Here is a 112,716-nt window from a genome sequence, read left to right on the forward strand (position 1 = left end):
TTGATTAGGTCAAGTAGGTCCAGCAGGATATATTCTTCAAATTAGATGAGCTTGTGCTTTGTTCAAGGTGAAGGTAAGTCAATCAGTAGACACAAATGTTTACCAAAATAAAGTCTAAATAAAGTCAAAATTGTCTAATTACCGTCAATGTCTGCTGAGTAACTGCAGGAATTAAATGGGGTGTTTGCATGTCAAATACTAGTGATTTTTATCAAGAATAGCCACATTGACTCCTCTATCTGTTGCAAATAAATGTTCAGGCAGGCCAATCTCAAGCTATTATCTCAGCCCTCTACCACAGGACTGGAGCCAGCCTTATCATCTCCGGAGTGAAGTAGTAGTTAGTGGAGTGGGGAGATGGAGAGAGAGGTACATGGAAGTGAAGAGGTGTAACCTGAGAAAAGGGAACCACAGCTCGACCTGAGAGATTTTGTTACCCCACAACATACAGTACAACAGCAGAACAGACAACCTTAAAGGCACAGTCTGAGATTTCCAGTTATTAGTATATTTTTTTCAACTGTCTTACCTAATAACTAAAACATTTAATTTATTTTTGTTTTGTAAAACAAATCGTGAACTAATGAGGCAAAGCTACAAATCAAGTAATGTCATGCGAGGTATTCCTTCAACACTACAGATATACTGTATCTTTGAAACCAAGTGCTATTTGTATGTCAAAATGCCATGTGATCATTTTCGTTGCTTATTTAATTGTGTTATAGGTGAGAGTAGTTTCATGTGGTTATATGATTTTAGTGTGGGCTCCTGAGTGGTGCAGTGGTCTAAGGCACTGCATCTCAGTGCAAGAGGTGTCACTACAGTCCCTGGTTTGAATCCAGGCTGTATCACATCCGGCTGTGATTGGAAGTCCCATAGGGCGGCGCACAAGTAACTCAGCTTCGTGCATTTTAGCCGGGGTAGGCTGTCATTGTCAATAAGAATTTGTTCTTAACTGACTTTCCTAGGTAGACTGTTTCCCAATCATAATGCAGACTAGTAAAATGCAAGAACTCAACACCTCAGGTCTCTTCCTACAGATCTTTCAATCTGAAATGTTTGATAAATGTGCATTCAATTGTAGCTCGAACCATAAAACAGCTATGACAATGTAGTGGCAGAGAAAGCACAAACAATACATACAACTTTTAGATATCAGAAGCATTACTTTATTTGAAAGACATTGATATTTAAGGGGACTTGGCTAACACAATTTACCATCATATCTCAAAGATTGAGACTTTTATAGGAAGGGCATACAGTGTGTTCGGAAAGTATTCAGACCCTTTCCCATATTTGTTACGTTACAGTGTTATTCTGAAAAAGATTTAAAACATTTTTTCCCTCGTCAATCTACACACAATACCCCATAATGACAAGGGGAAAACAGGTTTTTAGACATTTTTGCACATTTATACAAAATTTAAAAACAGAAATACCTTATTTACATAAGTATTCAAACCCTTTGCTATGAGACTCAAAATTTAGCTCTGGTGCATCCAGTTTCCATTGATCATCCTTGAGATGTTTCTCCAACTTGATTGGAGTCCACCTGTGGAAAATTAAATTGATTGGACATAATCTGGAAAGGCTCACACCTGACTACATAAGGTCCAACAGTTGACAGTGAATGTCAGAGCAAAAACCAAGCTATGAGGTTGAAGGAATTGTCCGTAGAGCTCTGAGACAGGTTTAGTTTGAGGCACAGATTTGGGGAAGGGTACCAAAACATTTCTGCAGCATTGAACACAGTGGCCTCAATTATTCTGAAATGGAAGAAGTTTGGTGCAGCACTGCACCAATCAGGCCTTTATGGTAGAGTGGACAGACAGAAGCCAGTCTTCATTAAAAGGCACATGACAGCCCGCTTGGAGTTTGCCAAAAGGCACCTAAAGGACTGTCAGACCATGAGAAATAAGATTCTCTGGTCTGATGAAACCAAGATTGAACTCTTCGGCCTGCATGCCAAGCATCACGTCTGGAGGGAACCTGGCACCATCCCTACGTTGAAGAATGGTCATGGCAGCATTGTTCTGTAGGGGTGTTTTTCAGCTGCAAGGACTGGGGCAAAGGTCCACCATCCAATAGGACAACGACCCTAAGCACACAGACAAGACAACGCAAGAGTGGCTTCAGAACAAGTGGCTGAATGTCCTTAAGTGGCCCAGCCATAACCCAGACTTGAACCCGATCGAACATCTCTGGAGAGACCTGAATATAGATGTGCAGCGACGCTCCCCATCCAACCTGACAGAGCATGAGAGGATCTGCAGAGAAGAATTGGAGAAACTCCCCAAATACAGATGTGCCAAGCTTGTAGCGTCATACCCAAGAAGACTCCAGGCTGTGATCACTGCCAAAGGTACTTCATCAAAGTACTGAACAAAGGGTCTGAATACATATGTATATGTGATAATTCCGTTGTAAAAAAATTTGGGGGGTGCAAAAATGTCTAAAAACCTGTTTTTGCTTTGTCAATGTGGGGTATTGTGTGTACAATGATGATGAAAACAACTAAATGTGAAATAAAGTCAAGAGGTCTTAATAGTTCCCAGAATGCACTGTAATACAGTATTGAAACTGAAGAAATTGCTAAATTACTGTTTTTAGCATTTATTAATAAATATACCTTATTCTCTCATTAATTGTAGGACATTTGGTCAGAGGCACAGAATCAAATGCGCTAACTTAGATAAAAAGCAGATAAAATATAAGTATAATATTAAGCATATTTTGACTGAAGTTGAGATATAATTTGGTTTTATGCACAAATTAAACAATTGTCTAAACTACAAATAAATTAAACTCACATTCATACACACAGTTGGTGTTTTGGGTGTAGTATGTAATAGTTATTGGGATCAGGTTCAGAATTGACACCTCAAGCAGCCTTACAGATTTCACAGTTAAAATTAAGGTTATCCAGTGTACTACTGTGCAACATCAATACTACTTTCCATTACAGTGAGAGTGGAAAAGGGTCTGGCAGTGAAAAGCTTGATATAATATTTTGTATTACTTCATAACAGCAATGAGTATAGGAGGTACAGGAGAAAACACAGAGTACCAAAACAAGTGTGCCAGTCCAGCTTGAGAAGAGCGTAGTCGGGTTCGGGACAGCTGTTGTTACGTGCTTTCACCTGAAGAGCGGCACTAGAGGACAGGGTGCCGCTTGGGTTGACGGCCCGGCACGCATAGAGGCCTGCATCGGTCTCAGTGACCTTCTGTACGAACAATGCATGTTTGCCTTTTTTTTGTGACAGCTCTATGTGCTCATCATTGGTCAGTTTCTCTCCATTCTTGAACCTGAAGCAAGAAGTGAATTATAACACAAAACACAATCACAACACAAGAAAGACACAAATCACATTCCTATTTATCAGAGGGTGAGCTGAAACACAATCAATCCAAGCAATTAGATTATTCAATGTTCTATTAAAGTGACTAATGATCGAACTTGTGTTATATAAAAGTTATGTTATTAAAAAGTAAGAAAAAAACAAATGTAAGATTAGTAAAAAAAACTCACAAATTATTTGAGTAAAATTAAATGGAATAAATGTTTTCCACCAAAAATGACTTGAGTTTCAGATGTAACACTATTCATGCAGTATATAAATCGATCTTATCATTTCTCAATGTGTCTTCTCCTCTCCACCTGAACGATCCTTTTGGAATTGATTTATAGAATACTCCAAACACATTGGTGTACAGTTTGCTTGTAGAATAAGCAGTGACCGTTTATGCTAATAATTTGTCATGTTAATGAAGAATAAAAAGAATAGAAATATTTGATTAAAATGATGAAATTCTACTATTTATCACTTGCACCAAATACTCTGTCTCCAAAATGGCACCCTATTCCATATCCAGTGCCTTGCGAAAGTATTCGGCCCCCTTGAACTTTGCGACCTTTTGCCACATTTCAGGCTTCAAACATAAAGATATAAAACTGTATTTTTTTGTGAAGAATCAACAACAAGTGGGACACAATCATGAAGTGGAACGACATTTATTGGATATTTCAAACTTTTTTAACAAATCAAAAACGTAAAAATTGGGCGTGCAAAATTATTTAGCCCCCTTAAGTTAATACTTTGTAGCGCCACCTTTTGCTGCGATTACAGCTGTAAGTCGCTTGGGGTATGTCTCTATCAGTTTTCCACATCGAGAGGCTGAATTTTTTCCCCATTCCTCCTTGCAAAACAGCTCGAGCTCAGTGAGGTTGGATGGAGAGCATTTGTGAACAGCAGTTTTCAGTTCTTTCCACAGATTCTCGATTGGATTCAGTTCTGGACTTTGACTTGGACATTCTAACACCTGGATATGTCTTGTTGGAAGACAAATCTCCGTCCCAGTCTCAGGTCTTTTGCAGACTCCATCAGGTTTTCTTCCAGAATGGTCCTGTATTTGGCTCCATCCATCTTCCCATCAATTTTAACCATCTTCCCTGTCCCTGCTGAAGAAAAGCAGGCCCAAACCATGATGCTGCCACCACCATGTTTGACAGTGGGGATGGTGTGTTCAGGGTGATGAGCTGTGTTGCTTTTACGCCAAACTTAACGTTTTACATTGTTGCCAAAAAGTTCAATTTTGGTTTCATCTGACCAGAGCACCTTCTTCCACATGTTTGGTGTGTCTACCAGGTGGCTTGTGGCAAACTTTAAATGACACTTTTTATGGATATCTTTAAGAAATGGCTTTCTTCTTGCCACTCTTCCATAAAGGCCAGATTTGTGCAATATACGACTGTTTGTTGTCCTATGGACAGAGTCTCCCACCTCAGCTGTAGATCTCTGCAGTTCATCCAGAGTGATCATGGGCCTCTTGGCTGCATCTCTGATCAGTCTTCTGCTTGTATGAGCTGAAAGTTTAGAGGGACGGCCAGGTCTTGGTAGATTTGCAGTGGTCTGATACTCCTTCCATTTCAATATTATTGCTTGCACAGTGCTCCTTTAAAGCTTGGGAAATCTTTTTGTATCCAAATCCGGCTTTAAACTTCTTCACAACAGTATCTCGGACCTGCCTGGTGTGTTCCTTGTTCTTCATGATGCGCTTTTAACGGACCTCTGAGACTATCACAGTGCAGGTGCATTTATACGGAGACTTGATTACACACAGGTGGATTGTATTTATCATCATTAGTCATTTAGGTCAACATTGGATCATTCAGAGATCCTCACTGAACTTCTGGAGAGAGTTTGCTGCACTGAAAGTAAAGGGGCTGAATAATTTTGCACGCCCAATTTTTCAGTTTTTGATTTGTTAAAAAAGTTTGAAATATCCAATAAATGTCGTTCCACTTCATGATTGTGTCCCACTTGTTGTTGATTCTTCACAAAAAATACAGTTTTATATCTTAATGTTTGAAGCCTGAAATGTGGCAAAAGGTTGCAAAGTTCAAGGGGGCCGAATACTTTCGCAAGGCACTGTATAGTCCACTACTTTTGAACAGGGCACTTTATAGTAATGCACTTTATAGTGAATAGAATACCATTTCAAACACAGCCACTATGCTACTATTAGATAAATATTGGTCTATTACTACAACTAATGCCTATGAGCTACCCACCATGTTAAAGTAGGCTCTGGAAATCCAGTGACCTCCACTTCCAGGGTCACAGGCGATCCCTCCATAACTGTGGGACTAGACAGTAGTTTGGAGAAGTGAGGAGGGCCCTGGCCTGCTAGGGTGCTCCCCACGGACCGGCTGGTACCAGGCAGCCTGATCTCTTCTTTGATGGCTGTTGGATTGCACAGGTCTGGGTCTTGGCCCGGGTCTGTGGGTGTGACTGCTGTGGTGGTTAATGGGGAGGGGGTAGCATGCGTGTTAAGAGAACGAGTGGTGGCAGCAGTGGGGAATGCAGAGGGCACGGCAGCTCCTCGGACCATCACGCTGCTTGGGTCATGCACACACTCCTGCATCTCTGTGACAGAGCTCTCATGCACGGAATACACGGTCTGGTGGCACTCGTTTAGGCCTAGGGGGCCGACTGCTGGGAGATTAGGGAGGTTGGGGATTCCCTTGTTTTTCAGAATACTGGAGAGTGTGTTTGAGACCAGGATCGGTGCTGGGACAGTCAGGGTGCTCTGGACGAAAGAAGAGGACTCCTCTCTGAACTTGGTGTTGAGGCCGAATGTAGGAGAGTGGCAGCTTTCAGTCTGCTCTCTGATCCTCTGTTGGCTCTGGCTGTTGTTGTTTTCATTATTACGTGTGGAGCGTAACTGGTGGCTGTACTGGTTGATGTGAATGGTGTGGGACTGGGAGCTGAGACAGAAACCATCCAGGTCCAGGTCATTCTCAGATAGGACGATGTTGGACTCTGGGGTCTCGGAGAGCGGGGGCAGGGAAATGTCGTCGGGGGAAGTGCACTCATATTCGTCATTGGACAGGGACTCTTCTGTCATGAGGTTATGCCGCTGAAGGTTCCCCTCTGTCAGACCACCTGCGGGAGGCAGCAGGGGTGATACATCTTGGGAGAAAGCCTCGCCCTGCAAGGATTGGAAAAAAATAAAGAAATACACAATAATAGCATGTATTGTCTTCACTATATGTTTTACCTCTGGGTGATGTCATTCGGAAACAATGTTAACTTTCACTTATATGCAAACAATACACAGCTGTACATTTCGGTGAAACATGGTGAAGCCCCAAAATTGCCCTGCCTGGAAGCCTGTGTTTCAAACATAAGGAAGTGGATGGCGGCAAATGTTTTACTTTTAAACTCGGGAAAAACAGAGATGCTAGTTCTAGGTCCCAAGATCTGACAATGAATCTTGATGGTTGTACAGTCGTCTCAGATAAAACTGTAAAGGACCTTGGCATTACTTTGGACCCTGATCTGTCTTTTGACAAACCTATCAAGACAGCTTTTTTCCATCGCCGTAACATTCCGGCTACCCAGATAAAGCACTAAATAAACTTCAGCTAGTGATAAACACAGCTGCTACAATCTTGACTAGAACCAACATTTTTTATCATATTACTCCAGTTCTAGCCTCTATATATTGGTTTCCTGTTATGGCTAGGGCTATTTCAAGGTTTTACTGCTAACCTACAAAGCATTACATGGGCTTGCTCCTATCCATCTTTCCGATTTGGTCCTGCCATACATGCCTACATGTACACTACTGTCACAAGATGCAGGGCCCCATACCGTCCCTAGAATTTCTAAGCAAACAGCTAGAGGCAGGGCTTTCTCCTATAGAGCTACATTTTTATGGAATGGTCTACCTATCCATGTGAGACCCAGACTCGGTCTCAACCTTTAAGTCTTTATTGAAGACTCATCTCTTCAGTAAGTCCTATGATTGAGTGTAGTCTGGGCCAGGGGTGCGAAGGTGAACGGAAAGGCACTGGAGCGGCGAACCACCTTTGCTGTGTCTGCCTGGCCGGTTCCCCTCTCTCCACTGGGATTCTCTGCCTCGAACTCTATTACGGGGGCTGAGTCACTGTCTTACTGGTGCTCTTCCATGCCATCCCTAGGAGGGGTGCGTCACTTGAGTGGGTTGAGTCACTGACATGATCTTCCTGTCCGGGTTGGCGCCCCCCTCAGGTTCGTGCCATGGGGGAGATCTTCGTGGGCTATACTTGGCCTTGTCTCAGGCTAGTAATTTGGTGGTTGAAGATATCGCTCTAGTGGTGTGGGGGCTGTGCTTCGGCAACGTGGGTGAGTTATATCCTGCATGGTTGGCCCTGTCCGGGGGTATTGACGGACGGGGCCACAGTGTCTCCCGTCTCCTCCTGTCTCAGCATCCAGTAATTATGCTGCAATAGTTTGTGTCAGGGGGATAGGGTCCGTCTGTTATATCTGGAGTATTTATCCTGCCTTATCCAATGTCCTGTGTGAATTTAAGTATGCTCCCTCTAATTCTCTCTCTCTCTTTCTCTTCTCTCAGAGGACCTGAGCCCTAGGACCATGCCTCAGGACTACCTGGCCTGATGACTCCTTGCTGTCCACCTGGTCGTGCTGCTGCTCCAGTTTCAACTGTTCTGCCTGTGGCTATGGAACCCTGACCTGTTCACAAACCTGATGTGCTACCTTGTCCCAGACCTGCTGTTTTCAACTCTCTTTCTCTCTCGCTACAGCACCTGCTGTCTTTAACTCTGAATGATCGGCTATGAAAATCCAACTGACATTTACTCCTGATGTGCTGACCTGTTGCACCCTCTACAACTACTGTGATTATTATTATTTGACCCTGCTGGTCATCTATGAACGTTTGAACATCTTGGCCATGTTCTGTTATAATCTCCAGCCAGAAGAGGACTGGCCACCCATCAGAGCCTGGTTCCTCTCTAGGTTTCTTCCTTGGTTCCTGCCTTTCTAGGGAGTTTTTCCGAGCCACCCTGCTTCTACACCTGCATTGCTTGCTGTTTGGGGTTTTAGGCTGGGTTTCTGTATAGCAATTTGTGACATCGGCTGATGAAAAAGGGCTTTTTAATACATTTGATTGATTGAAATTTGATCTATAGTCACATGCACATCCCTTATTCATATGATTTTGGGCCAGAAAAAAAGTATGATAATAAGCTATGATAATTAGAAAGCCAATAGTCTTACTGAGGACTTACTGTAAGAAGACCAATCTGATCAGTATTAGAAGTATGAAACCCAGGGAAGTTCCTCTGAGCAGGGCCCTGTCTCTCCTTCTTCTGGAACTCTCTCTGTATATCAGAGAAGCTGGGAGCTGAAGTGAAGGCTGGGGGAGGAGGAAGAGTAGGAGAGGTGACCAGAGACTTGATCCCTGCCTGTTGGAGCACATGGACTTTCCTGTCCCTCTCCAGTGGTGAACAGGACAGGTTGAAGGTGTGTGTGCAGCAGAAAGAGGTGCTCAGCTGCTCTTTACTCTCCTGTGTTGACCTGCTGGTGATCGTCTCCACTCTGCTCATCTCTGAGTACGCCTTCTGTGTGTGATACCTATAATAATAATTATAATAATACATATAGCCCTTTTCATCAAACCAAAGTCTCTTTACAATTGCAAAAATATCTATATAATGAAATATCAACAAAACAGAAAAAGGGAGTAAGGGGAGAGTGTGTGTGTTGTATGTGTGATCGCAAAGTTACTCGACCAGCCCTTTTAGGCTTTTTTCTGCTCATACTCTTGTTTTCTTACTGTTACAAACTGTCTTTATATTTGTGCAAGTAAACTAAACAAAACTACGTGTGGATCGTGGCGGAGATGCACGGTTGCAGGTACCTGCTCTCTGATAACACTTTGTTGTGATGTTCTGGGTGGCATTTGTCTGGAAGGTCCTGGCTCCTTGTTTTGCAGATATGAGGTTTCTTGCTTCTTGTATTTTCTAATGTTTTGATGGGTACCTCTTTCCCGTTCCCTCTCATGGTTAGTTCAGGAGTGTGTCCAGTTTCTTTCAGCTCAGACTGAATAAATGCAGGGAACCCACATTTCATTTAACATACTATGAGTAAGCAATTATGGTAATGAAACTATTGTTTGTTAGTTTTTTACAGTTTACAGGTGGCGTCAGAAGTGGGATTCAAACCCACTGAAGCAGACAAAGTAGTGTCCTGTTTCCATCTCAATAAACTTACAACATCAAGAGACTCCTGGGGGTACATCTCAGCTTTCTCTGTTTCTTGGTTTGATTTTTGTTCTTGTTTGTTTTCCTCTTGTATGACATTATGCATTTTTTTTATTTCAGGCTCCTCCTTCACAGCCTCATTCTGAAATCAGAGGAAAGTCACATATTTTTAGGTCCTTTTCTATTAAAATTACTGAAGAAAATTACTAGGCCCCTCCAACAAATTCATCGTACCTGTAGTTTAGCCTCCAAATCCATTAATCCATTACAAAGTTCCTTTATCGATTCCACTATCTCATTGTGTTTGGTGAGAGTTTTCTCCATATACTTCTTTCCCTCCTCAGCACCTGTACATTAAAGACAATTCATACAGTCCTCAATGCCAGTGTCATGGGCGTAACTTCCACTAAGGACAGGGGGACATAACCCCCCTACATTTTGAAACAACATTTTTGTTAAGCTATATGTACAGTAAGCTACATAAGCATCCATTTCCTTACCCCTCCCAAAAAAAGATGACCCAGACCCGGAAAATTGTTTCTAAAATCTAGATGGTGGTTTGTTGTGTGTGATCTGTCCCCTTACCATGCAGATGGACAGCCAGTTCTGTGATTTGGCTAATCCTCTCCTCTTGCTGGGGCACAGTGGGCCAAACAAACTTCTCAAACTGCTTGTAAAGAATAGACACTGCTTCCCTGGTCTTACACTGGGAAGAGTACTTCCCTACTCTCACAATTGTAGCACTTGCTTCATCACACCAGAACTGATACTGAAATTCAAAAGCAGAAGAATTGTGAGACATTTGCACCAGAGATAAGGGGAGAAAATGCGTGTTTGATGCACTTCATTCAGAAAAATCATAACAATCATAACACAAAATATAAAACATCCAATTCCCTTAAATTTGTGAGGATTTTTGACAATATGTTAAGTTCCATAATTGACAAGTATAGGGTCAATGATGTATCTTCTTAAGTGTTGTCCAACCATGCACCTCCTCCATAGCTTGCTGCAGCTTCACGCTCATGTCCAGGTTCCCTCTGTACTCCTCCACAGTCTTGTCAAAGTCCCCCAGCTGTCTCTGTAGCTCATTGACAGCATCCTCTATCTCCCTGGGACTACTGCCTTTCAGATGCTTCTCTGTGCTGGATGTCACTTTCACTGTGAAAGCCTGCATTCTCTTCTTCAATACCTGGTTGAAGAGAGAAAGAAATTAATAAAGAATGAACAAAGAAAGAGGCTAAATAAATATGCATGTTCACCATTGAACAGCAGGGAAAGAGGGAAATGTGTCTCACCTGTAACTTTTCATTATAAATCTCTATCTGCTGGATTTGGTTTTTAACTGCTTTGAGGTTCCTTGACTTGTCGTTTCTCTTCATATAATTGAACTTCAAGTTGTTGAATTTCTTCTTGAGATCCTTGAATGACTCTCTCAGCTGAAATATAAAATATATATATATATTAATAACAAAGGCTTTCAATCAGAATACAAAACATTTAAATCAGTTAAGACCTAAAATCCAATATCATCATCCCGTGTTTCTTATCTGTGTTGGTAGCTAAATCATTTGTATTTCACTCCCCTTGAAACGGTTACAGAACATTGAACATGTACCATCTAACAGCACTACCAGAGAGATGGTTGAGAGGAGGGGGGCTGGGTATCATATCCCAGGAAAACAGAACAGTGCATCAGAGCAGGGTTGGATTCAGATTCAGTCATTGGGGGGATTATTTTGGTGAGCTTAATGGCTAAGTCTGGGGACATGATTTATAGTGCAGGGCCATTTCTGTTCTGGTCGACAGGCATCCGCAATGGTAGAATGGCCAGCTCATGTGTCAGACCAGGACAGCTGCAGCCTCACCAACCTCCCCCTGCCCTCCACATCCCATTTTGGGAGCCTCATATAACTCTAACTATCTTACTGGCTTTTTCCCGACCTGGAATGGGTTTGGGTACATGTTGAGTTTTACTGCGCAGAGAGAGAGAGAGAGAGAGAGGCGGTAGGGGAGGAAGGTAGAGACGGAGAGACAAAGAGAAATAGAGAGAAAGAGAGAGGGGGGGGGGGGGTTTGGGGAGTCAAATCACAGCAGGGGGAAGCAAAAATCCAAAAATACAGCATGAGTTTCAAGGAAATCTTAAGGAAAGGCTGTTTGTTGTCGAACAGGACTGTACTATCTCACCTTTATTTAACCTTTATTTAACTAGGAAAGTCAGTTAAGAACAAATTCTTATTTCCAATGACGGCCTACCCTGGTCAAACCCTAACCGACAACGCTGGGCCAATCACGGCCGGTTGCGATACAGCCTGGAATCAAACCAGCTCTGTAGTGATGCCTCTAGCTCTGAGATGCAGTCCCTTAGACCACTGCGCCACTCGGGAGCTCCAAGTAGCTGGAGTTGGGCTTGCCAAAGCAATCACTGTATAGCTACTGAGCCAGCGGCTGCTGAGAACTACATGACTGACTTCTGACTCAGTGATAACTTAATAGAACCAAAGTAAATAACATTTAGGGAACTATAAAAGTAGATACAGAAGAAGAATTGTATTGGTTTGCTAAAAAGACATTAAGACCACACCATTGTGTTATTTTGATTCAACTCATAAAATAAACTATCTTCTCATTCAAAATAGTCAATCATTCTAATCAAATCGCATTTTAATAGTCACATGCTCAGAATACAGTGAAATGCTTACTTACAAGCCCCTAACCAACAATACAGTTTTAAAAAATACGGATAAGAATAAGAAATAAAAGTAACAAGTCATTAAAGAGCATCAGTAAAATAACAAAAGCGAGACTCTATACATGTGGGCACTGGTTAGTTGAGGTAATGTGTACATGTAGGTAAAGATATTAAAGTGACTATGCATAGATGATAAAAACAGAGAGTAGCAGTGGTGATTACTTTCAAAGTATTGCTTAAAGTATTTAAACAGAAGAGATTGCTGTAGTTCAGAGAAGCAGAATGGTCTGAGTCTTGATGGCAGTAGGCTTGGGGTAGCTACTGTAGAATAAGGATCTGAGAGCACGTTCTGATTTAAATGGTCTCATCCCAGCTGATGAGCAGCAGCAACTGCCCCTGCTGCTAAGATGCCATCATGTTTACTCATACATACTTATGAAAGGGTGTTGGCTAGATAACCATGGCTGCCGGTCACTGACACCAACAGCCACATGGTCTGTCTTTTTTCATGGTGACACTATGACACAGCAAAGAGAGAAAAAAGTCCTTCTCTCAATTTCTAATCACAAATATTACTACTTAACATTTAACACATAATGGCTTAATATTTACTTAAGTCATTATTAATATTAAATGCTTAGCGAGTCTTTACTATTAAGATTATATTGATTATATAATCTACTTAAAATTTAAATTTAAATTAAAAGTAATATTTTTTCAGAATTTATCTTCTCGTTGTTTATTCATGCAGATATAAATGATTGTTTATTGGTCTAAAATTACATAAAACACGATTGGGCATAATTCCATTTCAATTCAGTCAATTCATTAAGTAAACTGAAAATTCCAATGCTATTTAATAACGACAATTGAAATTGAAATTTCAGTTTACTGTACTTCCTGAATTGACTAAATTGAAATGGAATTGACACCACCCCTGAAATAAGAGTGTACACGTGCATCACTGTTTGGTGAATGTCTAGATATGTCTACTGTAGGTATGCTCAGCCAACTGTATGGTGTCCCTTGCTAAAAAGAAGTATGTCAACCTGTATCAGCTAGTTGTCAGTGTATGAAATACTGTCAGATATAATCCAAGTAATGGTCCAAGCCAGGTGATACTGTATATTCAAGACATTTTTAGGGGAGCTCTCAGCTCTCAGAAGGCAACAGTGCTCTGCTGGCCAGATATAATCACAACTTAATGGAACCTAATCATAAAGGGACAAATCTACACATTATAATTGACATCAGAGGTGTATTCATTAGTCGGATTCTGTTGCAAAACGTTCTGCAACGGAAACCGTTTACTCCAAATAGAAAGTGTTTTGCAACAAAAACAAGTTTAATTCTGTTTGCTTGGTTTGCTTACATTTGGTAGCAAAAGTAAACGGTTCCTGTTTCAAATGGAAACATTTTGCAACGGAATCCAACTAATAAATGCACCCCAGTTTACATTTTATTTATTTAACTTTAACAGCCTAACCCGACAAATTTGAGCCAATTGCGCACCTCCCAATCACAGCTGGATGTGATACAGCCTGGATTCGCACCAGGAACTGTAGTGACACCTCTTGCACTGAGATGCAGTGCCTTAGTCAGCTGCGCCACTCAGGAGCTGACAGGTAGGATTCCCCCCAAAGACCTAACTTCGCAAGTATTGGTATCTCAAGTATGTGTATTAAGAGTAGAGATATTTATGGTATGGACAACCCAGCAGTGAAAGATAGAAACCCTACAGAAAACAGAAATAGAAACAAGTTTAATTTCCGAACCATGTTAAGTACAGTTATATATTGATAAAAGCATGTTTTATGAAAGTTTCAAATTGCCATAGAGGCCCAACAAATCATGTCTCGGGCATAAAGGGTGTGTTTGAGTAAAAATAGAGTAGCATGAATAGATTTGGAACAGAACACTAATAAATCTAGATTTGTGTGTGAACTTAAGACTAGTACCAACCATACCTCTAGGCCTGCATATGGCACGCAGATAATAATTATGTCCAGGTAATCTCTAATTAATAAGGGAGACCTCCTGATCCCTTGTCTGACTGAGGGCCCTGGTATTGAGGACTCTTTTATTTGGGTTACCCTTCCACAGCTGATACGAGAGGAATTTGCCCTCCTGACTGGAGTGACATGAGACAAATGGCAGAGAGGGAGGGAGGGAGGGGAAAATGTAACTTTGAATAGAGGCCCTCTAGAGACAAAGATCACAGTCCCGGAGCTAAATTTAGACTCGGGACAGCTGTGCTATGCTATGCTGCTAGGCCAGACAATAAAAATCCCCAGCAACTACAAAAGCCTAAAGTCCCAACACAAATGAATACTTGAGCTCTTGATCTGGGGGCTGGGTTATATAAATTGGGATGAATAACCAAGACTAACAGTCTTATTGAGATAAAGCCAAAGGGTTGTTTCACCGTCTGACCTCAATGATCTCCTACTTGAAGCAGTGTGTGTGTGTGTACGCGCGTGCTAGAGAGAGGGTTTCACCTCAGTGATCTCCTCCTTGAAGCAGTGTGTGTGTGTACGCGCGTGCTAGAGAGAGGGTTTCACCTCAGTGATCTCCTCCTTGAAGCAGTGTGTGTGTGTACGCGCATGCTAGAGAGAGGGTTTCACCTCAGTGATCTCCTCCTTGAAGCAGTGTGTGTGTGTGTGTGTGTGTGTGTGTGTACGCGCGTGCTAGAGAGAGGGTTTCACCTCAGTGATCTCCTCCTTGAAGCAGTGTGTGTGTGTGTACACGCGTGCTAGAGAGAGGGTTTCACCTCAGTGATCTCCTACTTGAAGCAGTGTGTGTGTGTGTACGCGCGTGCTAGAGAGAGGGTTTCACCTCAGTGATCTCCTCCTTGAAGCAGTGTGTGTGTGTACGCGCATGCTAGAGAGAGGGTTTCACCTCAATGATCTCCTCCTTGAAGCAGTGTGTGTGTGTGTACGCGCGTGCTAGAGAGAGGGTTTCACCTCAGTGATCTCCTCCTTGAAGCAGTGTGTGTGTGTGTACGCGCGTGCTAGAGAGAGGGTTTCACCTCAGTGATCTCCTCCTTGAAGCAGTGTGTGTGTGTGTACGCGCGTGCTAGAGAGAGGGTTTCACCTCAGTGATCTCCTCCTTGAAGCAGTGTGTGTGTGTACGCGCGTGCTAGAGAGAGGGTTTCACCTCAGTGATCTCCTCCTTGAAGCAGTGTGTGTGTACGCGCGTGCTAGAGAGGGTTTCACCTCAGTGATCTCCTCCTTGAAGCAGTGTGTGTGTACGCGCGTGCTAGAGAGAGGGTTTCACCTCAGTGATCTCCTCCTTGAAGCAGTGTGTGTGTGTGTACGCGCGTGCTAGAGAGAGGGTTTCACCTCAGTGATCTCCTCCTTGAAGCAGTGTGTGTGTGTGTACGCGCGTGCTAGAGAGAGGGTTTCACCTCAGTGATCTCCTCCTTGAAGCAGTGTGTGTGTGTGTGTGCGCGTGCTAGAGAGAGGGTTTCACCTCAGTGATCTCCTCCTTGAAGCAGTGTGTGTGTGTGTACGCGCGTGCTAGAGAGAGGGTTTCACCTCAGTGATCTCCTCCTTGAAGCAGTGTGTGTGTGTGTACGCGTGTGCTAGAGAGAGGGTTTCACCTCAGTGATCTCCTCCTTGAAGACACAGTAGCGCAGGTTGCTGGTGAGGCTCTCTTCACACCTGTTGGCCTCGGTGCTCCAGTTCACACAACCTCTCTCCAGTCTCTCCAGACGCTCCTGCAGACGCCGCACTGTAAACCCTGAGACATGCTGGGACGGAAGGAGAGTGAAGTTCTGTATCATAAGATAATGGCCATGTAATGTAACAAGATTTTCAAAAGCATACTAATATTTGTTAGTGTGCATGCAAAGTTTTTTTTTAAATAAGTAAAGTAATAGAGCACATGGAGCAAGGGGAGTGCAAACACAATGAAAAATAAACTCAGGGTCAAGACGAACAAACAAACAGTGGTGAATGATGAGGTGTTGCCTTCCAGTCTCACCGACTGCTGGACAGTGTTGCTGATGTCTCCTCCCAGAGAGATAGCCAGCTTGTACAGGTGTCTGATGTGGCTCTGTCTGTCCTGGTGTTGGATCAGCTGGATCTTAGCCTGGCTCGTCTCACTGAACCCTGTCACAGGCTCCGACGTTAACAGCTTATCCAACTGGGGACACCACAATTAACCAATTAGGAGGCTGTTTATTGAACAGTTTTCCAATTAGGTGGCTGTTTATTTGTTGCTATGATCAGTATCTATGTGAATGTTTGATGATGTTTGCATATTACCAGGTGGTCAAGATTCGATTTCGAATAACCAAGTAATGCAGCCTTATATTCAATTAGTGTTCTATTAGTGTGTTCTGGGGTATCTTATCTAGGAAACCCCCTGAGCTCATAGAAGGCTGATTTATTCTCTTGGATTCTATCTTGACTCATCTTGTGTAATAATGCCGTTATTCATTAAATAGGTGTTTATTTAACTTCATTTCTCAAATCAAATAGATTTTTCACGTGCCGAATACAACGAGTGTAGACTTAACCGTGAAGTGAATGCTTGCTTATTAGCTCATCCCAAAAATAGTAACACAAGAGGAATAAAATACACAAGAATGGAGCTATATTCAGGGAGATAGAGTACCTAGTCAATATGCCAAGGTACAAGGTATTTGAGGTAGATATGTACATGAAAGGTAAAGTGACTAGGCATCACGGCAGATAACAATATGAGTAAAATAAAGAACAGAGTAGCAACAGCATATGAGTGTGTTGTGTCTGTATGCGTGTGTGTGTATCTGTGTTTGTGTTGTCGGTAAGCATGTGTGTGCAAATGTGCTTATGTAGTGTATGTGAATGCGTATGGGTTTTGTGTGAGAGTGTCAGTGTAGTGTGTGTGTGAGTATGTATATAGTGTGTATACAGTATATAGTCTTGTGAATGTGCATAAAGTCAGTGCAAGACAGTTAGTCAGTGCAGATAGTCTGGGTAAACATTAATTAACTACTTATGGCTTGGGGGTAGAAGCTGTCTTGCAGCGTATTGGTCTGAGAGCCGATGTCCAGTAACTGTTTGCCGGAAGGTAGCCGAGTGAATAGTTTTGGGTGGCTGGAGTCTTTGGCAATTTTTTGGACATTCCTCTGACACCACCTGATATAGAGGTCCTGGATCGGCCCCAGTGATGTACTGGGCTGTCCGCACCACCCTCTGTAGCACTTTTATGTCGAGCGTGGTGCATTTGCATAGCAAGTGGTGATGCAGCCAGTCAAGATGCTCTCGATGGTGAACTTTAGAACTTTGAGGATCCGAAGGCTCATGCCAAATCTGTTCAGCTCTCTGAGGGGGAAGAGGCGCTGTTGTGCCGACCTGCTCTACTACAGCCCTGTCCATGTAATGGGGCGTACTCATAACCTCTTTCTCCTGTAGTCCACGATCAGCTCTTTGGTCTTACAGATGTTGGGGGAGAAGTTATTGTCATGGCACCACACTGCCAAGTCTCTGACCTCCTCCCTGTAGGCTGTGACAGTGATCAGGCCTACCACCGCTGTGTCGTTAGCAAACCTGTTAATGGTGCTAGAGTCGTGGGTGGACACAGTTGTGGGTGAACAGGGAGTACAAGAGGGGACTAAGCACACACCCTTGAGCATCCCCCATGTTGAGGGTCAGCATAGTGGAGGTGTTGCTTCCTACCCTCACCACCTGGGGCCGTTCTGTCAGGAAGTCCAGGATCCAGTTACAGAGGGAGATATTCACTCCCAGGGTCCCCAGTTTGGTAATGAGCATGGAAAGAACTATGGTGTTAAATGCTGAGGAGTGGTCTATCAACCGCACTCTCACATAGTTATTTCCCCTCTTGTCCAGGTGGGAGAGGTCATCTGTGGATCTTTTGGGTGGTGTGCAGATTGGAGTGGGTCCAGGGTGTCTGGGATGATAGTGTTGATCTGGGTCATGAACAGCCTTTGAATATTTACAGATGTGAATGCCACATGGTGATAGTCATTTAGGGAGGAACAGGGACAATAGTGGTCAAATTGAAACATGTTGGGATTACAGACGGGGACAGAAGAGATAGAAGATTTCCGTGAAGACACTTGAAAGCTGGTCTGCATATGCTTTGAGAACACGCCTTCACATTCATATGAATCAATGTACCAACCATAAAGCTATCGCTAGTATTTGACTCACCGGCGTAGTGTAATGTGGATGAAGCATGCAAAGTATCAATCTCTTATGGTACATTTTAGTCTGAAAAGGTCTGCGAGGTAATATACAGTATCTCCAGCACATCTCTAAATTAATATCCTGTGTTCTTCGGTTTATACAGCAAATCTAGATGGGTAACTAACTCTGATAGGTACAGTATTTATGTGACATTGAAAGCTGAAAATGCCTATGAAGGGCAGAGAACTTTAATCTAAACTGATCCCATGTGTTCTCTCAAACACACAGCAAAGATAGTTTTCCTGCCAGACCCAGACACAATGGTTCTGAAGAGACTGCAGCAAAGATAACATGACACATCCCGCTTAGACTATGTGTTGTTACCTCTTCATAAAGCTGGTGGAACTTCACAGCCATCTTGAGGACAGACTCATACTCTTTGATGTTATCTTTCACTCTCTGATGAAGGTGGAGCATCTCTGTGACCTTCTCACTCTTCTCTTTGATAGGAATCCCTTTCAGTGCCAACAGTTCTGATGTCTTCACCATGTATTCTACCTCCGCATTCAGTTGCTACAGGGGACATACATTACATAGAGAATAATTATGCATATTTACTTATAGGATATCACATGATGGGCCAGAGCAAAGAATGAAGAGAGATGACACAAATGTAAAAAGATTCAGGCATGGTGTCAAGCTACTTAGAGCCACCGTATAGATACTGGACTATCAAGCAGTGTATACAGACTAAATGTGTTCTGTCTTACATTTAAACAGACTATATAATTCTATTGGTACTCATAAACCATTGTGTTCTGTAAAAAAATATATACATTATAATGTTGTGATTTATTCTACCTATATGACAGGTCAATGGGCTATAGTTCTTACCAGGAACTGGGGTTTATCTAGGCTAAAGTTCTCCAGTAGCTTTGACACAGTCTGAAGGTCACTTCCCAGATCTACTTTAGAAGTCGGGACAAGAACCTCCTCCACACTCTTCAGGTCATGAACAGTCTGTAAAAAAACACATTTAGAAAAAACGGAATAATACAAAAAACTGAATTAAAAAGAAACATCTGTTCTGACATTGTATTCAGGGGGGGTCTTACTGCTAATCTTACTGAAATTCATGATATTGCACTTGATGATACATTAAGAATAGATTGGTTGAGACTAATGATATACATTATCTACTCCTTTTTACTGTACCTTTTTCAATTGTTCTTTGCATTTCTTCCACTGTTTCTTGATGGACTTCACCTGATTGACGTGGAGCTGCCAGGAGGTCCAGAGGTCCGACAGGTCCATCTTCTTCTTGTTCAGCTCCTCCATGGTCTTTTCCACCACACTGATGGCTGCCCTCACATTCAGGTTCAGGTCCTCACTCACCTGATGATGCCAGCATAAAGAATCCATTGCTATCAGGTACTGGGGTCTTGTCTGTATTCTACAGCCCTCACATACGAAGCACCACTGGATGTTGGTCTAACCAGTCTCCCTCTTGTTTGAATTACAGTAATAAATGGTTCTAAGGTTTCTCTATATGCGTGCAGACAGTGGCCTGTTAAGTACAATTTATTCCATAGATAATTACACAGCAACTTCTACTAGATACGTATAATTAATACATCTAAAACTGGCAAATGTCAGGCTGCCAAAACTGTTGCATGAATAATAGCATTTGAAGAAGCTGAGTCCTAACAATTTCTCTAACCGTGTAATAATGTCTAACCATGTTAGATGAATTGATGTAGTTGTTTCCCAGGTCCTGCATGGCAAGGAAGCGTTCCAACATGGACTGCCACTTAGCATCAGCGATCTCCTTCGACGTGACACCACTCTCCTTGTTCTCCTCCTCCTCTGGCTTCCAGTTATAGCTCTCATGTAGACTCTGCATCTGCTCCTCCACCTGAAACAGCATAGGAGTTACAACTCTATTCAGTACAATGTAACTGTTATTCACATTTCAGTTCATATCCATACAGAACAAGGATGTTCAGTCAGTCAAGATACCACTGTGTCACCTACCACTGTAAAACACTAACATACACATAACAAAAAACATAATTACATTTCAACAAAATATAATGTAAGACAAAATAACCTCCTCAGCAATTCGCAAGAAGCCCACGTATGGTCGGATATTGTCAATGCGGGATGTGACGTTTCTGGTGACTGTCTTCAGCTCCTCCTCTAACAGTGATGCTTTGTTGGAGAACTCAGTGGCTTCAGGACACTCCAGTGTTTTCAGTTCCGTTATCTGTTCTGCCATGGCCTCTGACTCAATGCCTGTTTCCTGAGAACCAAATGACCAGGATTGAGAAGCTCTATAGTATCACACATATACAGTACCAGTCAAAAGTTTGTACACACCTGCTCATTCAATGGTTTTTCTTTATTTGTACTATTTTCTACATTGTAGAATAAAATAACACATATAGAATCATGTAGTTATCAAAAAGTGTTAAACAAATCTAAATATTTTTTATATTTGACATTCTTCAAAGCAGTAACCCTTTTCCTTGCTGACTGCTTCGCACACTCTTGGCATTCTCTCAACCAGCTTCACCTGGAATGCTTTTCCAACCATCTTGAAGGAGTTCCCACATATGCTGAGCACTTGCTGGCTGCTTTTCCTTCACTCTGCTGTCAAACTCATCCCAAACCATATCAATTGGGTTGAGGTCGGGTGATTGTGGAGTCCAGATCATCTGATGCAGAACTTCATCACTCTCCTTCTCGGTCAAATTGCCTTTACACACCCTGGAGGTGTGTTGGGTCATTGTCCTGTTGAAAAACAGATAATAGTCCCACTAAGCGCAAACCAGACAGGATGGTGTATCGCTGCAGAATGCTGTGGTAGACGTGATGGTTAAGTGTGCCTGGAATTCTAAATAAATCACTGACAGTGTCACCAGCAAAGGAACTCCACACCATCACACCTCCTTCTCCATTCACGGTGGGAACCACACATGCAGAGATCTGTTCACCTACTCTGCGCCTCACAAAGATACGGCGGTTGGAACCAAAAATCTTAAATTTAGACTCATCAGACCAAAAAACAGATTTCCACTGGTCTAAAGTCCATTGCTTGTGTTTCATGGCCCAAGAAAGTCTCTCTTCTTATTGTTGTCCTTTAGTAGTGGTTTGCAGCAATTCAACCATGAAGGCCTGATTCTCCTCTGAACAGTTGATGTTGAGATGTGTCTGTTACTTGAACTCTGAAGCATTTATTTGGGCTGCATTTTCTAAGGCTGGTAACTCTAATGAACTTGTCCTCTGCAGCAGAGGTAACTCTGGGTCTTCCTTTCCTGTGGCGGTCCTCATGAGAGCCAGGTTCATCATAGCACTTGATGGTTTTTGCGACTGCACGTTGAGAAATTTTCAAAGGTCTTGAAATGTTCCTCATTGACTGACCTTCATGTCTCAAAGTAATGATGGACTGTCATTTCTCTTTGCTTATTTGAGCTGTTCTTGCCATAATATGGACTTATGGGCTATCTTCTGTATATCACCCCTACCTTGTCACAACACAGCAGATTGGCTTGTTAACTTGTTATGGCAGGGGGCAGTATTGAGTAGCTTGGATGAATAAGGTTCCCAGAGTAAACTGTCTGCTACTCAGGCCCAGTTGCTAATATGCATATGCTTAGTAGATTTGGAAGAAAACACTCTGGAGTTTCTAAAACTGTTTGAATTATGTCTGAGTATAACAGACCTCATATGGCAGGCAAAAGCCTGAGAAAAAATCCAACCAGGAAGTGGGAAATCTGAGGTTTGTAGTTTTTCACCTCATTCCCGATCAAATGCACAGTGTCTATGGGGTCAAATTGCACTTCTTAAGGCTTCCACTAGATCTCAACAGTGTTTAGAACCTTGTTTGATGCTTCTACTGTGAAGTGGGGCGAATGAGAGAGGATTGAGTCAGAGGTCTGGCAGAGAGCCACGAGCTGGCCACGCGCGTTCATGTGATAGTTAGCTTGAGTTCCATTGCAATTCGACAGACAAAGGAATTCTCCGGTTGGAACATTATTGAAGATTTATGTTAAAAACAACCGTGAAGATTGATTCTATACAGCGTTTGACATGTTTCTACGGACTGCTCCTAGTGATCGCGCGTCATGAATTTGAATTACTGGGATAAATGCGCGAACAAAAGGAGGTATTTGGACATAAATGATGGACATCATCGAACAAAACAAACATTTAATGTGGAACTGGGATTCCTGGGAGTGCATTCTGATGAGGATCATCAAAGGTAAGTTAATATTTATAATGCTATTTCTGACTTCTGTTGACTACACAACATGGCGGATATCTGTTTGGGTTGTTTTGGTCTCTGAGCGCTGTACTCAGATTATAGCATGGTATGCTTTTTTGGTAAAGCTTTTTTGAAATCTGTTTTAGAACTACTGAACGTAATGTGCCAATGTATACTGAGATTTCTTTTATATAAACATGAACTTTATCGAACAAAACATACATGTATTGTGTAACATGAAGTCCTATGAGTGTCATCTGATGAAGAGCAAAGGTTAGTGATTAATTTATCTCTATTTCTGCTTTTTGTGACTCCTCTCTTTGGCTGGAAAAATGGCTGTGTTTATCTGTGACTTGGCTCTGACCTAACATAATCGTTTGGTTTGCTTTCATTGGAAAGCCTTTTTGAAATCGGACACTGTGGTGGGATTATCAAGAAGCACATCTGTAAAATGGTGTAAAATACTTGTATGTTTGAGGAATGGTAATTATGGGATTTCTGTTGTTTTGAATTTGGCGCCCTGCACATTCACTGGCTGTTGTCATATCGATCCCGTTAGCGGGATCTCAGCCCAAAGAGGTTTTAAGAAGGAAATAAATTCCACAAATTAACTTTTAACAAGGCACACCTGTTAATGGAAATGCATTCCAGGTGACTACCCCATGAAGCTGGTTGAGAGAATGCCAAGATTGTGCAAAGCTGTCATCAAGGCAAAGGGTGGCTACTTTGAAGAATCTTTAATATAAAATATATTTCGATTCGTTTAACACTTTTTTGGTTACTACATTATTCCATATATGTTATTTCACAGCTTTGATGTCTTCAATATTATTATACAATGTAGAAAATAGTAAAACATAACGAAAAACCCTTGAATGAGTAGGTGTGTCCAAAAGTTGTACTGGTACTGTACTTCAGTACAGTACAAGACAGAGTTAGGTCCATATGAATTCATTCAATTCAGAAAGTTAACTGAAGTTCCAGAATTTAAATTGAATTGACCCCAACCTTGGTACAATATATGTAAATGAACAAAGGGGGCATACATTTGAATTAGGTTGAGTATATGCACAGGTGCTATCCCTGACTACCTGTGTTTGTGAGGAGAGTTCCAGGTGTTTGTTGAGCATGTCTTCAGACTGGGAGAGCAGGGAGCCTGGCTCAGTGTTGCTGGAGAGGAAACAGTTGCTGCTCTTTAGCCACACCGAGATCTGGGAAAGAAAAACATGACTTTTACTTAACTTTATTAGTTCCAAAAAATATATTTTTTAAATTTATTTCACCTTTATTTAACCAGGTAGGCCAGTTGAGAACAAGTTCTCATTTACAACTGCGACCTGGCCAAGATAAAGCAAAGCAAAGCAGTGCAACAAACAACACAGAGTTACACATGGAATAAACAAACGTACAGTCAATAACACAATAGAGGTTTATATACAGTGTGTACAAATTAAGTAAGATTAGGGTGGTAAAGGCAATAAATAGGTCGTAGTGGCGACATAAATTACAATTGAGCAATTAAACACTGGAGTGATAGATGTGCAGAAGATGAATGTGCAAGTAGAGATACTGTGGTGCAAAGGAGCATAAAAATAAATAACAATATGGGGATGAGGTAGCTTTACAGATGGGCTATTTACAGATGGGCTATGTATAGGTGCAATGATCTGTAAGCTGCTATGACAGCTGATGCTTAAAGTTAGTGAGGGAGATATGAGTCTCCAGCTTCAGTGATTTTTGTAGTTCGTTCCAGTCATTGGCAGCAGAGAACTGTAACGAAAGACCGACCGAAGTAGGAATTGGCTTTGGGGCTGACCAGTGAAACATACCTGCTGGATTGCGTGCTCCTGGTGGGTGCTGCTATGGCACATATGTCAGAGTCAAGGCCCGCGGGCCACATCCGGCCCGCGAGAAGGTTTTTTACGGCCCCTGGGATGATCTTGATTTATTATTAGAACCGGCCCGCAGACCGCAGCAAGCCGGCAGCCCGCAGATCTTTTACACGCACCAATACTACATTTCCCACAATGCAACGGTGACGCACCGAGCAGTAGGCTGCTTCATTTCAATATTTATTGTCACAGCAGTTGTCAGCATCACAGTAAAATTAACTTTCAGATACCCATCAAAAATGGCAAAACGGAAGGTGGACACTGAGAACCGGGGGTTTCAAACAAGGTGGGAGTCGGAGTATTTGTTCACGGAGGTAGCTGGAAAACCTGTGTGTCTTCTGTGTGGAGAAAGTGTGGCGGTACTGAAAGAGTATAATCTGAGACGACATTATGAAACGAAACACGCGGACAAAAACAAGAATATGGACATGGAACAAAGGCTACAAAAGGCAGAGGAATTAAAACGAGGCCTCAAATCTCGACAGGCTCTGTTCAAAAAAGCCAAATCACAAGGCCAGGCTGCTGTCAAGGCCAGTTTTATTTTGGCAGAAGAGATCGCTTAAATCAGCCCGGCCATTTACGGATAAATCAGCCCGGCCATTTACGGAGGGGCCTAAGCGTGATTTCATCAAAAACTGCATGATTAAAGTTTGTGAAATGAGATGTTTGCCCAGAAAAAAGGCAACTCTTTTTAAATGTGAGTCTGAGCAGAAACACCATTGCCATGAGAGAGTAGACCAGTTGTCCATCAATCTAAAAGAGCAGCTTGTGAAAAAGGGAAAAGATTTCATTGCATATTCCTTGGCTGTGGATGAGAGCACCGACATTTCTGACATTGCCCAGTTGTCAATTTTCATCCGCGGAGTGGACTCCAGCCTAAGCGTGACAGAGGAGTTTTTTGGCTTTACGTCCTATGCATGGCACAACTACGGGGCATGATTTGTATGAAGAGGTGTCAAGATGTGTAAATGAGATGGAGCTGCCTTGGGAAAAACTCAACTGTGGGTTTGACAACCGACGGAGCACCTGATGAACTTGTGGAAAAGATGTGTGGACACAGGAGCGGACTGGTGGAGAAAATACGGGAAAAGATGCAAGAGGAAAACGCGACAGGTGAGCTGACAGCTTATCATTGTATCATACACCAGGAAGTCCGGCCCTCGTTGTTATTTGGCCCTCCGTCCATTTAAAGCCCAGTGAGCTGAGATAAGGCAAGGCTTTACCTAGAAAATGATGACCTGCATGTAAAATGAGCATCATCACGCAAAATGGATGGCACAGTTAACTTTATCAGAGCCAAAGGTTTGAATCACCGCCAGTTCAAGGCATTTATTGTGAGTCTGGAAGGAGAGTTTACAGTTTAACCAGACACCTAAGTATTTGTAGTTGTCCACATATTCTAAGTCAGAACTGTCCAAAGTAGTGATGCTAGACGGGTGGGCAGGTGCTGGCAGCGATCGGTTGAAGACTATGCATTTGGTTTTACTTGCATTTAAGAGCAGTTGGAGGCCACGGAGTGTTGTATGGAGTGTTGTATGGCATTGAAGCTGGATGTTAGTTTACACAGTGTCCAAAGAAGGTCCAGAAGTATACAAAATGGTGTCATCTGCGTAGGGGTGGATCAGAGAATCACCAGCAGCAAGAGCGACATCATTAATGTATACAGAGAAAAGAGTCAGCCCGAGAATTGAACCCTGTGGCACCCCCATAGAGACTGCCAGAGGTCCGGACAACAGGCCCTCCGATTTGACACACCGAACTCTGTGTGAGAAGTAGTTGGTGAACCAGGCGAGGCAGTCAGTTGAGAAACCAAGGCTGTTGAGTCTGCCGATAAGAATGCTGTGATTGACAGAGTCAAAAGCCCTGGCCAAGTCGATGAATACGGCTGCACAGTACTGTCTTTTATCGATGGGGGTTATGATGTTGTTTAGGACCTTGAGCGTGGTTGGGGTGCACCCATGACCGGCTCGGAAACCAGATTGCATAGCGGAGAAGGTACGGTGGGATTCAAAACAATTCAGTCAAATGCAATCAACTGAAATAGATGGAAATGTACACACATATAAAAGCATTGACAGTTGATTGTAGGCTGTCAACTAGCCTCACAATACGGCTGAAGATGACCAATCTGACTTTAGATCTTCTTAACTCAAAACATTTGTGTACCTTTTCTATTGACGGTAAATTATATGCAATCGTCTAAGTTGCACATGCTTATTTCAACTCTGAATCAGGCCCAATGAGACTAGCAGTGGGCTTACACATCAATAGGAATACGATAAAAAAGATAGCTAAAGTTTAGCCCCAAATGGCACCCTATTCCCTGTATTGTGCACTACATTTGACCAGAGCCCTATGGGTCCTGGTCAAAGGTAGTGCACTATAGAGGGAATAGGCTGTGCCATTTGGGATACAACCTAAGACTTGTGTGTACCTTGTCTATGAGATCTTCACATGTGGACACCAGCTGCTGTCTCTTAGCTGCCAGGGCTCGGTGGGCGTGGCATTCCCGGCTCAGAGTATCAACCCGGTCTCTCACATATCCCAGCATCCTTTTCACCCCTTCCACTTGGGTGCTAGAAATACAGTAAGAGCCATGTATGCTGTCAAATGCTCCATGTAGTAATAATAATATCTGCATTCTTGATCGATCATCCGTCTATCAAAATAAAGGCCTATTTTGCATCACATACAGTTTAACTAGCACATAAAATCTTAATTTTGCTACACCAACAATAAGCAGGCTGTGGTGATACTTGACCACCGCAGGTTTTAAACTTGACTAGGGTGGCAGTAAAGTTTTGAGTCTGAGGACTGAGGATGTCCTAATATGGATGCCGTGCACTTTACCTCTGTGGGTCAACCTTCTGCAGTATGAGCTGTCCTCTCTGAAGAGGGTCGGTGGCTGACTCTTTAATGCTTCGCAGCAGCTCCTCGTGCTTTTTGGCCAACTTAGGCAACCGTAGTGTCTGGCTCTTCAACCCCTTTAGTTTACTCTCAACAGTTCCCAGGACCCCAAAAGCCTGACAAACAGAAATGAGAGGATAGGACATTGTACATAAAAGTAATCATGTAAACATAATAGTTAGTTTAACGGAAGTCCTGAGTAAATGCAATATTTCTCATAATAAAAATAACAATTTATGGTGCAGTAGATGGCACAAATGTGCCCTTAATGTCCACTTGAGGGCAGCATATTCAAATACAAGTCAAGTCACTAGTTCACTATGCTGTGTAAGGACCTCAAAGACTTAGTGCTTCAATAATAATTACACTCTTCACATATTTGTCAGGCCCATGATTGGTACAGTAAATACCTTGTTGGCACTGCTAAAGAACCTGTTGCTTTCCTGAATGTGATATCTACAGTTACATAGCTACCTCATTGGTACTGCTATAGAAGGCGGCACGTGATATGTATAGCAGGTTGTGTGAGAGCGTAACGCATTGGCAGTAGCTGGTCTGTTTTCCTTGTTTTAACGTTTTCCTGCAATGGGTTAAATCAATAGTGTTTCTTGGTGTTCTTAAATAAATCTATTATGAAACAAAAGTATACACCTCACATTCAGTACCAGGCAGAAGTTTGGACACACCTACTCATTCAAGATTTTCTTTGTTTTTACTATTTTCTACATTGTAGAATAATAGTTAAGATATCAAAACTATGAAATAACACATATGGAATCATGTAGTAACCGAAAATGTGTTAAACAAATCCAAATATATTTTATATTAAGTATTCTTCAAAGTGGACACCCTTTGCCATGACACAGCTTTGCACGGTCTTGGCATTCTCTCAAACAGCTTCATGAGGTAGTCACCTGGAATTAATTTCAATTAACAGGTGTGCCTTGTTAAAAGTTAATTTGTGGAATTTCTTTCCTTCTTTAATGCATTTGAGCCAATCAGCTGTGTTGTGACAAGGTAGGAGTCATATACAGAAGATAGCCCTATTTGGTAAAAGACCAAGACCATATTATGGCAAGAACTGCTCAAATAAACAAAGAGAAACAACAGTCCATCATTACTTTAAAACATGAAGGTCAGTCAATAAGGAACATTTTAAGAAATACAATAGGTGTAAACCTTTGAGTGAAATGCTTATTTGCAGGCTCTAACCAATGGTGCGGGGAAAAAAATGTGTGTATGTGTGTATGTGTGTATGTGTGTGTAGGTAAGTAAAGAAATAAAACAGTAAAAAGACATTTGAAAAAAGAGTAGCAAGGCTGTAAACAGACATCTGTTAGTCAGGCTTATGGAGGTAGTATGTACATGTAGATATGGTTAAAGTGACTATGCATATATGATGAACAGAAAGTAGCAGAAGCGTAAAAAGAGGGGTTGGCGGGTGGTGGGACACAATGCAGATAGACCGGTTAGCCAATGTGCGGGAGCACTGGTAGGTAGTATATACATGAATGTATAGTTAAAGTGACTATGCATATAAGATAAACAGAGAGTAGCAGCAGCGTAAAAGAGGGGGTGGCACACAATGCAAATAGTCTGGGTAACCATTTGGTTACCTGTTCAGGAGTCTTATGGCTTGGGGGTAAAAACTGTTGAGAAGCCTTTTTGTTCTAGACTTGGCACTCCGGTACTGCTTGTCATGCGATAGTAGAGAGAACAGTCTATGACTGGGGTGGCTGGGGTCTTTGACAATTTTTAGGGCCTTCCTCTGACACCGCCTGGTGTAGAGGTCCTGGATTGCAGGCAGCTTTGCCCCAGTGATGTACTGGGCTGTACGCACTACCCTCTGAATTGCCTTGTGGTCAGAGGCCGAGCAATTGCCGTACCAGGCAGTGCTGCAACTGGTCAGGATGCTCTCGATGTTGTAAAAACTTTTGAGGATCTCAGGACCCATGCCAAATCTTTTTTGTTTCCTGAGGGGGAATAGGCTTTGTCATGCCCTCTTCACGACTGTCTTGGTGTGTTTGGACCAATCTAGTTTGTTGTTGTGGACACCAAGCAATTTGAAGTTCTCAACATGCTCCACTACAGCCCCGTCGATGAGAATGGGGACGTGCTCTGTGCTCCTTTTCCTGTGGTCCACAATCATCTCCTTGGTTACGTTGAGGGATAGGTTGTTATTCTGGCACCACCCGGCCAGGTCTCTGACCTCCTACCTATAGGCTGTCTCGTCGTTGTCGGTTATCAGGCCTACCACTGTTGTGTCGTCAGTAAACTTAATCATGGTGTTGGAGTTGTGCCTGGTCATGCAGTCGTGGGTGAACAGGGAGTACAGGAGGGGACTGAGCACACACCCCTGGGGAGCTCCAGTGTTGAGGATCAGCGTGGCAGATGTGTTACTACCTACCCTCACCACCTGGGGGCGGCCTGTCAGGAAGTCCAGGATCCAGTTGCAGAGGGAGGTGTTTAGAACACATAGGTGTTCCTTTTGTCCAGGTGGGAAAGGGCAGTGTGGAGTGCAATAGAGATTGCATCATCTGTGGATCTGTTTGGGCGGTATGCAAATTGGAGTGGGTCTAGGGTTTCTAGCATAATGGTGTTGATGTGAGCCATTACCAGCCTTTCAAAGCACTTCATGGCTACAGACGTGAGTGCTACGGGTCTGTAGTCATTTAGGCAGGTTGCCTTTGTGTTCTTTGGCACAGGGACTATGGTGGTCTGCTTGAAGCATGTTGGTATTACAGACTCAATCAGGGACATGTTGAAAATGTCAGTGAAGACACCTGCCAGTTGGTCAGCACATGCCCGGAGCACACATCCCAGTAATCCGTCTGGCCCCGCAGCCTTGTGTATGTTGACCTGTTTAAAGGTCTTACTCACGTCGGCTACGGAGAGCGTGATCACACAGTCGTCCAGAACAGCTGATGCTCTCATGCATGCCTCAGTGTACATACTCATTGGTGTATTTGAATCATGTCTGAGCCCATACATTAAAAGCGCAATCAGCAGTTGAATCAAAGTGTACTCCCCACTACTGTTTCAGTAAAAAGCTGAGGGATGAGGCTATGGATGCAAGGACTGTCCAGATTGACCATCCCTGATAGCCAAATTATGGTTTTAACCGTGTTCTGGGGCTAAATATGGTTTGTTTACATTTACTTTGTTTACAAACATTGAAGTATAACAAGTGTATATGTTGAGTTCTGATGGGGTACGACAGCTGAATTGAACTAATGAGGCATTTCTAAGTTATATTCTTTAAGAATCAATGGGTACATATCATTAATTTATAAGTTCAAAAAATTGCCCATTTAAAGGCTTTTAACTTTCAAACCCACGCAAGTGCCTGGCCTTTTCATTTTAGGTAATCATTTTTACTTTTCATTCTCAGTTACCGTACCTTGTTGGCGCTGCGAAAGAACGCATTGCTCTCCTGTAAGTGTGCGAGGCGGCCCATCATCAGGTTCCAGAAGTGCTCGTGCAGGGCTCTGAGAGCCAGACTCCTCTCAGAGACATGTCCCGTCTCAGCCCGGCTCTCTGCTTCCCCCGCTAGCAGCTCTGAGGCCTTGGCCAGCAACTTCTCCACCAACTCACTCCAGTCCTGCAGGACAGGATGCAGGCACACGCAAACACACACACACAGAGACACACACAACATGCATTATTATAAGAGCACAGTATGATTGATATCAGAAGAACTGACATACTCTTTGAGAAGGTCCAGTCACACAAATTCCCTAGGTGGCAAAACGCTGTATGGATATTGTAATTTATCGGCATAGTAACAAACCCTCACCTCTCAACCCATGCAACCCCAAACTGTTCCAACTGTTTACACCCCTCTTGAGATCAAATGAATTGCAGTTTTAAAGCATATTTCCTGCAATTCTACACACTGTGCCATGGAGCGATAGGAACATTTAGCCATTTTAAAGGACATTTTTTGCAATTCTACACATTTTCCATGTCTATTGTGTGATACAATGAATCAAATGAAAATAACAGTCAAACCGTAAGCAAATTTGTTCCCCATAATATATTCATATTTAAAGTATCATACCTTGGCTTTCTCTTCAAACTTCTTGTATTCCTGAAGGAGCTCTTCATTTTCAGTGAGAGTTGAGCCCAAATGATCTCTTTCAAAGTACAAGTCAGCATTGCTCTTGAACCAGTGGGTTACCTGAAAAGAATACAATGTATTATCACTACAATCAGTTATTCATGAACTTATACTTGGGTAAAGGTGCAATAGATCAGGTAACATGTTACTACAAATGAAGAGTTATATGCTTCATGACTGCTCTCCCTGACACTAAGCAGTGTATGCATATTTACAGGCGCTCTTAGCCAGAGCTACTGCCAATAGTGAGTGCATACAGGGATTGAAACCACAACCCTGGCGGTGCATGCTCCCGAGTGGCGCAGCGTTCCAAGGCACAGCATCTCTGGCTAAAGGCGCCACTACAGACCCTGGTTTGAATCCAGGCTGTATTACAACCGGCCTTGATTAGGAGTCCTATAGGGCTGAGCACAGTTGAATCAATGTCATCCGTGTTAGGGTTTGGCCAGGGTAGGCCATCATTGTAAATAAGAATTTGTTCTTAACTGACTTTCCTAGTTAAATAAAGGTTAAATAAATCAAATAAAATAAAATGCTCTACCAACTGAATCACACATGATAGAGTAGCAAGCCTTTATGAAGCACAGCCAGAGACATCTGTGCTTTCATCATCTTAACACGACCCCGTATGGCTCAACAAGACTGATGGTATCATATTTTCCGAGGTACGTATTCTCAGTTCAATATCAGATACACTTTCTAATACCATACTTATTATCCAGAGGTCATGCCACAGAACATGTATGTGTACTTGCATATAAGGTAGGTAAAGGTTTTAAGTAAAAAGTCGATTTCTATCATGGATTGATCTTGGATATTGACATTTCGTGACTCACTTCCTGTTCCTGCCGATCCCATTGGTAGATGCTGAGGATGACTTCCAGGTCAAGGAGCTGCTGCTTCATGTGCTGATCCACCTGTCTCCTCCTATCCTGCAGTATCTCCATAAGACTCTCCACCCGGCCACAGCTGCTGTGAGCCCCCTGGAAAGCCTCGCTCCTCTGTAGAGCCTCCTCCGTCTGGAACTCTCTCAGGAAGTCTAGAAGATCACGGCTCTTATTCAGAACCAGCATGGACTTCTCCAGGAGACCTGGGGGGAGAGAGAGAGAGAGAGAGAGAGAGAGAGAGAGAGAGAGAGAGAGAGAGAGAGAGAGAGAGAGAGAGAGAGAGAGAGAGAGAGAGAGAGAGAGAGAGAGAGAGAGAGAGAGAGAGAGAGAGAATGGTTTATTTACTATTACTTGAAAGCATTTCATAGTACCAATAGCTGCAAAGAGCTGAATTACTTCATAATGTAACATTTACAATTTTCTCATTAGAAAGACACTCTTGTTTATAACCAGCATTGACCTCTCCAGTAGACCGAGGGACAGATATGGGTCAGAATAGGAAAATATTATTTAATTTGCACATACATCTTTGAGCAGACGCTGGACATGTGTAACAATATGTATACTCCTCCACGTATTTATTTGGATAGTGAAGCTAAAAAGTTTAATTTGACTCTATACTCCAGCATTTTGGATTTGAGATCAAATATTTTATATGAGTACAGAATGTCACCTTTTATTTTAGGGTATTTTCATACATTTTTAATTTTTAAAATTTCATCTTTATTTAACCAGGTAGGCTAGTTGAGAACAAGTTCTCATTTACAACTGTGACCTGGCCAAAATAAAGCAAAGCAGTGCGACACAAAGCAGTGCGACACAAACAACACAGAGTTACACATGGAATAAACAAGCGTACAGTCAATATCACAATAGAAAAAAAATAAAGTCTATATACAGTGGGTGCAAATGGCGTGAGGAGGTAAGGCAATAAATAGGCCATATTAGCGAAGTAATTACAATTTAATTTAGCAAATGAACACTGGAGTGTTCACTGGAGTGTGCAAGATGACTGCCTTGCCTGGTTCACCAATTACTTTGCAGACAGAGTTCAGTGTGTCAAATCGGAGGGCATGCTGTCCGGTCCTCTGGCAGTCTCTATGGGGGTGCCACAGGGTTCAATTCTCGGGCCGACTCTTTTCTCTGTATATATCAATGATGTTGCTCTTGCTGCGGGCGATTCCCTGATCCACCTCTACGCAGACGACACCATTCTATATACTTTCGGCCCGTCATTGGACACTGTGCTATCTAAAATCCAAACGAGCTTCAATGCCATACAACACTCCTTCCGTGGCCTCCAACTGCTTTTAAACGCTAGTAAAACCAAATGCATGCTTTTCAACCGACCGCTGCCTGCACCCGCATGCCCGACTAGCATCACCACACTGGATGGTTCCGACCTTGAATATGTGGACACCTATAAGTACCTAGGTGTCTGGCTAGACTGCAAACTCTCCTTCCAGACCCATATCAAACATCTCCAATCGAAAATCAAATCAAGAGTCGGCTTTCTATTCCGCAACAAAGCCTCCTTCACTCACGCTGCCAAGCTTACCCTAGTAAAACTGACTATCCTACCGATCCTCGACTTCGGCGATGTCATCTACAAAATTGCTTCCAACACTCTACTCAGCAAACTGGATGCAGTTTATCACAGTGCCATCCGTTTTGTCACTAAAGCACCTTATACTACCCACCACTGTGACTTGTATGCTCTAGTCGGCTGGCCCTCGCTACATATTCGTCGCCAGACCCACTGGCTCCAGGTCATCTACAAGGCCATGCTAGGTAAAGCTCCGCCTTATCTCAGTTCACTGGTCACGATGGCAACACCCATCCGTAGCACGAGCTCCAGCAGGTGTATCTCACTGATCATCCCTAAAGCCAACACCTCATTCGGCCGCCTTTCGTTCCAGTACTCTGCTGCCTGTGACTGGAACGAATTGCAAAAATCACTGAAGTTGGAGACTTTTATCTCCCTCACCAACTTCAAACATCAGCTATCTGAGCAGCTAACCGATCGCTGCAGCTGTACATAGTCTATTGGTAAATAGCCCACCCATTTTCACCTACCTTATCCCCACAGTTTTTATTTATTTACTTTTCTGCTCTTTTGCACACCAATATCTCTACCTGTACATGATCATCTGATCATTTATCACTCCAGTGTTAATCTGCAATATTGTAATTATTCGCCTACCTCCTCATGCCTTTTGCACACATTGTATATAGACTCTCCTTTTTTTCTACTGTGTTATTGACTTGTTAATTGTTTACTCCATGTGTAACTCTGTGTTGTCTGTTCACACTGCTATGCTTTATCTTGGCCAGGTCGCAGTTGCAAATGAGAACTTGTTCTCAACTAGCCTACCTGGTTAAATAAAGGTGAAATATATATATTTTTAAAGTAGAGATACTAGTGTGCAAAAGAGCAGAAAAGTAAATAAAAACGATATGGGGATGAGGTAGGTAGATTGGTTGGGTTATTTACAGATGGGCTGCAACAATCGGTTAGCTGCTCAAATAGATGATGTTTATACATATCTGTTTTACCGTTTAGAAATGAATGCAGTTTATGTATCCACCAATTTGAAAGTGTCATAAATATTTGGACTAATTCATTCAATTTAGTCAAAATGTTTGGATTCGGTCCCATATTCCTAGGACACAATGACTACATCATGCTTGTGACTACAAGCTTGTTGGATGCATTTGCAGCTTGTTTTGGTTGCGTTTCAGATTATGCTGTGCGCAATAGAAATGAATGGTAGTTAATGTATTGTATCATTTTGGAGTCACTTTTATTGTAAATAAAAATAAAATATGTTTCTAAACACCTAAATGAATCTTGAATAATGATGAGTGAGAAATGTACAGATGCACAAAACATGCTAACCTCTCACCATTACCAATAAAAGGGGAGTTTATACTTTTTGGTGGGCATAATGTTTATGCCTCTATCTTTCTCACTCATTATTCACGATTCATTCAGGATTACCTGTAATCATGGTAGCATCCACACTAATGTAGAAGTTTCAAAACTTCTGCAAATGCATCCAACAAGTTTGTCGAGTCACAAGCTTGATGTAGTCATTGGGACCAAATACAAAACTCTTTACCAAATTTAATTAATTTGTCCAAGTACTTAGACACCTTCAAATGGGGTGGATTAGATACATAAAGTACTTTCATTTCTCAACGGTAAAACAGATATGTATGAAAATACCCTCAAATAAAAGGTGACATTCTGTACTGCCGCCTCATATAAAACATGTTATCTAAAATCCAAAATGCTGGAGTATAAAGCTAAATTAAAAGTTTGATCCAGCTTTGGGTCGCGTAAATACATCTGTTATAGATCCATTTGTAAAGTAAATAACACACCTCACACTAAAGTGTAATAATGACATAATGACCCCTGTGGCCCATAGCAACCTTAAACAGCTCATGTGATCGACGACAACTAGCTTTTAGTTTACTGACATGTCTCAGTCCTAGACCCGTGCTGTTGATATGACAGGAACGCCACTCATTCTCACATCTAGCATATATCTATCTCTCCATTAGCTCTCAGTCCTAGCCCCATGCTGTTGATATGACAGGAACGCCACTCATTCTCACATCTAGCATATATCTATCTCTCCATTAGCTCTCAGTCCTAGCCCCATGCTGTTGATATGACAGGAACGCCACTCATTCTCACATCTAGCATATATCTATCTCTCCATTAGCTCTCAGTCCTAGCCCCATGCTGTTGATATGACAGGAACGCCACTCATTCTCACATCTAGCATATATCTATCTCTCCATTAGCTCTCAGTGCCTTGGAGACTGAAAGGCAGGGTAAAATCCATCACATTTCAGGAACTTTAAGAGGAGAATGATTCTCTCAAGGGAGGGCAGAGGTGACTGAATGAGTGTCAGGACCAGATTGAGGTTGTGTATCAAGTATCAGACATCTGGAGCAGTGATCAGGATGTCATTACTCATAGGGAATAAACACATCATTTCTCTAAGGGGGGCATTACTGTAGGTGTATCAGCATATACTCACCTCTCTTCATAACACTGTGTTTCAGGAGCAGTTCTTTCAGACACACAGCATCTGCCAGCTCCTGTTCTCTGCTCTGGAACTCTTCTCCCTCATCTATTCTGATAGCAAACTGCAAGAGGTGGAGCAAGATATAGTAAATCTATCTGTATAGTTAGACAACAGAGTCATTTATACTAGCATGGGCTCTGTCTTTACACATTTATTCATGGAGATCTCGAAAGGCTTAATTCACTCACAGTAGATTTGATAGAGAAGTAAACAGGAAACAAGAAGCACTGTTTGGTCAGGGATGAAACATGTAAAGGGCAGACAGTACAAACAGTTATGCTATTCAGTCACATCTACAGAACCACCTGATTCCTGTATCTGTCACACAACCACTCATCATGTTTCATAATCATCACAATAATGTGTCTGCTTTGTGTGGCAGTATTTAGGGTGGCCATTATTTAGTGCCTGGGTAAGTTACAGTGGCTGTACAGTATCACACAACACAATCCTCTTGGTTGGAGCCACTGTCATTGGACTAATAACAATGAACCTGCCCCATTGTGCCATATTTACAGGGCTCTGTGATACAGTGTCTATGACCTGTGTATTTATATTGCAGTAAAAATAGGATTACATTACAGCTCCTCGTCATTTACACTGCTATTTAGGAAAATATTTTTCAATAACGTAATGTTAACAAAACTGATAAAACAATGTACTGTTTTCTTTTATGTTTTTTTTAAGCAAACTGGAGAGGAGGAAACAGATGTACTAACTCTAGAACAGCAGTAATAACAAGAACACAACACTGGATGCTGTGTTGATATCATGAAATGGTACATTTCCTCCAACAAACAACATAAAAAAACGAACTTTCCATTTCAGAACCGGTTGAAAGATCACTTTGTTACATGCTTATTAGTGCAGTGAAAACATCTGAGGCATACATGTACATTAACTCAAAATCAGCTCTGATCTGTTAGGGTTACGGTCTATGTCAGCTTTATGTGTGTTCTATGTAGCTATAATGTACCTTTAATGGCTCTGTTTCTGTTTGCCTGGCTCCTAACTGAAGTGCCCTGTCAAAGAACTCTGAGGCCAGGTGTAGCAGAAACCAGCACTTCTCTAGAAGTGAGATCTGGGTATATGTATGGTCTATGTAGCTCTGTGCATTCTCTATGTAGCTTTAACATCTCCTTTCTGTTAGCCCTCCTACCTCCAGGGCCCTGTCGAAGAACTCTGAGGCCAGGTGTAACAGCGACCTGCGCTTCTCTAGCATTAAGATCAGGGTCCTCCAGGCATCGCTCAGCGAGTTAGCCATGGCCTCGTACACCTCCCCTTCATTCTCCTTCTTCTCCTCTGCCATCCTGTCTGCCTCTTCCAGCAGAGCCCACACGCCTGCCTCATGTTTCTGGAAAGAGAGAAAGGATCATACAAAAAAAGACAGAAGACAATAAGATATACCTGGTTCATTGAAGTATCTTCTCTGGATACATTTTTTATTTATTTAAATGACCATTTTTATACTTGCATTTAAATCAACATTGTTAATGGAGCGATTCTGCAACGCACTAGGCGTAGTGGGTGTGGAGTCAGGTGCAGGAGACAGGAGGTATAGGGCTTTATTACGCCCAGGACAAATAGTACTTGCCAAGATACTGGGCGCACATACACCAATGACCAAAACCAGGACCTAACCAGTCCGGAGGGAAAACCCCAAAACAACACAATAACACAGTGGAAAATCAAATAAGCCCGCACAAAGAGCAGGCGGGCCTAACGGATTAAATAAACTAAAACCCAAACAAGAAACAGGTGTTACTAATCAGACAAAAACAACAGAAAAGGGAAAAGGTATCAGTGGCAGCTAGTAGGCCGGTGGCGACGACCGCCGAGCGCCACCCGAACAGGAAGAGGAGCCTGACAGATTAATTTACATTTTGTTCAATTGCACTATTGTAAACTACACATTTGAAATTATATTTATAGAAGTTCAAAGCCTTGCTGAATTAAAAGCAGTGGATGAACCAACAACATATTCCATCCCAAATGTAAATCTGTTTTGGATTGTTTTGTGGTAAAACCTCTTTAATTAGAGGGGTTGTTCATAGGTCGAAATCTGTAGTAACTCTGATGTCTTACTGAAGATGACTGGAGATATTCTGCCTCCACAATGGAACACATAGGTGATAATTCAACTCATTCCTAACCTTCTATTTTGGAATCCTTATGGTCAAGGACATTGAGTCATGCAACTGTACATTCAAATCAATATAACATTTTCACTTGTGCATAATCACAATAAGGAGTTGAATCTCCTTCTTATTACTGAACGAAGTCTCTCTGTGGCATTGGGACAATATGAGGGCTAAAATCATACATCTGATTGTGAATTAATAGTATTCCCATGTGAACAACTAGTCCCTCTTTTTGTGAGAGCTGGCACCGAAAAGCAGTCGTTTGTTGCAAATGCATATCTAAGGGCAGCAACAGCAAAATATGTCAGGAACCATCTGACCATAAGATTTAAATGTATAAGATCAATTGTTCACATGCTTTTGCCAATATTGTCATACTTGTATAAAATAAGATTGAACATGCTCAGCCTTCAGGCATAACTCAAACACCTGACAGTAGGTGGAAAAAGTGAATGAGTGCTTGGCACAAGGAAAGAATGGCCTGGATCAAAATAACCATTGTGCAGGAGTCTATAACAAGGCCAGGGGAAAAAGCTTTGACTGGAAATAATATAAATCAACATTGAGAGGGCTGCTGTGAACATTTAAACTTCCACCTAGGCTGGGGAAATGAAAGTGACTGAAATAGTTCTCTGAGGTATCTCTGAGAGAAGAAAAGCATTCATGTTGTCTCAATGAGCTATATTCAAACAAGGCCGGGACTGAAGAAGCTTTAATCACAGCCTAAATGTCACCACAAGTGACATATACATTTGGAAGTTTACATACACCTTAGCCAAATGCATTTAAACTCAGTTTTTCACAATTCCTGATAGTAAATCCTAGTAAGAATTCCTCGTCTTGGGTCAGTTAGGATCTCCACTTTATTTTAAGAATGTAAAATGTCACAATAATAGTTGAAAGAATGATTTATTTCAGCTTTTATTTCTTTCATCACATTCCCAGTGGGTTAGAAGTTACACTCAATTAGTATTTGATAGCATTGCCTTTAAATTGTTTAACTTGGATCATACGTTTCGGGTAGCCTTCCACAAGATCCCAAAATATATTGGGTGACTTTTGGCACATTCCTGCCGACAGAGCTGGTGTAACTGAGTCAGGCACACGCGTTTTCAGTTCTGCCAACAAATGTTTTATAGGATTGAGGTCAAGGCTTTGTGATGGCCACTCCAATACCTTGACTTTGTTGTCCTTAAGCCATTTTGCCACAACTTTGGAAGTATGCTTGGAGTCATTGTTCATTTGGAAGACCCATTTGCAACCAAGCTTTAACTTCCTGACTTATTTCTTGAGTTATTGCTTCAAAATTTTCCTGCTTCATGATACCATCTATTTTGTGAAGTGCACCAGTCCCTCCTGCAGCCAAGCACACCCACAACATGATGCTGCCACCCCCATGCTTCACAGTTGGGATGGTGTACCTTGGCTTGCAAGCCTCCCCCTTTTTCCTCCAAACATAACGATGGTTGTCATGGCCAAACAGTTTCATCAGACCAGAGGACATATCTCCAAAAAGTACAACCTTTGTCCCCATGTGCAGTTGCAAACTATTGTCTGGCTTTTCATATGGCGGTCTTGGAGCAGTGACTTCTTCCTTGCTGAGCGGCCTTTCAGGTTTTGTCGATATAGGACTTGTTTTACTGTGGATATAGATAGTTTTGTACCTGTTTCCTCCAGCATCTTTACAAGGTCCTTTGCTCTTTGTTCTGTGATTGATTTGCACTTTTCGCACCAAAGTACGTTCATCTCCAGGAGACAGAACACGTCTCCTTCCTGAGCGGTATGACAGCTGTGTGGTCCCATGGTGTTTATACTTGCATACTATTGTTTGTACAGATGAATGTGGTACCTTCAGGCATTTGGAAATTACTCCCAAGAATGAACCAGACTTGTGGAGGTCTCCAATTTGTTTTCTGAGGTCTTAGCTGATTTCTTTTGATTTTCCCATGATGTCAAGCAAAGAGGCATTGAGTTTGAAGGTAGGCCTTGAAATACATCCACAGGTTGTTGGAAAAATTACTTCTGTCATGCACAAAGTAGATGTCCTAACTGACTTGCCAAATGTATAGTTTGTTAACAAGAAATTTGTGGAGTGGTTGAAAAACAAGTTTTAATGACTCCAACCTAAGTGTATGTAAACTTCTGACTTCAACTGTAACTACACTCAACAAAAATATAAACGCAACATGTAAAGTCCCATGTTTCATGAGCTGAAATAAAAGATCCCAGAAATGTTCCATACGCACAAAAAGCTTATTTCTCTCAAAGCTTATTTCTCTACTTGTGCTCAAATTTGTCTACATGCCTGTTAGTGATAATTTCTCCTTTGCCAAGATAATGCATCCACCTGACAGGTGTGGCATATCAAGAAGCTGATTAAACAGCATGATCATTACACAGGTGTCCCTTGTGCTGGGGACAATGAAAGGCCACTCTAAAATGTGCCGATTTGTCACACATCACAATGTCACAGATGTTTCACGTTTTGAGGGAGCATGCAATTGGCATGCTGACTGCAGGAACGTCCCCCAAAGCTGTTGCCAGATAATTTAATGTTAATTTCTCAACTATAAGCCACCTCCAATGTAATTTTAGAGAATTTGGCAGTACGTCCACCTGGCCTCACAACCGCAGACCACGTGTGACCAGGCCAGTCCAGGACCTCCACATCCAGCAGATTGTCTGAGAACAGCCACCTGGACAGCTGATGAAACTATGAGTTTGCACAGCCCAAATAATTTTTGCACAAACTATCAGAAACCTCATCTGCATGGTTCTCACCAGGGTCTTGACCTAACTTCAATGGGCAAATGCTCATCTTTGATGGCCACTGGCATGCTGGAGATGTGTGCTGTTCACAGATGAATGTCAGTTTCAACTGTTCAGGGTAGATGGCAGACAGCATGTATGGCATGTGTGGGCAAGCGGTTTGCTGACGTCAACATTGTGAACAGAGTGCTCCCTTGTGGCAGTGGTATGGGCAGGCATAAGCTACAGACAACGAACACAATTGCATTTTATCAATTTGAGATCAAGAGGCCCATTGCCGTGCCGCCATCACCCATGTCGTATGGACCTGTACACAATTCCTGCATACTCACCAGACATGTCACCCATTTGAGCATGTTTGGGATGCTCTGGATCGACGTGTACAACAACGTGTTCCAGTTCACGTCAATATCCAGCAACTTCACACAGCCATTGAAGAGGAGAGGAACAACATTCCGCAGGCCACAATCAACAGCCTGATCAACTCTATGTGAAGGACCTGTGTTGCGGTGCATGAGGCAAATGGTGGTCATACCAGATACTGATTGGTTTTATGATCAAAGCCCCTACCTTTTGTGCCCAACAGATGCATATCTGTATTCCCAATTATGTGAAATCCATTGATTAGGGTATCATTTATTTATTTAAATTGACTGATTTCCTTAAATTAACTCAGTAAAATCTTTGCAATTGTTGCATGTTGCATTTATATTTTTGTTCAGTGTAATATGCCCAATGGGCAGCTCATCCTCGTGGCCTAGCATGGTCTCATTCGAGTATGTCCAAATAGTGACATACAGTATCAATAACAGAATAGTGTACTTATGTCACCTAAGCTGACACATTAGTTGTATGCCGCTCTACTGTATTCCTAATGAGATTATTACCTTGAGTTTGATCAGGAGCTGCTGGTGTTCATCCAGCAGTTTCTTTGTTTCGTCCTTGTTGCTGCCGATCTCCAGCAGGTTGGGATTGGCTTCAGTCAACTGCAGCTTTACAAGTTCCCCACACTATAGTACAAAACACAGACACACACACACAACAAAACACACTCAACTTTACGGAAGGAATTGTTTGTTTTCTCCCTTATGTTTTCAGTACATATTTCTTCCCATATTTTAGGAATAAATAGCCTGTCTGCGTCCATTGGATCAATGAATGTACTACTATGTATCAAAGAGACTCGTCCAAGTTAAACCAGCAGGATGGAAAGGTCTGTTTGTGTTGCCCTGCCAAGGCCATGTTACATGTTGTTTATGTTCCGACTGTGAGCAGGGCAGGTTGGTGTAACATTATACCTGTGAACATCCACATGGTCTCCCTGTGACTTTTACAGTGTGTAAACACCGCTTGGAAATAGGTATGTCTTCCGCAACTGGGGCTCCTTTTCCACTATACTGTCGTGTCCCGGGAACACCTTCAGAGTCTACGTCCCAAATGACACCCTATTCCCTACATAGTGTACTACTTTTGACCAAAAGCCCTATGGTGAGTGTAGAGAGTATAGGGATATTGTTATCCACGTCGGCACCAACGATGTTAGGATGAAACAGTCAGAGGTCACCAAGCGCAACATAGCTTCAGCGTGTAAATCAGCTAGAAAGATGTGTCGGCATTGAGTAATTGTCTCTTGCCCCCTCCCAATTAGGGGGAGTGATGAGCTCTACAGCAGTCTCACAACTCAATCACTGGTTGAAAACTGTTTTCTGCCCCTCCCAAAAGATAGAATTTGTAGATAATTAGCCCTCTTCTGGGACTCACCCACAAACCGGAACAAGCCTGGCCTGTTGAGGAGTGACGGACTCCATCCTAGCTGGAGGGATGCTCTCATCTTATCTACGAACATAGACAGGGCTCTAACTCCCCTTGCTCCACAATGAGACAGGGAACAGGCCAGGTAGCAGGCTGTTAGCCAGCCTACTAGCTTAGTGGAGTCTGCCACTAGCAGTCAGCGTAGTCAGCTCAGCTATCCCCATTGAGACCGTGTCTGTGCCTCGACCTAGGTTGGGCAAAACTAAACATGCGGTGTTCGCCTTAGCAATCTCACTGGAATAAAGATCTCCTCCATTCCTGACATTATTGAAAGAGATTGTGATACCTCACATCTCAAAATAGGGCTATGTTAAATCCCTCACTTCCAAGGCAGTTATAGTCAATGAACTAATCACTGATCATAATCTTGATGTAATTGGCCTGACTGAAAAATGTCTTAAGCCTGATTAATTTACTGTGTTAAATGAGGCCTCACCTTCTGGTTACAATAGTGACCATGTCCCCCGCTCATCCCGCAAAGGCGGAGGTGTTGCTAACATTTTCTTTTTAACTACGTTTTCGTCTTTTTAGCTTCTAGTCATGAATCTATGCAGCCTACTCAATCACTTTGTATAGCTACTGTTTACAGGCCTCCTGGGCCATATACAGCGTTCCTCACTGAGTTCCCTGAATTCCTATTGGACCTTGTAGTCATGGCAGATAATATTCTAATTTTTGGTGACTTAAAAAATTCACATGGAAAAGTCCACAGACTCAGTGGGTTTTGTCCAAAATATCTCCGGACCTGCTCACTGCCACAGTCATACTCTGGACCTAGTTTTGTTCCGTGGAATAAATGTTGTGGATCTTAATGGTTTTCCTCATAATCCTGGACTTTTGGACCACCATTTTCTTATGTTTGCAATCGCAACAAATAATCTGCTCAGATCCCAACCAAGGATCATCAAAAGTCGTGCTATAAAATCTTGGACAACCCAAAGATTCCTAGATTCCCTTCCAGACTCCCTCCACCTAACTGAGGAAGTCAGTTTAACCTTGCGCAATACCCTAGATGCAGTTGCACCCCTATAAACAAAACACATTTGTCATAAGAAACTAGCTCCCTGGTATACAGAAAATGGCGCTACACCAAACTGGAAGTCTTCCGACTAGCTTGGAAAGACAGTACCGTGCAGTATCGAAGAGCCCTCACTGCTGCTCGATCATCCTATTTTTCCAATTTCATTGAAGAAAATAAGAACAATCCAAAATAAATTTTTGATACTTTCGCAAAGCTAACTAAAAAGCAGCATTAAAAGAGGATGGCTTTCATTTCAGCAGTGATACATTCATGAACTTCTTTGAGGAAAAGATCATGATCATTAGAAAGCAAATGATGGACTCCTCTTTAAATCTGTGTATTCCTCCAAAGCTCAGTTGTCCACAACTCTGCACAACTCTGCCAGGACCTAGGATCAAGGGAGACACTCAAGTTTTTTAGTATTATATCTCTTGACACATTGATGAAAATAATCATGGACTCTAAACCTTCAAACTGCATACTTGACCCTATTCCAACTAAACTACTGAAAGAGCTGCTTCCTGTGCTTGGCCCTCCTATGTTGAACATAATAAACAGCTCTCTATCCACCGGATGTGTACCAAACTCACTAAAAGTGGCAGTAATAAAGCCTCTCTTGAAAAAGCCAAACCTTGACCCAGAAAATATAAAAAACTATCGGCCTATATCGAATCTTCCATTCCTCTCAAAGTTTTTTAGAAAAAGCTGTTGCGCAGCAACTCACTGCCTTCCTGAAGACAAACAATGTATATGAAATGCTTCAGTCTGGTTTTAGACCCCATCATAGCACTGAGACTGCAGTTGTGAAGGTGGTAAATTACCTTAAAATGGCATCAGACCAAGGCTCTGCATCTGTTCTCGTGCTCCTAGACCTTAGTGCTGCTTTTGATTCCATCGTTCACCACATTCTTTTGGAGAGATTGGAAACCCAAATTGGTCTACATGGACAAGTTCTGGCCTGATTTAGATCTTATCTGTCGGAAAGATATCAGTTTGTCTCTGTGGATGGTTTGTCCTCTGACAAATCAACTGTACATTTTGGTGTTCCTCAAGGCTCATTTTTAGGACCACTATTGTTCTCACTATATATTTCACCTCTTGGTGATGTAATTCGGAAACATAATGTAACATGGTGAAACCCCAAAATTGCCTCCCTGGAAGCCTGTGTTTCAGACATAAGGAAGTGGACGGCTGCAAGTGTTCTACTTTTAAACTTGGACAAAACAGAGATGCTAGTTCTAGGTCCCAAGATACAAAGAGATCTTCTGTTGGATCTGACAATTAATCTTGAACTAGAACCAAGAAATGTGATCATATTACTCCAGTGCTAGCCTCTCTACACTGGCTTCCTGTTAAGGCAAGGGCTGATTTCAAGGTTTTACTGCTGACCTACAAAGCATTACATGGGCTTGCTCCTACCTATCTTTCCAATTTGATCCTGCCGTACATACCTACATGTGCGCTATGTTCACAAGACGCAGGCTTCCTTCCTGTCCCTAGAATTTCTCAGCAAACAGCTGGAGGCAGGGCTTTCTCCTATAGAGCTCAATTTTTATGGAATGGTCTGCCTACCCATGTGAGAGACCCAGACTCGGTTTCAACCTTTAAGTCTTTATTGAATACTCATCTCTTCAGTAGGTCCTATGATTTAGTGTATTCTGGCCCAGGAGTATGAAGGTGAACGGAAAGGCACTGGAGCAACGAACTGCCTTTGCTGTCTCTGCCTGGCCGGTCTCCCCACTCTCCACTGGGATTCTCTGCCTCTAACCCTATTACAGGGCCTGGGTCACTGGCTTACTGGTGCTCTTCCATGCCGTCCCTAGGAGGGGTGCGTCACTTGAGTGGGTTGAGTCACTGATGTGATCTTCCTGTCCGGGTTGGCGCCCCCCCCCCCCTCCCCCTTGGGTTGTGCCGTGGTGGTTGAAGATATCCCTCTAATGGTGTGGGGCTGTGCTTTGAAAATATGGGTAGGGTTATATCCTGCCTGTTTGGCCCTGTCCGGGGTATCGTCGGACGGGGCCACAGTGTCTCCCGACCCCTCCTGTCTCAGCCTCCAGTATTTATGCTGCAGTAGTTTGTGTCGGGGGGCTAGGGTCAGTTTGTTATATCTGGAGTATTTCTCCTGTCTTATCCGGTGTCCTGTGTGATTTTAAGTATGCTCTCTCTAATTCTCTCTCTATATTTCTCTTTCTTTCTTTCTTTCTTTCTTTCTCTCTCTGAGGACCTGAGCCCTAGGACCATGCCTCAGGACTACCTGGCCTGATGACTCCTTGCTGTCCCCAGTCCACCTGACCGTGCTGCTACTCCAGTTTCAACTGTTCTGCCTGCGGCTATGGAACCCTGACCTGTTCACCGGATGTGCTACCTGTCCCAGACCTGCTGTTTTCAACTCTCTAGAGACAGCACGAGCAGTTGAGATACTCTGAGTGATCGGCTATGAAAAGCCAACTAACATTTACTCCTGAAGTGCTGACCTGTTGCACCCTCGACAATCACTGTGATTATTATTATTTGACCCTGCTGGTCATCTATGAACATTTGAACATCTTGGCCATGTTCTGTTATAATCTCCACCCAACACAGCCAGAAGAGGACTGGCCACCCCTCAGAGCCTGGTTCCTCTCTAGGTTTCTTCCTAGGTTCTGGCCTTTCTAGGGAGTTTTTCCTAGTCACCGTGCTTCTACACCTGTATTGCTTGCTGTTTGGGGTTTAAGCTGGGTTTCTGTATAGAACTTTGTGACATCAGCTGATGTAAGAAGGGCTTGATAAATACATTTGATAGATTGATATGGGCCCTGGTCAAAAGTAGTGCACTATATAGGGAATATTGTGCCATCTAGGACAGCCGACGACAATATCAAACGATTAAAGTGACTTAGGAATTCCTTTGCTGTTATTACTGATACCTCTCTGGGTGACACATTAACTCCAAATTATCTGAAAGTTAAGCTTTTCTTTAAAGTGTCACTCTGAAAGTCAAAAGCACCAACAGCTGGTGCTGTAGCCTATATGACAGTATTACTACATCGTGTCTGTAGTGTACGCTAAACTATATGTATATAATGTCTCCAGTGTGACATACAATGGACATTTGAATAGACATTACAGTAATTGATTTGTCAATGAAGACCGTGGTGGTTACAGCCACATTGTACGCATGGGCACTGCGAGGATCACCAACAGCTGTTACGCCAAATTACAAGATGTACAGTGATGGGAAAAAAAGTATTTGATCCCCTGCTGATTTTGTATGTTTGCACACTGACAAAGAAATGATCAGTCTATAATTTTAATGGTAGGTTTATTTGAACAGTGAGAGACAGAACAACAACAACAAAATCCAGAAAAACGCATTTAAAAAATGTTATAAATTGATTTGCATTTTAATGAGGGAAATAAGTATTTGACCCCCTCTCAATCAGAAAGATTTCTGGCTCCCATGTGTATTTTATACAGGTAACGAGCTGAGATTAGGAACACACTCTTAAAGGGGATGCTCCTAATCTCAGCTTTTTTTCCTGTATAAAAGACACCTGTCCACAGAAGCAATCAATCAATCAGATTCCAAACTATCCACCATGGCCAAGACCAAAGAGCTCTCCAAGGATGTCAGGGACAAGACTATAGAACTATACAAGGCTGGAATGGGCTACAAGACCATCGCCAAGCAGCTTGGTGAGAAGGTGACAACAGTTGGTGCGATAATTCGCAAATGGAAGAAACACAAAAGAACTGTCAATCTCCCACGGCATGGGACCTCGTGGAGTTGCAATGATCATGAGAACGGTAAGGATCTTGTCAATGATCTCAAGGCAGCTGGGACCATAGTCACCAAGAAAACAATTGGTAACACACTACGCCGTTAAGGACTGAAATCCTGCAGCGCCCGCAAGGCCCCCCTGCTCAAGGAAGCACATATACATGCCCATCTGAAGTTTGCCAATGATCATCTGAATGATTCAGAGGACAACTGGGTGAAAGTGTTTTGGTCAGATGAGACCAAAATGGAGCTCTTTGGCATCAACTCGCCGTGTTTGGAGGAGGAGGAATGCTGCCGTCAAATCTTGAGTGAGAACCTCCTTCCCTCAGCCAGGGCATTGAAAATGGGTCATGGATGGGTATTCCAGCAGGACAATGACCCAAAACACACGGCCAAGGCAACAAAGGAGTTACTCAAGAAGAAGCACATTAAGGTCATGGAGTGGCCTAGCCAGTCTCCAGACCTTAATCCCATAGACAATCAGTGGAGGAAGCTGAAGGTTCGAGTTGCCAAACGTCAGCCTCGAAACCAATGACTTGGAGAAGATCTGCAAAGAGGAGTGTGACAAAATCCCTCCTGAGATATGTGCAAACCTCGTGGCCAACTGCAAGAAACGTCTGACCGCTGTGATTGCCAACAAGGGTTTTGCCACCAAGTACTAAGTCATGTTTTGCTGAGGGGTCAAATACTTATTTCCCTCATTAAAATGCAAATCAATTTATAACATTTTTGACATGTGTTTTTCTGGATTTTTGTTGTTGTTATTCTGTATCTCACTGTTCAAATAAACCTACCATTAAAATTATAGACTGATCATTTCTTTGTCAGTGGGCAAACATACAAAATCAGCAGGGGATCAAATACTTTTTTCCCTCACTGTATGGGTGTCTCAAACATTACAGTAGCCTATGTTGTCTCAAATGTAAGGAATCATTTCACTTACACAATAATTGATTTGTCAATAACCACTGTGGATATGTGGTTACAGCCACCTATGTCTGTGCCAGCTGTAGAGATTATTTCTTACTAGGCATGTTTTGCTCTTTAATCATTGCATGCCTTAGATTGCAGCTGTGTCTGTGGCTGTGGCAGTCAGTATAAAGGGGCCTCGGAACGCAGAGGAACGCCATCACCTTCACAACCAAAAGTGGTCAACAAAATTGATGGCAGAGGATACAACAGAGGACAACAAACATCTCTCTCTTTTCAAACAAAACAGGCAAGAAAAATGAGTCATATTTGAAAACCATCTCCTCTATTTCTGTTTGACCATATCTAATATCTTTCCAACACATTTAGAATGTATTTCACACAGGTATGTGGGAAAATAAAAAATATATTATGTCCGTTGTTTTATTACTACTGCGGGAAAGCCCTGTACATGGAGTTAGTATGTGAGGCATTGATATAAGCCTTCTGGTTTGGCTAGGAAATATTTCCTATAAGCTTAATGGACAAACAGAGAGAGCTATTGACACCTCAGGACACCAGCTGAACAATGAGGACTATGTGAGCTTGTGACATCACTGACAACATTAAATGCCTTTCTCTGGCTGCGTCCCAAATGGCACCCTATTCCCTATATAGGTAAGTGCACTACTTTTGACCAGACCAGACTGAGGCACCATAAAGGGAATAGGGTGCCTTTTGGGACATCCTCTATTAGCAGCAGCACTTTGGAAAGAAGATCGATGGATGCAGATCGCTGAACACGGTGAGGTCAGTGTCTGTCAGATTCAGACAGATCAATAATCTAGCCTGACACTGAATTATAGCCAGTTGTTGTTATTATATCGCCATAACACTATGGTAATGTTGGACAACTTCTCTGTTAAAACTGCTTGTAAATACTGATCTTCTCCATTTTTTCATACTTTTTAGATGGCCTGATCAACCATTTCTGACCAAAGTAGAGTTCTGAGAGGCATACAGCCAAACATTTCTTAGAACAAGTTCTGTTCACCTGAGATATCTACAAACGTGAGAAGAATAAATACGTTTAATATAGTGCTTTCAAGGTCCCAAAATACTCTTAAAAAGGCAATTAAAGACAGCTAAAGAAAACCCAAAGACACAACTAAATAATATTTTAGAATGTCGGTACCTTGAGCACAGTGACAATAATCTGAGAGTCGCCAGCCTGCACGGCAATAGTGCTGATTGTTGTTGTGGCAGCAGGTTGACCTCCAGTGTCACCTTTGTTAGACATCGTCTCCCCCGTCCAAATGTAAGAACAGCCTCTACTGTCCCCTCTCTTCTTCCTGGATCCTGAAAATCCTTGTCTGTCTCCTATTCTCTCACTTCAGTCTCTGGGGACTTCAAAACTCAACAGCAACAGTCCTTCAATATTTCCTTTGAAGGTAGAGAGGAGAGAGTAACCACAGTAGAGAGTCCCCTCGGTCCCCTTGTCCAACAGGTGTTATAAAATCCAGTTCTGTTGAAAGGTGTATGTTTCATCAGTGGTGTTCTGGCCCCGTTCCACTCACTCCAGTCCCACAGCAGAGCCACTAGCGTCAATGGACTGACTGACACTCAACAGGCAGGAGACACAGAGCAGAGAGAAGTTGACAGGGCAGAACACGGCAGGCAACTGTGATAAAAATAGAAATATCACACTGTGCTGTGTTGGGAGCCATTTTGACACACCCCTAGTTCTTTGGCTCCGCTCTACTCTGGTCTATTTTCACAACCGCCCCCTCTCCCTGCCTGTCTCTCTCCCAGCCCCTCTTTATCTTTTCCTGCCTCCCATCCCACACAGACAAACCCCACAAAAGCTCCAGTCCATCCATGGAATATCATATCAATTGGCCTATCTACTGTATCTTCCAATAGAAGGGTAAAATACCCTGTGAGTCAACACAGTTGGACATTTACATTTTACATTTAAGTCATTTAGCAGACGCTCTTATCCAGAGCAGGACAGATTATTATCTTGCTCCTCTGGGTCTGTGAATAAGTTTTTCTACAACCAAAAGCCAAGAACACTTAACACTGGTATGCTGCACGAGTGTTTAAGTATCTTCTAAGAGAGAGAAATGTCCACACCCTCATGGCTGGCTAACTAGATACCCCTTTAAGCAGGTAGCCTACCGGTTAAGCACATTGTGCCCGAACAGTCACTGGTTCAGAGCCCTCAAGGTGGAAAAATCTGCCGTTCTGCTCTTGAGCAAGGCGGTTAGAGAGAGAGAGTCAGAGAGTCACCTCAGCATCCTGCAGGCCCAATTTTTGAGTGTCTTTGATACTTGATCCAATAGAGCGAAGTATGCCGTTGACTCTCCTGAGATAATGATATACAGTATGTACAAACATTAGGAACACCTTCCTAATATTGAGTTGCATGCACCCTCCTCCTTTTGCCCTCAGAACAGGCTCAATTCATTGGTGCATGGACTCTATAAGGTGTTGAAAGAGTTCCACATGCTGACTCATGTTGACGCCAATGCTTCCCACAGTTGTGTCAAGTTGTCCTTTGGGTGGTGGACCATTCTTGATAGGCACAGGAAACTGTTGAACGTTAAAAAAAACAGCAGCGTTGCAGTTCTTGACCAGTGTGCCTGGAACTTAATACAATACACAGTTCAAAGGTACTTAAATCTTTTGTCTTGCCCATCGACCCTCTGAATGACACACATACACAATCCCTGACTCAGTTGTCTCGGGGGGGGGGGGGGGGGTCCTCCTTTAATCGAGCTCCTCCCCTACATCTACACTGATTGAAGTGGAATTAACAGGTGACATCAATAAGGGATCATAGATAGATGGATAGATAGATAGATAGATAGATAGATAGATAGATAGATAGATAGTGCAGTATAGCCTAATAACTGTATTGTTTTATAAGAGGAGGCGTAATTGTAGTGGGCTTAGTTAGAGGGCATGCCAAGGTTTAAGGACAGAGAACTGACTGTCTGTAATGGGTAGCACTGTGGAGGAGGTGAATGTGAATAATCAAACTGGGCTTCATACTGAGTAGAAATGCTCCATCTCGAGAATAGTACCAGTGTTCGGGGTTTACGCTGTGGGACTTCACTGTGTGTGCTACTGACTTGCCAAACAATAATATGAACAATCATGACTGTTGAAGCAACAGTTTAGATGCTTGAGGGAAGACATTTGTGTGGCATGTAGCCTACTCACAGGCATGCCAGGGAGCCTGACTGTCAAAAGAAATATTGTGATTGCTAACAGGACAACTTGACTCTGCATGTCATGCTTCCCCAATAACACTACAGCCCCTCAGACCTGGGTTCAAATACTACTCGAAATCCAGAGTGCCGGATGGTCTGGTTTTCACTTTTCAGACTTTACTATTGGTTCTAATGTAACATGCAAGCTCAATCCACCACAGCTAAAATATTTGAAATAATTTGAAATGGTATTTTTATTTATTTAACCTTTATTTAACTAGGCAAGTCTGTTAAGAACAAATTCTTATTTTCAATGACGGCCTAGGAACAGTGGGTTAACTGCCTGTTCAGGGGTAGAACGACAGATTTGTACCTTGTCAGCTCGGGGGTTTGAACTTGCAACCTTCCGGTTACTACTCTAATCACTAGGCTACCCAGGTCTGCCATGGACTAGTGCTGCAGGCAGGCTGGAAACAGCTGTTGGAGAAGTTAGAGAAACAGCTGAGAAAGTAAGACTGTGTTGAAAGACGAGTCGGGGGCACACACACACACAGCCCAGGACAGCTTGGGTGGACCTGGAAGGCCCCTCACTCCAAAGAGCCACCTGTGGGTGTCCCCTGATAAAGCTATCCCTGCTAGCGTCCCTCTCTGAGCGACATCCCAAATGGCACAATATTCTCTATATAGTGCAGTGTTCACTACTTTTGACAAGGGCCCTTGGGGCATTGGTTAAAACTTGTGTACCCTAAAGAGAATAGGGGGTCATTTGGGATGTACCCTCTGAGTGGCCCCGGCCTGGCTGAGAGAATTCAGAGAACGTTAAATATAGCATCACCATCAGCCTCATGTCATTAAGCATCAACAACAGCTACAGTATCACCTTCAAGATTTAGGCCTATTAAAAGCTACTGGGTCAGATAGATGCAAACATTTTAAAGTATCACCTTTAAGCTATATTAAAATATAAAGTTTGGTGATATTTGGTGATAAAAGTGTCCGAGCAGACATTCCCTTGTTTTCAATAAACTGGGCCACAAACAGCATTTGCTTTGGAATTTTCCCCCCATATGGATATAATATTTGTTTGTGTAGTGTTGTTTGATGTGTGAATATAAATATTTTTGTCTATTTGTTTATAGTTACTATTATCTCCCAACCAAATAAAAATAACCATTAACAAGAGAAGACCTAGTAAACCCAGAAGCCACCACAACACCCTACAGATGGTTTTGACTAGATGGTATACAGTTTATGTCAGAATTAACCAGAATTGACTTTTCGTAGCAGGTTAGGAGAATTTACACAGCAGGTTAGGAGAACAAGGTTAAGGTCAGGAAAAATGTAAGGGTTAGGTAAAATGCCCCCAAAAAACATACATTCTACACAAGCTGTAATCTTTCTAGCCAATGACCCTAGCCCAAAGGCCAGCAGATGGCAATATTGAGTCATTTCATTTTACCGTCGAAAACGCATTGAATGCAGCTTATACATTTTTGTGTCCCTCGTGGACCGGTTCGTACCTAAAACATTCTCCATTCAGACTGCATAGGCTTCAATTTCCTCCTTAACTTTATTTAATGGTGTGAAGGCAGAAAACAACAAGGAAAATATGCGTACTTATGAAATACACATTTTCACAAGATTAATACTAATCTTGGATGTTGTGTATCGCTTCCAAAAATCATTCAGATTTGTTCAGTAAATACTGAAATTAGTGATGGGAAACCTAGGCTCTCTGAACCCTATGGGGCTTTCCCAAATTGTGCCAAAAAACGGTTTATTACTCAGAACTTCTAACGCAATGCACATTAGTGACATCTGCTGGTCAAGAATAAATATCAGCATGTTTGACGTTAATATATACTTTTTTCCCGTCATTCCACCCATACTTTGTGGCGCAATCAATAGGTGTGAACTTAGATAAAGTATATGTAGCCTACTTAGAATGTGAGGTTCACTATTTATTTTATTGAGCATGTGTTGTATTATTTAGGATGCTGAAGACAAAAGATTATCGTAGGATACACTTAATAAAAACAAATAATTTGAACAACATTGGAAAGATAGTGTGGTTTCACACAAAATACATTTCCAAATCCAAACATAGCCAGATCTTGTGCCTATGCTAGTCTCAGATACCTGCTGAGCTACTGCTTGGTTGCAATACACTGGAAACATTTGAACTTTCATAAATTGGTAAATAAGGTGTCCAGTAGAGGTCAGTGTTTGAAAGCAACTTGGAAGAAGGCACCGGAACCACAAACAATAACACAACATACAAAAACATAAATAATATTTCAGTTCTATGTTAAATAATTGAAAGAGGGGTTTGTTCTCCGCCACCTCATCTTATCAATAAAAAAATCTTCCAAGTAAAATAATCAAATTAACAATACAAATTTAACTGGGGTCCATATCAGTTGGGTCAGAATAAAACGTAATATCAGAGTCTTCCAAATTAACATTAACAGTAGTTTACCTTAAAATAAAGTATTCTAACTCAATCCTAAATCTTCTGATGAGAGCAGTCCCAAAATCAATAGTCAAGAGTTTCTGGTCACAAACACAAAACACATTTGTCATCTATAGCCATTTTGAATCTGTGTACATTAAAGGTCTTTACGGGGTAGACTCTGTGAATGAGTTAATATGATGCTTCTTTCACCTTGTTAGATATACAATATTTGCTCGACAACAATGAAACTTTGTTCCAGTTCACTTGTCCCAGGGCTGCATTCCAGTATATTCTAGCAGAATAAATAGTAACACATTGACAGAGCTTTCTCATATATACAGTGCCTTGCGAAAGTATTTGGCCCCCTTGAACTTTGCGACCTTTTGCCACATTTCAGGCTTCAAACATAAAGATATAAAACTGTATTTTTTTGTGAAGAATCAACAACAAGTGGGACACAATCATGAAGTGGAACGACATTTATTGGATATTTCAAACCTTTTTAACAAATCAAAAACTGAAAAATTGGGCGTGCAAAATTATTCAGCCCCCTTAAGTTAATACTTTGTAGCGCCACCTTTTGCTGCGATTACAGCTGTAAGTCGCTTGGGTTATGTCTCTATCAGTTTTGCAGATCGAGAGACTGAAATTTTTTCCCATTCCTCCTTGCAAAACAACTCGAGCTCAGTGAGGTTGGATGGAGAGCATTTGTGAACAGCAGTTCTCAGTTCTTTCCACAGATTCTCGATTGGATTCAGGTCTGGACTTTGACTTGGCCATTCTAACACCTGGATATGTTTATTTTCGAACCATTCCATTGTAGATTTTGCTTTATGTTTTGGATCATTGTCTTGTTGGAAGACAAATCTCCGTCCCAGTCTCAGGTCTTTTGCAGACTCCATCAGGTTTTCTTCCAGAATGGTTCTGTATTTGGCTCCATCCATCTTCCCATCAATTTTAACCATCTTCCCTGTCCCTGCTGAAGAAAAGCAGGCCCAAACCATGATGCTGCCACCACCATGTTTGACAGTGGGGATGGTGTGTTCAGGGTGATGAGCTGTGTTGCTTTTACGCCAAACATAACATTTTGCATTGTTGCCAAAAAGTTCAATTTTGGTTTCATCTGACCAGAGCACCTTCTTCCACATGTTTGGTGTCTCTCCCAGGTGGCTTGTGGCAAACTTTAAATGACACTTTTTATGGATATCTTTAAGAAATGGCTTTCTTCTTGCCACTCTTCCATAAAGGCCAGATTTGAGCAATATACGACTGATTGTTGTCCTATGGACAGAGTCTCCCACCTCAGCTGTAGATCTCTGCAGTTCATCCAGAGTGATAATGGGCCTCTTGGCTGCATCTCTGATCAGTCTTCTCCTTGTATGAGCTGAAAGTTTAGAGGGACGGCCAGGTCTTGGTAGATTTGCAGTGGTCTGATACTCCTTCCATTTCAATATTATCGCTTGCACAGTGCTCCTTGGGATGTTTAAAGCTTGGGAAATCTTTTTGTATCCAAATCCGGCTTTAAACTTCTTCACAACAGTATCTCGGACCTGCCTGGTGTGTTTCTTGTTCTTCATGATGCTCTCTGCACTTTTAACGAACTTCTGAGACTATCACAGTGCAGGTGCATTTATACGGAGACTTGATTACACACAGGTGGATTATATTTATCATCATTAGTCATTTAGGTCAACATTGGATCATTCAGAGATCCTCACTGAACTTCTGGAGAGTGCTTGCTGCACTGAAAGTAAAGGGGCTGAATAATTTTGCACGCCCAATTTTTCCGTTTTTGATTTGTTAAAAAAGTTTGAAATATCCAATAAATGTCGCTCCACTTCATGATTGTGTCCCACTTGTTGTTGATTCTTCACAAAAAAATACAGCTTTATATCTTTATGTTTGAAGCCTGAAATGTGGCAAAAGTTTGCAAAGTTCAAGGGGGCCGAATACTTTCGCAAGGCACTGTACATATATATACAGTACCAGTCAAAAGTTTGGACACACCTACTAATTCAAGGGTTTTTCTTTATTTTTACAATGTTCTACATTGTAGAATAATAGTGAAGACATCAAAACTGTTAAATAACACAAATGGAATCATGTAGTAACCAAACAAGTATTAAACAAATCTAAATATATTTTACATATGAGATTCTTTAAAGTAGCCATCCTTTGCCTTGATGACAGCTTTGCATGCTCTTGGCATTCTCTCTATTTTTTGCAGTTTTACTTTAGTGCCTTATTGCAAATAGGATGCACTTCCTGGAATAATTGTATTCTGTAGGCTTCCTTCTTTTCACTTATTTAGGTTTGAATTGTGGAGTAAATGCAATGTTGTTGATCCATCAGTTTTCTCCTATCAAAGACATTAAACTGTTTTAAGGTCACCATTGGCCTCATGGTGAAATCCCTGAATGGTATCCTTCCTCTTCGGCAACTGAGTTAGGAAGGACGCCTGTATCTTTGTAGTGTCTGGGTGTATTGATACATCATCCAAAGCATAAGTAATAACTTCACCATGCTCAAAAGGATATTCAACTTATTGTTTTCTTTCTTTTTAACCCATCTACCAATAGGTGCCCTTCTTTGCGTTGGAAAACCTCCCTGGTCTTTGTGGTTGACCGAGGGACCTTACAGATAATTGTATGTCTGGGATACAGAGATGAAGTAGTGATTCAAAAATCGTGTTAAGCACAGAGTGAGTCCATGCAACTCATTATGTGACTAGTTAAGAACATATTTACTCCTGAACTTATTTAGGCTTGCCATAAGAAAGAGCTTGAATACTTATTGACTCAAGACCTTTCAGCTTTTAATTTAATTAATTAATTTGTAAACATTTATAAAAACAAAATTTAACTTTGACATTACAGTGTGTTGTTTGTAGGCCAGTGACACAAAATCTAAATGTAATTCATTTTCAATTCAGGCTGTAACACAACAAAATGTGGAAAAAGTGGTGTAAATACATTCTGAAGGTCGTGTAAAGCTCTTTCCAAATGTCTCAACAATAGGAGAGATTTGTAGATGGTCCCTTTCTTTCTGATACCAAGATATGTGATCACGTCCTTTACAGGGATATTACATATTGACTCATATAATTTAGCAGACACACTTATCCAGAGTAATTCAGGTTTGCTCAAGGGCACATCGACAGAGTGTTCACCTAGTCGGCTTGGGGATTTGAAACAGCAACCTTTCAGTTATCTGCTCAACACTCTTAACCACTAGGCTACCTGCGGTCAATAATTCACAATGCAAATAATTCACATTTCCTAATTCACATTTCTTAATATTCAGAGATTAACCAGACATGCAATAGACAATCTTTGGCGTGATGAAGTGACATCATTGGTCACGTGGTAACGTTACTTAGAAACTACAGTGTATACCATTTATGCTTTGAAACGAGCAACCTATTTTTTTATATTTTTTTAAATATATATATATATAATTGCATGATTTAGGATGTTAAATACAACACTGAACAGGCTATGCTTCTCGAAACTTATCATTTAAAAGTTAGAAAGGAAGATTGCCGTCCAGTACAAACAGAATGAGCTGCACTCCAGTAGCTCTGGAGGTGAATTGGAAGAGAGTGAGGATGAATTACCTGAGGTGGCAGGCTCCAGCCTCGCACCGATGGTCATGATAAAGACAAATGTGGTCAAGTAGCAGTGACATTTTTGAATCGGTAAAGGTAACCAGAAATGGACTTGCGATGATTTTTGTGTTTCTCCCGCCCAGAGGGAGCGGGCGCTCCACGCCTGGTGAATGGGGACAGGAGCTCTTACTTGTTTTGCTTTCAGGAACAGGGTGGAGAAAGGAAAGGAGTGATTACTGGGTGGAGGTGGATCAACTGAAGTAGGGGTGCCCATGTTGCTGGGGATCAAAAGTATCCAATGCGAGAGAAGCAAGTTTAGGTTGCCAGGGTCAGAGTTGTACAGAAGGTGTCGAATGCCGAGGCAGTGAAGAAAGTAGAGGAAGATGGCTGAGGGATCCCAAGAGGCTCCCGGTGAGTAGTAGACTTTTCACAAGTACAGAGTGAATTGGGAAAGGGGGATTTAACCCTGAATCAGAGAGGTATGGGGGGGCTGCCTTAATCAACATCCATGTCTTCAGTGCCCAGGAAACAGTGGGTTAACTGCCTTTCTTAGGGGCAGAGCGACAGATTTTTACCTTGACAGCATGGGGATTCAATCCAGCAACCTATTGGTTACTGGCCAAATGCTCTAACCACTAGGCTACCTGCCGAATGCAACGTGCTTCAGTAACGTTGGCTTTTTAGTCTTCCCTGCCATCATAGAAAACAGGTGTTGTGGTGGGAGCTGTAGAGAAGTACTTGGGTTTACGAAATGTTATTGCAGAAGAGTTTCAAGGGTGTGTTGAATGGTAGTGTCCCGGGCTCCCAGGTCGTCTCCCTGGTGTAGAATCAGATAGCCAAAATAGGGGAATGGGTTGGTGGGTTCTTAATGAGTTGGCAGGGATTTTCTTTTTCCTTTTCCCTTTTTGTTTCACAAAGTCTAATGGATTTATACTCCAGTCCAGTTGGGGGTGATAATGCACCATAAATATTGGATGCCAACTGCTGTTAAACCCAAACAAACAAGAATTTGTATTTATTTACTTTTATTTAACTAGCCAAGTCAGTTAAGAACAAATTCTTATTTACAATGATGGCCAACGGCCTACCCGTCATCGTAAAGAAAAATAAATAGGTCAATGCAAGCCGTGGGGAAAGCAGTATTGGCTCACATTCAACAAATCTGATCTAATATAGTGGATATTTATCAAATGCGTCATGATTGATGTATTGAAACAGTCCCAAAATGTGGTTACTAGAGTACAATTTTATATATTTGTCTGTTTTCAATGCATAACATTTAGAAGTTGTTCCTTTTCAGGTTTAGAAGAAGTGACTGCTAAATGCTAACTCCCGTTCGTATTAGCTGGTAGTATATCTAGCATAAGGAAATCAGTGATGGTAGTCAAAGTATATTTTAACTTCAATACATCTGATCTGTACCTCAACATAGTGTGAAATACACATAAACAATAGCGTATATGTAGGCACATTTTGCTGGGGTGCAATGAGGAGATTCGGGATCTTTCCACGGGTGGATCATTCCCTCACGGCATCTTTCCCTCCCATGCAATTCCATGGCTTTTCCATTGTTTGGGTCGAGTTCATTGACCTCCTTACTATAGACTCAGTCTGTGTTAACAAGCAGAAGAACAAGTTTTGCTGTGAGCCAATGGGGTAACCAAGGTGACCATGGTTTGTTTCCCCCAAGGCGGAGAGGGCTTTGACGTTCTATTTAAGTCAATTACAAAACTACATTTAAGAAAAGTACAATGTCTAAAGATAACATTTTCAACATCGCCAGCTCCCAGGCGTTCTCACTATTTAGAAAAATGTACAAGTGCATGTGTGAATTGACAATGTGTTTTTTGCACATCCCACCCCCTGGCACGTGCTCAGAGAGTGGGGTCAGAGATTATTGACAGCAACCCTGGAGCAATTAGGGTTAAGTGCCTTGCTCAAGGGCACCAACAGATGTTTCACGTAGTCAGCTTGGGGATTTAAACCAGCAACCTTGCAGTTACAGGCCCAACATTCCTAACCGCTAGGCTACCTGGCACAACATTAAACTAGCCAAGATCAACAAATGCATTATACAGAAAGAGTTAACCATTTTAACTAACCCTAACCTTAACTCTTAACCTAACTCCTAAACTTCACCCTAACCTTAACCCTAACCCCTAGCCTAGCTAACGTTAGCCACCTAGCTAGAATTCATAACATATTGGACATTTTGCAAATCCATAACATATAATATGAATTGTAATTTGTAACATATCATATAGGTGATGGACATCCACAAATTAATACATACCATGCGAGGCGTGGTACGTCACACTGAGTGGAGTGTCTCGGGTTTGCGTACAGATGCTCTGAGACCAGGTTGTCCCTTGTTCTCACTGTGTGAACACTTTAAGGAAAGAAATTCACCACAACAATGTTATTCTAATCTGATACAAAGAATATGTACAGTGGGGAGAACAAGTATTTGATACACTGCCAATTTGGCAGGTTTTTCTACATACAAAGCATGTAGAGGTCTGTCATTATCATGACAGACGGAATCTAAAACAAAAATTCAGAAAATCACATTGTATGATTTTTAAGTAATTAATTTGCATTTTATTGCATGACATAAGTATTTGATATGTCAGAAAAGCAGAACTTAATATTGGGTACAGAAACCTTTGTTTGCAATTACAGAGATCATATGTTTCCTGTAGTTCTTGACCAGGATTGCACACACTGCAGCAGGGATTTTGGCCCTCTCCTCTATACAGACCTTCTCCAGATCCTTCAGGTTTCTGGGCTGTTGCTGGGCAATATGGACATTCAGCTACCTCCAAAGATTTTCTATTGGGTTCAGGTCTGGAGACTGACTAGGCCACTCCAGGACCTTGAGATGCTTCTTACAGAGCCACTCCTTAGTTGCCCTGACTGTGTGTTTCGGGTCATTGTCATGCTGGAAGACCCAGCCACGACCCATCTTCAATGCTCTTACTGGGGGAAGGAGGTTGTTGGCCAAGATCTCGTGATACATGGCCCCATTCATCCTCCCCTCAATACGGTGCAGTCGTCCTGTCCCCTTTGCAGAAAAGCATCCCCAAAGAATGATGTTTCCACCTCCATGCTTCACGGTTGGGATGGTGTTCTTGGGGTTGTACTCATCCTTCTTCTTCCTCCAAACACGGCGAGTGTAGTTTAGACCAAAAAGCTCAATTTTTTGTCTCATCAGACCACATTACCTTTTCCCATTCCTCCTCTGGATCAAACTTCAGACGGGCCTGGACATGCGCTGGCTTGAGCAGGGGGACCTTACGTGCGCTGCAGGATTTTATTCCATGACGGCGTAGTGTGTTACTAATGGTTTTCTTTGAGACTGTGGTCCCAGCTCTCTTCAGGTCATTGACCAGGTCCTGCCGTGTAGTTCTCGGCTGATTCCTCACCTTCCTCATGATCATTGATGCCCCACAAGATGAGATCTCGCATGGAGCCCCAGACCGAGGGTGATTGACCATCATCTTGAACTTCTTCCATTTTCTAATAATTGCGCCAACAGTTGTTGCCTTCTCACCAAGCTGCTTGCCTATTGTCCTGTAGCCCATCCCAGCCTTGTGCAGGTCTACAATTTTATCCCTGATGTCCTTACACAGCTCTCTTGTCTTGGCCATTTTGAAGAGGTTGGAGTCTGTTTTACTGAGTGTGTGGACAGGTGTCTTTTATACAGGTAACAAGTTCAAACAGGTGCAGTTAATACAGGTAATGAGTGGAGAACAGGAGGGCTTCTTAAAGAAAAACAGGTCTGTGAGAGCCAGAATTCTTACTGGTTGGTAGGTGATCAAATACTTATGTCATGCAATAAAATGCAAATGAATTACTTAAAAATCATACAATGTGATTTTCTGGATTTTTGTTTTAGATTCCGTCTCTCACAGTTGAAGTGTACCTATGATAAAACTGACAGACCTCTACATGCTTTGTAAGTAGGAAAACCTGCAAAATCAGCAGTGTATCAAATACTTGTTCTCCCCACTGTATATCCCAAAGTAGTGTCTTTGAAATTCTCCTACACTATATCAAAACCAATCACAAGTGTTTCTTTTATAAAGAAAACCCTAGTTTTCTTTATATGTTCTTTATGTTGGCTTCGTCGTCTGTCTCAAGCCGTATTCACATCCCTGTGAACCCTTTGCAGCACCTCATCCTGCATCGTTTAGCCCCATCTACAGTATGTCAAGCGGAAGTTACAACTGTGGTTTATGAGTCACACATCTTTGAGGTCTTGCCAGAACCAGATGATCGATACTTCATGGAAGAGAAAGGCCCTATTCTTAGTCATTAGACTTTAATAATATGTCTATGTTGAACACAATGCCTATGGTGAATACAAATGTCTATGTTGAACACAATGCCTATGGTGAATACAAATGTCTATGTTGAACACAATGCTTATGGTGAATACAATGTCTATGTTGAATACAATGTCTATGTTGAATACAATGTCTATGTTGAATACAATGTCTATGTTGAATACAATGTCTATGTTGAATACAATGTCTATGTTGAATACAATGTCTATGTTGAATACAATGTCTAATACAATGTTAAATACAATGTCTATGTTGAAAACCATGCCTATGTTGAATACAATGTCTATGTTGAATACAATGTCTATGTTGAATACAATGTCTATGTTAAATACAATGTCTATGTTAAATACAATGTCTATGTTGAATACAATGTCTATGTTAAATACAATGTCTATGTTGAATACAATGTCTATGTTAAATACAATGTCTATGTTGAAAACCATGCCTATGTTGAATACAATGTCTATGTTGAATACAATGTCTATGTTAAATACAATGTCTATGTTGAAAACCATGCCTATGTTGAATACAATGTCTATGTTGAATACAATGTCTATGTTGAATACAATGTCTATGTTGAAAACCATGCCTATGTTGAATACAATGTCTATGTTGAATACAATGTCTATGTTGAATACAATGTCTATGTTGAATACAATGTCTATGTTAAATACAATGTCTATGTTGAAAACCATGCCTATGTTGAATACAATGTCTATGTTGAATACAATGTCTATGTTGAATACAATGTCTATGGTGAATACAATGTCTATGTTGAACACAATGCTTATGGTGAATACAATGTCTATGTTGAATACAATGTCTATGTTGAACACAATGCTTATGGTGAATACAATGTCTATGTTGAATACAATGTCTATGTTGAATACAATGTCTATGTTGAATACAATGTCTATGTTGAATACAATGTCTATGTTAAATACAATGTCTATGTTGAATACAATGTCTATGTTGAATACAATGTCTATGTTAAATACAATGTCTATGTTGAAAACCATGCCTATGTTGAATACAATGTCTATGTTGAATACAATGTCTATGTTGAATACAATGTCTATGTTAAATACAATGTCTATGTTAAATACAATGTCTATGTTGAATACAATGTCTATGTTAAATACAATGTCTATGTTGAATACAATGTCTATGTTAAATACAATGTCTATGTTGAAAACCATGCCTATGTTGAATACAATGTCTATGTTGAATACAATGTCTATGTTGAATACAATGTCTATGTTGAATACAATGTCTATGTTAAATACAATGTCTATGTTGAAAACAATGCCTATGGTGAATACAATGTCTATGTTGAATACAATGTCTATGTTAAATACTATGTCTATGTTGAATACTATGTCTATGTTAGACCATCAAAAAAAGAGTACAACAGTCGCTTTGAGAGTGGTGATTAGCCTCACAGCAAGAAACTACATTTCTATGATCTTATCATATTTAACAAACATTGTTCAATAAATTAATCCATTACAAGAATATCAATGACACCGATAATGAAGGAAATGAATAATACATATCACAATTGAATTTGACCTGAACACAGTTGTTCATCAATTATAACTCTCTATTTATGTGTGGTCCCTATTGACCCATCGAAGTGTCAGGTTGATCATTAATGGGCCTCCAGTCTGGCATGTTGACCAGGTGTTTGGCTCCTCTACAGTGACTCTGTGTCACAATAACTAAGTAGTAATGGAAGGCAGCCTGGCTATCCGAAACAAGAGCTGTAGGCCCATGTGACGTCACACTCCATAGAATAGCATTCCACTTAAAGGCGGTGATCTTCCGTTATATGCCATGCTTAAAATAATGGTCATATTTTGATTCTCACTAACAGATGATATATACTGATTGCTGTGTACTGTAAATTACTTTTCCATGTCCACTGACGTACTCTGTTTACTCTCCCTATCAATACTCTAATAGCTCTTTGTACATCCTTCCAATTCCTTGCTTTTAACTGGTGCACAAAAATGTGAGCCAGGTAAAAATGGTACAAATGTGTGTTTTTGTTTGTGTGAACACACATCCGTGTGTGTGGTATACTAAACCGGATTGAGACAAAGCTTCCTGGTTATCGTTCTAAGGAAATAGAATATGGAAATTCTCTTTTACCATCTTAGATTTTATTTTGTTAGTAATGGCATTGTGAAATGAGGCAGAGCCTCTCCCTAAGAACCTGTGAGACAATAGTTTGTTTTTGACCATCTCCATGATAAGTACTACAGAATGGCCATGAAATATGATGCCATTCCAAAACTCAAAACTATTTTTCAGTATGTTTTTGAACAGACAGTTCATGAAAAAGTAGGAATAACAAAACGTTTTTTTTTAAGTTTAAAAAGTATTAATTTTTCTGAAGTCCTATAAGCCTCAATCAGAAGCTTATGGACAAAGAAGTAAAGCAAACTGAAAAACCGCGACATTAATTGATTACACATCATGATCAGAGTACCCAGTGCATCATCGTTACTGTGATGGAAATACAACTTCAAGCACATCATTGTCAGTTGGATCAATGTCCAAGATCTCATTCCCACTTCAGGAAATATCTACTGCATTTCCTCAAGCAAGTGAAAAGACAACGACAGCTGAGTAGTAGAGATGACTATTTGAATAGGAGTGTGGGTGTATTTAGTGGGAAATGTCCCATGATCACAAAAACCATACTGTAGGTGCGATAAAATGCAAACATTTTAAAAATAATTATGAGGTCTTAAGTTGTTAGCTAAATGGGCTGGTCGTTCATTCTATGTTAAGCACTAGAGTGAGGACCCAAAAGCGGTTTAACAAAAACAGAGTCCTTTAATGTAAACACAGGGAAGACATAGATCCTCTTCAGATGTAGATAATGGAAAAATAGACAACCCGCAGAGAGGGCGACAAATGAAACAAAAAGTCCTTCTGATAATCACAAAAGAGCCCCCTTCTTAGCAGCAGAGGAGAATAGCTGGGTAGCGGCGACAGGCTGCAGGTCTCTCTGGGTAGGCGCGGGTCGTAGAGGAACAGTGGTACCTGAACTCACGTAGCATCAGATGAACTGGACACAGCACAAACGATAAGACAGTTAGCTGAGTACAGGATGCACTTGCCAGGCAGATTCCGACAGGACGGGACAAGGATGAAGCAAACGAGACGATAGTTTGTTTCTGGCATGAGAAACTCAAACGAGAATCTGACAAAGAAAGAAGCAGGAACAGAGAGAGAAATAGAGACCTAATCAGAGGGAAAAGGGGAACAGGTGGGAAAAGGGTGAACGAGGTAGTTAGAGGAGATGAGGAACAGCTGGAGGAGGAGAGAAAGAGAAGGTAACCTAATACGACCAGCAGAGGGAGACAGAGTGAAGAGAAAGAACAGGAACAAAACATAATATGACAAGACATGACATTCTATCCATTATTTTTTGCAATGATCGCTATGCTAAACAAATCCTTGGCATGTAGCTCCAGGATAGTTACTGTACATCTCCTTTGCTCTAGCCAACTAAAGAAAGCAGCTGAAATGACAGTACCTATGTGTACTTTCCTTTGTTTTACATTTGTTTGTTTCTTTTGCCATTTCTTTGGATATATTCATTATAATGATCCTGATAAATGAATTTGTCTGGCTCAGAGAAACTGTCAGTCACTTCACGTTCATATGCATGGCATGGAGGAGATCGCAATAAACCTTCCACAGGTCAGAGAAGCAGACAGCAAGGTTTAGACAAACCCTAACTGTTGCAAACTAAATGCTAACCTAGTAGCATGGGGGGAAATTGTTTAGATACTTTTTAACGGGGGAGATGATGTTAAGGCTATAATATAAATTGACTGGCTGGGTTGTGGGACAGTAGTCTGGCTGATACCAAACTCAAAGTCCTCCTTACTTGAGAGTCTGGAAAGGCTGTTTTGATGTTGTCTCACTCAAACACATACAGACACAGCCACACAAAGCCCCTGAGTGCCATTCCATTACAAATGTTGGATTTTCAAATCCAAACAAGGAGAGGTCTCAACCAATCAATCCTTCTGCTCAATTTCTGAGTGAATATTGCATTAATAAACAGCCTCCTTTCCAGACCAGTGAGTCACAGCTCTTCCTTCCTGTGTGGTACCATGAGTCGCGTCAGCCAGGCTAGTGGATAGTGGATGCGCATTGATTAATCAAATTGAACTCTTAACAGGCATTACCCGGTGAATGCGGGGATTGTTGTCCCTTCTATCAACCAGTCAGCATCCAGGATCCAAACAGCCCGTTTTATAAATGTTTTTATATCATTTACATGGTGACAGCATGGTATCCCAGGAATACTGAACATTCCAAAGCACAAAAAACTGCGCCTGAATCTGATTCATTGCAATTCAATCTTTGAGGACTGCAATCATAGAAATACTATTTATTTATGCTTACTAATAAGCCATTGTCAAAATCTCGTCTATGATTATTTTGCTGGTGGCTCACTCTCATCCGACATTTACATATTACTCGTCCACCAGCCGGCTCCATTTTACCCTGGCAGATTACACCCAACAGCGTTACAATATAAATTTTTACCCTGGCAGTCAATGATGGTGATGATAAGGTAAGCTGTATTAAAGCTTTAATGGTCTAAGTTATATTGGTATTGAACCGTGCAGGTTTGATAGGAGTTCCTCCCTCTTCATCACACGAACCATCAACAGGGAAAGGCAGTGGTTTCTCTTTCCATGTTTTCTGTGCCTAACTAAAAGGCTTTATAAAAATGTAAATGAAAAACAAAAAACATTTATTTAAAAACTGATAAGATATTCATAGTTTTTAAAAATGAACAGCACCTAATTTCTTTAGGCTACATAGTGTGCCAAACTGACACATTGACAATGCCCACAGCCTAATCTCTTGTGTACAGACTACATGATATAAATGGTGTAATTTACATGGGGTTGCCAAGATTACCCACAAAAAAAACATAAATATGAGTGCGCATCAGGAATGAATGACTACACACCATTAATGTTATTCTGAGAGAAATTTGAGACATTTACTGCTTTGGAGCAGGGTCGGCTTCAGCTTGTGCAGGGACCTCTTCAGCTTTAACAGCGGCTGCTTCAACTTTTACAGATGCAGGTTCACCTTGTACAGCTGTCTCTTCAGCTTTTACAGGGGCAGCTTCAGCTTTTACAGGGGACTCTTCAGCTTTTACAGGGGCCTCTTCAGCTTTTACAGGGGCCGCTTCAGCTTTTACAGGGGCCGCTTCAGCTTTTACAGGGGCCGCTTCAGCTTTTACAGGGGCCGCTTCAGCTTTTACAGGGGCCGCTTCAGCTTTTACAGGGGCAGCTTCAGCTTTTACAGGGGCAGCTTCAGCTTTTACAGTGGCCGCTTCAGCTTTTACAGGGGCCGCTTCAGCTTTTACAGTTGCTGCTTCAGCCTTTACAGGGGCCGCTTCAGCTTTTACAGGGGCCGCTTCAGCTTTTACAGGGGCCGCTTCAGCTTTTGCTGCTCCTTCTTTGGGTGGACATAATTTCCTAGAGAAAACAAGAGGTTTTATTATCATCATGAACTTTGTTTGATGTTTCACCTGTGCTGTGAGTAGACTTTTACAGTTCTATTTTTGACTGGAATGAATTCCAAAAATCACTGAAGTTGAGACTTATATTTCCCTCACTAACTTTAAACATCAGCTATTTGAGCAGCTAACCGATCTGCTGCAGCTGTACATAGCCCATCTGTAAATAGCCCATGCAATCTACCTACCTCATCCCCATATTGTTTTTATTTACTTTTCTGCTCTTTTGCACATCAGTATTTCGACTTGCACATCATCATCTGCACATCTGTCACTCCAGTGTTCATTTGCTAAATTGTAATTATTTTGCTACTATGGCCTATTTATTGCCTTACCTCCTCACGCCATTTGCACACACTGTATATAGACTTTTTCTTTCTATTGTGTTATTGACTGTACTCTTGTTTATTCCATGTGTAACTCTGGGTTGTTGTTTGTGTCACTCTGCTTTGCTTTTTCTTGGCCAAGTCGCAGTTGTAAATGAGAACTTGTTCTCAACTGGCCTACCTGGTTGAATAAAGGTTAAAAAAATATATATAAAATATATATATTACAGGTATTACAAATCTGCTACTTACGCTGTATCTGTTGAGTTCTTCACAAAACCACACACTTTGCTCCTCTGCTCCAACTGCTGTTTGAGTGTGGTGATCTCCCCTGTCCAAGCCTCCTTTTCAGTTTTGAATGTCGCTGAGGAGAACAGACAAGGAGAGGAGATCAGAAGAGAAGAGCAGAGAAGAGAAGCAAAGGGAAACCACTTCAGAAATGCACCCAGAGAGAGAGATGCACTACGTTACAGTGGCTGACATGTTACCAAATTTCCCCACCTTGTGGCACAAGTGGCTACAAGAATAACAACTCTACTAGAAAAGACTCACATACCTTCAATATCACTCTGCTCCTTCTGTATGGGTGCAAGTACTTCCTCCTTTTGTTTCTTTGTGCCAAAGTGAGAGATAACACAAATATAGGTAAAGGGGAAAAATAACATTCACGCCTACTGTTTGCTGTACATACTAAAAATCCTTATCCGAGTCCTTCAAATCCTTCTACTCAGCACATTCCACTGCGCACAGATGTCAATTCAACGTTTATTCCACATTTGTTCAACGTCATTTCATTGAAATTACGTGGATTTTTTTTTTATTTTTTTTTGATTCAGTCAGTGTATGCCCAGTGGGTTGACAAGCACCATACACCAACCTGGGTCAAATGTTAAATACTTTCAATTGCTTTTTTGATTGCTCTGGTTTAGTGCACCCTGTTCCAAGCTACACAGCCCGAAGCCATTGTCATCACTGTTCAATGCTTGGGGGTTGCACTTTTGGGACTATTCCATTGGATCCATTGTACCAGGAAAACGAAATCAAGAACAGCTCCATTACTTGACATACCTGTATGTTCAGTATTCGACCCAGGTCTGTCTAGTGAAGGGCAGCCCTGTACCTGGAGAGCTACTGTTCTCCAGATTTTCGCTCCAACCCTTATTTAGCACACCTGATTTTACTTTTAACTGCTCACCAATGCCTTATCTAGCTGAATCAGGTATGTTAGGTAAGGGTTGGACTGAAAATGAACAGGATGGTAGATCTCCATGAAGAGGGTTGGGCAGTCCTGGTCTAGTCTTTATAGTACACCAATGGTCTATATGTTCAGTATTTAACCCAGGTCTGTCTAGTATGTATAGAACAGTAATGATCTGTCTCTCACCTTCTCTGCCTGGCAGGTCTCGACCTCAGTCTGCTTCTTCCCCTCCTCTTCCGTCAGTTTCTTCACCTCTGCCTCCATCTCCTCCACATTCTTCTTCTTCGAGTCTAACTGCCCCTTCAGCAGGTTTTCCACCCACTGCCTCTCCTTGAGTTGGTTGACGCGAGCTTGCTGCATCTGATCCAGATGCAGGTTCTGCAAGGTCAGCTTGGCTTCTGTCAGGGGCTGGCCAAAGACGATCAGGGCCAGGCCCATAGAGACCAGGATTGTTAGGCCTCCTATCACCAATAAAACCCTCATGGCTGCCTCTGGGAGTTTGTGTGGGTGTTGGTTCTTTATGTTCTTTAAGTCTATGTATTTGTCCCTGTGTGAATGTATGTGTGTCTGCTGGACTTTTATGTGTATATACTGTATGTATATCTATATATCACCTACGTCTTTACAATATTAATTTTGTGTGGCAGAGAGCACAGTGACTATTAAAAGGTTTACCTTATTTACGGAGTCAATGATAATGTGTGGTCGTATGAGTGAGTTTCTATGACTCGTTTGTTACCATAGTCCTCCCATAGCCTACAGCATGAAGCCTGAAGCAAATATATGAACTTCTTTATATATAATTTTGTTCCTCTTCCTTTCCTCTACAGTAAATCTGAGGCTTACTGTCATTCCTGGTCCTGTATTCTTCTTCCTGGGTTGCCTCTAGTTTTCTTAGTTCAAAAAATGCTTCGCAATCCAAATTGAAAGCACTGTTAAAGAACACAAAACACACCTCAATCCTCAAAATCTGTGTAAAGAATGATGATGTCTTGTCCAACTCTAGCACCACCTCCTACCACTCCCCACCTCCCTTTATCTGGTTGTGTTATGATTATGGCATAACCGGTTTGACAGTTCAGACAGGTAGGATGGGTCTAATCACGTGGCTAAGGTGTAAGAGAGGATTTCAGGTGAACAAAAGAGCAGAGCAGTCGCGGATATAGTCAATCATAAATAACTTCGATTCAATACAAGTTTGCAAACAGGGAGACACCTCTCACACAGAAGCCAAGAAAAGTGTCTAACTCGCCTTCTCCAAGTAGACCCTAATATTCCAGTCTCACAGCACCAATGTTCCATCAACATCAGCCTGGGAGGTTTGTACGGAGTTCCATCAAAAGACAGTGACTTTGCAAGCTGCTACAGAATGACAGTGTTCAAAAGGTCATCAATACAATAACATACCGAGTATCAGTGTCCTTGATCCTTGTACATCCAGTCTTGCTTCAATCACTTCATTATTAGTTTAATACATAACATACAGCACCGAGCCTATTGACTATCAACCCTTACACAAACGAGTGTTACAAATAGAACACTGCAAATCATGTTTATTACAAAAAAGGGGAAACATACATCTCAATGTATTTTCTCTTCCAAAAAGAATTGTCATAAATGTTTATTTGCATATATATGCTGTATATAAACAAGTGCTTGACTTGGGCAGAAGCTCACCAGAGCTGAGTACGGGCACCTCAAATTTTCTATACCTGCACACAAAATGATTAACGGTACTTATTTCAGTCCAAGTATTGTACTGATATAAACTCTATGCTGTTTATACACTCTCACAACTTTACATTTTATGAAACAGTGAAACAAGTAGCAGCAACAAGGAGGTAAATCATGACTGATTCTCCACTGCAAATACACATCTTCTTATTCCAAACCAGTGTTCTTCAATATTCCATTGGGTATTCTATCCTGCCATTTGGTCTATGTATTTACATAGGCCACATGGTTACAGTAATAAATCAGTAAGGTATGTAATTTTGCCCTCTTTTCATATGGTAACAACCCTGGTTTATAAGGGTGGATATCAACATTGCCACTTGAGCATGTTTTTGTGTGGCAGTAGATGGCTAGCTGGGCTTCGGGCCAGAAGGTTGAGGAAGTCATGCTTCCTGTCTGTTTCATTACAATTTAGTGTGAGCTATTCGTAATGGGTTCATCCACCCCAGAAATAAAAATGATGAAATCCGTGTCAATTTGGTGAAAGCCTATGTTCTATCAGTGGGTAAAATATAACAATTCTCCATGATTTAACTTCTAAGTGATCAGTCTGTGAAGTCAGGAAATCATAAAGGAATGGGTCATACATGGTTCTGTCATTGGAGATAACACACTATCACATTTCATACCGGTTTTAAAACAATTAACTGCACTCCAGATCGCCAAATCAGCCAAAAGATGGTGTGGGCACACTTGTCTAGAACACATCCATCCGTGTATATCGTCATGACAACGTATATTTCGTGTAGATGTGCTCAATCTAAACAGTGTACCAAATTGTTCAATAGTTTCTTCTTTAAGTACCATCTCGTAATGCGCCCTGTGATACTTCACATGCTGATATTGGCTTTGGTAGTATTGTGTGTAGCTACGTTTGCTAACTAGCAATTTAGCTAGCTAGCGAGTCCAGCGATAGCATTGCATTGTGGGTTTTGCAGCGATTTTCATATGTTGCTACCAACCACGTTATAATGACAACGTGAAACATTTGTTCACAAAAAAACATTATTTTCACATATCCTATTAGTGTTTTTTTTTAACACTGTTTAACACTGTTAATCATAATAATGAGTGGTCCTGGGTGGATTATCCCTTGAAGAATGTCTGTGAGTCATAATGACATTACTACCCTGCTGTAAGGTTAATGAGCAGGAGCGACCCAACCGCATTCTGAAAATGACAATGCCTATCGCAGGTGACGAAAATCTAATCCTGCCCTGTAAAAAATATGAAGTTGCATTGAATGGCACCTTATTTAGTATCCACTAGGTCTGTTCTGTGAAATAGCCTACAGTATATTATACTGGTGGTACCCCGCTCTAACGGGTGGTAAATGATTGAAAATGTACATTTAGATGAAATGCAATTCTCGTTGCTGCGTGTGTAGGTGGTGCATGTTTTGATAGGCCTAACCCATTTTATCCATATCTACAGTATTAAAAAACAGCAGTTTACAACATAAATATAATTACTATTGTAATGCATAATGTCACCGTATCTTTGGTCCGCCAAAAGCTTTTGACCACTAATGGGTGCATGGAATTGTTGTTTCTGTCTCATTAACATATTTTGAGACGTGCCTTGTAAGAGGCTCTATTTGTTGCATCCGTGAGTGAGAATGCTGTACCAATTTAAGTCCAATGTGGTTGGTAGAGTGTATCATTAATTTTACAATGTGTAAGGGACGAATTGGAATGACAGCTCATCTGAAACCTTACATTTGGTTGAGTGGTTTGATATGTGTCGAACTGCTATGTTTTATCTTGGCCAGGTCGCAGTTGCAAATGAGAACTTGTTCTCAACTAGCTTACCTGGTTAAGTTAAGGATAGGGCTGACTACTGCCCCCTTTGGAGGAATTGCGTGCCCATAGTAAACAGAAAAATATCTGTCCAAAATTGCTAATATATGCATATAATAATTATTATTGAATAGAAAACACTCTAAAGCTTCTAAAACCGTTCAAATTATGTCTGTATGTAAAGCAGAACTCTCAGGGCAGCCATTCTCCCAAACTCTCTCTTGTCATCAGAAAAGTTGGTCCAACTTTGACGTCATCGCGCCCACCCTTCCCAAGCAGCTACAGACCTGGTAACAGTTTGTATGTCTTCAGTGCGATGTCTGCTTTCAATGGGGCTTGCCAATGTGAGAACCGCGCGACCACGAGACTTTTGGCGGGCTGAAACCTTCGGGTCACGAGCTCTCCAGAGCTCTCTTTCTTCCAGGTGTTATGCAGGTGAATGAGGACCCAAAAGCGACTTGGCGAAAACAGAGTTTTTAATCCAGTAAGATACTTAACAAAACAAAAGGCATAATACTACTCGTAAAGACGAGAACAGACTGGAGACTTGATCAAGAACTGCAGGTTGCCTCGGGAAGGCACTTGAACCTAGCAGACTCAGACACCTGCTCACCACGCAGCGTCTGAGGGAAACACGACACGACAGGGCAAAACATAGACACAGCACGGTGAATATAGACAAGGATCCGACAGGGCAGGAACGGAAAACAAGGAGAGAAATAGGGACTCTAATCAGGGAAAAGGATCGGGAACAGGTGTGGGAAGACTAAATGATTGATTAGGGGAATAGGAACAGCTGGGAGCAGGAACGGAACGATAGAGAGAAGAGAGAGCGGGAGAGTGAGAGAGGGAGGGGGAGAGAGGGGATAGAAAGAGGGAAAGAACCTAATAAGACCAGCAGAGGGAAACGAATAGAAGGGGAAGCACAGGGACAAGACATGATAATCAATGACAAAACATGACAGTACCCCCCACTCACCGAGCGCCTCCTGGCGCACTCGAGGAGGAACCCTGGCGGCAACGGAGGAAATCATCAATAAGCGAACGGTCCAGCACGTCCCGAGACGGAACCCAACTCCTCTCCTCAGGACCGTAACCCTCCCAATCCACTAAGTATTGGTGACCCCGTCCCGAGAACGCATGTCCATGATCTTACGTACCTTGTAAATAGGTGCGCTCTCGACAAGGACGGGAGGGGGGAGGGAAGACGAACGGGGGTGCGAAGAAAGGGCTTGACACAGGAGACATGGAAGACAGGATGGACGCGACGAAGATGTCGCGGAAGAAGCAGTCGCACAGCGACAGGATTGACGACCTGGGAGACACGGAACGGACCAATGAACCGCGGAGTCAACTTACGAGAAGCTGTCGTAAGAGGAAGGTTGCGAGTGGAAAGCCACACTCTCTGGCCGCAACAATACCTTGGACTCTTAATCCTGCGTTTATTGGCGGCTCTCACAGTCTGTGCCCTGTAACGGCAAAGTGCAGACCTCACCCTCCTCCAGGTGCGCTCACAACGTTGGACAAACGCTTGAGCGGAGGGAACGCTGGACTCGGCAAGCTGGGATGAGAACAGAGGAGGCTGGTAACCCAGACTACTCTGAAACGGAGATAACCCGGTAGCAGACGAAGGAAGCGAGTTGTGAGCGTATTTTGCCCAGGGGAGCTGTTCTGCCCAAGACGCAGGGTTTCTGAAAGAAAGGCTGCGTAGTATGCGACCAATCGTCTGATTGGCCCTCTCTGATGCGCACGAGATGGTAAGCGTTACGAAGGTCCAACTTAGTAAAGCACCTGGCTCCCTGCAGAATCTCGAAGGCTGATGACATAAGGGGAAGCGGATAACGATTCTTAACCGTTATGTCATTCAGCCCTCGATAATCCACGCAGGGGCGCAGAGTACCGTCCTTCTTCTTAACAAAAAAGAACCCCGCCCCGGCCGGAGAGGAAGAAGGCACTATGGTACCGGCGTCAAGAGACACAGATAAATAATCCTCGAGAGCCTTACGTTCGGGAGCCGACAGAGAGTATAGTCTACCCCGAGGAGGAGTGGTCCCCGGAAGGAGATCAATACTACAATCATACGACCGGTGAGGAGGAAGGGAGTTGGCTCGGGACCGACTGAAGACCGTGCGCAGATCATGATATTCCTCCGGCACTCCTGTCAAATCGCCAGGTTCCTCCTGAGAAGTGGGGACAGAAGAAATGGGAGGGATGGCAGACATTAAACACTTCACATGACAAGATACGTTCCAGGATAGGATAGAATTACAAGACCAATTAATAGAAGGATTATGACATACTAGCCAGGGATGACCCAAAACAACAGGTGTAAAAGGTGAACGAAAAATCAAAAAAGAAATAGTCTCACTGTGGTTACCAGATACTGTGAGAGTTAAAGGTAGTGTCTCAAATCTGATACTGGGAAGATGACTACCATCTAAGGCAAACATGGGCGTAGGCTTGTCTAACTGTCTGAAAGGAATGTTATGTTTCCGAACCCATGCTTCGTCCATGAAACAACCCTCAGCCCCAGAGTCAATCAAGGCACTGCATGTAGCACCCGAACCGGTCCAGCGTAGATGGACCGACATAGTAGTACAGGATCTAGATGAAGAGACCTGAGTAGTAGCGCTCACCAGTAGCCCTCCGCTTACTGATGAGCTCTGGCCTTTACTGGACATGAATTGACAAAATGTCCATCAAATCCGCAATAGAGGCACAGGCGGTTGGTGATCCTCCGTTCCCTCTCCTTGGTCGAGATGCGAATACCTCCCAGCTGCATGGGCTCAGTCTCTGAGCCAGAGGAGGGAGATGGTTGCGATGCGGAGCAGGGAAACACCGTTGACGCGAGCTCTCTTCCACGAGCTTGGTGACGAAGATCTACCCGTCGTTCTATGCGGATGGCGAGAGCAATCAAAGAGTCCACACTGGAAGGAACCTCCCGAGAGAGAATCTCATCTTTGACCACTGTGTGGAGTCCCTCCAGAAAACGAGCGAGCAGCGCCGGCTCGTTCCAGTCACTAGAGGCAGCAAGAGTACGAAACTCTATAGAGTAATCCGTTATGGATCGATCACCTTGGCATAGGGAAGCCAGGGCCCTAGAAGCCTCCCCACCAAAAACTGAACGGTCAAAAACCCGAATCATCTCCTCTTTAAAGTTCTGGTAATTGTTAGAACAATCAGCCCTTGCCTCCCAGATAGCTGTGCCCCACTCTCGGGCCCGGCCAGTAAGGAGTGAAATGACGTAAGCAACCCGAGCTCTCTCGCTAGAGTATGTGTTGGGTTGGAGAGAGAACACAATATCACACTGGGTGAGAAAGGAGCGGCACTCCGTGGGCTGCCCGGAGTAGCAAGGTGGGTTATTAACCCTAGGTTCAGGAGGCTCGGCAGGCCAGGAAGTAACAGGTGGCACGAGACGAAGACTCTGGAACTGTCCAGAGAGGTCGGAAACCTGAGCGGCCAGGTTCTCCACGGCATGGCGAGCAGCAGACAATTCCTGCTCGTGTCTGCCGAGCATGGCTCCTTGGATCTTGACGGCAGTGTTACGAGCCTCTGTAGTCGCTGGGTCCATTCCTTGGTCGGATCCTTCTGTTATGCAGGTGAATGAGGACCCAAAAGCGACTTGGCGAAAACAGAGTTTTTAATCCAGTAAGATACTTAACAAAACAAAAGGCATAATACTACTCGTAAAGACGAGAACAGACTGGAGACTTGATCAAGAACTGCAGGTTGCCTCGGGAAGGCACTTGAACCTAGCAGACTCAGACACCTGCTCACCACGCAGCATCTGAGGGAAACACGACACGACAGGGCAAAACATAGACACAGCACGGTGAATATAGACAAGGATCCGACAGGGCAGGAACGGAAAACAAGGAGAGAAATAGGGACTCTAATCAGGGAAAAGGATCGGGAACAGGTGTGGGAAGACTAAATTATTGATTAGGGGAATAGGAACAGCTGGGAGCAGGAACGGAACGATAGAGAGAAGAGAGAGCGGGAGAGTGAGAGAGGGAGGGGGAGAGAGAGGGATAGAAAGAGGGAAAGAACCTAATAAGACCAGCAGAGGGAAACGAATAGAAGGGGAAGCACAGGGACAAGACATGATAATCAATGACAAAACATGACACCAGGATTGACCAAACGATGTCGGTGTTTCTGTTCGTGCTAAGGATTGTTTTCCACGTTTATAACATGCTAAAGCTTGATTCTGCACTTAGTTTGACCAGTTTAGTCGACATATAATATGTAATTTTGAAGTTTTGGTGCGCATCCACTAGAATTTTGGCTGCATTTCGACCAGAATTTGTCGTGTTTGATAACCTAAAGACACTGTCACGCCTTGGTCATTGTATCTTGTGTTTTTGTTATATGTTTGGGTAGGCCAGGGTGTGACATGGGTTTATATGTTGTATTTCGTATTGGGGTTTGTATTAATTGGGAGTGTGTTTTATTAGGGGTGTGTCTAGTTAGGCTTGGCTGCCTGAGGCGATTCCTAATTGGAGTCAGCTGATTCTCGTTGTCTCGGATTGGGAACCGTATTTAGGTAGCCTGAGTGCACATTGTATTTCGTGGGTGATTGTACCTGTCTCAGTGTTAGTCACCAGATAGGCTGTAATTAGTTCACGTTCCGTTTGTTGTTTTCTTCTTCAGTTATTTCATGTACCGCATTATCTTTATTAAAAGTCATGAGTAACCTACACGCTGCATTTCGGTCTGACTCTCTTCAAACAACAGACGAAAGACGTTACAGACACAGACTTCAAAACCAAACAATGTTTTTGGTAAGTATAACCCCTTCCAGGTCTTCTGATGGAAGAACATCAAAGGTAAGGGTATATTTATGTGGTAAATTTGGGTTTCTGTGGACTCCAATATAGAGGAGACGTAATGCTAATTTCTGAGCGCCGTCTCATATTATAGCCTAGTGAACGAATTCTGTAACGTTAAAAATGAATGTAACACAGCGGTTGTATTAAGAAGAAGTGTATCTTTCTATCTATGTGTAGAACATGTATATTTAGTTAAAGTTTATGATGTGTATTGCTTGTTATCTGACGTTATCTGTCGGAGCTATCATAATTTCTCCGGACATTTGAGCAGCATTTTTTGAACATGCCGTCATTGTAAACAGAGATTTATGGATATAAATTGCATATTATTGAAAAAAACATAAATGTACTGTGTAACATGTTATATTACTGTCATCTGATGAAGATTTCAAAAGGTTAGTGAATTATCTTTCTTTTAATCCTGCGTTTGTTGATTGCATATTTTTTTCAACTTGGCTATTCAAATTAGCTGTGTCTTCGGTGGTGGTTTGACATAAATATGTGCAATGTTTTCGCCGTAAAACATTTTAGAAATCTGACTTGCTGGGTAGATGAACAAGGTGTTTATCTTTCATTTGAGCTATTGGACTTGTTAATGTGTGGAGGTTAAATATTTCTAAGAATATTTTTGCATTCCATGCGCCACCGTTCCAGCTGAACGTGGGAGGGGTAGTTCCCAAATGGGAACCATAACCCCCTTCTGGTTAAATAAAGGTGAAATAAAATAAATAAAAATGTAATTTCGGTCTCTTTTGCACTGTAGTTACTGCCAGTTTGGAAATGTTTCTTAGGCTTCTAGAAGTGTGCCAAAATGACACATTGACAATGCCCACAACCTAATCTCTTGTGGACAGACTAAATGACATAAATTGTGTTTTTTTTTAAATGAGATTTTCGTTTCTGGTTTGCCAAGATTACCCACAAACAAACAACATATATATGACTGTGCATCATGAATGAAATACTACACACCATTAATGTTATTCTGAGAGAAATTTTTGCCGTCTAGCGCTTTGGAGCAGGGTCGGCTTCAGCTTGTGCAGTGACCTCTTCAGCTTTAAACAGCGGCTGCTTCAACTTTTACAGATGCAGGTTCACCTTGTACAGTGGCCTATTCAGCTTAAACAGGGGCCACTTCAGCTTTTACAGGGCCCGCTTCAGCTTTTACAGGGGCCGCTTCAGCTTTTACAGTTGCCGCTTCAGCTTTTACAGGGGCCGCTTCAGCTTTTACAGGGGCCGATTCAGCTTTTACAGGGGCAGCTTCAGCTTTTACAGGGGCAGCTTCAGCTTTTACAGGGGCTGCTTCAGCTTTTACAGGGGCCACTTCAGCTTTTACAGGGGCCGCTTCAGCTTTTACAGGGGCCGCTTCAGCTTTTACAGGGGCCGCTTCAGCTTTTACAGGGGCCACTTCAGCTTTTGCTGCTCCTTCTTTGGGTGGACATAATTTCCTGGAGAAAACAAGAGGTTTTATTATCATCATGAACTTTGTTTGATGTTTCACCTGTGCTGTGAGTAGACTTTTACAGTTCTATTTTTGACTGGAATGAATTCCAAAAATTACTGAAGTTGGAGACTTATATTTCCCTCACTAACTTTAAACATCAGCTATCTGAGCAGCTAACCGATCTGCTGCAGCTGTACATAGCCCATCTGTAAATAGCCCATGCAATCTACCTACCTCATCCCCATATTGTTTTTATTTACTTTTCTGCTCTTTTGCACATCAGTATTTCGACTTGCACATCATCATCTGCACATCTGTCACTCCAGTGTTCATTTGCTAAATTGTAATTATTTTGCTACTATGGCCTATTCATTGCCTTACCTCCTCACGCCATTTGCACACACTGTATATATACTTTTTTTCTATTGTGTTATTGACTGTACTCTTGTTTATTCCATGTGTAACTCTGGGTTGTTGTTTGTGTCACTCTGCTTTGCTTTTTCTTGGCCAAGTCGCAGTTGTAAATGAGAACTTGTTCTCAACTGGCCTACCTGGTTGAATAAAGGTTAAATAAAAAATATATAAAATATATATATTACAGGTATTACAAATCTGCTACTTACGCTGTATCTGTTGAGTTCTTCACAAAACCACACACTTTGCTCCTCTGCTCCAACTGCTGTTTGAGTGTGGTGATCTCCCCTGTCCAAGCCTCCTTTTCAGTTTTGAATGTCGCTGAGGAGAACAGACAAGGAGAGGAGATCAGAAGAGAAGAGCAGAGAAGAGAAGCAAAGGGAAACCACTTCAGAAATGCACCCAGAGAGAGAGATGCACTACGTTACAGTGGCTGACATGTTACCAAATTTCCCCACCTTGTGGCACAAGTGGCTACAAGAATAACAACTCTACTAGAAAAGACTCACATACCTTCAATATCACTCTGCTCCTTCTGTATGGGTGAAAGTACTTCCTCCTTTTGTTTCTTTGTGCCAAAGTGAGAGAACACAAATATAGGTAAAGGGGAAAAATAACATTAAACGCCTACTGTTTGCTGTACATACTAAAAATCCTTATCCGAGTCCTTCAAATCCTTCTACTCAGCACATTCCACTGCGCACAGATGTCAATTCAACGTTTATTCCACATTTGTTCAACGTCATTTCATTGAAATTACGTGGATTTTTTTTTGATTCAGTCAGTGTATGCCCAGTGGGTTGACAAGCACCATACACCAACCTGGGTCAAATGTTAAATACTTTCAATTGCTTTTTTGATTGCTCTGGTTTAGTGCACCCTGTTCCAAGCTACACAGCCCGAAGCCATTGTCATCACTGTTCAATGCTTGGGGGTTGCACTTTTGGGACTATTCCATTGGTTCCATTGTACCAGGAAAACAAAATCATGAACAGCTCCATTATTTGACATACCTGATTGGTCTGTCTAGTGAAGGGCAGCCCTGTACCTGGAGAGCTACTGTCCTCCAGATTTTCGCTCCAACCCTAATTTAGCACACCTGATTTTACTTTTAACTGCTCACCAATGCCTTATCTAGCTGAATCAGGTATGTTAGGTAAGGGTTGGACTGAAAATGAACAGGATGGTAGATCTCCATGAAGAGGGTTGGGCAGTCCTGGTCTAGTCTTTATAGTACACCAATGGTCTATATGTTCAGTATTTAACCCAGGTCTGTCTAGTATTTATAGAACAGTAATGATCTGTCTCTCACCTTCTCTGCCTGGCAGGCCTCGACCTCAGTCTTCTTCTTCCCCTCCTCTTCGGTCAGTTTCTTCACCTCTGCCTCCATCTCCTCCACATTCTTCTTCTTCCAGTCTATCTGCCCCTTCAGCAAGTTTTCCAGCCACTTCCTCTCCTTGAGTTGGTTGACGCGCGCCCTCTGCGTCTGATCCAGATGCAGGTTCTGCAGGGTCAGCTTGACTTCTGTCAGGGGCTGGCCAAAGACGATCAGGGCCAGGCCCATAGAGACCAGGATTGTTAGGCCTCCTATCACCAATAAAACCCTCATGGCTGCCTCTGGGAGTTTGTGTGGGTGTTGGTTCTTTATGTTCTTTAAGTCTATGTATTTGTCCCTGTGTGAATGTATGTGTGTCTGCTGGACTTTTATGTGTATATACTGTATGTATATCTATATATCACCTACGTCTTTACAATATTAATTTTGTGTGGCAGAGAGCACTGTGACTATTAAACGGTTTACCTTATTTACGGAGTCAATGATAATGTGTGGTCGTATGAGTGAGTTTCTATGACTCGTTTGTTACCATAGTCCTCCCATAGCCTACAGCATGAAGCCTGAAGCAAATATATGAACTTCTTTACATATAATTTTGTTCCTCTTCCTTTCCTCTACAGTAAATCTGAGGCTTACTGTCATTCCTGGTCCTGTATTCTTCTTCCTGAGTTGCCTTTTTTTTAGTTCAAAAGATTCTTTGCAATCCAAATTGAAAGCACTGTTAAAGAACACAAAACACACCTCAATCCTCAAAATCTATGTAAAGAATGAAGATGATGTCTTGTCCAACTCTCTAGCACCACCTCCTACCACTCCCCACCTCCCTTTATCTGGTTGTGTGGTTGGTTATGATTATGGCATAACCGGTTTGACAGTTCAGACAGGTAGGATGGGTCTAATCACGTGGCTAAGGTGTAAGAGAGGATTTCAGGTGAACAAAAGAGCAGAGCAGTCGCGGATATAGTCAATCATAAATAACTTCGATTCAATACAAGTTTGCAAACAGGGAGACACCTCTCACACAGAAGCCAAGAAAAGTGTCTAACTCGCCTTCTCCAAGTAGACCCTAATATTCCAGTCTCACAGCACCAATGTTCCATCAACATCAGCCTGGGAGGTTTGTACGGAGTTCCATCAAAAGACAGTGACTTTGCAAGCTGCTACAGAATGACAGTGTTCAAAAGGTCATCAATACAATAACATACAGAGTATCAGTGTCCTTGATCCTTGTACATCCAGTCTTGCTTCAATCACTTCATTATTAGTTTAATACATAACATACAGCACCGAGCCTATTGACTATCAACCCTTACACAAACGAGTGTCACAAATAGAACATTGCAAATCGTGTTTATCCCAAAATAATTGTCACCTCATTTGCACACACTGTATATAGACTTTTTCTCTGTTGTGTTATTGACTGTATGTTTGTTTATTCCATGTGTAACCCAGTGTTGTTGTTTGTGTCACACTGCTTTGCTTTTTCTTGGCCATGTCGAAGTTGCAAAGGATAACTTGTTCTCAACTGGCCTACCTGGTTATATAAAGGTGAAATGTTTCAAAAAAAGTTTTAAAAATGGTGTATTTGCATATACAGTGGGGCAAAAAATATTTAGTCAGCCACTAATTGTGCAAGTTCTCCCACTTAAAAAGATGAGGCCTGTAATTTCATAATAGATACACTTCAACTATGACAGACAAAATAAGAAAAATATCCAGAAAATCACATTGTAGGATTTTTAATGAATTTATTTGCAAATTATGGTGGAAAATAAGTATTTGGTCAGTAACAAAAGTTTATCTCAATACTTTGTTATATATCATTTGTTGGCAATGACAGAGGTCAATCGTCTTCACAAGGTTTTCACACACTGTTGCTGGTATTTTGGCCCATTCCTTGGCAGATCTCCTCTAGAGCAGTGATGTTTTGGGGCTGTTGCTGTGCAATACGGACTTTCAGCTACCTCCAAAGATTTTCTATTGGGTTCAGGTCTGGAGACTGGCTAGGCCAGTCCAGGACCTTGAGATGCTTCTTACGGAGCCATTCCTGTTCTTGGGGTTGTACTCATCCTTCTTCTTCCTCCAAACATGGCGAGTGGAGTTTAGACCAAAAGGCTCTATTTTTGTCTCATCAGACCACATTACTTTCTCCCATTCCTCCTCTGGATCATCCAGATGGTCATTGGCAAACTTCAGACGGGCCTGGACATGCGCTGGCTTGAGCAGGGGGACCTTACGTGCGCTGCAGGATTTTAATCCATGACGGTGTAGTGTGTTACTAATGGTTTTCTTTGAGACTGTGGTCCCAGCTCTCTTCAGGTCATTGACCAGGTCCTGCCGTGTAGTTCTGGGCTGATCCCTCACCTTCCTCATGATCATTGATGCCCCGCGAGGTGAGATCTTGCATGGAGCCCCACACCGAGGGTGATTGACCGTCATCTTGAACTTCTTCCATTTTCTAATAATTGCACCAACTGTTGTTGCATTCTCACAAAGCTGCTTGCCTATTGTCCTGTAGCCCATCCCAGCCATGTGCAGGTCTACAATTGTATCCCTGATGTCCTTACACAGCTCTCTTGTCTTGGCCATTTTGGAGAGGTTGGAGTCTGTTTGATTGAGTGTGTGGACAGGTCTCTTTTATTCAGGTAACGAGTTCAAACAGGTGCAGTTAATACAGGTAATGAGTGGAGAACAGGAGGGCTTCTTAAAGAAAAACTAACAGGTCTTTGAGAGACAGAATTCTTACTGGTTGGTAGGTGATCAAATACTTAATTACTTAAAAAACATACAATGTGATTTTCTGTATTTTTGTTTTAGATTCCGTCTTTTAGATTCCGTCTCTCACCAACTACCATTCTGTATACTTCTGGCCCTTCCTTGGACACTGTGCTAACTAACCTCCGAACGAGCTTCAATGCCATACAACACTCCTTCTGTGGCCTCCAACTGCTCTTAAACGCTAGTAAAACCAAATGCATGTATTTCAACCGTTCGCTGCCAGCACCGCCCGCCCGACCATCATCACCACCCTGGACGGTTCCAACTTAGAATATGTGGACAACTATAAATACCTAGGTGTCTGGCTAGACTGTAAACTCTCCTTCCAGACTCATATTAAACATCTCCAATCCAAAATCAAATCTAGAATCTGCTTTCTATTTCGCAACAAAGCCTCCTTCACTCACGCCGCCAAACTTACCCTAGTAAAACTGACTATCCTACCGATCCTCGACTTCGGCAAGCTTCCAACACTCTACTCAGCAAACTGGATGCAGTCTATCACAGTGCCATCCGTTTTTTACCTAATCACCTTATACCACCCACCACTGCGACCTGTATGCTCTAGTCGGCTGGCCCTCGCTACATATTCGTCGCCTGACCTACTGGCTCCAGGTCATCTATAAGTCTATGCTAGGTAAAGCTCCGCCTTATCTCAGTTCACTGGTCATGATAACAACACCCACCCGTAGCACACGTTCCAGCAGGTACACCTCATTTCCTGCCAGTGACTGGAACGAATCGCTGAAGTTGTAGACTTTTATTTCCCTCACCAACTTTAAACATCAACTATCTGAGCAGCTAACTGATCACTGCAGCTGTACATAGTCCATCTGTAAATAGCCCACCCAATCTACCTACCTCATCCCCATTCTGTTTTTCTTTAATTTACTTTTCTGCACGTTTGCACATCTGTTCATTTATCACTCCAGTGTTAATCTGCTAAATTGTAATTATTCGCTCCTATGGCCTATTTATTGCCTCACTCCTCATGCATTTTCCACACACTGTATATAGACTTTATTTTTTCTACGCTGTCATTGACTTGTTTGTGTTATTGGCTTGTTTATTGTTTATTCCATGTGTAACTCTGTGTTGTCTGTGTCACACTGCTTTGCTTTATCTTGGCCAGGTCGCAGTTGCAAATGAGAACTTGTTCTCAACTAGCCTACCTGTTTAAATAAAGGTGAAATAAATAAAAATGAAATGACTCCTGCATACTTTGTTGACTACAAACTTTCTTTACCCAACCGTGGGACAGACTATGCGTTTGACCTGTGCAGGAGGGAGAAACAGGATAAACAGACACATAGTTGACAGGCTACAGAAGAGGCTTTGTTCCCACACTCGGGACTCTGACTCTCTATTGGTTACACAGGCTTTTGTCCTCCCATCTTATTCTAACCACCTCTTGCCGGCTTTTTATTCATGTTACCTGATTAAATTGCTGTACAATGTGATCTTGTTGCCATCTGATTTACATTCTGATGTCATAAATCAGCACTGCAGAGCTCTCCCTGTCCTCTGATGTGCTTTGATTGTATTACTGTTGATGATATCTGGAAATGTGCATGTACACCCTGGCCCATCTACTGTTGATGATATCTGGAAATGTGCATGTACACCCTGGCCCATCTACTGTTGATGATATCTGGAAATGTGCATGTACACCCGAGCCCATCTACTGTTGATGATATCTGGAAATGTGCATGTACACCCTGGCCCATCTACTGTTGATGATATCTGGAAATGTGCATGTACACCCGAGCCCATCTACTGTTGATGATATCTGGAAATGTGCATGTACACCCTACTGGATGATATCTGGATCTACTGTTGATGATGTTGATGATATCTGGAAATGTGCATGTACACCCTGAGCCCATCTACTGTTGATGATATCTGGAAATGTGCATGTACACCCTGGACCATCTACTGTTGTTAGCCCCAATTCCTATTTGTGCTCTGATATCTGCTTCACTGATCTCTGCTCTCGTAAAAGTCTGGGTTTTCTGCACATTAACACTAGAAGTTTATTACCTAAAATGGATCAATTGAAAGTGTGGGTTCACAGCTCCAATCCAGATGTGTTGGTCATTACTGAGACATGGTTAAGAAAGAGAGTTTTGAATACTGATGTTAACCTTTCTGGTTATAACCTTTTTCAGCAAGACAGATCTTCCAAAGGTGGGGTAGTGGCAATCTTTACCAAGGATCACCTTCAGTGCTCGGTTGTCTCCACCAAGTCCGTACCCAAACTATTTTAATTGCTGGTTTTAGGCATTAAACTTTCAAATAGCTCTTTGTTGACTGTTGCTGGGTGCTATCGTCCACCATCAGCACCGGCCTGTACCCTACCTGCCCTAAGCTCTCTCCTGGCCCCTTACACTAAATCTGAATTTGTTCTGCTAGGTGACCTAAACTGGGACATGCTTAAACCACCTGACCAAGTACAAAAGCAATGGGACTCCCTAAATCTTTCTCAGATTATTACCAATCCCACAAGGTATGACTCCAAACACCCAGAAAAGACTACTCTCCTTGATGTTATCCTCACAAATAATACTGATAGGTATCAGACTGGAGTTTTCTGTAATGACCTTAGAGGTCACTGTTTTACAGCATGTGTTCGTGATGGCTGCTTAGTGAAACGACCTGTCCTGATTTGTCATAGACGCTTGCTAAAAAACTTTAATGAGCAAGCCTTCCTTCATGAACTGGCCTCTGTAAAATGGTATAGAATCAGCTTGATCCCCGCTTCTTTTTTTATATTTTCAGTAGTATTGTTAACAAACACGCCCACATAAAGAAAATAAGATTTAAAGAAAGGTTCAGCGCCTGGTTTGACCATGATCTTGCAGAGTTACTCCACCACAATAATTGCATTCGGCGAAAGGCTCGGCACACGCATTCTTTATCCCTTTACACTTGTGTGTATAAGGTAGTAGTTTGGAATTGTTAGCTAGATTACTTGTTGGTTATTACTGCATTGTCGGAACTAGAAGCACAAGCATTTCGCTACACTCGCATTAACATCTGCTAACCATGTGTATGTGACAAATACATTTGATTTGATTTGAATTGATTTGATTTAGCTGTATACTATCTAGTCCTCACCTTCAATGTTTTAAATAATATAGTGTTTTAACGTAGGCTATTTATTTATCTGTTAAGGACAGATACAACGATTCCGTATTTTAATTGCATCTATTCCTAACAGATTAGGCTCTTATTATCTATGTATCTATTATTAACTCTACTCTAAAACTCTTATAAACCATCTAGTAATAAAAAGTCAAAGTCGTAACAGTTTTAGTTAAAAGCCCATCTTTTATTCAAACAGGCCTTGACATCTCTACACTGCGATCGTGAGGGAGAAGTGGAAAAGGGCGGTTAGGCCAGGTAGGTTACCCGGCCTGTCTGATGCCCCCTCTCCTTTGATGCCAGGTCACCCTGGGTCGGCGGCGGTGAAAAAAATGTAATCAAATAAAATAGAGGAGGAGGGGTTGGGTATAGGGTACGAACCCGGTTTAGGGTACGGGGTTTGGTTTGGGGTAAATAATTGTAATTAAAATAGAAAGTTTGAGATGGAATCTTCAGGATATGGGAGATGGAATCTTCAGGATATGGGAGGGGGTGGTGGTTTGTGATGGAATCTTCAGGATATGGGAGGGGGTGGTGGTTTGTGATGGAATCTTCAGGATATGGGAGGGGGGGGGGTGGTGGTTTGTGATGGAATCTTCAGGATATGGGAGGGGGGTGGTGGTTTGTGATGGAATCTTCAGGATATGGGAGGGGGGTGGTGGTTTGTGATGGAATCTTCAGGATATGGGAGGGGGGTGGTGGTTTGTGATGGAATCTTCAGGATATGGGAGGGGGTGGTGGTTTGTGATGGAATCTTCAGGATATGGGAGGGGGGTGGTGGTTTGTGATGGAATCTTCAGGATATGGGAGGGGGGTGGTGGTTTGTGATGGAATCTTCAGGATATGGGAGGGGGTGGTGGTTTGTGATGGAATCTTCAGGATATGGGAGTGGTTTGGATGGAATCTTCAGGATATGGGAGGTTTGGTTTGATGGAATCTTCAGGATATGGGAGGGGGGTGGTGGTTTGTGATGGAATCTTCAGGATATGGGAGGGGGTGGTGGTTTGTGATGGAATCTTCAGGATATGGGAGGGGTGGTTTGTGATGGGATATGGGAGGGGTTTGTGATGGAATCTTCAGGATATGGGAGGGGGGTGGTGGTTTGTGATGGAATCTTCAGGATATGGGAGGGGGTGGTGGTTTGTGATGGAATCTTCAGGATATGGGAGGGGGGTGGTGGTTTGTGATGGAATCTTCAGGATATGGGAGGGGGTGGTGGTTTGTGATGGAATCTTCAGGATATGGGAGGGGGTGGTGGTTTGTGATGGAATCTTCAGGATATGGGAGGGGGTGGTGGTTTGTGATGGAATCTTCAGGATATGGGAGGGGGTGGTGGTTTGTGATGGAATCTTCAGGATATGGGAGGGGGGTGGTGGTTTGTGATGGAATCTTCAGGATATGGGAGGGGGTGGTGGTTTGTGATGGAATCTTCAGGATATGGGAGGGGGGGGTGGTGGTTTGTGATGGAATCTTCAGGATATGGGAGGGGGGTGGTGGTTTGTGATGGAATCTTCAGGATATGGGAGGGGGTGGTGGTTTGTGATGGAATCTTCAGGATATGGGAGGGGGGTGGTGGTTTGTGATGGAATCTTCAGGATATGGGAGGGGGGTGGTGGTTTGTGATGGAATCTTCAGGATATGGGAGGGGGGTGGTGGTTTGTGATGGAATCTTCAGGATATGGGAGGGGGGTGGTGGTTTGTGATGGAATCTTCAGGATATGGGAGGGGGTGGTGGTTTGTGATGGAATCTTCAGGATATGGGAGGGGGTGGTGGTTTGTGATGGAATCTTCAGGATATGGGAGGGGGGTGGTGGTTTGTGATGGAATCTTCAGGATATGGGAGGGGGGTGGTGGTTTGTGATGGAATCTTCAGGATATGGGAGGGGGTGGTGGTTTGTGATGGAATCTTCAGGATATGGGAGGGGGGATATGGGAGGGGGGGTGGTGGTTTGTGATGGAATCTTCAGGATATGGGAGGGGGGTGGTGGTTTGTGATGGAATCTTCAGGATATGGGAGGGGGGTGGTGGTTTGTGATGGAATCTTCAGGATATGGGAGGGGGTGATGGTGGTTTGTGATGGAATCTTCAGGATATGGGAGGGGGGTGGTGGTTTGTGATGGAATCTTCAGGATATGGGAGGGGGTGGTGGTTTGTGATGGAATCTTCAGGATATGGGAGGGGGGGAGGGTGGTGGTTTGTGATGGAATCTTCAGGATATGGGAGGGGGGTGGTGGTTTGTGATGGAATCTTCAGGATATGGGAGGGGGGGTGGTGGTTTGTGATGGAATCTTCAGGATATGGGAGGGGGGTGGTGGTTTGTGATGGAATCTTCAGGATATGGGAGGGGGGGGGTGGTGGTTTGTGATGGAATCTTCAGGATATGGGAGGGGGGTGGTGGTTTGTGATGGAATCTTCAGGATATGGGAGGGGGTGGTTTGTGGTGGTTTGTGATGGAATCTTCAGGATATGGGAGGGGGGTGGTGGTTTGTGATGGAATCTTCAGGATATGGGAGGGGGGTGGTGGTTTGTGATGGAATCTTCAGGATATGGGAGGGGGTGGTGGTTTGTGATGGAATCTTCAGGATATGGGAGGGGGGTGGTGGTTTGTGATGGAATCTTCAGGATATGGGAGGGGGTGGTGGTTTGTGATTTTCAGTGATGGAATCTTCAGGATATGGGAGGGGGTGGTGGTTTGTGATGGAATCTTCAGGATATGGGAGGGGGTGGTGGTTTGTGATGGAATCTTCAGGATATGGGAGGGGGGGAGGGGGTGGTGGTTTGTGATGGAATCTTCAGGATATGGGAGGGGGGTGGTGGTTTGTGATGGAATCTTCAGGATATGGGAGGGGGGTGGTGGTTTGTGATGGAATCTTCAGGATATGGGAGGGGGGTGGTGGTTTGTGATGGAATCTTCAGGATATGGGAGGGGGGTGGTGGTTTGTGATGGAATCTTCAGGATATGGGAGGGGGTGGTGGTTTGTGATGGAATCTTCAGGATATGGGAGGGGGGTGGTGGTTTGTGATGGAATCTTCAGGATATGGGAGGGGGGTGGTGGTTTGTGATGGAATCTTCAGGATATGGGAGGGGGGTGGTGGTTTGTGATGGAATCTTCAGGATATGGGAGGGGGGTGGTGGTTTGTGATGGAATCTTCAGGATATGGGAGGGGGTGGTGGTTTGTGATGGAATCTTCAGGATATGGGAGGGGGGTGGTGGTTTGTGATGGAATCTTCAGGATATGGGAGGGGGGGTGGTGGTTTGGATGATGGAATCTTCAGGATATGGGAGGGGGTGGTGGTGGAATTTCAGGATGATGGAAATCTTCAGGATATGGGAGGGGGTGGTGGTTTGTGATGGAATCTTCAGGATATGGGAGGGGGTGGTGGTTTGTGATGGAATCTTCAGGATATGGGAGGGGGTGGATGGAATGGTGGTGGTTTGTGATGGAATCTTCAGGATATGGGAGGGGGGTGGTGGTTTGTGATGGAATCTTCAGGATATGGGAGGGGGGTGGTGGTTTGTGATGGAATCTTCAGGATATGGGAGGGGGTGGTGGTTTGTGATGGAATCTTCAGGATATGGGAGGGGGTGGTGGTTTGTGATGGAATCTTCAGGATATGGGAGGGGGGTGGTGGTTTGTGATGGAATCTTCAGGATATGGGAGGGGGGTGGTGGTTTGTGATGGAATCTTCAGGATATGGGAGGGGGTGGTGGTTTGTGATGGAATCTTCAGGATATGGGAGGGGGGGAGGGGGGTGGTGGTTTGTGATGGAATCTTCAGGATATGGGAGGGGGGTGGTGGTTTGTGATGGAATCTTCAGGATATGGGAGGGGTGGTTTGGTGGTTTGTGGGATGGAATCTTCAGGATATGGGAGGGGGTGGTGGTTTGTGATGGAATCTTCAGGATATGGGAGGGGGTGGTGGTTTGTGATGGAATCTTCAGGATATGGGAGGGGTGGTGGTTTGTGATGGAATCTTCAGGATATGGGAGGGGGGTGGTGGTTTGTGATGGAATCTTCAGGATATGATGGTGGTTTGTGATGGAATCTTCAGGATATGGGAGGGGGTGGTGGTTTGTGATGGAATCTTCAGGATATGGGAGGGGGGTGGTGGTTTGTGATGGAATCTTCAGGATATGGGAGGGGGGTGGTGGTTTGTGATGGAATCTTCAGGATATGGGATGGAATCTTCAGGATATGGGAGGGGGGTGGTGGTTTGTGATGGAATCTTCAGGATATGGGAGGGGGGTGGTGGTTTGTGATGGAATCTTCAGGATATGGGAGGGGGTGGTGGTTTGTGATGGAATCTTCAGGATATGGGAGGGGGTGGTGGTTTGTGATGGAATCTTCAGGATATGGGAGGGGGGTGGTGGTTTGTGATGGAATCTTCAGGATATGGGAGGGGGTGGTGGTTTGTGATGGAATCTTCAGGATATGGGAGGGGGTGGTGGTTTGTGATGGAATCTTCAGGATATGGGAGGGGGTGGTGGTTTGTGATGGAATCTTCAGGATATGGGAGGGGGGGTGGTGGTTTGTGATGGAATCTTCAGGATATGGGAGAGGGGGGTGGTGGTTTGTGATGGTTGTGGTTCATGTTTTTTGTGTTTTCCATCTTTCAACAGGAGTTGCAGAGAGGATTACACCTCTTCTCCAGAGTAGCAACATATCATCTTACTGGCGTTCTGAACTTTAGGTAAGTAATTAGGTATTCATGATTAAAGTATGCATGTCTTAAAACATGTTTTAAAAAGACAATTATGTGAATTGTTTTATGTAAAACATTCTTAAAAGCTGTTCTTAAAAGCTGGCGGCCTCTGTGCTTCTGCATAGGTGGGTTGAGATGAGTTGGATAGCAAACATTTATATAATGTCAGCCTCCAGTGTTATTAAGAGTTAACTGAAAAAAATAAATCAACTTAAAGTGCATTTAAACTGTGGTTAAGACTGCTAAAATGTCAGCTTCTATTGCACTATCCTTGACAGGTGGGTTTAAAAGGGTATAATGGTTTAAAGTAAGTCCAGTGGTTACAATAACTGGAGTTAAAATGTTGAAAGAGCGTATATAATCATAATAAAATGGAACAGATATCCACTCTAAAATGGTTTTAAAAGAGGTTCAGAACTGATAAAAATGCTCAATATTTAAGAAGCACATAGAGGGGGGTGCTAGATAAAAATCGGTGTGGGTTGGCTTGTTCATCCTCAATCATGGGTTTCAGAGATGAGTTGTCCACTCACCTGAGTGTAAACCTGCACCCAAGAACGGCCATCCTCTCCTCAACTGCTCTCAGTCCTAAAGGTTCATGTAGTGTGTGTTTGTGTACGTGGGGAGTCTGTATGCCATCTTGATGGTAAGGTTTTGAATGGTCTGAAGTTTTCTGACGTGAGACCTCCCAACTTTACACCAGGCTGGTGTAGCATACTCAAAGAGCGACTGAATGCACCTCTAGTAGACTCAGTGGCTGTCCCCTGGGGAGGCTCCTCCTTTTCTTTTACAGAGTACTACCCTCAGGTGGTTCAGGCACTTCATTCCCTCCTTCTCCAGGCAGTCTTTGGGCACGCCAGGACATTTTTCTTGGAATGTGACCCCAAGGAACTTGGCCGTTGGGGTCATCTGGAGTGCCTGTCCATACAGTTTAAGGTCCACTTGCTTAGTTCTTTTGGGGCGCCTGGAGATGTGGACGCAGTGGGTCTTCAGGGGGTTAAGTTTGCCCCGCCACAGATTTGCTCAGTTCTTGATCTCTGTTATGCACTTCTGTAGCTTTTTTCCTGCATGGGCAAAGTTCTCAGAGGAGGCCCAATAACAGAGATTGTCTGCGAACTGGGCCACATGTCCCTCTCTTGGGTGGGGGTAATAAATATCACAGATGTACATTAAAAACAGTAGAGAGCTGAGGGTGGAGCCTTGGGATACTCCCGCCTCTGGAGAGAACCTGGATGATGTGGGTTCTCCTTCTCCCATGCAATCTCCCACTGATTTAAAAAGCTGTTTAAAAGAGTGACCATCTGAGTGGGGAGTTTCAGGTTTGTATCTGATAGCCTATAGATGAGCCCATTGTGCCACATCTTATCAAATGCCTTTTCACTGTCAAAGAAGACAGCCACCGCCACCTCTTTTTTTGTTGAACCCGCTTTGTACAGCCTCGGCCAGGCTCAGGATATTGATCTCTTCGTCCTGAAGCTTGCCTGATGTACTCTGAGTGCTCCGCTGTTGTTGAAGTGTCTCAGGTGCCGGCTAACCAGGACCCTCTCCAGCAGCTTCAAGAGGTTGATGGGCCTATAGTTGGCTGGCTGGTGAGGGTCCTTACCTGGCCTGGGGATCATTGTGACAACCGCCGACTTCCAGGGCTTGGGGAAATGTGTGGTGTGCACACAGAGGGTGCAGAGGTCACAGAGCTGGTAGTGGAACTCAGGGGAGGCCTCCTTGTTGAGTCAGTTGTCGATAGTGTCCTCCCCTGGTGCCTTGATCTTCAGTTTCTTGATGTGCTCTTGCAGCTCAGTGACAGTGACAGGAGTGATGAGATGGTGACTTGTGTCGAGGGTGGGGCTTATGGGTAGATGGGTGGGGATAAAAACCTGACGGTCAATGATGGTCTTCCACTCCGGGTCAAACAGGGGGCCTCCAGGGCAACGGTTGATGTTTTTCAGATGGTCTTCAAAAACATTGGCCTTCTCCCCATCCTCCACTATTTTCACTTGTTATTTTAGTTTTGTGACCTTGCTGTTGCTTTTCTTCCTGTTGAGTTGGTGGATTTTCTGCAGAATGTTCTGGGCTTGGGATCGTTGTTTAGGTCTAAAATGTGTCCTGTTTTCTCCCTCCCTTCATTTATATTCCTATTTGTGCTTGCAGTTGGTTTACTCTGTGTTTTACCTCAGTTGGCCTTGTTATCATGAATTCTCTCCTCAGCTCCCTTTTCTGGTGGATAAGGAGTAATGGAACACCATGCACAGACTTCATGGAGACCACAGGATATGACGAGGATTTGGCCAATCAGGACGGCCCTCTGGTCCAGGCATAGGGGGTTTGGGTCACAGTGGGGCAGAACAAGAGCTTTGGTAATTGTGGTTTCCTAGTCTGCAGTTTTGTAATCATGTTGGATTCGTCTATGTACAGACTAGGATGGAAGGCAGAGGGAGGTGAGGATAAGAGAGCGGGGGTCTCTTTTGTAGGGCTTGAGTGATGTCATCATGCGATAAATGATGCAATAATTAGACAGTTTGAATTTTGCCCATTCTCATACTGCTACTGCACTGACTACACACACCTTGATTTGTGAATGCTTAGCAGCTTTTTTGAAAGCCTTCAAATATCCTATTCAATCTGACAACTGGTCAAGTTAGGCTTATTTTACAGAATAACTTGTGTGTAAAATTAAATGTTAAGCATGTCATATCTTGTGTACTGTATGTGTAGAAGACAACATTGCCATGTGTTAAGCATGTCATATCTTGTGTACTGTATGTGTAGAAGACAACATTGCCATGTGTTAAGCATGTCATATCTTGTGTACTGTATGTGTAGAAGACAACATTGCCATGTGTTAAGCATGTCATATCTTGTGTACTGTATGTGTAGAAGACAACATTGCCATGTGTTAAGCATGTCATATCTTGTGTACTGTATGTGTAGAAGACAACATTGCCATGTGTTAAGCATGTCATATCTTGTGTACTGTATGTGTAGAAGACAACATTGCCATGTGTTAAGCATGTCATATCTTGTGTACTGTATGTGTAGAAGACAACATTGCCATGTGTTAAGCATGTCATATCTTGTGTACTGTATGTGTAGAAGACAACATTGCCATGTGTTAAGCATAGTCTTACAAGACAATGGTAAAATGATTACATTCTCTCCAAGAAATCTTTCAAATGTTTGCTTGTTTATTTCGCAGGACCCCAATTTTCAAGAAATACATGATTAGCCTCGCAAACCTAAAAACAACAAGCATTATGACTTGCACTGATATGTAAAATACATAATATACAAAACAAAATAAATATAATTAATATTTCAATAGCATGCCTCACAATGCAAACGGCGTATGTACTTTATGTATACATTAGAATGACAACTATGAAGAGATGAAGCATCATTTTTCCAAATCCCATTTTATTAATAAAAACAAAAGCCCTGGATCTACCACTCTAATCTAGGCTTATAACAAAGCTCCGATTTTACATTGTACCTTGATGCATACAAGTAACACAGCCTAAATGTCTTAAAAGCTGGTTGACAGCACCCATCCATCTGCGCAATATACAACAGTCTGTCTACACCGGAAACAGTCAGCTGGGCAGTTAGTGCCTTATTCAAACGCCTTCAGAATGAATTTACATTACTGGCACGTCGTTTTACACGTCAACGTATTGCGGGGGAAGAAAAACAACAGTGGGAAAATATAAAATACATTACTTATAGTCAAAGAGAACGGCAAAGAGAACGGCCTAGAAACTCTACAGCACCTGTAAGGGAAAAGGAGAGATAGATGAATGCTTAGCTTTCTGTACATTCTAGAAGGTTTAGTAGCACCATGTAAAAGCTTGAGTCAACTGTCTTAAGCACTTTTCACACTACATGTTCTTAGCCCAGGGCCAACCTTAACCCTGGTTGAAAACGAGCCCTGGGCTATGTGCAGTGTGTACGCGACTTAAGAGGGACAAGCGACAGGCAAGGTAAAGCTTTAAGGGAAATAGTCCATTTCAGTTCAGTCAGTGCTTTCAGCCTCTTCATTTTTGTTTCCTCCCCTCATCTCCATGTCATGTGCGGTAAGCAATGTAAGTTGATCTCAGAACCATATTCTATCTTTAACTGCTCTTAGTAAGTTAATATGGCTTGGCGAGGCAGAGTACAACAGATGGAAGGAATGCAGTCACACCGGGTGATTGACAGGATTTTAGTTCTGGAGCACGTGACGGTCAGGCGCTGTGTTGACATGATGACAAAGGTCAGAGGCGTTCTTTCCTGTCCTGAATCTCTGGTGGACTGCTGGCTGCTGCTGTTCTGTAGCCTGGTCCCAGATCTGTTTATTCTGTCTTGTAAACTCCTATGATTGTCACGCCAATGGCCATAGGATTTGTCGAGACAGCACAAACTGATCTGGGACTAGGTTAGCTGTTGAAGGTGCTCCATTAGCTTTTCTGAGTGTCCGTCTCCAGTTCCAGTTCCTCTCCATCTTGTAGTTCTTTGTCCACTTCTTGTAGTTCCTGGTCATCTTGTAGTTCTTCATCATCTTGTAGTTCTTTGTCCTGGTCATGTATCTGATCATACTGTAGCTGCTCAACGTCTTCTTCATCTTCCTCGTGCAGAGTCAGTTTCCTGTCCTCCACCAGCTTCATCTTGTCCCGGATGTGTACAGCAGAGGACGCCATGTCTCCTGGGCTGCCGAAGTACTGCTCACTCCTAAAGGGGGACATAGGGAAGGAATCAACAAGGCATCAGTTCTCTTCTTAAAGTGACATGCATCATTAGATCTTCAAACATCTTCTTGTACACTATGACATTGATAAATGGTTATAGTGGATGGATAACATCAGTTGCCAGTGTAAATTAAGTTTGGTACTTGAGGAGTAAATTGGAAATAACTTTACCAGCATTGACGTTAACCTGCACCATGACAAGATTCAGGGAGTCACTAAAGTCATGCAGGTTTTAGTGTGACCTGTCCTCTGTTTCTTACCCATCTGGGAATATAACAGGGACAGTGAGTCTGTCCAGTAGAGCCTTCCCCACCGTCTCCACCTCCTCATAAGTCTCCTGCTCCAACTCCACTGGGAGATCACCCTGCTCTGGGCTGGTTTGGACCAGCACCTGGGATGGAGAAGATAGTGTTGTGTTCATATTTCAGAACATATGGATTCTTTAGACATTCAGAATGGTGAAAACAGAGAGCCACAAAGAGAGAGCCACAAAGAGAGAGCCACAAAGAGAGAGCCACAAACAGAGAGCCACAAACAGAGAGCCACAAACAGAGAGCCACAAACAGAGAGCCACAAAGAGAGAGCCACAGAGAGAGAGCCACCAACAGAGAGCCACAAACAGAGAGCCACAAACAGAGAGCCACAAACAGAGAGCCACCAACAGAGAGCCACAAACAGAGAGCCACAAACAGAGAGCCACCAACAGAGAGCCACCAACAGAGAGCCACCAACAGAGAGCCACAGAGAGAGTCACAGAGAGCCACAAACAGAGAGCCACAAACAGAGAGCCACAGAGAGAGTCACAAACAGAGAGCCACAAACAGAGAGCCACAAACAGAGAGCCACCAACAGAGAGCCACCAACAGAGAGCCACCAACAGAGAGCCACCAACAGAGAGCCACCAACAGAGAGCCACAAACAGAGAGCCACAAACAGAGAGCCACCAACAGAGAGCCACAAACAGAGAGCCACAAACAGAGAGCCACCAACAGAGAGCCACAAAGAGAGAGCCACAAACAGAGAGCCACCAACAGAGAGCCACAGAGAGAGCCACAAACAGAGAGCCACAAACAGAGAGCCACAAACAGAGAGCCACAAACAGAGAGCCACCAACAGAGAGCCACCAACAGAGAGCCACCAACAGAGAGCCACCAACAGAGAGCCACCAACAGAGAGCCACAAACAGAGAGCCACAGAGAGAGCCAGAGAGCCACAAACAGAGAGCCACAAACAGAGAGCCACAAACAGAGAGCCACAAACAGAGAGCCACCAACAGAGAGCCACCAACAGAGAGCCACCAACAGAGAGCCACCAACAGAGAGCCACCAACAGAGAGCCACCAACAGAGAGCCACCAACAGAGAGCCACCAACAGAGAGCCACCAACAGAGAGCCACAGAGAGAGTCACAAACAGAGAGCCACAAACAGAGAGCCACAAACAGAGAGCCACAAACAGAGAGCCACAAAGAGAGCCACCAACAGAGAGCCACAAACAGAGAGCCACCAACAGAGAGCCACAGAGAGAGCCACAAAGAGAGCAGAGAGCCACAAACAGAGAGCCACAAACAGAGAGCCACAAACAGAGAGCCACAAACAGAGAGCCACAAAGAGAGCAGAGAGCCAACAGAGAGCCACCAACAGAGAGCCACAAACAGAGAGCCACAAACAGAGAGCCACAAACAGAGAGCCACAAACAGAGAGCCACAAACAGAGAGCAGAGAGCCACCAACAGAGAGCCACCAACAGAGAGCCACCAACAGAGAGCCACCAACAGAGAGCCACCAACAGAGAGCCACCAACAGAGAGCCACCAACAGAGAGCCACCAACAGAGAGCCACCAACAGAGAGCCACCAACAGAGAGCCACCAACAGAGAGCCACCAACAGAGAGCCACCAACAGAGAGCCACAGAGAGAGTCACAAACAGAGAGCCACAGAGAGAGTCACAAAGAGAGAGCCACAAACAGAGAGCCACAAACAGAGAGCCACAAACAGAGAGCCACAAACAGAGAGCCACCAACAGAGAGCCACCAACAGAGAGCCACAAACAGAGAGCCACAAACAGAGAGCCACAAACAGAGAGCCACAAAGAGAGTCACCAACAGAGAGCCACAAACACAAACAGAGAGCCACAAACAGAGAGCCACAAACAGAGAGCCACAAACAGAGAGCCACAAACAGAGAGCCACAAACAGAGAGCCACAAACAGAGAGCCACAAACAGAGAGCCACAAACAGAGAGCCACAAACAGAGAGCCACAAACAGAGAGCCACCAACAGAGAGCCACCAACAGAGAGCCACCAACAGAGAGCCACCAACAGAGAGCCACCAACAGAGAGCCACAGAGAGAGTCAAAGAGAGAGCCACAAACAGAGAGCCACCAACAGAGAGCCACCAACAGAGAGCCACAGAGAGAGTCAACAGAGAGCCACAAACAGACAGAGAGCCACAAACAGAGAGCCACAAACAGAGAGCCACAAACAGAGAGCCACAACAGAGAGCCACAAACAGTGAGCCACAAACAGAGAGCCACCAACAGAGAGAGAGAGTCACAAACAGAGAGCAAAACAGAGAGCCACAAACAGAGAGCCACCAACAGAGAGCCACAAACAGAGAGCCACAAACAGAGAGCCACAAACAGAGAGCCACCAACAGAGAGCCACCAACAGAGAGCCACAAACAGAGAGCCACAAACAGAGAGCCACAGAGAGAGTCACAAAGAGAGCCACAGAGAGAGTCACAAAGAGAGAGCCACAGACAGAGAGTCACAAACAGTGTGTCAGTGTCATGAAAGGAGTGTGGTTGTTCGGCCTGGCAAAGTGGTTTTATGGCTGACTGAATTTGAGCTGATAAGTATGAGTCTTTTACTCTGCTGGTCTTGACTGCTCTCGGGAAGAAGTTACGAGTCCTCATTGTCCGAGACGAGTTAAGACTAAGTAAAAACGTGTCCAACACAGAGACAAGACTGAGACACTCAATATATGGTCTCGAGACTGGACTCACTACAACACTGATCATTAAAGAGGCTGCTCTGGAGTTTAGTTGCTAATTGTTTACCTAACATGTTGGCTTGAGTGTTGCCTGTCATCACTACCTTCTGTCATGAAACCTCACAACCTGTAGGTTTTCCATAGGCTCAAATAAGGTTTAGGCAGGGAGAAAGCCTTTTCTTGGTGTCTCATTCTTTACACAGTAACTATTGTCCATTCTCCACCCACCTTCTCAGCTGCGGTGTGGAAAGAGCAGGCCATTTCTAGCCGATGGACCCTCTCCTCAGAGGTGACAGTGAACTGTTTCCAGACCCGGTTGAGGCGTGGTAGGGTGTCACCGGAGGAGCGAGTGGTGCAGCGTAGAGACTGACACAACACCACCGTCGCCTGAAGCAGCTGACGGCCGTAGTCATAGGTGCTCTGAAACACAGAGAAAGAGGGAGATGCTCAGGGTTGTGTTCTGTACATGTATGTCAACAGCTTGCCACGAGAGATCAGTACCTGTGCAACATCCACAAATTTCTTGTGTTTCTCCAGCAGCACTTTGGTTTCCTGTGCATCGTCCCCGAGCCTGATGTGAGTCTTCAGGAGAGCATCCAGCAGCTCACCAAGCCACTCCACCGCCTGAGAATCAACACAGGTATGAGGTTTACAAGGTCTTCTTAACAGCAAAAACAATATGTCAATAATAACAATACAACACATCAGTGACGTGTTAAAATATGCAACCCAGAACCAAAGATGAAACTAACAAACAGACAAACAGAGATGAAGAAGGGAAGGTCCATAGACTGACCTGTGATGCATCTTCCTCACACTTGAAAAGCTGGACCATCTGAAGCATCTTCAGTCTCCTCACATCCACCATGTCTTCACATCTAGACAGAACCAAAACACTCTTAAAACATGACAACGGTCATTTCTATGTCAATATCCATGGCAAAGGCCAAAATTCTATGATATTACAGAAATTGAGTCGTGGAAGCTTTGTAAACAACTTCAGCATTATCTGGAGCAGCTGCAGCCCTGCAGGCTCAGGAAAAAAGACATCTGGGTAAACCTTTGTTTCCGGAGTTGCATGTCCTCCATAACTCCTTGGATATGATCAATGTTTTCTTTGTTTTCAATGGGCACGTCCTTCCCATAGGACCAGGTTGTCTGGTTGGACATCTGATCCATCACGACCTGCCCTTTCTCCCTCAGGCCTGCCAGGGATCCCTCTGGACAGAGCATCATGGCAGAGAATATTACTCAATAACCAAACTAACACTACTGATAGTTAGAAAATATTCTAACCAAACGTTATTCTTGCAGTTATCCATCTACAGTTGAAGTCCGAGGTTTACATACACTTAGGTTGGAGTCATTAAAACTCGTTTTTCAACCACTCCACACATTTATTGTTAACAAACGATAGTTTGTCGTTTAGGACATCTACTTTGTGCATGACACAAGTCGTGTTTCCAACAATTGTTTACAGACAGATTATTTCACTGTATCACAATTCCAGTGGATCAGAAGTTTACATACACTAATTGACTGTGCCTTTAAACAGCTTGGACAATTCCAGAAAATTATGTCATGGCTTTAGAAGCTTCTGATAGGCTACTTGACATAATTTCAGTCCATTGGAGGTGTACCTGTGGATGTATTTCAAGGCCTCCCTTCAAACTCAGTGCCTCTTTGCTTGACATCATGGGAAAATCAAAGGAAATCAGCCAAGACCCCATAATTTTTTTGGGGGAGAAATGTCCTCTGGTCTGATGAAACAAAAATAGAACTGTTTGGCCATAATGACCATCGTTATGTTTGGTGGAAAAAGGGGGATGCTTGCAAGCCGAATAACACCATCCCAACCGTGAAGCACAGGGGTGGCAGCATCAAGTTGTGGGGGTGCTTTGTTGTAGGAGGGACAGTTGCACTTCACAAAATAGATGGGATCATGAGGCAGGAAAATTATATGGATATATTAAAGCAACATCTCAAGACATCAGACAGGAAGTTAAAGCTTGGTCGCAAATGGGTCTTCCTAATGGACAATGATCCCAAGCAAACTTCCAAAGTTGTTCAAAATGGTATTGGAGTGGCCATCACAAAGCCTTGACTTCAATCCTATAGAAAATTTGTGGGCAGAACTGAAAGCGCCTGTGTGAGGAAGGAGGCCTACAACCTGACTCAGTTACACCAGATCTGTCAGGAGAAAATGGCCACAATTCACCCAACTTATTGTGGGGAGCTTGTAGAAGGCTACCCGAAACGTTTGACCCAAGTTAAACAATTTAAAGGCAATGCTACCAAATACTAATTGAGTGTATGTAAACTCCTGACCCACTGGGAATGTGATGAAAGAAATAAAAGCTGAAATAAATCATTCTCTATACTATTATTCTGACATTTCACATTATTAAAATAAAGTGGTGATCTTAACTGACCTAAAACAGGGAATTTTTACTAGGATTAAATGTCAGGAATGGTGAAAAACTGAGTTTAAATGTATTTGGCTAAGGTGTATGTAAACTTCTGACTTCAACTGTAATAAGACAGAGTGTGTTTCATTTAAAAATAATAAATGAATAACAACATTACAAAAATGAACAGTATGAATAGAATAATAGAATTGTGCTTACCAACACTCTTGAGTTTCTCCTCGAGGTGTTTGAGTGTTTGTTGGATGGCAGCCCCGTCAGTGGGGGCCACGTCTGCACAGAGCATGCTCAGTAGACCATCCAGTTGCTGGGACAGCTGCGAGGGTAAACTGGGGCGTTAGTCCAAAGGCAACACAAAGCTGTAGTCCATACAGTTAGTCTATATTATTATGACTGAATCCCAAAGTAGATTGGAGGACTTGATAAGTGTAAGCAATATGGGTGGTGGTAGCTCCATCTTGCCATCTGATTGTTGCCATATTGCTTTCACATATCGATCTACAGTACACAAATGCCAAGGGACTGGCCCTAGGTACTGACTTGGTGATTTAGAGTAAGAATCACTGTCTCTCTTGTTCTTGGCTGTATAGGTATTTTGCTATTATCAAATAAATTCAATCAATCAAGGAATTAATCCAAGAAACATACATCCTGTGCGGTGCCGTGGAACTCGTGTGCTGACTGCAGTACGTTCTGCCTGGACTCCAGTTGGCTGGCCTGTCTGTAACAGACATCACTGAGCTGCTGCTGAAGACCCTTCAGCTCCACTAGGTCCTCCTCGTCTCCAGCACTCAGCAACGCTGCTATTTGCTGATTCAGCTCCACGTACACCGCAAACCACTCCTGTGGAAACACAACCAATAACGCACACATTATTACACCGCAAACCACTCCTGTGGATACACAACCAATAACGCACACATTATTACACCGCAAACCACTCCTGTGGATACACAACCAATAACGCACACATTATTACACCGCAAACCACTCCTGTGGATACACAACCAATAACGCACACATTATTACACCGCAAACCACTCCTGTGGATACACAACCAATAACGCACACATTATTACACCGCAAACCACTCCTGTGGATACACAACCAATAACACACACATTATTACACCGCAAACCACTCCTGTGGATACACAACCAATAACGCACACATTATTACACCGCAAACCACTCCTGTGGATACACAACCAATAACACACACATTATTACACCGCAAACCACTCCTGTGGATACACAACCAATAACACACACATTATTACACCGCAAACCACTCCGATGGATACACAACCAATAACACACACATTATTACACCTCCTGTGGATACACAACCAATAACACAAACCACTCCTGTGGATACACAACCAATAACACACACATTATTACACCGCAAACCACTCCTGTATATACACAACCAATAACACACACATTATTACACCGCAAACCACTCCTGTGGATACACAACCAATAACACACACATTATTACACCGCAAACCACTCCTGTATATACACAACCAATAAGACATTATCATACACAGCAAGCAATCCTGTATATACACAACCAATAAGACATTATCATACACAGCAAGCAATCCTGTATATACACAACCAATAACACATTATCATACACAGCAAGCAATTCTGTATATACACAACCAATAAGACATAATCATACACAGCAAGCAATTCTGTATATATACAACCAATAACACATTATTTAAACTCCAGAGCTGACAAAGTACAAATCTGTCGTTCTGCCCCTGAACAGGCAGTTAACCCACTGTTCCTTGGCCGTCATTGAAAATAAGAATTTGTTCTTAACTGACTTGCCTAGTTAAATAAAGGTAAAATACATTTTAAAAATACAAAATAAGTTATCATACACAGCAAGCAATCATGTACAGTGGGGCAAAAAAGTATTTAGTCAGCCACCAACTGTGCAAGTTCTCCCACTTAAAAAGATGAGAGGCCTGTAATTTTCATCATAGGTACACTTCAACTATGACAGACAAAATGAGAAAAAAAAATACAGAAAATCACGTAGGATTTTTAATGAATTTATTTGCAAATTATGGTGGAAAATAAGTATTTGGTCACCTACAAACAAGCAAGATTTCTGGCTCTCACAGACCTGTAACTTCTTCTTTAAGAGGCTCCTCTGTCCTCCACTCATTACCTGTATTAATGGCACCTGTTTGAACTTGTTATCAGTATAAAAGACACCTGTCCACAACCTCAAACAGTCACACTCCAAACTCCACAAGACCAAAGAGCTGTCAAAGGACACCAGAAACAAAATAGTAGACCTGCACCAGGCTGGGAATCTGCAATAGGTGAGCAGCTTGGTTTGAAGAAATCAACTGTGGGAGCAATTATTAGGAAATGGAAGACATACAAGACCACTGATAATCTCCCTCGATCTGGGGCTCCACGCAAGATCTCACCTCGTGGGGTCAAAATGATCACAAGAACGGTGAGGAAAAATCCCAGAACCACATGGGGGGACCTAGTGAATGACCTGCAGAGAGCTGGGACCAAAGTAACAAAGCCTACCATCAGTAACACACTACGCCGCCAGGGACTCAAATCCTGCAGTGCCAGACGTCTCCCCCTGCTTAAGCCAGTACATGTCCAGGCCCGTCTGAAGTTTGCTAGAGAGCATTTGGATGATCCAGAAGAAGATTGGGAGAATGTCATATGGTCAGATGAAACCAAAATATAACTTTTTGGTAAAAACTCAACTCGTCGTGTTTGGAGGACAAAGAATGCTGAGTTGCATCCAAAGAACACCATACCTACTGTGAAGCATGGGGGTGGAAACATCATGCTTTGGGGCTGTTTTTCTGCAAAGGGACCAGGACGACTGATCCGTGTAAAGAAAAGAATGAATGGGGCCATGCATCGTGAGATTGAGTGAAAACCTCCTTCCATCAGCAAGGGCATTGAAGATGAAACGTGGCTGGGTTTTTCAGCATGACAATGATCCCAAACACACCGCCTGGGCAACGAAGGAGTGGCTTCGTAAGAAGCATTTCAAGGTCCTGGAGTGGCCTAGCCAGTCTCCAAATCTCAACGCCATAGAAAATCTTTGGAGGGATTTGAAAGTCCGTGTTGCCCAGCAACAGCCCCAAAACATCACTGCTCTAGAGGAGATCTGCATGGAGGAATGGGCCAAAATATCAGCAACAGTGTGTGAAAACCTTGTGAAGACTTACAGAAAACGTTTGACCTCTGTCATGGCCAACAAAGGGTATATAACAAAGTATTGAGATAAACTTTTGTTATTGACCAAATACTTATTTTCCACCATAATTTGCAAATAAATTCATAAAAAAATCCTACAATGTGTTTTTCTGGATTTTTGTTCTAATTTTGTCTGTCATAATTGAAGTGTACTACCTATGATGAAAATTACAGGCCTCTCATCTTTTTAAGTGGGAGAACTTGTACAATTGGTGGTTGACTAAATACTTTTTTGCCCCACTGTATATACACAACCAATAACACATGCGTTATTACAGAGCAGAAGAGTCAGACACTACAAAACAAATAACTTATTTTGTGGAGTCACAATTCATACCAGCAAACACAGAAGGTTGTGCTAATACTGTATACCAACAATACAAATGGTTTCTGTATCAAAGTTGTTCATGTTCAGTTCAGACCTACTGTGTACAGTAATTGAGTTGAATACTTTTGTACTGTCATTATTACTTAGAGAACACTAAACATTCAGATCAATAGCTCCACCTGCTGAAGGCTGTGGGATATAACACCACAACAAGGCTCTCGCTCTCTTGACAGTGTGGGTGTCGCTCTCTGCCGGTGTGGGTGTCGCTCTCTGCCGGTGTGGGTGTCGCTCTCTGCCGGTGTGGGTGTCGCTCTCTGCCGGTGTGGGTGTCGCTCTCTGCCGGTGTGGGTGTCGCTCTCTGCCGGTGTGGGTGTCGCTCTCTGCCGGTGTGGGTGTCGCTCTCTGCCGGTGTGGGTGTCGCTCTCTGCCGGTGTGGGTGTCGCTCTCTGCCGGTGTGGGTGTCGCTCTCTGCCGGTGTGGGTGTCGCTCTCTGCCGGTGTGGGTGTCTCTAGCCTAATTGTCAATCTTAGCTTTGACCTCGCTCTGGCTTTAACCTTCAATTCACCCTGGCCAGCTTTCCCTGTTCCGGTCAACGGGGCACGCTCCAGCCCAGAGCAATGATTCATCAGGGTCTTTGATATAAACCCAGCCAGGAGAGACATTAGTTACACCCCACAGCTGTTGCTGCTGCAGTCACTTCCTGGCCTGGACTGACTCTGGTGATTGAGCAGGAAAATACTAATGCCAGCTGTTGTTTTGTTAGTGAAATCACACAAACCTTTTCCAGATGTAAACATTGTACCTTATTTATGTCAATGGTTTACCTCCATGAGTTTTATTCCATAGTTTAAGTCTCGTACCGCTTTGCCCCTGCTTCTCAGCCCAGAGCGTACTGATCTATGAAAAGCACTTACAGAACTGTAGGTCTTCTGCCAAGTGCCTTCACTACAGTCTCCTGGTAGCTAACACATTCGTCCTAACAATCTAAATCTATAATCATATTCAGTGACCCAATTATTGGGATCTTCAAGACACTTCAGACATGTACTGCAGTGAGAGAGAACTAGCAGCTATCTATCTCCACAACTCTTCTCTGTAAGTGAGTATGAACACTGAACAATGAGTGGTGTGACAGAGCTGTGTCTGTGGTGTTATCGTGTCTGTGGTGTTATCGTGTCTGTGGTGTTATCGTGTCGGTGGTGTTATCGTGTCGGTGGTGTTATCGTGTCGGTGGTGTTATCGTGTCTGTGGTGTTATCGTGTCTGTGGTGTTATCGTGTCTGTGGTGTTATCGTGTCTGTGGTGTTATCGTGTCTGTGGTGTCCTTACGCTGTATTCGCTCTCTATCTCTTGTGTCTTCTGGCCAACTATGTGTCTTGAGTTGTGTGGTATTGTATTATGTTGTGTTGCGTCTGTTTTGTGTCTATAGTGTGTTGTTTTATTCTGTCCTTACGCTGTGTTGGCTTTCCATCTCCTCGTGTTTCTGCTGTAGGGCCTGGGAGGCCCTGATAGAATCTCCGATCCCCCACTGTGTTCGGAGCTGCTCTGTGCCAGGCCCCTCCAGCCAATTCACAACCTGCATAGCAACAAGAGAGACCCCATTGGACACAATCATTGATAAATGCTTCATCACTTCCCCCAGGCTGACCAACGAAATACCTTCCAGGTATCAGAGGTCCCTAATTGGTTGGAAAAACTGTAAATCAGTGTGGGTTTCAATCGGGTAACACTACTTAAAAGCTAGCAGGTGATATAAAGCATGTATTGGCATTTCAAATGTTGTATAATGAGGCTCATTGTTTAAACAGTGTACCATGTGTCAGCATAGCAGTATATTATGCCAAGTTAGCTAAAAAGAAAATATTGTTCACGATATATTGTACTAATGTTTTCTGTGTGTGTCTACTTGAAACTGACATCCCAGGACAAGATAAGGATAACATGATAAATCTAATTCAACATCTGGTTGAAATACAGCATTATTTAAGGAGGATCAAGAAGAGGTGTTAGAATCCACTGAACTTTGAAAGAGGGATGATAAAAATGGTTCAGTGTTGAGGTTTTCAGCATCATCCTTTAGCCTTGCTAAGCAATTCTCCCGCCTGTCTCCTATATCGCTCGGAGAAATACAGCTTACAAACTACTCCCCCACTCGCTACACAGCACTACATCTCTACTCCCAGCAGATAAGAACTAGGCCAAACCCCCCTAGCCAAACTAATCCATCATCCTACAGAACAACATTTTCATAACCATAGCAACAGACTGCTCATTCCGTTAGGATCTAGAATCTAAAATAGAATCCATCCATTCCATGGAACACATATCGAAGGAGCTGTTCACTTCCTTTTGCACTGGAAAACATTCAAAATGCTGACATCTTTAGATCAGCGGTTCTCAGCCTGGGGTACTAGTGCCCCTAAGGGTATCAGGCAAATCGACAGGTGGTGGCCTATATGGGTTGAATAATAAGAACATAGTGCAAATGATCAGTTGCACATGACGGAGTACGGAGAACAACTGTTTTAGATGCTAAAGTAGAGTTAAATCTATCGGCCAATGGGAGAAAAGGCATTTTCCCTTCATGGTTACAGACAGGAAATGAGGTAGTGCCAGCTGCCAAGGAGGAAGTGTGCTGAGATGTAGCCATGTGTGCTGACTGCTCATCCTGGCTTTGTCTCAAATCACTATCTTTTCCCTATATAGTGCACTACTTTTGACCAGGGCCCACTAGATATGGGACAATTATTATTATTATTATTATTATCTGTAACCGTAATAGCCTTGATTTCATGCATGTTAACATTAGAAGCCTCCTCCCTAAGTTTGTTCTATTCACTGCTTTAGCACACTCTGCCAACCTGGATGTTCTAGCTGTGTCTGAATCCTGGGTTAGGAAGACCACCAAAAATTCTGAAATTTTAATTCCAAATTACAACATTTTCAGACAAGATAGAACTGCCAAAGGGGGCGGTGTTGCAATCTACTGCAAAGATATCCTGCAGAGTTCTGTCCTACTATCTAGGTCTGTACACAAACAATTTGAACTTCTACTTTTAAAAATCCACCTCTCTAAAAACAAGTCTCTCACCGTTGCCGCCTGCTATAGACCACCCTCTGCCCCCAGCTGTGCTCTGGACACCATATGTGAACTGATTGCCCCCCATCTATCTTCAGAGCTCGTGCTGCTAGGCGACCTAAACTGGAACATGCTTACCACCCCAGCCATCCTACAATCTAAACTTGATGCCCTCAATCTCACTCAAATTATCAATGAACCTACCAGGTACCTCCCCAAAGCCGTAAACACGGGCACCCTCATAGATATCATCCTAACCAACTTCCCCTCTAAATACACCTCTGCTGTCTTCAACCAAGATCTCAGCGATCACTGCCTCATTGCCTGCATCCGTAATGGGTCAGCGGTCAAACGACCTCCACTCATCACTGTAAAACGCTCCCTGAAACACTTCAGCGAGCAGGCCTTTCTAATCGACCTGGCTGGGGTATCCTGGAAGGATATTGATCTCATCCCGTCAGTAGAGGATGCCTGGATATTTTTTTTAAATGCCTTCCTAACCATCTTAAATAAACATGCCCCATTCAAGAAATTTAGAACCAGGAACAGATATAGCCCTTGGTTCTCCCCAGACCTGACTGCCCTTAACCAACACAAAAACATCCTATGGCGTTCTGCATTAGCATCGAACAGCTCCTGTGATATGCAGCTGTTCAGGGAAGCTAGAAACCGTTATACACAGGCAGTTAGAAAAGCCAAGGCTAGCTTTTTCAAGCAGAAATTTGCTTCCTCCAACACTAACTCAAAAAAGTTCTGGGACACTGTAAAGTCCATGGAGAATAAGAACACATCCTCCCAGCTACACCTATATCTATCCTACCATGCCTTTCTAAGGTCTTCGAAAGCCAAGTCAACAAATCGATTACCGACCATTTAGAATCTCACCATACCTTCTCTGCTATGCAATCTGGTTTCAGAGCTGGTCATGGGTGCACCTCAGCCACGCTCAAGGTCCTAAACGATATCTTAACCGCCATCGATAAGAAACATTACTGTGCAGCCGTATTCATTGATCTGGCCAAGGCTTTCGACTCTGTCAACCACCACATCCTCATCGGCAGACTCGACAGCCTTGGGTTTCTCAAATGATTGCCTCGCCTGGTTCACCAAATACTTCTCTGATAGAGTTCAGTGTGTCAAATCGGAGGGTTTGCTGTCCGGACCTCTGGCAGTCTCTATGGGGGTGCCACAGGGTTCAATTCTTGGACCGACTCTCTTCTCTGTATACATCAATGAGGTCGCTCTTGCTGCTGGTGAGTCCCTGATCCACCTCTACGCAGACTACACCATTCTGTATACTTCCGGCCCTTCTTTGGACACTGTGTTAACAACCCTCCAGGCAAGCTTCAGTGCCATACAACTCTCCTTCCGTGGCCTCCAATTGCTCTTAAATACAAGTAAAACTAAATGCATGCTCTTCAACCGATCGCTACCTGTACCTACCCGCCTGTCCAACATCACTACTCTGGACGGCTCTGACTTAGAATACGTGGACAACTACAAATACTTAGGTGTCTGGTTAGACTGTAAACTCTCCTTCCAGACCCATATCAAACATCTCCAATCCAAAGTTAAATCTAGAATTGGCTTCCTATTTCGCAACAAAGCATCCTTCACTCATGCTGCCAAACATACCCTTATAAAACTGACCATCCTACCAATCCTCGACTTTGGCGATGTCATTTACAAAATAGTCTCCAATACCCTACTCAACAAATTGGATGCAGTCTATCACAGTGCCATCCGTTTTGTCACCAAAGCCCCATATACTACCCACCATTGCGACCTGTACACTCTCGTTGGCTGGCCCTCGCTTCATACTCGTCGCCAAACCCACTGGCTCCATGTCATCTACAAGACCCTGCTAGGTAAAGTCCCCCCTTATCTCAGCTCGCTGGTCACCATAGCATCTCCCACCTGTAGCACACGCTCCAGCAGGTATATCTCTCTAGTCACCCCCAAAACCAATTCTTTCTTTGGCCGCCTCTTCTTCCAGTTCTCTGCTGCCAATGACTGGAACGAACTACAAAAATCTCTGAAACTGGAAACACTTATCTCCCTCACTAGCTTTAAGCACCAACTGTCAGAGCATCTTACAGATAACTGCACCTGTACATAGCCCAACTATAATTTAGCCCAAACAACTACCTCTTTCCCAACTGTATTTAATTTATTTATTTTGCTCCTTTGCACCCCATTATTTTTATTTCTACTTTGCACATTCTTCCATTGCAAAACTACTATTCCAGTGTTTTACTTGCTATATTGTATTTACTTTTCCACCATGGCCTTTTTTTGCCTTTACCTCCCTTCTCACCTAATTTGCTCACATTGTATATAGACTTGTTTATACTGTATTATTGACTGTATGTTTGTTTTACTCCATGTGTAACTCTGTCGAACTGCTTTGCTTTATCTTGGCCAGGTCGCAATTGTAAATGAGAACTTGTTCTCAACTTGCCTACCTGGTTAAATAAAGGTGAAATAAATAAAATAAATAAAATTAGACTGAAGGTGAGGACACAACAGTTCACCTGACAAGACTGAAACCAAACATTACACTGTTGATTTTATGTGAATTGGCAAGACAAAAGATTTAAGTACATTTGAACAGGGTATGATAGTAGGTGCCAGGTTTGTGTCAAGAACTGCAACGCTGCTGTTTTTTAATGCTCAACAGTTTCCTGTGTGTGTGTGTGTGGGGGGGGATTGCAACTCCCTATTAGGAAGATGTTCCTCATTTTTGGTATACTCAGTGTATACACAAGTTTTATGATATGGAAATATGAGGTGCACTTTTGGCTTGCTTGTATGACATCAATGCAGTATTTATTATAATCCTCAACGTATCATCTTTCAAAATACATAGAGTCCTCGTAATTTACAGCCTTTCCCTCACAAAAATGTGAAAACGTTGCCCAATTTAGCGGGAGGGATGAGGGCAGCTTCTTGACGCATGTTGTGTTCAAGTTCAGAATGTCTGTCGTCAAAACCCATACAGACGTCTGACGTCAAAACCCATACAGACGTCTGACGTCAAAACCCATACAGACGTCTGACGTCAAAAACCATACAGACGTCTGACGTCAAAACCCATACAGACGTCTGTACGACGCCTGACAAAACCCATACAGACGCCTGAAAACGCCAAAAAAACCGTCTGTCGTCAAAACATACAGACGCCTGACGCAAAACCCATACAGACGCTGACGTCAAAACCCATACAGACGCTACAGACGTCAAAACCCATACAGACGTCTGTCGTCAAAACCCATACAGACGCCTGTCGTCAAAACCCATACAGACGCTCTGTCGTCAAAACCCATACAGACGTGTCTACAGACGCCTGACGCCAAAACCCATACAGACGTCTGACGTCAAAACCCATACAGACGTCTGACGTCAAAACCCATACAGACGTCTGACGTCAAAACCCATACAGACGTCTGTCGTCAAAACCCATACAGACGTCTGACGTCAAAACCCATACAGACGTCTGACGTCAAAACCCATACAGACGTCTGACGTCAAAACCCATACAGACGTCTGACGTCAAAACCCATACAGACGTCTGTCGTCAAAACCCATACAGACGTCTGTCGTCAAAACCCATACAGACGTCTGTCGTCAAAACCCATACAGACGTCTGACGTCAAAACCCATACAGACGTCTGACGTCAAAACCCATACAGACGTCTGACGTCAAAGCCCATACAGACGCCTGTCGGCGTCAAAACCCATACAGACGCCTGTCGCCAAAACCCATACAGACGCTGTGTCAAAAACCCATACAGACGCTCTGTCGCCAAAACCCATACAGACGCGTCTGACGTCTGTCTGACGCCAAAACCCATACAGACGTCTGACGTCAAAACCCATACAGACGTCTGACGTCATGTATAGCATGTCACTGTACAGCCACTGCATTCCAATTTATACGCTATCAGTGTCCAAATGTTAAAACCCTATATCGTGACGAGTGTAAATCTGCATTTGTTTCTCTGTCTGGTCACTAGGCTGCTGTTGTTGAAGGTAGTGGGCTAAAGTC

The 112,716-nt window shown here is 42.9% G+C and overlaps 4 protein-coding genes across 8 annotated transcripts in view; all 4 read right to left on the minus strand.

Moving 5' to 3' along the window:
• Nucleotides 1-2,280: 2,280 nt before the first annotated feature.
• LOC124044016 (coiled-coil domain-containing protein 141-like) lies at nt 2,281-50,607 on the minus strand. The gene is made up of 26 exons (XM_046363319.1): nt 50,164-50,607; nt 42,354-42,476; nt 37,716-37,910; nt 36,509-36,617; nt 32,402-32,655; nt 31,506-31,625; nt 30,846-31,046; nt 27,389-27,561; nt 26,973-27,114; nt 23,738-23,857; nt 20,490-20,681; nt 20,118-20,294; nt 19,595-19,774; nt 19,274-19,399; nt 18,764-18,952; nt 16,227-16,388; nt 15,844-15,993; nt 10,849-10,989; nt 10,545-10,742; nt 10,136-10,319; nt 9,785-9,897; nt 9,561-9,692; nt 9,208-9,389; nt 8,576-8,921; nt 5,573-6,492; nt 2,281-3,306 (listed from the first exon to the last, which is right to left on the minus strand). The coding sequence occupies exons 1-26, from the start codon at nt 50,266-50,268 to the stop codon at nt 3,021-3,023; spliced, it is 5,220 nt and encodes a 1,739-aa protein (XP_046219275.1). The 5' UTR covers nt 50,269-50,607; the 3' UTR covers nt 2,281-3,020.
• A 14,810-nt stretch (nt 50,608-65,417) lies between these two features.
• LOC124044026 (neurofilament heavy polypeptide-like) lies at nt 65,418-70,691 on the minus strand. 3 transcript variants are annotated; one of them, XM_046363338.1, is made up of 6 exons: nt 70,534-70,688; nt 69,874-70,095; nt 69,046-69,100; nt 68,742-68,853; nt 67,643-68,122; nt 65,418-65,676 (listed from the first exon to the last, which is right to left on the minus strand). In XM_046363338.1, exons 1-6 carry the CDS (start codon nt 70,537-70,539, stop codon nt 65,658-65,660), a joined length of 894 nt encoding a protein of 297 aa, XP_046219294.1. In that variant the 5' UTR covers nt 70,540-70,688; the 3' UTR covers nt 65,418-65,657. The 3 variants fall into 3 exon arrangements, with proteins under 3 accessions (XP_046219294.1, XP_046219292.1, XP_046219293.1); XM_046363336.1 differs by having other exon boundaries at nt 69,874-70,691; XM_046363337.1 differs by having other exon boundaries at nt 67,606-68,122; nt 69,874-70,691.
• Nucleotides 70,692-78,597: 7,906 nt separating this feature from the next.
• On the minus strand, nt 78,598-82,018 carry LOC124044027 (neurofilament heavy polypeptide-like). The gene is made up of 4 exons (XM_046363339.1): nt 81,223-82,018; nt 80,424-80,478; nt 80,120-80,231; nt 78,598-79,500 (listed from the first exon to the last, which is right to left on the minus strand). Exons 1-4 carry the CDS (start codon nt 81,517-81,519, stop codon nt 79,173-79,175), a joined length of 792 nt encoding a protein of 263 aa, XP_046219295.1. The 5' UTR covers nt 81,520-82,018; the 3' UTR covers nt 78,598-79,172.
• Nucleotides 82,019-95,031: 13,013 nt separating this feature from the next.
• The window catches only part of LOC124044021 (SEC14 domain and spectrin repeat-containing protein 1-like), a 46,336-nt gene continuing 28,651 nt past the window's right edge, over nt 95,032-112,716 (minus strand). For all 3 annotated transcript variants that reach the window (XM_046363330.1, XM_046363329.1, XM_046363328.1), the window contains exons 12-20: nt 107,043-107,165; nt 102,651-102,845; nt 102,204-102,318; nt 100,637-100,796; nt 100,373-100,454; nt 100,078-100,200; nt 99,805-99,996; nt 96,848-96,978; nt 95,032-96,570 (exon numbers count right to left, since the gene is read on the minus strand). In XM_046363330.1, coding sequence (XP_046219286.1) covers nt 96,300-96,570; nt 96,848-96,978; nt 99,805-99,996; nt 100,078-100,200; nt 100,373-100,454; nt 100,637-100,796; nt 102,204-102,318; nt 102,651-102,845; nt 107,043-107,165 — 1,392 coding nt within the window. In that variant the 3' untranslated portion in view covers nt 95,032-96,299. The remainder of the gene's footprint in view (nt 96,571-96,847; nt 96,979-99,804; nt 99,997-100,077; nt 100,201-100,372; nt 100,455-100,636; nt 100,797-102,203; nt 102,319-102,650; nt 102,846-107,042; nt 107,166-112,716) is intronic.

This window comes from Oncorhynchus gorbuscha, linkage group LG09 (genome assembly GCF_021184085.1).
Source record: "Oncorhynchus gorbuscha isolate QuinsamMale2020 ecotype Even-year linkage group LG09, OgorEven_v1.0, whole genome shotgun sequence".
Taxonomy (NCBI): Eukaryota; Metazoa; Chordata; class Actinopteri; order Salmoniformes; family Salmonidae; genus Oncorhynchus; species Oncorhynchus gorbuscha.

Excerpts from the sequence above, each read along its gene's own strand:
- LOC124044016 (XM_046363319.1), bottom strand. The coding sequence starts at position 50,268 with ATGTCTAACAAAGGTGACACTGGAGGTCAACCTGCTGCCACAACAACA. Across the intron at positions 32,656-36,508 it reads ACACAGTGTTATGAAGAGAG|GTCTCCTGGAGAAGTCCATG; the intron begins GTGAGTATATGC and ends CTCTCCCCCCAG. Across the intron at positions 31,626-32,401 it reads GGGATCGGCAGGAACAGGAA|GTAACCCACTGGTTCAAGAG; the intron begins GTGAGTCACGAA and ends TATTCTTTTCAG.
- LOC124044026 (XM_046363336.1), bottom strand. The coding sequence starts at position 70,170 with ATGAGGGTTTTATTGGTGATAGGAGGCCTAACAATCCTGGTCTCTATG. Across the intron at positions 69,101-69,873 it reads AGACCTGCCAGGCAGAGAAG|AAACAAAAGGAGGAAGTACT; the intron begins GTGAGAGACAGA and ends TTTGGCACAAAG. Across the intron at positions 68,123-68,741 it reads AAGAACTCAACAGATACAGC|GAAATTATGTCCACCCAAAG; the intron begins GTAAGTAGCAGA and ends TGTTTTCTCTAG.
- LOC124044027 (XM_046363339.1), bottom strand. The coding sequence starts at position 81,519 with ATGAGGGTTTTATTGGTGATAGGAGGCCTAACAATCCTGGTCTCTATG. Across the intron at positions 80,479-81,222 it reads AGGCCTGCCAGGCAGAGAAG|AAACAAAAGGAGGAAGTACT; the intron begins GTGAGAGACAGA and ends TTTGGCACAAAG. Across the intron at positions 80,232-80,423 it reads GGAGCAGAGTGATATTGAAG|CGACATTCAAAACTGAAAAG; the intron begins GTATGTGAGTCT and ends TGTTCTCCTCAG.